At 38.2% G+C, this 142,168-nt stretch overlaps 6 protein-coding genes and 1 long non-coding RNA gene across 7 annotated transcripts; 1 reads left to right on the top strand and 6 right to left on the bottom strand.

Moving 5' to 3' along the window:
• The first annotated feature begins 37,679 nt into the window (after positions 1-37,679).
• Positions 37,680-57,475, top strand: LOC117335613 (cytochrome P450 3A8-like). Its single transcript, XM_033895734.1, has 14 exons — positions 37,680-37,871; positions 45,114-45,210; positions 45,746-45,798; positions 46,737-46,833; positions 47,879-47,995; positions 48,141-48,235; positions 49,401-49,549; positions 50,280-50,401; positions 50,802-50,925; positions 51,107-51,264; positions 51,796-51,884; positions 54,419-54,556; positions 55,538-55,700; positions 56,170-57,475. Exons 1-14 carry the CDS (start codon positions 37,801-37,803, stop codon positions 56,239-56,241), a joined length of 1,545 nt encoding a protein of 514 aa, XP_033751625.1. The 5' UTR covers positions 37,680-37,800; the 3' UTR covers positions 56,242-57,475.
• A 549-nt stretch (positions 57,476-58,024) lies between these two features.
• Positions 58,025-65,758, bottom strand: LOC117335871 (glycine receptor subunit alpha-2-like). Its single transcript, XM_033896124.1, has 6 exons — positions 65,750-65,758; positions 65,093-65,319; positions 64,461-64,543; positions 63,977-64,120; positions 61,524-61,903; positions 58,025-58,389 (listed from the first exon to the last, which is right to left on the bottom strand). Exons 1-6 carry the CDS (start codon positions 65,756-65,758, stop codon positions 58,252-58,254), a joined length of 981 nt encoding a protein of 326 aa, XP_033752015.1. The 3' UTR covers positions 58,025-58,251.
• An 860-nt stretch (positions 65,759-66,618) lies between these two features.
• Positions 66,619-73,924, bottom strand: LOC117335614. Its single transcript, XR_004534468.1, has 2 exons — positions 73,858-73,924; positions 66,619-66,810 (listed from the first exon to the last, which is right to left on the bottom strand). It is a non-coding gene; the product is annotated as an uncharacterized LOC117335614 (long non-coding RNA).
• A 3,565-nt stretch (positions 73,925-77,489) lies between these two features.
• On the bottom strand, positions 77,490-78,119 carry LOC117335870 (small histidine-alanine-rich protein-like). The gene has a single exon (XM_033896123.1). The coding sequence runs from the start codon at positions 78,117-78,119 to the stop codon at positions 77,490-77,492; it is 630 nt and encodes a 209-aa protein (XP_033752014.1).
• An 18-nt stretch (positions 78,120-78,137) lies between these two features.
• On the bottom strand, positions 78,138-79,451 carry LOC117335869. The gene has a single exon (XM_033896121.1). The coding sequence runs from the start codon at positions 79,449-79,451 to the stop codon at positions 78,138-78,140; it is 1,314 nt and encodes a 437-aa protein (XP_033752012.1).
• A 26,691-nt stretch (positions 79,452-106,142) lies between these two features.
• Positions 106,143-107,153, bottom strand: LOC117335868. The gene has a single exon (XM_033896120.1). It carries the CDS (start codon positions 107,151-107,153, stop codon positions 106,143-106,145), a length of 1,011 nt encoding a protein of 336 aa, XP_033752011.1.
• Positions 107,154-133,175: 26,022 nt separating this feature from the next.
• On the bottom strand, positions 133,176-135,159 carry LOC117336501 (L-rhamnose-binding lectin CSL3-like). Its single transcript, XM_033897093.1, has 4 exons — positions 135,037-135,159; positions 134,538-134,852; positions 133,908-134,189; positions 133,176-133,588 (listed from the first exon to the last, which is right to left on the bottom strand). The coding sequence occupies exons 1-4, from the start codon at positions 135,080-135,082 to the stop codon at positions 133,284-133,286; spliced, it is 948 nt and encodes a 315-aa protein (XP_033752984.1). The 5' UTR covers positions 135,083-135,159; the 3' UTR covers positions 133,176-133,283.
• Positions 135,160-142,168: the final 7,009 nt, after the last annotated feature.

Raw genomic sequence — 142,168 nt, 5'->3', positions numbered from 1 at the left:
GATATCCATTTTGTCGTCATTCACAACAATGTTTACCAGGACGTACAAACGGTGGTGAATTGATTATGTGTTGAGTGTTGAGTGATGGTAGCCTAGATGCCTATGCACTGTTGCACTTAAACAGCCTTATATTCATTTCACAACCAACGTATTCACCATTACAATTTACGACCTCTGAGGCATGTGCCAGATAATATGAAGTATCACCTACTTACAGCGACACTTTACTGTTAGTTCCCCCACATATATAACACTGTAATGAGGTTATCTCGAGTAAAGACACCAGTAGCGAGCGACACAGATATAATCATATACTTGTTTACTGGCACACCACGTGCTAATAAAAGACAAATATATGTTGATTATCGAGATAGTTATCGTGGCTGATTTGGAGAAATTTAGAAATGATTCACCAACCGCTTTCTCATTTTGAGAACGTGAAATTTCATAAATGACGGATGTCATGGTGATGATTTATTCTCATTAAAATTTTCATATGCTTAATATTTTGATATATCAATTTTGACATAAAATTAGTCGACATAGATTTTGCTTTCGATTTCAATTCTATTATTGTGAACACAAATATTCCATATGGTTATATTGCTGTGGTTTTCTCTGTCAAAAATGTGGTACATGTATATCGTTGAAGGACATTCAAGTGCGATCAGTGCTCATTTATTTTAAAGAATGAGCATCCTTGACAAGTTTTCAAATTTCTATAGCAAAATCCCATTCTTGTGAGTTCCTGACACAAACTGAGACAAGAGCTCTTCCTCTGATTCAGACAATGACGCCAGTGATTCCAGTGGGCGTTCAAGGTCACGGTGTAGTAGGAAAAAGAGTCCTCTTCCTGTAAAACCTCAAGCATACAACGATGAAAGGGAATGGGACTCGTATATATTCCAAAAAGACAGGATGTCGAAACGTTTTAAGTGGACTCGCGGGTAACAAAAAGAAGTGCTATTGGATTCAATACGTAGTAAAGCTTTAGACTTCGCCAGGGAACTTCGTCATGAGAAGTATGACAAACTTTGCAAGAAGCTGGAAAAACGCCTCAGCAAGAAAGATACACCAGTGTCAGCTTGGAGGTAACTGCAGTTCAAGCAGAAAGAGGGCGAGAGCCTAGCTGAATTATCTAAGAGGGTTGACTTTTTAGCAATGGATGATCTACCCGACGCATTAGAGGATACCGTAGACCAGATTGAAGCTTTCTTGAGAGCATGCAGGGACAATGAAGCAGCAAGTATCGCCCTGAGAAAAAAATCTAAAATTTATAAGACACTGCAATATGTCAAGGAGGCAGTCAACAACAAAATGGTCTTGTATGGATCTAAGCCTACAATTGTGGCACACTAGGTAACCTTTGAGGATGAAGTCTGTGGCGATGGTGAGGATAAAAAATACGATTTTTGATCGGTCAGCATCTCCAGTTGGTTCTCCCCGCTCTGCATCGAACAGTCCAAACAGACTGTCTGAGCGGATATGCTACCGATGTGAACTGAACTTCAGAAAGATTGTCCTAAGTAGACCTCTGAGGATTTGTCAAGCTAATGGGGACCAGGGACCATGAAATAGCCTTATTCCACAATCCTGTACAAGTCCCACCCCAGCTTCGAATGAGGTTGTGCTGCGCAAGACCTTGGCTGTTAGTCTGGTGATTGAGGTTTGAATCATGAATAAAAATGTGTTGGCGGTGGTGCTCAAGTTACGGTGATGAGCTAAGGAAATGCTATTTTACTGCGAGGCAGAGGAACGGATCATCCTTACAGGTGCTGGTTTGAATTCGAGAATCTTAGGCTACAAACTGAAAAACATTACCCTTCAAGTTGACTGCAAGCTTGGAATGTGGTTGCAGCTCCAATAAACGACTTGTTGTTAGGGATGGATTTCCTGCGTGCACACGAGTGTATAGTTGACTTGGAAAACAATTCCGTCGAAAGTGGGGAACGAGAAGGGAGAGGCAATAAGGACTTGTAAGGTGAATACTCAGAGTTAATTGACGTTACCTCCTTATTCAGTGACAGAATTCTAAACGACTCTAGTCTGCCATTATCCATTAAGAAAAACAAAATCTAAGGAATGCTACAGAGGTTGATACTTTTGACTCGCAACACTATTAGGAAATTCCTGCGCTTAAGTAAATCTTCTGAATAAATTATCTGAGGACAGCGAGATACCAACCCAGGATTGTTTAATCAATCATGCAAATGACTTGATGATCATCAAGTATCTGAATTGCGGTATGTTCTTATCGAATTTCAGCACACATTTTCGATGCACGACTTCGACATAGGATGTATCTAGATATCGCACACCAAATATATCGTACCTGCTGCCCCTATTGCATGATCGTAAGAGGCAACTAAATTTGGGACCTTATCTTTTCTCTTTTTTATTAAAAATTTTCTTCTTCTTAACGTCTCCCTTGACACAGCCTCACTTTTGGCATTGAGTTGAGCATTCGCCCTTGTGAGGAAGGCTTTGGGTTCTGTCCCCTGGTCGAGACATACCAGAGTCTTTAAAAATGGTAGTTGCTGCTTCTGCTTAGCGCTCAGCATACAAGGAGTGGGGCGACTGGTTCGCCCGTTGTCAGTATAATGTGACCGGGTGGGGTGACGAGGTGGGGGGTCCTGCTGGGTGTCTCAGTATGCTTTAGTGAGGTAGCACTATAAATCGGCAAAGGTTCCGGCCTATCACAAGGAGATTTAACACGAACATACTGCAGCCTCCCAAAACACACATGTATGCACCCAACACACGCATGGATATCGCACGCACGGGAGGCCGTCCTTAAATGACCTTAGTTATGACATGAGTCTACCTATATTATGTACATCAAAGATATAGACACAAGAAATTGCAATACGTGTGATTTATGCAACTACGAGGTAGAAACTATTGATCATGTTTTATTGGAATTGTCAAGAAAGTAAGCAAATTTAGCAACACTTAACACAATGTACAATGCGTAGTATTAAAACCTGACAAACATATTCACTTTAATCTAAAAAATATACAATTTGATAAAATGAATGATGAACATGCCAAATACGTGTGGACGAGTAAATGGATCATACAACTGTGGATGTGTAGGGGAAAGTAAACGGGTATGTATTACTTCTGAAGTAATCGCGGTCACCACTGACCTTCATCGAAGCATATTACACACATACTCGTAGGTTTCCTATACTAAATTTCGCACGCATGTCTTGTATGTACAATGTGAATTAACACATCGATAAATATAAATTGTCATTATTATATGCCACAGATAATATACATGTAATAGGAGTCACTTCACTCCGCTGTCCAATCAGAATTAAAAGATTTTTTTTCACAAGTCGTATGCGTTTCAAGGATTCTTTTCTAGAGTCCAGTTAATAGGTTAGAATATTTTATATACTTAGTAAGATTGTGTATTTTCAACAACAATAACCTGCGAGAAAGTCACCAACCTTGTTATCCTTTTGAGGACCTGACATAACATGGATATATCCCAGGTATACATAACACTTCCCCTCTAGAACACCTGTTCATATTTTTTATTGCTTTTTCATTGACCTTCGTGTCGATCAATATCTAAATAATATTCTGTCATTGTTTAACCAAGTTTGAGTTATAACTACTGTTTTGTCTATAATCTGCCCTTGTTTAACCGAGTTTGAGTTATAACTACTGTTTTGTCTATAATCTGCCCTGGTTTAACCAAGTTTGAGTTATCACTACTGTTTTGTCTATAATCTGCCCTTGTTTGACCGAGTTTGAGTTATAACTACTGTTTTGTCTATCTTCTTTTTTACATGTTAGTATTCTCTGTCCTCATTAATACAATATTTGAAATTATTTTCCAAAATTACTTAACTAAGTTAGCCATGGCTTCCTTTTTTACTTTTTTGTCTATTAAAAGTACGAAAAGGTCATAGTAAACTATTTCTCCTATCTTAGTTGTCAAGCAATATATGTGTATAGTAAAATGAAAAGAAAAACTGTATTGTCCTACAGACTATCTCAGACATTATGATGTCGTGAGAGTAACAGCTATATAGGAAGTACATAAACGATTCGCACACGTCACATTGACTTATTTGATTTTTTCTAACTTCAGCCACAGATGACTTAGCTTCAAAAATACCAGGTCATCCAATTTCGGCGGAATCTGAAAGAGAATAGAATTCTTTGTATGAATAATTTTTTCCAACATTATATAAAATAAAAATATAGTTTTTGATGGAAACATTTTTTATCAAAGTATAATGTATTATTTATCTAATATCAAGAACGTCGCATTGCATACATAGGGGAGTACTTACGTGGGTTTTAGAGCCGACACATAACCGGAAGTTGCGTACGACATGCGCAATTGCCATTTTAGTTTCGAGTAGAGCCAATCTCATGCCAATGCAGTTACGGGGACCGTATCCAAAGGGCATATAGTCCAGTGGATCATGGTTAGCTTTCTCGGTTGGGAAAAATCTTTAAAAGAAATATTGTTGTTGGTGGTCGTGGAATGGTTAAGTCGTCAAAAATGTATTATAACATGGAGTGTTTTTGTGAAATCGCTGTATACATTGGTAATAGAAATACGTTATTTCAACAGTCGAAGGACAGAAATGTATTTGATGTAAGGGGAATGTTATAATGACACATGTTTATCAATGATTTATTAGGGGAATGCTTTAAGGGCACATGTTTATAAATGATTTATTAGGGAAAATTCTATAAGGGCCCATGTTTGTAAATAATTTATTAGGGGAATGCTTTAAGGGCACATGTTTATAAATAATTTATTAGGGGAATGCTTTAAGGGCACATGTTTATAAATGATTTATTAGGGGAATGCTTGAAGGGCACATGTTTATAAATAATTTATTAGGGGAATGCTTTAAGGGCACATGTTTATAAATGATTTATTAGGGAAATTCTATAAGGACACATGTTTATAAATAATTTATTAGGGGAATGCTTTAAGGGCACATGTTTATAAAAGATTTATTAGGGGAATGCTTTAAGGGCACATGTTTATAAATGATTTATTAGGGGAATGCTTTAAGGGCACATGTTTATAAATGATTTATTAGGGGAATGCTTTAAGGGCACATGTTTATAAATGATTTATTAGGGAAATTCTATAAGGACACATGTTTATAAATAATTTATTAGGGGAATGCTTTAAGGGCACATGTTTATAAAAGATTTATTAGGGGAATGCTTTAAGGGCACATGTTTATAAATGATTTATTAGGGGAATGCTTTAAGGGCACATGTTTATAAATGATTTATTAGGGGAATGCTTTAAGGGCACATGTTTATAAATGATTTATTAGGGAAATTCTATAAGGACACATGTTTATAAATAATTTATTAGGGGAATGCTTTAAGGGCACATGTTTATAAAGATTTATTAGGGGAATGCTTTAAGGGCACATGTTTATAAATGATTTATTAGGGGAATGCTTTAAGGGCACATGTTTATAAAAGATTTATTAGGGGAATGCTTTAAGGGCACATGTTTATAAATGATTTATTAGGGGAATGCTTTAAGGGCACATGTTTATAAATGATTTATTAGGGGAATGCTTTAAGGGCACATGTTTATAAATGATTTATTAGGGAAATTCTATAAGGACACATGTTTATAAATAATTTATTAGGGGAATGCTTTAAGGGCACATGTTTATAAAAGATTTATTAGGGGAATGCTTTAAGGGCACATGTTTATAAATGATTTATTAGGGGAATGCTTTAAGGGCACATGTTTATAAATGATTTATTAGGGGAATGCTTTAAGGGCACATGTTTATAAATGATTTATTAGGGGAATGCTTTAAGGGCACATGTTTATAAATGATTTATTAGGGGAATGCTTTAAGGGCACATGTTTATAAATGATTTATTAGGGGAATGCTTTAAGGGCACATATTTATAAATGATTTATTAGGGAAATTCTATAAGGGCACATGTTTATAAATAATTTATTAGGGGAATGCTTTAAGGGCACATGTTTATAAAAGATTTATTAGGGGAATGCTTTAAGGGCACATATTTATAAATGATTTATTAGGGAAATTCTATAAGGACACATGTTTATAAATAATTTATTAGGGGAATGCTTTAAGGGCACATGTTTATAAAAGATTTATTAGGGGAATGCTTTAAGGGCACATGTTTATAAATGATTTATTAGGGGAATGCTTTAAGGGCACATGTTTATAAATGATTTATTAGGGGAATGCTTTAAGGGCACATGCTTATAAATGATTTATTAGGGGAATGCTTTAAGGGCACATGTTTATAAATGATTTATTAGGGGAATGCTTTAAGGGCACATGTTTATAAATGATTTATTAGGGGAATGCTTTAAGGGCACATATTTATAAATGATTTATTAGGGAAATTCTATAAGGACACATGTTTATACATAATTTATTAGGGGAATGCTTTAAGGGCACATGTTTATAAAAGATTTATTAGGGGAATGCTTTAAGGGCACATGTTTATAAATGATTTATTAGGGGAATGCTTTAAGGGCACATGTTTATAAATAATTTATTAGGGAAATGCTATAAGGGCACATGTTTATAAATGATTTATTAGGGGAATGCTTTAAGGGCACATGTTTATAAATGATTTATTAGGGGAATGCTTTAAGGGCACATGTTTATAAATGATATATAAGGGGAATGCTTTAAGGGCACATGTTTATAAATAATTTATTAGGGGAATGCTTTAAGGGCACATGTTTATAAATGATTTATTAGGGGAATGCTTTAAGGGCACATGTTTATAAATAATTTATTAGGGAAATGCTATAAGGGCACATGTTTATAAATGATTTATTAGGGGAATGCTTTAAGGGCACATGTTTATAAATGATTTATTAGGGGAATGCTTTAAGGGCACATGTTTATAAATGATATATAAGGGGAATGCTTTAAGGGCACATGTTTATAAATGATTTATTAGGGAAATGCTATAAGGGCACATGTTTATAAATGATTTATTAGAGAAATGATATAAGGGCACATGTTTATAAAATGACTTTTTAATGCACATTGTCATTGCTAATTTCAAAATCTTTATTGGTGTTTTTTCTTTTCTTTTTTTAACTCGAAGAATTATATAGTGTTTTGTCAAAAAAACATACACCACTTATTCGAATCACAAGGACAAGGCACGAATATAAAAGGAAAATAAGCTAGGAACATTACTGGAACGAATAGACAGTAAACAAAATGTGTTCTTGACCACAGAACACAGTCGTTAAGATTGACATGATTTATATACATTAATCTTACAATCTATTATTGTTACCTATAAAATGACTAAAACGTGACTGATTAGCTTGCTATAAATATTGATCATATTGATTGATCATATCGATTTATCATTGTTTTCGACTCCATTAATAGTTCTATATAAGAAAGAACATAGATACCTGTCTGGATTAAAAACATCAGGTTTGTCCCAAACATCTGGATCATGATGTATGGCGTAAATAGGTACTATTACGTCCATTCCGATAGGTATAGTAATGTCTCCCACCTTAGTAGTTCTCTCACATTTTCTGTCAGTCCTGTAATTACATGGCTATACAATTTGTCAACTTGTCGCTGTGATTTTGTTTCTGACATACGTTTATATTGAGTTATTGAGTGTAGAGTATTGGTTTTGTAAGGGTGATGGGGTATGGATTTAGTGTAGGCTTTAATTTGTGTGTGTGTGTGTGTGTGTGTGTGTGTGTGTGAGGGAGTGTGTGTGTGTGTGTGTGTGTGTGTGTGTGTGTGTATTCTGGAAACCCTCCTTATCACGTTGCCGGGGGTGGGGGTGGGGGTGGGGTGGGGTGTGGGTATTCTGGAACACCCCCCCCCCCCCCCCCCCCTTTATCAAGTTGCCGTTTGACAGATACCACTGTCCCTCACCTTAACACTGGAGGATACATCCGAAGAGACTCACACAAACACATGTCGAGGTACTGGAGTTTCTGGATGTTATCATAGTCGAGTAACTTCTACAACAAATCAATTTTGTAAATCTCGAAATGCTGTCAACTATATAATCACATTAGGTTTTATGTCATCATCTCTTTGGCAAAAGAATACAAAAAACAAAACAAAATCAACTGTATTCTTATTTAAAGTTTTCCATCAAGTTGTTCTCAGGCCATTATTTAAATCAGTACTCAATGCGTGAAATAGAAAAAGAAACGGTCTAACCAACGAAAACCTTTCTAGATATCCTCTCCCTATCGCGTCCTCTATTACTAAACCACGAAAGCTTTCTAGTCCTACTGACCCAGTCGCGTCCTCAAGTACTTACCGACAAAAGCCTTCGTAGACCTACCGAATCAATCGCGTCCTCAATTACTAACCAACGACAACCTTTCTAGACTTACCGACCCAATCTCGTCTTCGATTTCCTGACGTATTTTTTCCTGACAATACGGGTTCGTAGCTAGATTGTATCCCATCATCGTCAACGTCATAGTTGTGGTTTCGAAGCCGGCACCAAAGAAAACTTCTGCATTACCAATGATCTTTTCCAGTGTCATGCCTGAGATTAGACAACATTTATGATAAGGGATTGCGTATATGCTGGATACTGAATGTAAACTTCATCACACACCTGCACATGAGCAATTTCGGTTCTCGTTACGGTGGGACCTGACTCTCAATATCATGACTATTGCAGTAAACAAGTTATTTTGGGACAGAAGTTACACCTGAAGGTTTGAATATGGTGTAGGAAGTAGGAATAGTCAACAATACTGTAATAAAACTTGTTTCCGGGGGGGGGGGGGGGGGGGGGGGGTGCTGCTTCTCAGTACATTTGTAACATACCATGTAAAATCCATTCAGTCGTTGATGAATAGTATCGATTTTTAGGTAAATTTCACACATGAAGGACGAACGGACGGACGGATTCTGCATTTGTAATGATAATGCGAACACGCTTTTATAGGTTATGATTACATTGAATACACGAGTTATCAAAACATTGGTTTTCTTTATGTATTTATACGCTCTACCTTTCTGTTTTGATCCTGTAGAACCAGCGCTCTCATTTGATTCATTGGAACTCTCCTGGGAATCCACCATCAGCTGTAGGAAATCTACTCGGTTTGTCTGCAATAGTATGTGCACATTGACAAAATATATTTTCTGTTTTTGTGTATTGTGACGGCTTGGTTTCTGGTTAAGTGTAAGGAGATGTACGGAAGCCAAGAATCATTTACTGGAGCAAAACTGACACTGAGATAACACCTTGTTGTACAAACTGACACTGAGATAACACCTTGTTGTACAAACTGACACTGAGATAACACCTTGTTGTACAAACTGACACTGAGATAACACCTTGTTGTACAAACTGACACTGAGATAACACCTTGTTGTACAAACTAACACTGAGATAACACCTTGTTGTACAAACTGACACTGAGATAACACCTTGTTGTACAAACTAACACTGAGATAACACCTTGTTGTACAAACTGACACTGAGATAACACCTTGTTGTACAAACTAACACTCTGAGATAACACCTTGTTGTACAAACTAATACTGAGATAACACCTTGTTGTACAAACTGATACTGAGATAACACCTTGTTGTACAAACTAACACTGAGATAACACCTTGTTGTACAAACTAACACTGAGATAACACCTTGTTGTACAAACTGACACTGAGATAACACCTTGTTGTACAAACTAACACTGAGATAACACCTTGTTGTACAAACTAACACTGAGATAACACCTTGTTGTACAAAACTGACACTGAGATAACATCTTGTTGTACAAACTGACACTGAGATAACACCTTGTTGTACAAACTAATACTGAGATAACATCTTGTTGTACAAACTGACACTGAGATAACACCTTGTTGTACAAACTGACACTGAGATAACACCTTGTTGTACAAACTGACACTGAGATAACACCTTGTTGTACAAACTGACACTGAGATAACACCTTGTTGTACAAACTGACACTGAGATAACACCTTGTTGTACAAACTGACACTGAGATAACACCTTGTTGTACAAACTGAACACTGAGATAACACCTTGTTGTACAAACTGACACTGAGATAACACCTTGTTGTACAAACTGACACTGAGATAACACCTTGTTGTACAAACTGACACTGAGATAACACCTTGTTGTACAAACTGACACTGAGATAACACCTTGTTGTACAAACTACACTGAGATAACACCTTGTTGTACAAACTGACACTGAGATAACACCTTGTTGTACAAACTGACACTGAGATAACACCTTGTTGTACAAACTGACACTGAGATAACACCTTGTTGTACAAACTGACACTGAGATAACACCTTGTTGTACAAACTGACACTGAGATAACACCTTGTTGTACAAACTGACACTGAGATAACACCTTGTTGTACAAACTGACACTGAGATAACACCTTGTTGTACAAACTGACACTGAGATAACACCTTGTTGTACAAACTGACACTGAGATAACACCTTGTTGTACAAACTGACACTGAGATAACACCTTGTTGTACAAACTGACACTGAGATAACACCTTGTTGTACAAACTGACACTGAGATAACACCTTGTTGTACAAACTGACACTGAGATAACACCTTGTTGTACAAACTACACTGAGATAACACCTTGTTGTACAAACTGACACTGAGATAACACCTTGTTGTACAAACTGACACTGAGATAACACCTTGTTGTACAAACTGACACTGAGATAACACCTTGTTGTACAAACTGACACTGAGATAACACCTTGTTGTACAAACTGACACTGAGATAACACCTTGTTGTACAAACTGACACTGAGATAACACCTTGTTGTACAAACTAACACTGAGATAACACCTTGTTGTACAAACTGACACTGAGATAACACCTTGTTGTACAAACTAACACTGAGATAACACCTTGTTGTACAAACTAACACTGAGATAACACCTTGTTGTACAAACTGACACTCTGAGATAACACCGTGTTGTACAAACTGACACTGAGATAACACCTTGTTGTATACAAACAGACACTGAGATAATATCTTGTTGTACAAACTAACACTGATATAACACCTTGTTGTACAAACTAACACTAAGATAACACCTTGTTGTACAAACTGATACTGAGATAACACCTAGTGGTACAAACTAACACTGAGATAACCTCTTGTTGTACAAACTGACACTGAGATAACACCTTGTTGTACAAACTAACACTGAGATAACACCTTGTTGTAAAAACTGACACTGAGATAACACCTTGTTGTCCAAACTAACACTGAGATAACCTCTTGTTGTACAAACTGACACTGAGATAACACCTTGTTGTACAAACTAACACTGAGATAACCTCTTGTTGTACAAACTAACACTGAGATAACACCTTGTTGTACAAACTAACACTGAGATAACACCTTGTTGTACAAACTGACACTGAGATAACACCTTGTTGTACAAACTAACACTAAGATAACACCTTGTTGTACAAACTAGCACTGAGATAACACCTTGTTGTACAAACTGACACTGAGATAACACCTTGTTGTACAAACTGACACTGAGATAACACCTTGTTGTACAAACTGACACTGAGATAACACCTTGTTGTACAAACTGACACTGAGATAACACCTTGTTGTACAAACTGACACTGAGATAACACCTTGTTGTACAAACTGACACTGAGATAACACCTTGTTGTACAAACTTACACTGAGATAACACCTTGTTGTACAAACTGATACTGAGATAACACCTTGTTGTACAAACTGACACTGAGATAACACCTTGTTGTACAAACTGACACTGAGATAACACCTTGTTGTACAAACTGACACTGAGATAACACCTTGTTGTACAAACTAACACTGAGATAACACCTTGTTGTACAAACTGACACTGAGATAACACCTTGTTGTACAAACTGACACTGAGATAACACCTTGTTGTACAAACGTACACTGATATAACACCTTTTTGTACAAACTGTCACTGAGATAACACCTTGTTGTACAAAATCACTGAGATAACACCTTGTTGTACAAACTAACACTGAGATAACACCTTGTTGTACAAACTGACACTGAGATAACACCTTGTTGTACAAACTGACACTGAGATAACACCTTGTTGTACAAACTGACACTGAGATAACACCTTGTTGTACAAACTGACACTGAGATAACACCTTGTTGTACAAACTGACACTGAGATAACACCTTGTTGTACAAACTGACACTGAGATAACACCTTGTTGTACAAACTGACACTGAGATAACACCTTGTTGTACAAACTGACACTGAGATAACACCTTGTTGTACAAACTGACACTGAGATAACACCTTGTTGTACAAACTGACACTGAGATAACACCTTGTTGTACAAACTGACACTGAGATAACACCTTGTTGTACAAACTGACACTGAGATAACACCTTGTTGTACAAACTGACACTGAGATAACACCTTGTTGTACAAACTGACACTGAGATAACACCTTGTTGTACAAACTGACACTGAGATAACACCTTGTTGTACAAACTGACACTGAGATAACACCTTGTTGTACAAACTGACACTGAGATAACATCTTGTTGTACAAACTGACACTGAGATAACACCTTGTTGTACAAACTACACTGAGATAACACCTTGTTGTACAAACTAACACTGAGATAACACCTTGTTGTACAAACTGACACTGAGATAACACCTTGTTGTACAAACTGACACTGAGATAACACCTTGTTGTACAAACTGACACTGAGATAACACCTTGTTGTACAAACTGACACTGAGATAACATCTTGTTGTACAAACTGACACTGAGATAACACCTTGTTGTACAAACTGACACTGAGATAACACCTTGTTGTACAAACTGACACTGAGATAACACCTTGTTGTACAAACTGACACTGAGATAACACCTTGTTGTACAAACTGACACTGAGATAACACCTTGTTGTACAAACTGACACTGAGATAACACCTTGTTGTACAAACTGACACTGAGATAACACCTTGTTGTACAAACTGACACTGAGATAACACCTTGTTGTACAAACTAACACTGAGATAACACCTTGTTGTACAAACTGACACTGAGATAACACCTTGTTGTACAAACTGACACTGAGATAACACCTTGTTGTACAAACTAACACTGAGATAACACCTTGTTGTACAAACTGACACTGAGATAACACTTGTTGTACAAACTGACACTGAGATAACACCTTGTTGTACAAACTAACACTGAGATAACACCTTGTTGTACAAACTGACACTGAGATAACACCTTGTTGTACAAACTGACACTGAGATAACACCTTGTTGTACAAACTGACACTGAGATAACACCTTGTTGTACAAACTGACACTGAGATAACACCTTGTTGTACAAACTGACACTGAGATAACACCTTGTTGTACAAACTGACACTGAGATAACACCTTGTTGTACAAACTGACACTGAGATAACACCTTGTTGTACAAACTGACACTGAGATAACACCTTGTTGTACAAACTGACACTGAGATAACACCTTGTTGTACAAACTGACACTGAGATAACACCTTGTTGTACAAACTGACACTGAGATAACACATTGTTGTACAAACTAACACTGAGATAACACCTTGTTGTACAAACTAACACTGAGATAACACCTTGTTGTACAAACTAACACTGAGATAACACCTTGTTGTACAAACTGACACTGAGATAACACCTTGTTGTACAAACTGACACTGAGATAACACCTTGTTGTACAAACTAACACTGAGATAACACCTTGTTGTACAAACTAACACTGAGATAACACCTTGTTGTACAAACTGACACTGAGATAACACCTTGTTGTACAAACTGACACTGAGATAACACCTTGTTGTACAAACTAACACTGAGATAACACCTTGTTGTACAAACTACACTGAGATAACACCTTGTTGTACAAACTGACACTGAGATAACACCTTGTTGTACAAACTGACACTGAGATAACACCTTGTTGTACAAACTGACACTGAGATAACACCTTGTTGTACAAACTAACACTGAGATAACACCTTGTTGTACAAACTGACACTGAGATAACACCTTGTTGTACAAACTGACACTGAGATAACACCTTGTTGTACAAACTGACACTGAGATAACACCTTGTTGTACAAACTGACACTGAGATAACACCTTGTTGTACAAACTGACACTGAGATAACACCTTGTTGTACAAACTGACACTGAGATAACACCTTGTTGTACAAACTGACACTGAGATAACACCTTGTTGTACAAACTGACACTGAGATAACACCTTGTTGTACAAACTGACACTGAGATAACACCTTGTTGTACAAACTGACACTGAGATAACACCTTGTTGTACAAACTGACACTGAGATAACACCTTGTTGTACAAACTGACACTGAGATAACACCTTGTTGTACAAACTGACACTGATATAACACCTTGTTGTACAAACTAACACTGAGATAACACCTTGTTGTACAAACTGACACTCTGAGATAACACCTTGTTGTACAAACTGACACTGAGATAACACCTTGTTGTACAAACTAATACTGAGATAACACCTTGTTGTACAAACTGACACTGAGATAACACCTTGTTGTACAAACTAACACTGAGATAACATCTTGTTGTACAAACTGACACTGAGATAACACCTTGTTGTACAAACTGACACTGAGATAACACCTTGTTGTACAAACTGACACTGAGATAACACCTTGTTGTACAAACTGACACTGAGATAACACCTTGTTGTACAAACTGACACTGAGATAACACCTTGTTGTACAAACTGACACTGAGATAACACCTTGTTGTACAAACTGACACTGAGATAACACCTTGTTGTACAAACTACCACTGAGATAACACCTTGTTGTACAAACTGACACTGAGATAACACCTTGTTGTACAAACTGACACTGAGATAACACCTTGTTGTACAAACTGACACTGAGATAACACCTTGTTGTACAAACTAACACTGAGATAACACCGTGTTGTACAAACTAACACTGATACAACACCTTGTTGCTCTAACCATATTCTACTTCCTGAAGATAATTCCTTTCATTAATTATCAATTATCTGTTCCTATTGATGTATTTTGCTTAGGTATTTTAAACTTTATTTCTACAAAAATCTCATTTTTACAGAATGCCTTGTTGCCCTAATGGGACGAAATTTAGTTTGCTGTCCCATCACAACATCCTTTCCATTACTTTCACAACGGCCAGTGATGCTAGTATCCAAGCGAAGGGAACTCTAAAATAGAAATTAGGACAATCAAGATGACTCAAAACAAATGATAAATAATACTAGGAGAGTAGCCTTAACCCCATAACAATCCTAGATATGGGACGATGTACATTAGAATGTGGCATCCGGTTATCGGTAGACAGCCAAGGTCAGCTTTGTCACCTGAATAGCGTCTCTCTCCTAATTTAGTAACAGACAATGTAAACGTCGAATAATAAATATGGAATCAACCCATACAGCTATCTTGTCAGACTTGGAATTTCTTCTTTAATGCTGATGAAAAAAAATAATGGAAATCTTCAAGTATGTGTAATACGAGGGTCACTATCAGGTTAACGATTTAACCCTCAATATTTACCTGCCTGTTGACCTAAATATAATTGTACATGTATAATACACAACATGATTCAACGTAAACCATTTAAAGACGACCTTGCGATGCTAACGCTGTAACGAAACATAAACTATTGACATTACAATCAGATGTGATGTGGAAATCTACATACCTCTTTATTTCTTCTCCTTTCCTCCAGGAGCTGAAAGATCAGGTTACGGAAGTAGGCCATGCTGTCTTTCGGATGATAACTTATTCCTAATTTCGTCAAAAGATTATTTAATACTGGAAAAAACGCTGAAAAGAGGAAAAAACAAAGCAAATAAGTCAAACTCAGATACTTTCCATGTGATGGAATTTGAATTTGAATAAATTTAAGGGTTTTCCCGAAGAGGATGGGCGAGAAGGATAAAAAGGATCAAGTGAGAACATGCATTGGATTCACTGTCACAGTTGATCAAATCCATCAGGTCAATTATTCTTTAACGAATATGAAGCTAAAGATATCAAATGAAAACAAAACACTCTGTATTTCTTTATCCCGACATCAAAACCAAGATTTACGTGAGAGATTTAAGGTTGTGTTAGATATCGAATGATTTGACTGTAAATACATGCATTTTCTTTTGTAGAAGGTTGTTAGAACACATCACTACCGAGACCTTGTAAAGGCCTTCAATCTCACATAGAGATAATATTAAGGATGTGTCAGGTAAGGGGTGTCAGGTAACACGGAACACCACACGGGGTGTCAGGTAACACGGAACTTCACAAAAGGTGTCAGGTAACACGGAACACCACAAGGGGTGTCAGGTAAGGGGTGTCAGGTAAAACGGAACGCCAAAAGGCCTTCAATCTCACATAGAGATACTATTAAGGATGTGTCAGGTAAGGGGTGTCAGGTAAAACGGAACACCACAAGGGGTGTCAGGTAAGGGGTGTCAGGTAACACGGAACACCAAAAGGCCTTCAATCTCACCTAGAGATAATATTAAGCATGTGTCAGGTAAGGGGTGTCAGGTAAAACGGAACACCACAAGGGGTGTCAGGTAAGGGGTGTCAGGTAAAACGGAACACCACAAGGCCTTCAATCTCACATAGAGATACTATTAAGAATGTGATTTTTAAGTTAAAAAAGAGAACGTTATTGACGTTGTCGATCGAAAATACCCTATAGAGCTTCAAATAAAGAACTTTTTTCAACATTAGCCATTCATCTCGATCTTTACTTGCAATGTAAACATCAGGGACAAGATGAAATTAAGCTGTATTCTAAGCATGATGATTTAAATTTCTCAGTGATTAACCAAAAGGGTGTCAGGTAACACGGAACACCACAAGGGGTGTCAGGTAACACGGAACACCACAAGGGGTGTCAGGTAACACAGAACACCACAAGGGGTGTCAGGTAACACGGAACACCACAAGGGGTGTCAGGTCACACGGAACACCACAAGGGGTGTCAGGTAACACGGAACACCACAAGGGGTGTCAGGTAACACGGAACACCAAAAGGGTGTCAGGTCAAACGGACACCACAAGGGGTGTCAGGTAACACGGAACACCACAAGGGGTGTCAGGTAAGGGGTGTCAGGTAACACGGAACACCAAAAGGCCTTCAATCTCACCTAGAGATAATATTAAGCATGTGTCAGGTAAGGGGTGTCAGGTAAAACGGAACACCACAAGGGGTGTCAGGTAAGGGGTGTCAGGTAAAACGGAACACCACAAGGCCTTCAATCTCACATAGAGATACTATTAAGAATGTGATTTTTAAGTTAAAAAAGAGAACGTTATTGACGTTGTCGATCGAAAATACCCTATAGAGCTTCAAATAAAGAACTTTTTTCAACATTAGCCATTCATCTCGATCTTTACTTGCAATGTAAACATCAGGGACAAGATGAAATTAAGCTGTATTCTAAGCATGATGATTTAAATTTCTCAGTGATTAACCAAAAGGGTGTCAGGTAACACGGAACACCACAAGGGGTGTCAGGTAACACGGAACACCACAAGGGGTGTCAGGTAACACGGAACACCACAAGGGGTGTCAGGTAACACGGAACACCACAAGGGGTGTCAGGTCACACGGAACACCACAAGGGGTGTCAGGTAACACGGAACACCAAAAGGGTGTCAGGTCAAACGGACACCACAAGGGGTGTCAGGTAACACGGAACACCACAAGGGGTGTCAGGTCAAACGGAACACCACAAGGGGTGTCAGGTCAAACGGAACACCACAAGGGGTGTCAGGTAACACGGAACACCACAAGGGGTGTCAGGTAACACGGAACACCACAAGGGGTGTCAGGTAATACGGAACATCACAAGGGGTGTCAGGTAACACGGAACATCACAAGGGGTGTCAGGTAACACGGAACACCACAAGGGGTGTCAGGTAACACGGAACACCACAAGGGGTGTCAGGTAACACGGATCACCACAAGAGGTGTCAGGTCCCACGGAACACCACAAGGGGTGTCAGGTAACACGGAACATCACAAGGGGTGTCAGGTAACACGGAACATCACAGGGGTGTTCAGGGTAACACGGAACATCCACAAGGGGTGTCAGGTAACACGGAACACCCCCAGGGGTGTCAGGTAACACGGAACACCACAAGGGGTGTCAGGTAACACGGAACACCACAAGGGGTGTCAGGTAACACGGAACATCACAAGGGGTGTCAGGTAACACGGAACACCACAAGGGGTGTCAGGTAACACGGAACATCCAAGGGGTGTCAGTAACACAGGAACATCACAAGGGGTGTCAGGTAACACGAGACACCACAAGGGGTGTCAGGTAACACGGAACATCACAAAGGGGTGTCAGGTAACACGGACAGTCACAAGGGGGGTGTCAGGTAACACGGAACACACAAGGGTGTCAGGTTAACACGGAACACCACAAGGGGTGTCAGGGTAACCGAACAACACAAGGGGTGTCAGGTAACACGGAACACCACAAGGGGTGTCAGGTAACACGGAACACCACAAGGGGTGTCAGGTAAAACGGAACACCACAAGGGGTGTCAGGTAACACGGAACACCACAAGGGGTGTCAGGTAACACGGAACTTCACAAGGGGTGTCAGGTAACACGGAACACCACAAGAGGTGTCAGGTAACACGGAACACCACAAGGGGTGTCAGGTAACACGGAACACCACAAGGGGTGTCAGGTAACACGGAACATCACAAGAGGTGTCAGGTAACACGGAACATCACAAGAGGTGTCAGGTAACACGGAACACCACAAGGGGTGTCAGGTAACACGGAACACCACAAGGGGTGTCAGGTAACACGGAACATCACAAGGGGTGTCAGGTAACACGGAACATCACAAGAGGTGTCAGGTAACACGGGACACCACAAGGGGTGTCAGGTAACACGGAACACCACAAGGGGTGTCAGGTAACACGGGACACCACAAGGGGTGTCAGGTAACACGGAACACCACAAGGGGTGTCAGGTAACACGGAACACCACAAGGGGTGTCAGGTAACACGGAACACCACAAGGGGTGTCAGGTAACACGGAACACCACAAGGGGTGTCAGGTTACACGGAACACCACAAGGGGTGTCAGGTAACACGGAACACCACAAGGGGTGTCAGGTAATACGGAGCATCACAAGAGGGTGTCAGGTAACACAGAACACCACAAGGGGTGTCAGGTAACACGGAACACCACAAGAGGTGTCAGGTCACACGTAACACCACAAGGGGTGTCAGGTAACACGGAACATCACAAGGGGTGTCAGGTAACACGGAACATCACAAGGGGTGTCAGGTAACACGGAACACCACAAGGGGTGTCAGGTAACACGGAACATCACAAGGGGTGTCAGGTAACACGGAACACCAAAAGGGTGTCAGGTCAAACGGACACCACAAGGGGTGTCAGGTTACACGGAACATCACAAGGGGTGTCAGGTAACACGGAACTTCACAAGGGGTGTCAGGTAACACGGAACATCACGAGGGGTGTCAGGTAACACGGAACATCACAAAGGGGTGTCAGGTAACACGGAACACCACAAGGGGTGTCAGGTCACACGGAACACCACAAGGGGTGTCAGGTAACACGGAACATCACAAGGGGTGTCAGGTAACACGGAACATCATAAGGGATGTCAGGTAACACAGAACACCACAAGGGGTGTCAGGTAACACGGAACACCATAAAAGGTGTCAGGTAAAGGTAGGTATTAGATATTGGGAGAAGTAAATTAGCTTGGTGTACCAATTTATACTGCACGATTAGTGAACAATGTATACTCACCAAAAGCAATAAACCACTTCGAAAATTTTTCAAAGTCAAACATTTTACTGGCGTGTTTTACAAACAAATCATCTGGGTTTCCTTGGGAATCTATCTGGATTCCAAAAGCCGTGGAGCTGATCACATCCATGGTAAAACCTCCAAATAGCCTGAGGGAAGTATGGAGCAAAGGTTATTGTTAAGGAAGGTGGCAGTTTCCACATGTAATGGTATTTCTGTTACCGTCTAGAACCAACATTATTTATCCGTGTATATATCATAATAAGTACTCAATAGTACCTGGTTAGTTGATATGTAGAAGTACTTGACATGTTACCCGCCAAGATAATAGTACAGTCCAACCGCTCTATTATGAGACTACCCCCTGCAGGTAGGGCGTAAGAATTGTACCTGCTTCCCCTATGGTATGATCGTAAGAGGCGACTAAATTTGGGATCTTATCTTTTCTCTGCTTTCTAAACAACTTTCTTCTTCCTAATGTCTCCCTTGATAATGCCTCACTTTTGGTCTTAAGTTGAGCGTTCGCCGCTGTGAGGAAGGCTTTGGGTTCTGTCCCATGGCCGAGACATACCACAGTCTTTAAAAATGGTAGTTGCTACTCCTGCTTAGCGCTCTGCATATAGGAGTTAGACGACTGGTTCGCTCAATTGTTGTCAGTATAATGTGACCGGATGGGGTGTGCTGCTGGGTGTCTTCGGCAGTATGCTTCAGTGAGGTAGCACTATAAAACGTCAAAAGTTCCGGCCTACCACAAGGAGACTTAACACAAACATACCGCAGCCTCCCAAAACACGCATACGCAGTCACCATACGCATGCATTTCGCACGCACGGGAGGCCGTCCTTGAATGACCTTAGCTGTTGATAGGACGTTAAACAAATTAAACCAAACCAAACTATTATTATATGCAGGTAGATTCTTGCCCAAGACAACATGATACCAATGACGTTTCAGTGACTTGGTATATCACGTTTATCACAAGCAGACAGCATGTAAATAAACCATTTACCTAACGATAACAGACAATGTGTTTTAACACCAGGTATACCTCTTCATTTCCACCTGGCTATCGTCCTCTAAGGCGTCCCGGCATGTTTTCACCAGTGTCTCACATGCATTCTCAATCAAGGGAACCATCTATAACATAACAAGCAAGATATCAGAACGATTCCCCGACTAATTTATTGTCCATTTCACCCGAAAAGACAAAACAATCAGCTCTAATGAGAAACAGTGTGTCAAGTTTGAGCTTGATCGATTTATTTGAACATGAGTGATTGTCCGGACATTGTGCTGCGGACGAGTGGAATGACGGACGGACAGGTAATAATTACACAATGATCCCTTTGTCTATGGTACGAAGTTATCGTCCCATGTTTAGCTTTATCTTTTCAAGTGTTTTGTTTTTCGGCATAGCCGTATAATATTCTTTTGTTCCCGGATATGACGCGACAGGTCAAGATGAAGTATGTGATTGGTCAATGTACTGGTAAATGCAAAATACAGATATGCAGGTAAAAACGAAACAAAGTTAAGATTGAATGTAAGCTGAATGTAAGCTTTTCAAATGACACATTGATAAAATTATATTCCTGATTCAAATGCAGTCTTATTATCACCAAAAATGATTAAACCTCATATAATTTTGTTATCTGTGATGAAACACATTAGTTCGTTGATTTAATTTCACCATCAGTTTTACATTATATCCACCAGCATTAAAGCTATGCCGTTTATCTTTTTTAAAGATATTTCTTGTTATTGTTATTGCGAATAACCCTTCCTATGATAAGATGTAATAAAACAATCTTTTCACCTATCATACTTATCACTTACCTTGCGTATTTTACCGGACGAAAACGTGGGGGAGATAATACCTCTGTCGTGTTTCCATTGTTCTCCTTTAATGTGAAAAATACTACATTCCATGTCTCCGTTCACGCCTTTTAATACCTGTAATATGGAAAATACATGGCAAACTATTCATACGACTACCTTTTACAAGTTTCGCCAAGTCCATGAAAAAATCTCGTAGATACAACAATCGTGTTTTAATTTAATCAGCGTAAAGCAAGGATCTATACGGACTGAATAGAACACCGATATGTGAGTAATTGGGGTAAATAGATACCTCATTTATCCATATATGTAAGGTAGGTATTGTGTCACGCCCGATTTTGTGTGTTTGCACCAAAATCTTAGCGACACCAAACAGTGTCGGAGAATTCCACGTTTTAATACAATAGTGTAACGCGCAGCACGTGTACCGCAGGGGTGCCACGTGTGTCGGACTGCTACCAAGTTTTTGCCCAGGGTTCGACTGCCGCTTTCGCTTGCAGATTCCAAATACAAATGAATTTTCAAGTAATAGACAGTATTTAGTAAACTGGTGAGAAAGAAAATAGACTCGTCATATAAAGTTCAACAATTTATTAACATGTGTAAAAATAACAAAGTACCAAAATAATACCCGCGAGGCACAGTGAGGAATTCACAATTATATACGTCTAGCCTAAAACATTTACCAACCATCTTTTAATCACAACTAACCATATAAATGAAATAAATGTAGTTTACCCCGAGTCTCAAGCACGTGGCATGTCCGGTCAGAATACAACATTTGCTAACCACCCGTCTTTTCTCCCGTATCTACTTACGAGGTTACCAACAACCATCCCTCGCTTAACCGGTATAGAAACAGCCCGAGAGGCGGAAATATTCACTAGCCACTCCGCGAGTGCTCTCAAAATGGAATAATCCCTTCAAGCAACAACCTGACTTCCGACATGACACAGGCACACGAGACTCAAATTAAACAAAGTTCTATACATCGAAAATACATCAAAATACTACACGTGAAAATAAAAATACATGTACGATAGTGGCAAATAATATCCAGCAGACAAATTAATATGAAATTTAGGAAAGGATGGGCGACGGTTATCTAATTAATTTCACAGATTAAAAGTCAACACCACTTACCCTGCTGACACCCGGACGAAAAGTGATTGACCCCACAGCAGCACGGGTATCTTACATAACCGGATGTTACAATTTTCCGGAAGGAGTCCAAAAATAAACGAGCGGAACGCAACTGCGTTACATACCCCCCAACCACCTGAATAGGCTACGACCCGTAGCCGGTAACAGTCAAAGGGGAGATAATTTACAAACAGCCAAAGGGAGATAATCTATGTGAAAAAGCTGGACATCAGTTGCCACATCAACATGTTACCTAACTGCTTACAAGGAAAAAAAAAAATTAGGTTCACAAGAGAAGAAGTTCCTCACTGGCCCACAATACATTTCATTTTTCACAAAAATACACCAGATAACAACTGGTACAACATATTGAAAAAAAAATGGAGGCGACTCCCTGCAATCAGGTTTTACAATCACACAACTTTAGTTATATCAACACATACATTTGTATCATTTAAATTAGATTCTTATGCATTGTAGTTAACACAATATCAATTCATGATCAATAATTATACCTATATTTCCTTTGTATTAATTGTCAATCTACAAGGACAAAGTTAGTTTTACAGGCAATTAGTACAGGGGTGATCATAGCACCCTAAGTCATGATCATCAAAAATTGTACATAATGACAAACTTTCCATAAAATGTCTATTCAGAGAATGTTAAATTTTAAAGGTTCAGCTGCTTTTTATACAGTGTTCCTTTCTTTCAAGCTCCTGGCCATGGGAATAATCTAGTTCAAGGTGTCATTTCGGATTACACAATTCTGTATAGTGGACATACTCAACATCCTTGTATGTTTTCACATAAATTTTCTTCCAAATTATGATTTTACATCCGAGATGCTCGCCCATTATAGTTGCCAGTTTACATGATTCAGCATTTCTTATGCCTAATATAAAACATGCTCGTCCATTATATTTGCCAGTTTACATGATTCAGCATTTCTTATGCCTAGTATAAAACAATATTTTTGTTGTTTTTTTTTTTTCTGGCAGCATTTCTTAGGCCCAGTATAAAACAATGCATAAATGTGTTTAGCATTGATAATTAGGCCTCAAGCACTCTGAGCATGGAATATGTAGACCTTGAGCATTTCCATTCAAGTTCTGGATCTCAAGCATATTGAGATTCAAGTATAAACAAATTAAAGTATATGTTTAGTATTTGAGCCTTGAGCATTGACATTTGGCCTTGAGCATTTTGAGATTCAATATTTGAGCCTTGAGCATTTTGAGCATTGAATATTTGAGCCTTGAGCATTTTGATTCACTCCTGAGCACATAAGTATTTCAAATCCCAAAAATGAATATTGACATTTCTTTTCTATTTTCCAGCCTGTTCTTCAATAGGGATATAGTAACCATATAACATCTAGTCACATAAAAAAAATTAGTTACACATGACATTAACAAATTGCACATGTTACTTTCCACTGTGCAACAAAACTCGACACAATAAAAAAACCTAGACTTTCACAGTTGATGCTGGGTTATACTCAATAATATGTAGACAAGTGCCTTATTTCATTAGCAGAGATCAAATTCTAGATATAACTGGTAATTTCTTTATCTTACAGGAACCCTGTGGCCAAATATCAATTTTAGGAGAACTAGGTGTTCCTTATAGAACAGTTAATGACCTTAAATTTAACTGGAGAGAAACCTCAAGGATGTAATTTATTTATAAATTTCGCACATGTAGAGTAAGCACATTTGTCAAGGGTCCAGCAACAACTGTTAGTTTGCAGGGATTTAGCTGTAGTTCACCTCCATAACTAAATATTACACCAAAAAAATAACACATTACACACTACAATACAAACATAAAACCCCAAAAAATGAAAAAACATGGACTTTTGTCCGGTGTCAGCACTTAACCCCCCACCCTGACTAAATTTGGGGAAGCCACTCCCATTATATATAATTAACCACTATAGTCATTCTAAAACAATCTTAACTTCCTCCTTGAACTAAATATTTTGCCCGATCAGAGTTGACACAGTAGCAGACTATACCCACCCAACCTATCTATAACCATGCAGTCGCCCATACCCTGTGTTGGTCATATCAACTCTAGCCACAAGGACCAGAGCTCCTGCAACGGTTACACTAACCTATGTGCCAAAGAAAACCCACCCGAACAATTTAGGGGAGGGAGTGTCTTGGTTGAGTTTGCCTCTCAGTGTTGGTCATATCAACTCTAGCCACCGAAGGGACAACCCCAAACCGGTGACCTCCCAGCTAAGAAAAAAAAAACTACTCTACAATACCCTTACTGAACACCCCCCCCCCCCCCCCCCCCCCCCCCGTCATCTCTGATTGAGCCCCAATATCTAGTAAATAATACATTTAGTGATCACTTACACAGAATACTACAAAAAATAAAGTGACTCCATTAACCAACTATTGAAAAATTCTTTCCCCCTCCAGTATCCAGTTTATGTCTACCCCCCCCCCCCCCCCCCCCCCATTCTACCTACTTCGGACCCCCCCCCTTAAAACCTAAGCTTTCAACCCACAATACAACAGAATTCACTTCAATACATTACCATACTCTCACATCCAATTACTGAAATAACACAACTATAATTACTGTCCACGGTATTACTGTCACTAAAATGTCACCGACACACCTCCTGGGGAAGGGAAGGAATTCCAGGGGTCGACTCCAGTGTCCTCCAGGCCCCTGCCCATGTTGCCTGCCCGTGCCAACAACTTCACTCAACCACCACATGTATTAGAACAACTGTACCTGTTATATTTCTATGAAAGTTCCTCCAGACGTCTTTGGATGGACCTTCCAGTCACATATATATATAAAGCACTGCGCGGTTGGGGGTCACGGTCAACCAGGGGGCAAAGTTGACTACCCCAATGTCCTGTGTTCACATCCACCACCATACAGCTCAACCCTGGCGGCCGCACAAGGTATTTTGCAAAAGTTTGTATGCAATTCCTATGTGGTTATTTCACATGCACCATCAGTTGATCAAACGCCATGTGCTGTCTTAAGGTCATAATCATGGTACCTCTGGAAGCTGAGTGTCTATGTCCGGGCAGGTCTACTGCATGCAGTCGTGTTGGAGCTCCATATGGTCACAGGGGCCTGGGTCCTCTTCCGTGGTTCCCTCCCCCAGGTCAGAGGGGTGCCAGCAACACAGGATTTTACATGAAAGTAAATAACAAATAATCTATTAGTTATATAATTATGACTTAAAACATTCTCTCACATGATAAATATCCTACACTACAGGAAGTGAAAATTCCAATTAGGTGAGGTCATAGGCCCCAGACCTCATCCAGTCGGGCGGACGCCTACGACGTCCCCCTGCCCGAGGGGCTGGGCATCCCAATAAATGCAAACTCCAGCTTAAGTCCCAAAGGATGATCTATATTACCCCCAACCCCCATACTAACGAGTGGCTCCCCCTCGATAAATCCGTCGCCCATCCTTTCAGAACCTTCCCTTCTCACCAGTTTTTTTTTTTTAACCAAAATTATCCCTGCAAGCTCGATATTACATCCAAATTTATTACTTAAAAAAACTACTACTTTAATTTACAAAACGGAGACCGCAATATCACAAAAATAAACCGGTCCCGCCGGAGGTTCCAATTGTAACGCGCAGCACGTGTACCGCAGGGGTGCCACGTGTGTCGGACTGCTACCAAGTTTTTGCCCAGGGTTCGACTGCCGCTTTCGCTTGCAGATTCCAAATACAAATGAATTTTCAAGTAATAGACAGTATTTAGTAAACTGGTGAGAAAGAAAATAGACTCGTCATATAAAGTTCAACAATTTATTAACATGTGTAAAAATAACAAAGTACCAAAATAATACCCGCGAGGCACAGTGAGGAATTCACAATTATATACGTCTAGCCTAAAACATTTACCAACCATCTTTTAATCACAACTAACCATATAAATGAAATAAATGTAGTTTACCCCGAGTCTCAAGCACGTGGCATGTCCGGTCAGAATACAACATTTGCTAACCACCCGTCTTTTCTCCCGTATCTACTTACGAGGTTACCAACAACCATCCCTCGCTTAACCGGTATAGAAACAGCCCGAGAGGCGGAAATATTCACTAGCCACTCCGCGAGTGCTCTCAAAATGGAATAATCCCTTCAAGCAACAACCTGACTTCCGACATGACACAGGCACACGAGACTCAAATTAAACAAAGTTCTATACATCGAAAATACATCAAAATACTACACGTGAAAATAAAAATACATGTACGATAGTGGCAAATAATATCCAGCAGACAAATTAATATGAAATTTAGGAAAGGATGGGCGACGGTTATCTAATTAATTTCACAGATTAAAAGTCAACACCACTTACCCTGCTGACACCCGGACGAAAAGTGATTGACCCCACAGCAGCACGGGTATCTTACATAACCGGATGTTACAATTTTCCGGAAGGAGTCCAAAAATAAACGAGCGGAACGCAACTGCGTTACAATAGTGCGTTCTGATCTTACACCAGACATGGTGTCAGGGCCAGAGGAAACTCGGGCTGAATGATAGCACACACAGGTTGTGAAATTCGAAAGATTTTTTTTTCGAAAATGTACATTCAATATGTGGGAACAAAATGATTATACAAACTACAAAGTGATAAACACCCTTCTATGGGAAAAGTTGTTAAACTGCTTCACGAGAATTTCTCTTAACATCTCCTTGTCTGCTACTACCATATTCGTGGACATCAATTCGTAGAATCTACAAAGACATAATATCTTATTACTTTATTACAATTATATATCAAAAGGATCAATATGTTTAGCTGCAAAATATCTGTAATTGATTGGCTAATCACCCAGCTGTAATTGTTTTATATTCTGAAGTCACTCGCAGGTGATGTAAAATCGTGTGCAAAGAGCAATAAATCCCACAGAAATGGCGGAATTTGTGCAATTCACCTCACATATGGAATTTATTATAACATCATATTTTCGACATTTTCAGGTTGGCTAAAACAGATATAATCAAATATTAACGAAAGCTCCCCAAATCAGTCTCTATCATTACATATAGAAATGTTACTGGCATTTATTGCGTTATTTTCAAAGATCAAAAGAGTCATTTTATAATAAAACTATTATAGCCTTTTAAATTTGGTTAATGCACGGTTTTAATCACCTGAACAGTTTCAACCTCGGTATTCGTCCTCAGGTTATCAAAACCCTGTATTAATCTTACCAAAGTCATTAATATTATAATATTAAAAGGATATTAAACTGTTATCAAATGAAGTAATCGAAAAAAGCGAGCAACAAAAATGAATCTACGTGTGTCTTCCATCAGTCATATTTTAAGCTTTACCAGGTTATAATATCTCTAAATACATACCCGAAAACTTTGCCATACTTTCGTAGGAAATGCATGTCGAAAGCGCGAACTCCCTATAAAGAAAGTTTTACAATCTTAATTCGAAAATATAATACCAAATGGTTGTATTTCTTTTAAAAAGGGCGTTCATAGCTTTCTTTCACGACTGGTTATCTAGATATAACTTTGCCAATTACATCGGCATCATATTTATAGATATATAGATATTAATGATAAAAAATGAAAACATTTAATGACTAGTACGGTACTTGAGAAAGGTGGTAAGAATAGTGAATATTGTGAATTGATACTCAAAGACGTTCACAATATCAGACTCTGATCGATACTGCTGCAAAAATCATCTTTGTTGAACACTAGAAAATGAGCAGTAAATACTTAATCTGAAATGTTACAGACACACAGACCTTTTTTATTGCCTGTAGTTCTTTGACACTTGACTGGAATGTTTAGATATTATATTGTCTAGTTCTTTGACACTTGACTGGAATATTTAGATATTTTAATGTCTAGTTCTTTGACACTTGACTGGAATGTTTAGATATTTTAATGTCTAGTTCTTTGACACTTGACTGGAATGTTTAGATATTATATTGTCTAGTTCTTTGACACTTGACTGGAATATTTAGATATTTTAATGTCTAGTTCTTTGACACTTGACTGGAATGTTTAGATATTCTAATGTCTAGTTCTTTGACACTTGACTGGAATGTTTAGATATTATATTGTCTAGTTCTTTGACACTTGACTGGAATGTTTAGATATTATATTGTCTAGTTCTTTGACACTTGACTGGAATGTTTAGATATTGTATTGTCTAGTTCTTTGACACTTGACTGGTATGTTTAAATATTGTATTGTCTAGTTCTTTGACACTTGACTAGAATATTTAGATATTTTAATGTCTAGTTTTTTGACACTTGACTAGAATATTTAGATATTTTAATGTCTAGTTCTTTGACACTTGACTGGAATGTTTAGATATTGTATTGTATGTTGTTTTTTGACACTTGACTGGAATGTTTAGATATTTTATTTTCTGTAGTTCTTTGACACTTGACTGGAATGTTTATATATTTAATTTTCTGTAGTTCTTTGACACTTGACTGGAATGTTTATATATCTTAATGTCTGGAGTTCTTTGACGTTTGACTGGGATGTATGAATATTTCACCATTCACTGGTTTTAATTCTTTAACTTTGGAATGTTGAAAACGTTAATCACTTACAACTTCTAGATCGATTTCAGACGTGGGGGAAATGCTATGTATAATGTTATTGAAAAAAAACCCGCTATTATTCTAAAATTACCATCATAAACCATTCGTAATGAATCTGTTTATATCAACATCGACTTTGTCGCTTTCACGAAATGTCATAAAAACCTCAGAAGTATGAAAAGAACTTACAAATGTCTTCGTCACAGGGGTACCTATAATGGGGAGGGGTGTCGGTCCCGGTATCCCCATCTTCCTTAACGTCCAGAAATCACGGCTCATCAAACTATAATACAAACATACGATATGTTATAGTAGCTTCAATACAGGTCCCCCCCCCCCCCCCCCCCCCCCCCCCCCCCTCGTTAATAAGTAAGATGTGTAGTCCGAGCAGAATGAACTGTGGTGTTGAACTTTGATAAACATATTGAGTATCGATAATCATATAGAGAAATACGTGCATTGCATACGTGTATTTATTGCATTTTTGCCAGTGAAAAATAAAGAGGATATTCAATGGTTTCCCGTTTAATATTACAGAATATCGATATTTCCACGAGTGCGAAGCACGAGAATATCGAAATATTCTGTAATACGAAGCGAGACTGAAGCGGAAATATATATATTGGTTATTTTTTGTATATATCCTCTATATAGGCAACAGTTTTAACTGATGTACATGACTGTTCACATTGACAAATTAGTCGTGTGGGCTGAGTGGTACCTTATAATACTGGTGACAACGTTATGGGTTCGAATCCGTTGGGTATTTCCCTCATTATAAGATTTTTTGTTTGCGTGTTGTTTAACATTTGTCAGTGCTTATTTTGTTTGTAATTTCACGTGGGTTTTTTTTCAATTCTACTTTCAATTAATGTCATTTTCTGGCAATTTGACTATTTGACTAATCTATTGACATATCAGACGATATACTTGTATATCCAAACGACCGAGAACTCAAACTATATGAATACGTTTGATAACCTTAACTATCCAATGATATATAATGTATACAAATCAACGACCGCATTTGTGTAACCTCCTTTTTATCTCCATTTTACCTGTGTATATCGGGACATTGAGCGTGTGACAGACAGGGTTCAATAAGATTAATATTACACATTATGTAAGGCCGCCTACTGTTCTCTATTGGTAGCCCAAACATAGCTTGTATGTTAATTGGTTAAAAATTTGTATGCAATATCGCATTAATTGGAGAACATTTTGCAGCCAGGTTACCCATAGAGTGTACATATGCGTTATATATTCGATGCAACGAAACAACAATAAACAGGTTGACATATCTATGCAAAAATAGGATCGGACTATATTATTGATAACCCAAGAGCCCCCAATTTGCTCTTCATGCATTTCTCTAAAATTTCTGTGAAATGCAATCCCTAAACTTCATATGAACATATATCTCGATTTACTTACTATGTATATAGGAGGGTAGCCACCAGGATGAGAAGGCCCCAGACAGGTACGGTTATACCGAGGACGTCCATTTTGTTATCTCACACAGTGTAAAAACATGCACACATACAGACAGGCGGTGAAATGCTAATATTTATATTCAACAGGGTGACTTATCGGCAGCCGCTATATTACTAAATTATCAAATAGAAGACAACTCAAACAAATAACATCAAACAAAAATTACACATTTTATGTTGGGTTTATTTTTTGGTAACTGTTATGATTATGTGGCAAATGATGGTCAATGACTTCAACCACGCTAGCTAATGAAGTTGGGGAGGAAACTGGGAGCAGAAAATTCCCCCCAAAAATCATAGCAGATACTAACCAATACTATTTGATATCTTTGAAAACAAATTTTAAGTCAAAGTTCATAAAACATGTAGCAGCAATCTGTTGTGCAGGAGAAACTCAGCCAAATGGCAACACAAGCAGAATGCGAGTGCTTGCCACCGCCACAACAGAATGCGAGAGAAAAGCCTGGTTTGTTAAATTTTGATGTTTTAAACAATCAAATATTTGGTGTTAAAAGGCGACCAATTTTCAAAAACAAAATATTAGGTAGAAACTGAATAGCAAGTAAACAAAAACACCACAAAATCGGTGCAACCGTGACGCAAAAATCAAATTCAAAAATATATTCAGCAAAAACTGAAAACGATGGTGGGGGGCCCAAGTGCCCGGCTGAAAAAATGTACGCCAATGTATAAAAATACTGCATTCCAATTGCAGTATATCAAGATTAAGGAGCCGACCCAAACAAGATTATAGGCGATTTGGCATCCTCCAAGACTTCAGCAAATACACCACACCAAAGTAAAAAACAGTCACGTAAAAGCAAGACAATTAAATAAATATCCAAAACAAAATTTAAGATACTATATCAAATGACCAGGCAATGCTCTCACACATCTTAAAAAGTGAAATGTTTGCTGAACAAAATAGCACCCAAAATTAGCACCATAACCATGGCCCCCTTTCCCCAAAAACAGGGGTCATACTAGTATTAGTGCCCAATAATGCCTGAAGATCCTGCTGTAACCTGTATAGAAAAATATAATTTCCCAAGTTACTTAGATGAACCCCATCCAAGAATAGACCTGTGTTCTCATCTGTAATCGCTGGGTATCTGATATACCCGCCCCCATTCCTAATTAGGTAAGAACTTATTTGACTGTTAATACGTACAGGTATCTTACGAACTGACTGATGCTGTAATCCCCTCCCCCCTCCACTGTAAACGCGGTAAAATTGCTGACCACACAATTCTCATATTTGGGAACATAGTTTGTAAGGTTTCCAGATCTGACAGCATTTTATACCTCAATGATCCTGAATTCACTTGACCCACATCATTGCCTCCACAATGAATGATTAAAATGTCTGGAGGATTCCCAATGGGGAGTAGAAGTTTAATATGACGGATAACACTGTTCCACCTTAAACCTCCTTTGGCATGCCATAAGATGGAGGCACCATAACGACCCAGGTCAAGGCGTGATCCTTCCTTGGAGGCCCGTGCGTGGCAGAAAGCTCTTCTTATAATGGATGAACGAACAATCCAAATTCTTTTGTGGTACTCTGTGAAGACTTAAACTTACAATGAGTTACTGCAATTGAGCCATTTTTTTAATGATGAACAGAAAGCTACCATGCATATGAAATTCTTCTCTTTGCTACATTGTTGGGGAAAAGCCTGGTATTCTGACTACAAATGAATTAAATTGATACTATCTACAATAAGGATACAGTTGAAATTCGTATGTATTTTTTATATGCTCTTGACTCCCAACGACCCATTTCCTTATTTTTTTTTCATCAGAGAAACCCTTCAACGAAGCGACGGTAGCTGCCCCCACCCTAAAGGAGTGAGACTTGTAGCCACTTGAATGAATGCCAATTACATTCAAAGCCTTTTTCAAAACTGCTGAAAACTGATAGCGTGTCACCGGAACATAGTTACAGTGGCAGAAAAACACCCCAGGGGCATGGCCCCGGGAGGCTATAAAATTCTGAACTAACCTAAATGGGCAAACGGTTTCCCTGTTCTCCTGTAGTGTTATGACAACCCCAGATCCACACTGATCTGTTTTTGAATGAGGAAGCTTTAGCTGAACCAGGCGCTCTATTGTAGAAACTGAGACATTATGCGCCAATAACGCATGTCCATACTCCTCCTGCTTAGCTACTACCAATTCCCCAACACGCAAAAATGCAAAAAATGCTACTGAAAAAAGGGCAGCAAACACATTTGCTTCATAAGGTGAAATACAAACATTAGGTAGAATGTTGATAATCTTGGTGAGGAGCTCTGGAGGAGCTCTGGAGTAATGGGTAGACGAAAATCCCATCTAGCATCTAATCTTGCCATACCAAGAAGCATTTTTTTGATTATGAAAAATTGAGTCACATCCACAACTCCACTCATTTTACATTTGAAACCTATACCAGAAATATAAGCCCTCGCAGTAGATGGAGCAATACCCTGTGACGACATATACGCGATTGGATATCAACTCTAGGAATGAAGCCGGAATTTATGATGGTACTAGCTCTGCGAGAGGTGCCAATCCGCGGAAGCGGTCCCATTGCTGCCGAGAGATAGCATCAGCAATACAATTTAACTTCCCATCAATATGAACTGCCCTAAACTGAATATTGTTCAACATACACCTCCGTATATAGGGGCGAATGAAACCCATGACTCTACACGATTTGAAGTTTTCTTGTTCAAAATTGCCACTAGGCCTTCATTATCTGTATTCAAAATGATTTTCTTGTTTTGAAGTTCAGAGCCCCAAATAAAAATTGCCATGACAATAGGAATAAGTTCCAGAAAGGTGATGTCCCGAATGATTGGTGAACCTATTCATGCTTCAGACCAGGGAAAAATGCCCATTTACCATAAAAGAAGGCCCCCCCCCCCCCCCCCCCCCCCCCCCCTTCAACCGCCTGCAAGAAGCTGGATTAAAGCTAAAGGCAAGAAAGAAAATGTTGTCTGTTTACAAAGAGGCCATTTACCTTGGTCACAGGATCTCGGAGGAAGGTATCTCCACCGACCCAGATAAGGTGAAGAAAGTTGCTGAGTGACCAGTCCCAGTCAACATCAAACAACTGCGGTCATTCCTAGGGTTCTGTAGTTATTACAGAAGGTTCTCCAGGAACTTTTCTTTGATTGCGAAATGCCTATACAAGCTGACAGAAAAGGGACGGACATTTGATTGGACACTTCAGTGTCAGGAAGCGTATGAGATTCTGAAAAGAGAATTAACAAGCGCAAAAACTCTGGCCCACCCTGATTGTACTAAAAAGTTCATCCTCGAAACAGATGCAAGTCATGAAGCTATTGGGGCTGCACCATCATAGGAAATTGAAGGCAAAGAGAGACCCATAGCATTTGCAGGACGAACATTGACCAAGGCAGAGAGGAAGTATTGCGTAACGCGTGAAGAATTACTGGCAGTCGTCAAATTCACGAAGTACTTCCGGCATTAGCTGTATGGCAGAAAGTTTACTGTCAGAACATACCACAGTTCGCTCAGATGGGCAAATGGCAAGATGGCTTCAGGTGTTAAGCTCCTATGACATGCACATCATCCATCGACCAGGGAAGCAACATCAAAATGCCGATGGACTGAGCAGGATCCCTTGTCGTCAATGCAACTTTGACCCAGATTGGGAACTGAAGGCAGGCAATGGAGCAACCGAATCTACAGCTCAGCTAGTAAGGAGTGTAGACCCTGGTAAATCTGATGACAAAGAAAAGAGTGAGAAAACCCTGCGCGAAACACAAGAGGAAGATAATGACTAAGGTCTGGTTATTGACTTGGTCAAACAATGAAAAAAAACCTATAATTTAAGTCCATAGGTGTCAGAAACAAAACAATGAAATCCCTATGGTCAAAGTTCGAAATACTGTCCATTCAAGATGATCTGTTGGTGAGAAAAACACAAAAAAGAGTAGTTCATATTATAGTTCATAGAAACGAACGTCGCATGATCCTCGGTCATGCCCATGATAACAAGACAGCTGCTCATCTGGGAACAAGAAAGACTCTTGCCAAGATCCACCAACAGTATTACTGGCCTGGGATACAAGATGATGTCAAACGATATGTCACTGGTTGCACGATGTGTGCTAAGAGCAAGAACATGACAAAAACCAAGAGAGCACCTATGCAGATAACCGAATCGGGATACCCAAAGGAGCGCATAGCTATGGACATTCTGTGTGAGTTGCCGGAGACCGATGATGGTAACAGGCACATCTTGGTTAATAGGCATATAAACGTCTTCTGCATTACATTAAATGAAAATAGCATGGACTGCGCTAGCGCAATGCAGTAAACGTCCAGATGCCTATAACCCGCAATACAATGTAATACTTGAGTTTACACTTTGACTACTTCTATATATATATAAATACTTGTATTTACACTTTGACTACTTCTGTATATATATAAATATTTATATTTACACTTTCACTACTTCTATATATATATATAAATACTTGTATTTACACTTTCACTACTTCTACATATATATATAAATACTTGTATTTACACTTTCACTACTTCTATATATATATAAGTACTTGTATTTACACTTTCACTACTTCTATATATATATAAGTACTTGTATTTACACTTTCACTACTTCTATATATATATAAATACTTGTATTTACACTTTCACTACTTCTATATATATATAAATACTTGTATTTACACTTTCACTACTTCTATATATATATAAGTACTTGTATTTACACTTTCACTACTTCTATATATATATAAATACTTGTATTTACACTTTCACTACTTCTATATATATAAATACTTGTATTTACACTTTCACTGCTTCTATATATATATAAATACTTGTATTTACACTTTCACTACTTCTATATATATAAATACTTGTATTTACACTTTCACTGCTTCTATATATATAAATACTTGTATTTACACTTTCACTACTTCTGTATATATATAAATACTTGTATTTACACTTTCACTACTTCTATATATATAAATACTTGTATTTACACTTTCACTACTTCTATATATATAAATACTTGTATTTACACTTTCACTACTTCTATATATATAAATACTTGTATTTACACTTTCACTGCTTCTATATATATAAATACTTGTATTTACACTTTCACTACTTCTGTATATATATAAATACTTGTATTTACACTTTCACTACTTCTATATATATATAAATACTTGTATTTACACTTTCACTACTTCTATATATATAAATACTTGTATTTACACTTTCACTGCTTCTGAATATATATAAATACTTGTATTTACACTTTCACTACTTCTGTATATATATAAATACTTGTATTTACACTTTCACTACTTCTGTATATATAATTGTGTTCCGAGTCGGATTATTGGCATATTAACGCCTTCTGCATTACTGATGTGGTACCGTAGATCTTGAGATGGAGGCCCGGACAGGGTCATGTGTTTAACTCTGTTATATATCTAATTACTAGAATAATGCATCATATGCTTTTGTGTTTATGATCCGAAGGTAAAGAATATTTCTAATATTCTTCCAAAAAAATCTACTTGAAAGTTATAAACTTTGACATGCATGGAACAAATTAAGCATTGGTCAAAAATTATTAACGATTTTCAATCCTGCTAAAACCGAAATACTTTTGATTTTTAACACAACAATACCTTCTAACCCACAATTACTTTTCGGTAATACGCCCATCCCCGTTGTTAACAATCTCGGTATCATCTAGGTATAGTTACATAACGTATGAATACCAGTTGTAAATCGAACTCGCACATTAAACATAACTACACAATATATAGCAACGTTAAGAAAATTGAAATGCATCTTAAATAGGGAAAACTTAAAAAAAAAAGGGGGGGGGGGGGGGGGGGGAATCGTTAACTGTAACGCCACTTAACTTACAGACTTGGGAATATGACGGGTCGAATAATTACCGGTTGACCTATCTTTACTTAGAAAGAATATATCTATAGGGAGCTTAGGTGGAAGTCATTAGCAGATAGACAAATAAATAAACACTTTTGCTTGTTTTATAATATTAGTTCCGATAATTCTTCTTATTTAAAGCCCCTACTTACATCCATAGTTTCACACCATACTAATTATAATCTAAGACACAGAAGTGAGTTCCAAAGCCGACATTATAGACTACAAGCCACAAAATCGTCATTTTATACCGAGTACAGCAATTACTTGAACAACCTAACAGCAGAAGCGAAACCATCCTAATCCATCAGGCATTATATAACCTCTCTAACACACCAGGATACCAATCCAACTCAAATTCAACAACTTCTCGAATACTGACAAAGAAAAGTCCACATAATGCGTTGCCACTTATATAATCGTTGTAGTCCTTTAAAATATTATCTTCATAAAGCCAGTCTTTCAGAAAATACCACCTGCGAATAATTTTTTAAATAATTTCAATAATAATTTTATCTTTATTCCAGAATCCGTTACAATACAATATTAGTATAATCAATCTGTTGCTTGATAACTTTTGTATATACCCCTTGTTACGGAAAGGACGCAAGTAAGTTGTGTAACGTTTGTCCAATCCATTTACTTTTATATCCAATACAATTACTTTAAACTAAACACAGCCGAATCGATGAAAGGCGGCTTACGTGCGGGTAAATAACTAGGCCGTCTCACTGATAAACACGGTAGGTGCAGTCTATGCGCAACTATACACCAATACACGGCAGACATTTTGTGTAATATTGTAGGTACAGGACATTGAAGACGATACAATGGACGTCCTCGGTATATCCATACCTGTCTGGGGGAGTCTGATATTGGTAGCGAGCCTCCTGTATACATTGTAAGTATCAATACTCCGTCAAGCCTATCAATTTTTACTATTCTGTATACATTAACTGTATATATACAAGCCGGGTATGTTTGACCTCATCGTCGGTGACCTTGTTCGATTATTTGGCTGCGTATGGTAAGAGTAGAGCCGTAAAGAAACATTATGGGTTACCAATGATATCATTGATTTGACCTTACGGGATCGGACGTTTACCGGAAGTAGAATTATTAAATTTTATGGAGAGAGAATCTGAAAAACGGTACATATTCCAGATTGATTTCAAGATACAGGATTCGTGTTGATAGGAACAGGAACCTTACGGAGGTTTTAGAGACTTGTCTTATGATTATCAGTATATTGTAAGACCTATTAACTCAAGTCCTTTGAATGCATGCCGTAGTTTATATAAATAGCGACACATTCTCATCCAAATGTTACAATGTGGGCGTATACACACTGTCGTCTGCGACAAGTCACACATTGTTTCGCTGTGTCTGACAAGCCACATCTTAAGTATCATTTCTACAAAAAGTCTAATTGAGATTTGATAGTATGGAGTATATATATATTGCACATGTTAAATATTGCTTTAAGGTCACGAGGTGTCGATGAAAACCTTTAGTACATTTGTATCTTTTTCTGTAAATAAATTCGATAAAATAATAACATTAGATCTTAACCCTTATCTTTTCCTCATCCTAACCCTGACTTTTGCTAAACCTAACCCTAATATTTTCCTAATCCTAACCCTATCTTTTCCTTATCCTAACCTTATTTTTTCCTAATCCTAACCTATCTTTTATCAATCATAACCTATCTTTTATCAATCATAACCTATCTTTTATCAATCATAACCTATCTTTTATCAATCATAACCTATCTTTTATCAATCATAACCTATCTTTTATCAATCATAACCTATCTTTTCCTAATCCTTACTCTACCTTTTCTTTATCCTTACTTTTCTTAATTCAAACCCTATCTTACCTGATCCTAACCCTGTATTTTCCTAATCCTAAACATATATTTTCCTGATCCTTACCCTACCTTTCTTAATCCTTACCTTATCTTTTTCCTAATCCTTTCTTTTCCTAATCTATCTTTTTCCTTATCCTAACCCTATCTTTTCCTAAGCATAATCTATCTTTTTCCTAATCCTTACTCTATCCTTTTCCTAATGCTAATCTATCTTTTTCCTTATCCTAACCCTATCTTTTCCTAAGCATAATCTATCTTTTTTTTAATCCTTACTCTATCCTTTTCCTTATCCTAACCCTATCTTTTCCTAAGCATAATCTATCCTTTTTCCTAATCCTTACTCTATCCTTTTCCTAATGCTAATCTGTCTTTTTCCTAATCCTTACTCTATCCTTTTCCTAATGCTAATCTGTCTTTTTCCTAATCCTTACTCTATCCTTTTCCTAATGCTAATCTGTCTTTTACCTAATCCTTACTCTATCCTTTTCCTAATGCTAATCTGTCTTTTTCCTAATCCTTACTCTATCCTTTTCCTAATGCTAATCTGTCTTTTTCCTAATCCTTACTCTATCCTTTTCCTAATGCTAATCTGTCTTTTTCCTAATCCTTACTCTATCCTTTTCCTAATGCTAATCTGTCTTTTTCCTAATCCTTACTCTATCCTTTTCCTAATGCTAATCTGTCTTTTTCCTAATCCTTACTCTATCCTTTTCCTAATGCTAATCTGTCTTTTTCCTAATCCTTACTCTATCCTTTTCCTAAGCATAATCTATCTTTTTCCTAATCCTTACTCTATCCTTTTCCTAATGCTAATCTGTCTTTTTCCTAATCCTTACTCTATCCTTTTCCTAAGCATAATCTATCTTTTTCCTAATCCTTACTCTATCCTTTTCCTAAGCATAATCTTTCTTTTACCTAATCCTTACTCTATCCTTTTCCTAAGCATAATCTATCTTTTACCTAATCCTTACTCTATCCTTTTCCTAATCCTAATCTGTCTTTTTCCTTATCCTAACCCTATCTTTTCCTAATGCTAATCTGTCTTTTTCCTAATCCTTACTCTATCCTTTTCCTAATGCTAATCTGTCTTTTTCCTAATCCTTACTCTATCCTTTTCCTAAGCATAATCTATCTTTTACCTAATCCTTACTCTATCCTTTTCCTAAGCATAATCTATCTTTTTCCTAATCCTTACTCTATCCTTTTCCTAATCCTAATCTGTCTTTTTCCTAATCCTTTCTTTTCCTAATCTATCTTTTCCTATAAGCATACTCTATCCTTTTCCTAAGCATAATCTGTCTTTTTCCTAACTCTAACTTATCTTTTTCCTAACTCTATATTTTTGTTTGTGACATTATCCTATCTGTCTCTTGTTACGACACATATAGATAATCGGTCCTGTTACAGGGACTATACCGAATAACGGCATGGATTATTTTCAACATATGTGATCCACGAGCTTATTATGCTGAACATTGTATTTGCCTGCCTCAGCAACTTTTCCAAATGTCTACCGGATATACAGTGCAAAGGGACATAACTCCAAAATTAGGGGAGATAACTTGGTATACTACTCACCACATTAATGGAGGCATGCCACATGTAGTTGCATAATTTAAATACATACTAAAAAAGGAATTTGATAAATCTGCCTTCATGTGATGCATTTAAGTATTTAAATTAAAAGTTAATTTTAAACGGACATTGAATTCATCGTTAATCCATTTGATGTGGACATATTATCAAAAGGACTTAATGGTTAGATTTGCACTTAGCTGATATATAAAAAAGGGTATAAGATTTATAAGATTTAAAATTATGTAAAAAGTTATGTACTTTATGCTAATTATAAATTTTAAAAGTGTCCATAGCAATTTGTTTAAAAATAATGAAAAAAAATAAAATAAACATTAACGCCCTCGCATACTTTATAATACTTTATGATAAACACTGCAGTTGGCAAGTTCCTAAGAATCTGGGTTTACTGATGATATATATATACCCTGTATATAACCTGGGTTTACTGATGATATATATATACCCTGTATATAACCTGGGTTTACTGATGATATATATACCCTGTATAGAACCTGGGTTTACTGATGGTATATATACCCTGTATATAACCCGGGTTTACTGATGATATATATACCCTGTATATAACCTGGGTTTACTGATGATATATATACCCTGTATATAACCTGGGTTTACTGATGATATATATATACCCTGTATATAACCTGGGTTTACTGATATATATACCCTGTATATAACCCGGGATTACTGATGATATATATAACCTGTATATAACCTGGGTTTACTGATGATATATATACCCTGTATATAACCTGGGTTTACTGATGATATATATACCCTGTATATAACCCGGGTTTACTGATGATATATATACCCTGTATATAACCTGAGTTTACTGATGATATATATACCCTGTATATAAGCCGGGTTAACAGATGATATATATACCCTGTATATAACCTGAGTTTACTGATGATATATATATACCCCGTATATAACCCGGGTTAACAGATGATATATATACCCTTGTATAACCCGGGTTTACTGATGATATATATACCCTGTATATAACCTGGGTTTACTGATGATATATATACCCTGTATATAACCTGGGTTTACTGATGATATATATACCCTGTATATAACCTGGGTTTACTGATGATATATATACCCTGTATATAACCCGGGTTTACTGATGATATATATACCCTGTATATAACCCGGGTTTACTGATGATATATATACCCTGTATAGAACCTGGGTTTATTGATAATATATATACCCTGTATATAACCTGGGTTTACTGATGATATATATACCCTGTATATAACCTGGGTTTACTGATGATATATATACCCTGTATAAAACCTGGGTTTACTGATGCTATATATACCCTGTATATAACCTGGGTTTACTGATGCTATATATACCCTGTATATAACCTGGGTTTACTGATGATATATATACCCTGTATATAACCCGGGTTTACTGATGATATATATACCCTGTATATAACCCGGGTTTACTGATAATATATATACCCTGTATATAACCTGGGTTTACTGATGATATATATACCCTGTATATAACCTGGGTTTACTGATGATATATATACCCTGTATAAAACCTGGGTTTACTGATGCTATATATACCCTGTATATAACCTGGGTTTACTGATGCTATATATACCCTTTATATAACCTGGGTTTACTGATAATATATATACCCTGTATAGAACCCGGGTTTACTGATGATATATATACCCTGTATATAACCTGGGTTTACTGATGATATATATACCCTGTATAGAACCCGGGTTTACTGATGATATATATACCCTGTATATAACCTGGGTTTACTGATGATATATATACCCTGTATATAACCTGGGTTTACTGATGATATATATACTCTGTATATAACCTGGGTTTATTGATAATATATATACCCTGTATATAACCTGGGTTTACTGATGATATATATACCCTGTATATAACCTCGGTTTACTGATGATATATATACCCTGTATATAACCCGGGTTTACTGATGATATATATACCCTGTATATAACCCGGGATTACTGATGATATATATATACCCTGTATATAACCCGGGTTTACTGATGATATATATACCCTGTATATAACCTGGGTTTACTGATGATATATATACCCTGTATATAACCCGGGTTTACTGATGATATATATACCCTGTATATAACCCGGGATTACTGATGATATATATATACCCTGTATATAACCCGGGTTTACTGATGATATATATACCCTGAATATAACCTGGGTTTACTGATGATATATATACCCTGTATATAACCCGGGTTTACTGATGATATATATACCCTGTATGTAACCTGGGTTTACTAATGATATATATACCCTGTATATAAGCCGGGTTAACAGATGATATATAAATACCCTGTATATAACCCGGGTTTACTGATGATATATATACCCTGTATATTACCTGGGTTTACTGATGATATATATATACCCTGTATATAACTTGGGTTTACTGATGATATATATACCCTGTATAGAACCCGGGTTTACTGATGATATATATACCCTGTATATAACCTGGGTTTACTGATGATATATATACCCTGTATATAACCTGGGTTTACTGATGATATATATACCCTGTATATAACCTGGGTTTACTGATGATATATATATACCCTGTATATAACCTGGGTTTACTGATGATATATATACCCTGTATGTAACCCGGGATTACTGATGATATATATAACCTGTATATAACCTGGGTTTACTGATGATATATATACCCTGTATATAACCTGGGTTTACTGATGATATATATACCCTGTATATAACCCGGGTTTACTGATGATATATATACCCTGTATATAACCTGAGTTTACTGATGATATATATACCCTGTATATAAGCCGGGTTAACAGATGATATATATACCCTGTATATAACCTGAGTTTACTGATGATATATATACCCCGTATATAACCCGGGTTAACAGATGATATATATACCCTTGTATAACCCGGGTTTACTGATGATATATATACCCTGTATATAACCTGGGTTTACTGATGATATATACCCTGTATATAACCTGGGTTTACTGATGATATATATACCCTGTATATAACCTGGGTTTACTGATGATATATATACCCTGTATATAACTCGGGTTTACTGATGATATATATACCCTGTATATAACCCGGGTTTACTGATGATATATATACCCTGTATAGAACCTGGGTTTATTGATAATATATATACCCTGTATATAACCTGGGTTTACTGATGATATATATACCCTGTATATAACCTGGGTTTACTGATGATATATATACCCTGTATAAAACCTGGGTTTACTGATGCTATATATACCCTGTATATAACCTGGGTTTACTGATGCTATATATACCCTTTATATAACCTGGGTTTACTGATAATATATATACCCTGTATAGAACCCGGGTTTACTGATGATATATATACCCTGTATATAACCTGGGTTTACTGATGATATATATACCCTGTATAGAACCCGGGTTTACTGATGATATATATACCCTGTATATAACCTGGGTTTACTGATGATATATATACCCTGTATATAACCTGGGTTTACTGATGATATATATACTCTGTATATAACCTGGGTTTATTGATAATATATATACCCTGTATATAACCTGGGTTTACTGATGATATATATACCCTGTATATAACCCGGGTTTACTGATGATATATATACCCTGTATATAACCTGGGTTTACTGATGATATATATACCCTGTATATAACCCGGGTTTACTGATGATATATATACCCTGTATGTAACCTGGGTTTACTAATGATATATATACCCTGTATATAAGCCGGGTTAACAGATGATATATAAATACCCTGTATATAACCCGGGTTTACTGATGATATATATACCCTGTATATAACCCGGGTTTACTGATGATATATATATACCCTGTATATAACTTTGGTTTACTGATGATATATATATACCCCGTATATAACCCGGGTTAACAGATGATATATATACCCTGTATATAACCTTGGTTTACTGAAGATATATATACCCTGTATAGAACCTGGGTTTACTGATGATATATACCCTGTATATAACCTGGGTTTACTGATGATATATATACCCTGTATATAACCTGGGTTTACTGATGATATATATACCCTGTATATAACCCGGGTTTACTGATGATATATATACCCTGTATATAACCCGGGTGTACTGATGATATAGATACCCTGTATATAACCTGGGTTTACTGATGATATATATACCCTGTATATAACCTGGGTTTACTGATGATATATATACCCTGTATATAACCTGGGTTTACTGATGATGTATATACCCTGTATAGAACCCGGGTTTATTGATGATATATATACCCTGTATATAACCTGGGTTTACTGATGATATATATACCCTGTATATAACCCGGGTTTACTGATGATATATATACCCTGTATATAACCTGGGTTTACTGATGATATATATACCCTGTATATAACCTGGGTTTACTGATGATATAGATACCCTGTATATAACCTGGGTTTACTGATGATATATATACCCTGTATATAACCTGGGTTTACTGATGATATAAATACCCTGTATATAACCCGGATTAACAGATGATATATATACCCTGTATGTAACCTGGGTTTACTATTGATATATATTTTAGTATGATGAGTCGACACTTCTGGACATTCAAGAGAATGGGAGTACCAGGACCGACACCTCGACCAATTCTAGGTAACTTGGTGGCCTTGGTGAAGCAGGTAAACATACGTTACTGTGATTTACTGTTTACTTGTATAGATATCCTCTTATCATTGTGGTTCAGTTAGAATTAGGATTTTATTTTTACAACATGCTATCCTCTTATCATTGTGGTTAAGTTAGAGTATTTTATTAAATCGATAGAGGGTTACCAATGTCCCTGAAGATTTACTACATTTACTACATCATCGGCGTTACCTATCGGTAATCTTCAGTTCGGTCAGAGTGACGGAACCACCAATTATTTGAACGAGTATTGAGCACCTCAAAATTTACATCGTACAAGGAAACACAATAAGATTACCCCCGTGTCTAAATTCTATATAATGATATATAGGTGTCTGGCGACACCGACTATGGAAATCGAGATATGCAGAACAAGGTCTTGAATATTGAATCAACATTGACATGCGAACTTTATCTTGTAACCATGTGTACCGAACGTGAAATAAATCTTTCTACAAACATACGTATCTAGATTTCTGGTCGTCTTTTTCTATCTATTATTTTCAATACTTTGTTTTAAACATACAGGGTATCCGTGAGTTTGACCGGAAGGGACTCCAGAAATATGGAAAAGTGTTTGGGTACGTAGCTATGTGATGTTACAAATAACACGTAAGCGAATAATAGAATATTACAAAGATAAAACATTGAAGGATGGGACGAGATAACAAGTCGATGAATAGACCGATTATCTAATTATGTTCTCAATTAACCATGAAACAGTTTGTGTGAACAGTAAAGGAAATGTGTATGTTCATCGACAGACCAATTAATTATCTCAATTCTTACAATTTAATTTTAAAACAAAAACAAAAATCCTTAACGAAAATATGGTTAATATAAGACATTAAGTTTTTATGACGTAAATATTTCAACGTTGATGATTGACTAGTCGTTTTTCAAATTCTCGGAGATATCCTTTTTTCAAACTCAATTCCAAGTATGCTGTTTGCATATTCGACAGAAAATGACAGGAACGATCTCATAGAAAATCGCCAAAACTGATGTAATGTTGTAATTTGTTGCTGCCATTTGTTGCTTTGTTTTGTTTTGTCCGAAATTGAGAAATTAAACTCTAGGGATAATTAAAGAAACTGGTTTTTGATATAGAAATGTACATAATGTACATCATACCTACTACAAAATCAAACATGGCGCTTCATGTTTTCGGTCTATCGCCTGACAATCAGCCTTCGGTAGTTTCCGTAAACGAGAAGTATTTCGACTGATCGCCTAATAAGCCAAGGAAAAAGAGAGTTACAACCAAATGGAAGTATACTGTATACGGCGAATAATAAAACGCAGGTACATGTAACACCTTTAAATATCACGAATAATGAAATAAAGAGTGAATAGTTAAGATCTTTTGTCCTTCTATGACTCGATGGTAGTGCTACGCGGCAAAAGTCGGGAAACTAAAGAGGTTAGATGCATCAACCCAAAATTTACTTATTCTAAATATTGGATAAGGATATCTTTACAAGGTTGTCCTGAGTACAGGTCGTTCATGGTTTTGTAGATATTACGATCCACTGTCCATGAACCTGGTGGTCGCAGATAAAGAGATGCTGAGGGAAATCTTTGTGAAGCACTTCAATAACTTTTCAGATAGAAGGGTAAGTTGTGTAACTGATAAGAAAATGAACTGGAGAAACACAACATGGATACTGCCAGAATAATATGTAGTGCTACGTGACAGAGTCAACAAACAGAAACCAAACTGGTGAGGAAGTATTAGGTGAAAGACGAAGGATCACAATTTGTTTCAAAATATTAATCATCGCAGTCCTGAGAGTCCGCCCAACCTGGTACCTCGAACCGAGCTGTATCGTAAGTCTACCCTCACCTATAACTCTATGGAATAATATTAAGATATAATGACCCATCCTTTTATGATCAATCTCACCTGATAGGGGAGGGTGTGAGGGGCGCAATCATTATGTAGATTATACCATTCTAATTTACGTCTTAGATGCAGTTCCTTGTAATATCCTCTTTTTGAAAAGAAATCTTGCTTTGTGTTCGCGTGTATATTTCTTTATGTTTTACAAGGTAAATCATATTGACTCGACGAAAGTACTCAACCATCTTCACGTTCATTGTTTTATCTCTTGTTTATGATATTTAACTTTATTTGGAGGGAATGGTGCCATTACATAAGATTATGAAAATTAAATGCTATTTTGGCACTGGCATTATTACTGCCAGAATCAGTTATTTCTTTGATTATTTATTAATCAATTTGGAAATCCATACTTTTTGCATTACGGTCATGAATTAAGTACATTGAAGCTTGCTGTTATAAGTGCACAGTAATATACACTAATTTATATATTATCGATTATAAGTTGCATGTTATGTTATCTTCGAAGGTTTTCACTCCATATTGTATAACTTGTTTGGATATTGTAAATGATATAAAATACATGTATGTCTTGACACAAAACAGTTTCAGCTATAGAGAACACATTATTTCGCATTTTTAACCCAATGGTTCCTGGGGTAGCGTTGAGCCTAATCCTAACCATACTATCTATATGATAATGTAGTCTAACATTATGTTTACGGTCGGTCTGTTTGTCCCGGGGTCTGTGTCCAAGTTATTTGTCAGGAAAAACCGATAGTCATGTTGTAGTCCAAATCATTAACTCTATTTGTTAGACGCTTGACGGATTCAATGGAGATTTGGAAGCAGGACTTTTCAATGTTAAAGGAGACCACTGGAAACACAACAGGAGTATCATTTCTCCAGCATTCTCATCTGGAAAGCTCCGTCAGGTAGTCTATCAAGATTGTATTAACTGAAGATTAAGGAAGATGAAATATTTATCCAACACAGCAATGTGTCGTTTTTGTAACACGCTAATTGTTATCGTTAAGTGGTAATTATTTCTGGTATGACGGGTATTTTGTATTTATAAAGATGGTGCCACTAATCCAGGAAGCATGCAACACTCTTGTGAAGACAGCCCGGAATGTCATAAAAACAGGGGACAATGGCCAAGTCGAAATGAGAAGGTGATTTTTACGCCATTTTTTCTCATATCGCTAACACAAGCAAACCACACCATGACATCATAAACGTATCCATATTAATAACTCGCTCATTGTCAACACACATGCACCCTATATAACTCATTGTCAACACAAAACCTAATATAGCTCATTTTTAACAAAAACACGCCGCAAAGAAAACATTGTCAACACACATGCACCCCATATAACTCATTGTCAACACAAATACACCGCAAAGAAAACATTGTCAACACACATGCTCCCAATATAACTCATTGTCAACACAAAACCCAATATAACTCATTGTCAACACAAATACACCGCAAAGAAAACATTGTCAACACACATGCACCCCATATAACTCATTGTCAATACAAAACCCAATATAACTCATTGTCAACACAAATACACCGCAAAGAAAACATTGTCAACACACATGCACCTCATATAACTCATTGTCAACACAATACCCATACCACTCATTCTCAACACAAAACCCCTATCACTCATTGTCAACACAAAACCCATACCACTCATTGTCAACACAAAACCCATATCACTCATTGTCAACACAAAACCCGAATAACTCATTGTCAACAAAAAAAAGTTATAACTCTTGTCAACACAAATCCCCTATAATTCATTATCAAAACGAAAATCCTATCGCTCATTGTCCACACAAAACCCCTGTAACTCATTATTAACACAAAACCCATATCACTTATTTTCAACACAAAACCCCTATAAGTCATTGTCGACACAAAATCCAATATAGCTCATATTCACAAAAAGCATCCAATATAGCTCATTTTCAACACGCATAAACCCCATAGAACTCATTCTTAACACATATAAATCCCATACAACTCATTATTAACACAAATACACCATAGAATCATTGCTAACATGTATATACCACATAGAACACATTTTCAACACACATATACCACAAACAATGTCAAAAAACAACAAATGTTACACTCCACAATATAAACCAGTTGTACATCGTGATATACACAATATAAACCAGTTGTACATCGTGATATACACAATATAAACCAGTTGTACATCGTGATATACACAATAAGTGAACAAACATTATCGTTATTGACCTATTTTCATGCAGAAATATCAAATTTGTGGACATGATTGTATTTTTCTTATATAGGTTATTTTCTGGATACACAATGGATGTGATCAGTTCCACGGCTTTCGGTATCCAAGTAGATTCCCAGGAGAACCCGGATGATCTCTATGTGATGCATGCTAAAAAGATGTTTGACGTCTCACAGGCAAATCCGTGGATGATCATCGTGTGTTCGTACAAATCTCGAAAACTATTCCTAGACATTTTCTCTCTCTATATATATATGTTTATGTTTATTTTAGCCCTCATCATCAGATGGTGGGATGTTCAAATCGCCCTTCCTGCGTGGTCCTTCCGTAAGCAATCACCGTTACCGCTAATTAGAGTACCTTATGGACCCTCTCAGATTCAGCTGTAGGTTCCCCTTTGTCCCTAGCTGTGCATATAAATTTTGAGACAGATGGCCGTCAGGTGGACATTTCATGTTTACGGTTAAAATTTGTTATCACATTTTTCTCCGGAAAGTACCAAATGGACCTTTCCCGATTTTCATATATAGGTTCCCCTTTGTCCAGCGCTATAAAAACAAAGAAATGGACAGGCCGAAATCTATGATATTGATAGATGAAGAATATACATGTACAATATCAAAAAATAAAAACAAAAACATTAATTACTATAAATGTTGCATAAAGAATGTCTGTAAAGAGGTTCTGACCTCTTTAGGGCTAATATTCAAGCTAGGATGGCTACTGTTTTACAACAAACGGAATAAAAAACAGATCATTGTGACTATTTTCTCGTAGACCGGACATCAATTTATAGTGATATATTCTAGCTTCCTTGTTTACAGTTACTGTGAGTTCTGATATAGAATTATCAAGTATGTATTTAAAAACAAGTTTATGGAATTAACTATGAGTCAAGAGACAACTAAACAGTCCGTTTTGACACTTTCAGTGTTATTTCCAATGCTACAGCCTTTGTTACTGAGACTTGGATTCAGTCTGTACCCTCATGATAGCATGGCCTACTTCCGCAAACTTACTACTCAGTTACTAGAGGCAAGAAGAAACAGGGAGGTAAGACAAACATTGGGAAATATAGTACTTATATATTATGTTCGTTAAAAAGAGTCGGAAGACGTTTCCTGTTGTGATTGAGATTAAAATGGCACAGCTCAAAAACAATGTGAGAAAGGTATATGTTGCATTTCAGTGACTAGTGATTCATTAGCATTGGGCTATTTATAGGTTAACATACAAAATTATAAAATATTTACCTCAGGTTGGTTAGTACAATGTACAAAAACCTGAAATTTTATTTACGACAAGCAGCGTTAAATTGTATTCATGATATTAAGGTACTACCGATGAAGAAGACAGTGCAGTCGTAATTTAATGGTTGCGAGATGCAACAGTCTCCATATTTAGTAAGGTAATTCATGTTACCTTGTAGGTTATAACATACATATCATTGTAGGTAGGACGCAAGGATTTTCTCCAGCTGATGATCGACGCTCAGGAAGGGAGATTGGAAAAGGACCCCGAGGATGAGAATGCAAAAGAACTGAACGTTTTTAATCCCGATAGCGTCCATAAGAAAGGTAAAAACAAATAATACGTTTTCTTGAACAGAGCCTTTACTTGGCATATTTTGGATTATATTTAATTTCATTATCGTAAATAATCTGTTGTATGATATGCTATGTTATCTTCTCTACATTTGTCGTAAGATCTAACAGCTGGAACGAGATAAAATGGTATAAAATTCATCTGTTATTTTAGGTCTGACGTTTGACGAAATCCTGGCAAATGCACAATTGTTCTTTGTTGCGGGGTACGAAAGCACGTCAATTGTACTTACAATGACAGCATACAACCTCGCTACTCATCCAGAGTGTCAAGACAAATTGCGACAGGAAATTCAGGAAAAGATTGGATTGGTTGGTACAGGACATTGATAAAAAATAGATCGTTTAAGGTCCTTAATTTTACCTGACAAAGTACACAGTACTGACCAATCTTAATGATTATTTTTGAGATGTTTAATGTAATTAATAGCCCGATGAAAATAATGTCCAATCTATTCAACTTTGTTAGAGATGTTTAACGTAATAAAAAGCCTGATGACAGTACTGACCAATTTAACCAACCATCATTGAAGTGTTAAATGTAATAAAAAGCCCGATAAGCGTACTGACCAATCTAAACAACTTTTTTCAGATGTTTAATATAATTAATTGCACGACGACACAACTGACCAATCTAACTAGATATGTTTGAAATGTTTAATGTAATTTATAGCCCGATGGCAAAGGTTGTAGATTTTGTCAAAGCCATCAGACCCAAACTGAAGAGGAATTAAAGAGGAATCATGAGTTTTTATTATGCCTAACTATTATGATGTAACGTAATATACTGACAAACATTGTTGGATATATGTATGTGCGTGTGTGTGCTGTGTGTAATTACAGGGACCAATCGACTCTGAGAACATCAAGAAACTGCAGTATCTCGATATGTGTATCAATGAAACTCTACGAATGTATCCAACGGCGATAAGGTAAACTATTGTATTGTACTCCCCCGTCAATAAGGTAGGCTGTTGTATTGTACTCCCCTTATCAATAAGGTTGGCTGTTGTATTGTACTCCCCCGTCAATAAGGTAGGCTGTTATATTGTACTCCCCTTATCAATAAGGTAGGCTGTTGTATTGTACTCCCCTGTCAATAAGGTTGGCTGTTATATTGTACTCCCCTATCAATAAGGTAGGCTGTTGTATTGTACTCCCATGACAATAAGGTTGGCTGTTGTATTGACTCCCCTTATCAATAAGGTAGGCTGTTGTATTGTACTCCTCTGTCAATAAGGTAGGCTGTTATATTGTACTCCCCTTATCAATAAGGTAGGCTGTTGTATTGTACTCCCCTTATCAATAAGGAGGCTGTTGTATTGTACTCCCCTGACAATAAGGTAGGCTGTTGTATTGTACTCCCCTGTCAATAAGGTTGGCTGTTGTATTGTACTCCCCTTATCAATAAGGTAGGCTGTTGTATTGTACTCCCCTGTCAATAAGGTTGGATATTGTATTGTACTCCCCTTATCAATAAGGAGGCTGTTGTATTGTACTCCCCTGACAATAAGGTTGGCTGTTGTATTGTACTCCCCTTATCAATAAGGTTGGCTGTTATACTGTACTCCCCTGACAATAAGGTTGGCTGTTGTATTGTACTCCCCTATCAATAAGGTTGGCTGTTATATTGTAATCCCCTTATCAATAAGGTAGGCTGTTGTATTGTACTCCTCTGTCAATAAGGTAGGCTGTTATATTGTACTCCCCTTATCAATAAGGTAGGCTGTTGTATTGTACTCCCCTTATCAATAAGGTTGGCTGTTATATTGTACTCCCCTGTCAATAAGGTAGGCTGTTGTATTTTACTCCCCTTATTAATAAGGTAGGCTGTTGTGTTTTACTCCCCTTATCAATAAGGTAGGCTAATGTATTGTACTCCCCTTATCAATAAGGTTGGCTGTTATATTGTACTCCCCTGTCAATAAGGTAGGCTGTTGTATTGTACTCCCCTTATCAATAAGGTAGGCTGTTGTATTGTACTCCCCTTATCAATAAGGTTGGCTGTTATATTGTACTCCCCTGTCAATAAGGTAAGCTGTTGTATTGTACTCCCCTGTCACTATAAGGAAGGCTGTTGAATTGTACTCCCCTGTCACTATAAGGTAGGCTGTTGTATTGTACTCCCCTGTCAATAAGGTTGGCTGTTATATTGTACTCCCCTATCAATAAGGTAGGCTGTTGTATTGTACTCCCATGACAATAAGGTTGGCTGTTGTATTGACTCCCCTTATCAATAAGGTAGGCTGTTGTATTGTACTCCTCTGTCAATAAGGTAGGCTGTTATATTGTACTCCCCTTATCAATAAGGTAGGCTGTTGTATTGTACTCCCCTTATCAATAAGGAGGCTGTTGTATTGTACTCCCCTGACAATAAGGTAGGCTGTTGTATTGTACTCCCCTGTCAATAAGGTTGGCTGTTGTATTGTACTCCCCTTATCAATAAGGAGGCTGTTGTATTGTACTCCCCTGACAATAAGGTTGGATATTGTATTGTACTCCCCTGTCAATAAGGTTGGCTGTTGTATTGTACTCCCCTTATCAATAAGGTAGGCTGTTGTATTGTACTCCCCTGTCAATAAGGTTGGATATTGTATTGTACTCCCCTTATCAATAAGGAGGCTGTTGTATTGTACTCCCCTGACAATAAGGTTGGCTGTTGTATTGTACTCCCCTTATCAATAAGGTTGGCTGTTATACTGTACTCCCCTGACAATAAGGTTGGCTGTTGTATTGTACTCCCCTATCAATAAGGTTGGCTGTTATATTGTAATCCCCTTATCAATAAGGTAGGCTGTTGTATTGTACTCCTCTGTCAATAAGGTAGGCTGTTATATTGTACTCCCCTTATCAATAAGGTAGGCTGTTGTATTGTACTCCCCTTATCAATAAGGTTGGCTGTTATATTGTACTCCCCTGTCAATAAGGTAGGCTGTTGTATTTTACTCCCCTTATTAATAAGGTAGGCTGTTGTATTTTACTCCCCTTATCAATAAGGTAGGCTAATGTATTGTACTCCCCTTATCAATAAGGTTGGCTGTTATATTGTACTCCCCTGTCAATAAGGTAGGCTGTTGTATTGTACTCCCCTTATCAATAAGGTAGGCTGTTGTATTGTACTCCCCTTATCAATAAGGTTGGCTGTTATATTGTACTCCCCTGTCAATAAGGTAGGCTGTTGTATTGTACTCCCCTATCACTATAAGGAAGGCTGTTGAATTGTACTCCCCTGTCACTATAAGGAAGGCTGTTGAATTGTACTCCCCTGTCACTATAAGGAAGGCTGTTGAATTGTAGTCCCCTGTCACTATAAGGAAGGCTGTTGAATTGTACTCCCCTGTCACTATAAGGAAGGCTGTTGAATTGTACTCCCCTGTCACTATAAGGAAGGCTATTGAATTGTAGTCCCCTGACAATAAGGAAGGTTGTTTTATTGTACTCCCCTGTATGTATATTGCAATTGCAGATTAAACAGACTGTGTGTTAAAACAACAAAGGTCAAGGACATCACGATACCAGCCGGGATGGTCGTGACTATACCAGTATATATGCTCCATCATGACCCGGAAGTTTGGGAGAAACCGGATGTTTTTAATCCAGAAAGGTGAATAATAACATAGGTCAAAGACGAGTAGATATGGATTTTGCATGTTTAAGAACTTCTTCAATGTCTTCCATATCTTCAGGAATACAGCTGTATAACTAAGCAAATGGCGATTAAGTTTCTTCAAATTTTCTTTGCCTGTGGGATCATGATGGTCTAATCTGTACTACGTCATAAAAACAACACGACACTAACGTCAGTTTGCCAGCTAGCCCGCCGTGCGCTATAGTTTAATCAATATGAATTTCTTAACATATAACATTCATTAATACACGTTAAATTGTAAATAATCTCCCATATACGTATATCGATATTGAACTATGAATATACTATCCCGTTACTCATATCTATTTATGTGTATACGAAAACAAAACGAACGAGTGCTCAAAACTTTAAAATGCTGGGATTAATCTACAATATCCACTTTACACTAGACCGCTGATCCTGCTAAAATGAGATGTAAACGTACATTCGCATGAAATTTACCAAAATTTCAACAAAAATAAACATCCGTCGCACTAGAAAGGCGGCTAGAAAACGATCCAGGTACCCGCGTACAGCGTGCACCTACCGCACGTGCGGTGTACGAGACCATTTGTTACAGTGTATCTCCGTACCGAACCGATAAGACATATAATTCCAGCTATTCTCCGAACCGCGGAAATATATCATTCTTAAATCTGAATTAAGGACTCCTGTAAAGTCACTCACACGAATGACAAACAACTGATGCTTGTGAACAAATCTTATACAATCACGTAACTGGACGTGCGTTGTATTTTTAGTCAAAGGCATTAGCTAGGATTAGCACCATTTTTCTTATCATTTACGTGGTTAGATAGTTACAGTCAGGATGTCTGTAGCCTTGTGAAACCACTCAAGCTATTAATCTACATGAAACAAGTATTAATATTCAAACTATCTATCTGAATCCCAGTGATTTATTACAAAATCAAAATTTATTTATTGTTCTTGTTTAAGGTTTTCGCCATCTGAGCGAGTACACCACGACCCGATTGACTTCCTACCTTTTGGATATGGTCCCCGTAACTGTATCGCCATGAGACTAGCTTTAATGGAGACTAAAATGGCAACTGTTGATCTCGTGCGAAAATTCCGGATTGGTGTCGGCGACAAAACTGACGTAGGTATAGATTAATTACTATTGATGGACTCTGGACTGAGAAAAACTATACCTTCTAATACAAAATACAGTTTGTTAAAGTACAGCTAAACATTAATTATACTTCAGCTGTTTCATACTGCTAGGTCTCGGTTGTGACGCTTCTGACCTAGAGTGTTAAAACAGAGGCGACGGAGGAAGGTAAAAATAATTCGTCAACAAAAAAATATCAAAATTAAATGGGCAGCTGCAATAACCCTATAGTTAAATCGACTATAAACATGAACTAACTGGAACGTTTGGTTATAGTATAATTATGTTACTGTCTGGTGGCTATCAAATATTATCTTATTTTACTCTTTAACTATGTGTCGAGGTTCGAAATCGACGAGGTAATTTTTCCATCAATATTGATTCTTTTTTTAATTTAAAGAAAACATTTTTTGAAACGTTACGTAAGTTTTTTAATAATCAATTTCCCTGTTTACAGATTCCACCGAAACTTGTTGACAAGGTTGTATTGAAGCCCCTATACATGTGGCTGAAGCTAGAAGAACTCTAGATCAGATGTTGACAATTGGAAGGAATTGTATCGCTTTTTATGTAAACACTGACAGATACAGTATCCGCTAGACATATAACCAGAACGCTAGAATATTTACAATATGCATTTTAATATAAACACATACTGATCAGTTTCCCTTAGACCTAGAATGGGAAAGCTAGAACGACGTATTATATGGTTTTAATATAAACACTTACTGATACAGTATTCCCTTGACCTGAAAAGGACATGCTAGAACGACGTATCATATGCATTTTTATAAACAATGACTGATGTATTTAAAAAAAATATTGTGATGACTTTTCAACCTGGGTGTCACCACGGTGGGCCCTATAGAAAACACCACACAACACAGAGGTACAAAATAATACAAGGTTTATTCTTACACTTTACACATTGCTTATAGGTACAATAATAGTTGTGTCGGTGAAGTCAACCGCAGATTCTACCACACTCCCATCAAGGGATTCTCACCCTGGGTAGAAGTTACCAAGTTCTGGGGTGGCCATCACTGTTGGTAAACTCACTCCTAACTGAGCCTGCGACATGTTGTCTGCTCCACTCGCTGTACTGTTACTAACTGAGGTCTGCTATCGATCTGCCTGTCCACACTGGGTGCCTGACCCCTGATGCACATGCTTGACCCCGGGTAGGCAGTCAAGCATGACACAGGTGAACCAGTCACCAGAGTGACCAATGCTGTAGCAGACGACAGATTATATCACATATAAACCAACATAAATTAACTCATTAGTTAACACAGATGACTAATTGCACTTACATGTGACCGTAAAATAATTAATTTGTTACAATATAATCACTGACTCATATAGTATACCTAGACCTATAACGGACACCATGCTGTTAAAATGATGATGAAAGGTGATGCTTTAGGGTAGATTCTGAGCCAAATTCATACAAGGAATATATAACATATATTTTCGAGTGCTATAATAACTGATTTTGGATTTGATTGACATTTAATTCAAAAGAATGATATCTTAATTTGACAATTATTGTCATTGTTAACGTCTGTTATTTTTTGAGAAAGTGACATGGCCTTGACGACATGTATTTGTGCTGCTTACTCCTCAGAATGTCTGGTCTTCTTGTACTGTTTAATGCTTTCCATGTTAATCTATGTTTTGTTCATATTTTGCCCTTAGTTAAACGTTAAAAGAGGTGTTTCTTTTCAACGCACAGAGGAACAATAAAATTGTACAGTATGCTTTGGAAGGGTAAGCGTTGTTTGTTCCAACGACGCCGTCCACGTTGTTAAATAAGGCAATGTCTTTAACGATTCACATCCTTACGAAGAAGAGAATACGAACATCAAAACTAAACCATTATTAAGACTCTGGGTAGAGACACTGACAGTCAGGGTTCAGCACCAAACACGTCTCATAACAAAAGAAACTGACATTAATTCCCAACGAAGTCATACTGTGAGTACTTATATCTTGGTTATTCAGTTTTAATGATAATGTTGTTTTGCTGAAACATCAGTTGAAATAATTTCATGAACTTTAAGAGGACCGATTCAATAATGAATAATGAATGGCCCTCAACTCACAGACTTTTATTATAATTACCATGAATATAACTGTCCGCTTTTGCTTACTGCTAGTTACCAGGATAGAATGGCTGTTTAACGCGCCAGAATTGCCTCCCTTTATCTCTTAAAAACCTTGTTCACAACTTCCTGGTGCTAAATGCAGCTGTATAGCTTTTCCTGTTTGCGTTACTATTTTATTATTAAATCAAACGAAGTTATGACAGGAACTTTATTTTTATTTCCAATAACAATAAAATGGAATGATATAGAACATAATCAAAATAGCCACATACAAACTGTTCGGTACCACGCATGTATAAATCAAAATAGCCACATACAAACTGTTCGGTACCACGCATGTATAAATCAGTACATGACACACAACGTGTCGTCTGCCCTCTAAATCACAATCGTTTGTTTTTCCTGATTTTAAGGATTTTGTAGAATTCATATTAAATGGAATAAACAATCCAATATATAATAATGAATGTGAGAAAGACAATAGGGAATATAACTTTTGAGATATCATCAACAAAACGTCCCATGGTGACTTGATTTGATCTTCCGTCGTCATTGTTCTTGTTTGAATTCTGAAACCCAAAAAGCAAACAATGAGTCCATATCATTACGATCAAGACCCGGGGTATTTACAACAATAAAGATGGTATTGTAACAATTAAACTGAAATGACTATTACAAAGAATGATTCCATATCAACAACATAGATGTCCAGACCAGAGATATCTACAACAATAAAGAATGTAAGGACTATTACATACAGATCCGAGATATCTACAACAATAAAGATTGTAAGGACTATTACATACAGATCCGAGATATATACAACAATAAAGATTGTAAGGACTATTACATACAGACCCGAGATATTTACAACAATAAAGAATGAATGGACTATTACAAACAGACCCGAGATATTTACAACAATAAAGAATGTAAGGACTATTACAAACAGACCCGATATATTTACAACAATAAAGAATGTAAGGACTATTACAAACAGACCCGAGATATCTACAACAATAAAGAATGAAAGGACTATTACATACAGACCCGAGATATTTACAACAATAAAGATTGTAAGGACTATTACATACAGATCCGAGATATTTACCACCGTACAGAATGAAAGGACTATTACATACAGACCCGAGATATTTACAACAATAAAGAATGTAAGGACTTTACAAACAGACCCGAGATATTTACAACAATAAAGATTGAAAGGACTATTACAAACAGACCCGAGATATTTACAACAATAAAGAATGAATGGACTATTACATACAGATCCGAGATATTTACCACCGTACAGAATGAAAGGACTATTACATACAGACCCGAGATATTTACAACAATAAAGAATGAAAGGACTATTACATACAGACCCGAGATATTTACAACAATAAAGAATGAATGGACTATTACATACAGACCCGAGATATTTACAACAATAAAGATTGAAAGGACTATTACAAACAGACCCGAGATATTTACAACAATAAAGAATGAATGGACTATTACATACAGATCCGAGATATTTACCACCGTACAGACTGAAAGGACTATTACATACAGATCCGAGATATTTACAACAATAAAGAATGAAAGGACTATTACATACAGACCCGAGATATTTACAACAATAAAGAATGTAAGGACTTTACAAACAGACCCGAGATATTTACAACAATAAAGATTGAAAGGACTATTACAAACAGACCCGAGATATTTACAACAATAAAGAATGAATGGACTATTACATACAGATCCGAGATATTTACCACCGTACAGAATGAAAGGACTATTACATACAGACCCGAGATATTTACAACAATAAAGAATGTAAGGACTTTACAAACAGACCCGAGATATTTACAACAATAAAGAATGAATGGACTATTACAAACAGACCCGAGATATTTACAACAATAAAGAATGAAAGGACTATTACATACAGATCGGAGATATTTACAACAATAAAGAATGAACGGACTATTACAAACAGACCCGAGATATTTACAACAATAAAGAATGAATGGACTATTACATACAGATCCGAGATATTTACCACCGTACAGAATGAAAGGACTATTACATACAGACCCGAGATATTTACAACAATAAAGAATGTAAGGACTATTACAAACAGACCCGAGATATTTACAACAATAAAGATTGAAAGGACTATTACAAACAGACCCGAGATATTTACCACCGTAAAGAATGAAAGGACTATTACATACAGACCCGAGATATTTACAACAATAAAGAATGAACGGACTATTACATACAGATCCGAGATATTTACAACAATAAAGAATGAACGGACTATTACACACAGACCCGAGATATTTACAACAATAAAGAATGAACGGACTATTACAAACAGACCCGAGATATTTACAACAATAAAGATTGAAAGGACTATTACAAACAGACCGGAGATATTTACAACAATAAAGATTGAAAGGACTATTACATACACAACTTCTTTACCCCATATACACGTAACATTATTCCTTTAATATTTGATACAGAAGTATATGCATAGATCCATTAATTAGGGCCCTGTATCACGGGTGCTTTATAGCAAACACGGTGTCCGTCCGTCCGTCCGTTTGTTGTCCGTCAGCATTTTCGTTTCCAGGAATTATATCAGAATTTAGATAGAAGGCCAAACTTTCTTCACATGGTGTAATTTTGATGTGCAGATGTGCTATGTGGTTTTAACGTTCCTATTGGTATGGTACACACGGTATATCTAGATTAGTTACTACATTATGTTGTTACGTTCCTATTGGTATGGTACACACGGTATATCTAGATTAGTTACTACATTATGTTGTTACGTCCCTATTGGTATGGTACCAACGGTATATCTGGATTAGTGATGTTACTACATTATGTTGTTACGTTCCTATTGGTATGGTACCAACGGTATATCTAGATTAGTTACTACTTTATGTTGTTACGTTGTTGTCACGTTCCTTGTTAAGTTATAACATGTCTCTCAAGGTTACGACGGTAAAACGATCGAGATAAACAGTTGATATATCAAAGGTTTTTTTTATTGTCCTACAGTATATCGATATAACCAATACATTACAGATTTCCTTATTTTCAAATTCATCATGACAACTGTATAATGTTTATCTAAAACTTTATTTAAACAATTTCTGAACAATTCCTAAAATTCTGTCCGAGAGAATAATTCCTTCGTGAAAATCGGTTTATGTCTCTCCATTTGTTCCCATGTTACGCCAATAATCAACCGGTAGATCTAGTTTATGTTCAGGCCTACATCAAGGTAAACCATCACTGAAATATGTATCTTATTTAACATGCAAAGCAAGAGAGAGAGCCTTATAGAATCGCCTCCCTTACATCTCATTAAATTGAATAAGGGGCGTATGACAATAAGAAATGTCCAGAACTTTATCTTTACTGTACATATAGCTATTTTTCAATTGGTTTGTTTTCATGTGTAGGTAATATTTCAAAGTTTTTAAGGACCTCTTATAGGAACAATACAATTTATCAATTTTAAACTTACATGTATTTCATGGGTTGTCTCTATAAAAAGCGCCCAGTTTTGTCAAATTGATTCGTGGGCAAAATCCCATTGTTCCTTTAGGAGGTCCTTTAAATGTATGCATATGTTGTTGTCGTTTTTAACACATTTCAAATTTGATATCATACTTACACCTGAAACATTAGCAACCTCTTCTCTTAACCTGTCGGTCTTTGTTTGAATCAGGCCTACCTCACGATTATCCAGCACATAAACAAATGGATATTCCAGGAATGCAACGAAGACAAAGAGAAGACAAATTGCCATCCAGACGTCCAGAGCCTTGACGTAGGATACAGGTGGTATAGCGGCTACAGACCCGGTTTTCTGTGTAGTTATGGTTAGTACGGTGAGGATACCTAGGGATATCCGGGCAGGCACGGCGTCTATATTAAGCCAGAACGATACCCACGAGAGGGACACTATTAGTACAGTAGGGACGTATATCTGAATCATGAAAAACCCCAGGTTCCGGGCCAGGTGTAAATCCATCTGAATACACGTGAAGTTATCTGGAAAAAAAACATAAATTAACATGAGGTTTCCTAGCACGACCTATAAAACATAACTGCAAGAATAAAAGGTGTGAATTGAGGAAGGGGGGACCTGATGCGGGTAACTGTAGTTACTCGCATCCAATATGGCCGAGGGCGCGAACGGTGAGTATTGACTGAAGTGAATTATCAAAATTTTTCAATTTTATGTGGCATATTGTAAGCGGATGAATAGATGGTTCAATATCAATGTAGTCTAAAGCGATGAGTTACCGATAATTGGTGTAATTAAGCTGATATTATCATCGGAAGTTTTTGCATGATGACTGTAACTGAGAATGTCCTAATCACGATGATGCGGGTATCTACGGATGATGATGAGGTAACTGGTTGTATAACTTCATTTAGATTGAAAACGCATTAGAATCGATGTATAATTCATTAAACCATTTGCTTAACATTTCTCTCAGAGGAAAAAAATGGAAAAGATATACTTTTATTCTGTTCTTATGATTTTGTACTCGTACTATCTCGCTATTTTTACTGCATACATGTACCTTCATAGCTCATTAAATGCATATTCGATTACATCTTTAAATCTTTATGATTATCTCATTGTTTTAAGAATTTCTGAATTGCAACAATCGTTTCAATTTGTTTCTATACCCTGTGTTACAACCTGTGCTACAATTATAAATGTAGTGTATCTATACGCATTAAAGAAAATGCTTTTATATTCATACACCTGTAACTAAAGGTTTTAATTAATATTAGAATCCCACGGGTCGATTTTCAATGTAACGAAAGATAACATTGAGGTAATTATGCATTGATAATATGTAACTACAGTTTGTAGAAACCTGTTATATGTGATTACTTGTTTTGTTGAATTTTGTTTAGTACAGATAGATTACGGCGATGTTTTTGATATACACTATAACTCTTGCTAAAGCATTACATTCAAGATCTTTTACAGTTGTGTGGCCGCAAAATGTACCAAGAACAGTATGTGCACATTGTGCATACATCGTGTAGTTATCGTGTTCACAATTGTGCGATGTGCTATGCAAACTGCACAGGTATAATATACGCGATGTATAACGATACCTCGGTCAATTTTACGATATATCACTATAATGCTAGTTATCCGAAAACATACAGTATAAATATGTATTGCTTGAAATTATCACTAATATATGTGCATGCTGCAAAAATGTTTTATTCGTGGAACACGTGATTATTACAGACATATTGTCCTTTTGTATAAATCAAAATTGAAACTAAATCTACAATTACTACAAATTAACTTTAAGTATAATATAACGTTAAAGTTATTGCAAATCAGAGAGGCAGTGCTATTATTGATACATACAAAGCTCGATATATGCCGCATAAATGAAACCCAAACTATTGCAATTAATTGGAATTAACATGGAAGGGGTGGGGTTGGGGGTTAAGTGTAGATAGTATGTAATACATTGATATGCGTAAGTATAAAACACGAATATATTTGTAATTATTATACCGTTGTTTATTGAAAAGATCTCCAGGGGACGGGGATGTATGGTCTCAGTAATAAATGATAGGATAACCATGACGTGTACAAGTTTATATACCGAATTAATTCATTGTAAACAACGCCGAGCGTGCTCATCGATCTACATATGTATATCTAGATCTATAGCTACTATACGGAACGTGGTTTTTATGTTTGTAATTTTCCTACAGTTACACTCATCATATGCACTTACTTTTTCATTTTAGCAGTCACCCCATCATTTTTTAATTACCTTATCACATACCCACATCATAGACTCACAGTTACCGCCATCAGGCCAAAATTAACAATATTAACATCAGCTTAATTACACCAAGTATCGCTAACTCATCGCTTCAGATTACATTTACATTGATCCAACTATCGATACGCTTACACAGAATGCCATATAAAATTGAAAAACATTGATAACCCACATTAATTAATACTCGCCGTTTCCGCCCTCCGCCATATTGGATGCGGTAACTATGGTAACTACAGTTACCCGTATCAGGTTATCCCCCCGTGCCTTTGGTATGTAATACATAGCTTACGTTGATCAGTTGTAGACACGACATCTGTACAATCCCTGACTGAATGTCGGGTCAGCGTGAACTGGGGGAGCTGTATGTTTACATTGGTCCTGACGGGGTTGATAGTCCGCCACTTAAACCGTAGTCGTCCAAGGGAATATGCAACTGGTTAATATGTTTAAAATGTTATTATAATGATATGATTAATACAACTTCAAAGAAGTCAACAAATATATATATATGCTTATAATTATTGATTTGTCTCTTCTACAAAGACCTTTTATCAATACTAACTAAAGGAAACTAAGGAAGACAGTAAAATATCCTCGCAGGAGGTCTTTTTTAGCAGACTTGTATATAACTGTAAGACAGCATAAAATGTCACCTTTTATTGATCATCGCGGCAAAGCGCCATTTAATAATACAACATGACGCCTGTGCTGACGTCAATCTATATGTAAACAAAGACGGCGATAAACCTACCTCATATAAATGTCATACTTACAACTTTGGATATACAGCGAGCAGACTTGCGAATCAAACGGATAGCTATGGAGATGCATTGGGCAGGAAGCAGTCACTGAAACTCTAGGTATCAAACTACTTATTAACTTATATACAATGTACATACCAATCAAACTACTAAATTGATTATTCGTATTGTACAAAATAAATGAATCACTAAATTATTCAGTTACATTTTAAATGCCAATGAAACTACTTAGTTACTGATAAACATTTAATATACCAATTAAACTACCTTGTAACTGATAAACATTGTACATTACAAATAGGATTGGTTGCTGATAATGGTGTAATTCCTGTCATAGGAGACAGACTTTCTTTTCATTGTAAGCTTTTGGCAATGTCTTGCCCTAACTAACAGTTTTGTAGAAATTTTTAATTGTTTTTCTTTATTGGAAGATGAAGAGGCCTTCTCCAGTAAACGAAAAAGGTTATTCGGAAATAAAATAATGTTTCACTGTACACAGGAGATACATTTGCCGAGAGATCCAGAGCTATAGATTTTCACTTGGAGGACCGGCAAACCGTTCGTCTATGTTCAAAGAATAGACAATTCTGTAACTTTATATAGTAAGTCTTCTAGGGAAAAACAATATATACTTATGTACCTACCTTAGCCGATACACTACACGACCGTCAGAATAGAGGTGCATCATTTTATTAGGAACTGTGACTTCATGGTAGGATGCTGATTTCTCGTTAGTGAAATACAAATCAGGCACCCATACATCTTCTATAAGTTTGGCGTCGAGCTCCAAATACGGCGAGTCAATTACGTCAAAGAATTGGAGGCGGAAATCATACCACTCTTGTTGAATAAATGCATTTAGTGTGAAGTCCTGCAACAATAATCAACAGTTCCGCAGAAAACAGAACAGTTACGTTGTTATAACATCTACTCGCGAAGGGAAGTTACATTAATCTTAGACGTATAAAATGTGAATGTACATTTACCTGGAAGGTGCTACATTTGTATATCGTTTTCACATCACAACATCACAAGTCATTATCTGCTTTCCTCTACAATAACAATATCTTAATGAAACAAAACCGACAATTATAGAAATTATGCAAAGCAAGGCTTTAATGGTAAGGCTTAAATACTTCTGTAATTGTATACAATCTTAAAAAGATTTTTTCGCAGCCGTGGTCATGTAGAGGAATTACCTACTAAAGCTTAGTCATGTGAAGGAATTACCTACTAAACCTTGGTCATATGAGGGAATTAATTACTAAACCTTGGTCATATGAGGGAATTAATTACTAAACCTTGGTCATGTGGATGAATTAACTACTTAACCTTGGTCATGTGGTGGAATTAACTTCTTAACCTTGGTCATATGAAGGAATTAATTTTTTAACCTTGGTCATGTGGAGGAATTAACCTCTTAACCTTGGTCATGTGGAGGAATTAACTTCTTAACCTTGGTCATGTGGGGGAATTAACTTCTTAACCTTGGTCATGTGGAGGAATTAACTTCTTAACCTTGGTCATGTGGAGGACTTAACTTCTTAACCTTGGTCATGTGGAGGACTTAACTTCTTAACCTTGGTCATGTGGAGGAATTACAAATGCAACTTCTTAACCTTGGTCATGTGGAGGAATTACCTACTAAACCTTGGTCATGTGGAGGAATTAACTACTAAACCTTGGTCATGTGGAGGAATTAACTACTTAACCTTGGTCATGTGGAGGAATTAACTACTTAACCTTGGTCATGTGGAGGAATTAACTTCTTAACCTTGGTCATGTGGAGAAATTAATTACTAAACCTTGGTCATGTGGAGGAATTACAAATGCAACTTCTTAACCTTGGTCATGTGGAGGAATTACAAATGCAACTTCTTAACCTTGGTCATGTGGAGGAATTAACTTCTTAACCTTGGACATTCATTTGGACGTTCAATGACTGACACAGGTAAACACACACTAACACTATCTACCAATGATAGGGTCAGATGCACATACACCACTAACACTATCTACCAATGATAGGGTCAGATGCACATACACCACTAACACTATCTACCAATGATTGGTCAGATACACATACACCACTAACACCATCTACCAATGATTGGGTCAGATACACATAGGCCGCTAAATATATATAACTCTATCTACCAATGATTGGGTCAGATAGGCATCTTTCGCTTACTTTACCTACCAATGATTGGGTCAAGTAGACACCCAGCACTAACATATATATCTTACTTTACATAAAAATGAAGGGATCAGGTAAACATCTGCCGCTAACTTACCATGGAGCGTTCGCTGATTGAGTCAATACTGTTGATATATAAGCTGACATCAACTTCTGTACAATTATCTGGAAAAACAAACAATTACAAGAGAAATCAAAATCAAAGTATATACATGTATTGTAAAAATAAATATGATGAAATATTCAGGATAGGTACATCAGATTTTAATCAATGCCTTTATTTTCCCGTTTTATACAACAGTATCAGTATCAGTAGGACAGAATATCGATATTTTCACGAATGCGAAGCACGAGTGAAAAATATCGAAATTTTCTGTCATACCAGAGAACTAAATGTTATCTTAAACGAGAAACCATTCAATTTTCTTTTTATTGCATTTTCTATACTTTAAAACAAAATTAAAAATATTGAAAAATTAATAGTGTCAAAAGGTGCGGGAATCAGTAACAAGACGTCATCTCTTTGTAACGTAACTCCACGTCAACTTGACGGCGCAATTAGGAAAGGAATGATCAGTGCAATTTAAGCGTGTTCTGCTGTTGTCGGAGAATATGTGCATGAATAGCTAACGTCAAAAACTAGTCTGAATATTTGACTACAAATGTTCGCTCTGATTGGTCAAAAACGAATAATTTTATTTCATCTGTTACACTCATTTTCATTGGTTGGAAAATTAAGGTTATTTCTTCATAGCCCGAAAAAATTTACGTCATTTTTAATGACGTAATACACGTAGAACTACTTTTGACGTCGTCTGCTTGCGACTATCAATGTCTCGTTCAACGTCGGATATTTTCGGATTGGTTATCGAACAGAATATCGATTATAAAGTCATCGGAGATACGAAAGCTCTATCAGAAGCTACAGTCGAGAATGTTCTGCAAACCAAAAGCGTGTAATCAGCAACACTTTAATTTCGATAATCAATCAAAACTGCGGCCATAATCAAAATGGCGTAGGCCCACTTGTGGCCGCGGAAAATACAACTTGCCTCTGATACCGTCCAACTCATACGCCTCCTCGATTAGCAATGTTCTGTCATCGGGGATGTTTTCCAACTCATCTTTCAATAACTGAGTGTTTAATTTTCCTCACAAGGCTCTTACATATAAACAAACATTCCAGTGTTTCTGATTTGTTAGCCTACAGCACCGTGAGTGACTGTTGACTGCGTCCTCAGACTAGTGCGAACTGGATCAAACCGCTTCGGCATGATCGTTTTCGCGGGAAATTTTAAAAGCGGCACAGTTATTGGCCTCGATGAACCGCTGGTGTAATATTGATGCGCCGCACATCAATCTATTAATTTGTTAAAATAAATTGAATAAATGATGGTTTATGTCTAATAAGCATTGCTTTTAGTTATTACAATAAAATTACCAAAAATAAATTGAGAATAATGCTTAAATAACTTATATTTTCACTGCCTATCGCTGCAGTTGATTTTCTCTATTTCACTGGCAAAAATGCAATAAATAGAGGATATTGAATGGTTTTCCGTTTAATATAACATATATTTCAGTATGACAGAATATCGATAACCTTATTTCATAAACTTATATTTACATTTGCTCAGCATTTTCCCATTGACACAATGCTAAGAGACATTGCCACCATACGCCTATAACACCCAGTGCCACAGGCTATAACACCCAGTGGGTCATGTGAAATTAAAAAAGGCGGGTTTTTTTTTGTTCAGTTTTTCTCAAAGTTGACGGAAATGGTAAGACAATGTAAATATAAGTATTGAACAGTGGTTTTAATGTTGTTATAGTCGTATCGACAATAACAACATTAAAACCACTGTTCATTGCATAAATAAACACAATTAAAAACATCGAAAAATTAATAGTGTCAAAAGTCAAAAGGGTGGGAATCAGTAATGACGTCATCTCTTTGTGACGTTCCTCCAAGTCAACTTGACGGCACCATTTTGAAAGGACTGATCAGCGCAATGTAAGCGTTTTCTACTGTTATCGAAGAATATGTGTATGAATAGCTAACGTCAATTGAGTATTTAGTCAAAAACTAGTCAAAATGTTTCAGAAATACAGCAAAATAACCAATTTATCTATCTTCGCTTCGATTGGAAAAATCGGCAAGTTTCAACGAGATGAATACAAAGATCCGCTCTGATTGGTCGCAAACGGAAAACTTATATTTTCACTGCAAAATCTTATATTTCACTGCAAAATCTTATATTTTCACTGCTCATCGCTACAGTGAAAATATAAGTTTTATTAGTTTGATAATTCTCTATACTTCACTGGTAAAAATGCAATAAGATGAAATAATGCATTTAATAGTGAGTTAAGCTTTAATCTTTGAAGAGTCATGCGAGTCTCGAATGACCTGCTGATTTTGTTTCAGACATGTGAGTTTTGTATGACCTGCTGATTTTTTTTTCAGACATGTGAGTCTTGTATGACCTGCTGATTTTTTTTCAGACATTTGAGTTTTGTATGAGCTGCGGATTAAATTTTTCAGACATGCGAGTCTCGTATGAGCTACTAATTCATTTGTTTTTCAGAAATTAATCTACATTTTTCGATTGTATTGGTCAGAGGACAAATATGGCTATTTTCGTCAAGAAATTAACGTAGAAGATGTCTCAGAATTAGGTCAATTCATCAAACTGTGATTCTCATGTCTATACCTCCAAACCAGACTTTGTCTATACCTCCAAACCAGACTTTGTCTATACCTCCAAACCAGACATTGTCTATACCTCCAAACCAGACATTGTCTATACCTCCAAACCAGACATTGTCTATGCCTCCAAACCATACATTGTCTATGCCTCCAAACCAGACATTGTCTATACCTCCAAACCAGACATTGTCTATACCTCCAAACCAGACATTGTCTATACCTCCAAACCAGACTTTGTCTATACCTCCAAACCAGACATTGTCTATACCTCCAAACCAGACATTGTCTATACCTCCAAACCAGACATTCTCTATACCTCCAAACCAGACATTCTCTATACCTCCAAACCAGACATTCTCTATACCTCCAAACCAGACATTGTCTATACCTCCAAACCAGACTTTGTCTATACCTCCAAACCAGACTTTGTCTATACCTCCAAACCAGACTTTGTCTATACCTCCAAACCAGACATTGTCTATACCTCCAAACCAGACATTGTCTATACCTCCAAACCAGACATTGTCTATACCTCCAAGCCAGACATTGTCTATACCTCCAAACCAGACATTGTCTATACCTCCAAACCAGACATTGTCTATACCTCCAAACCAGACTTTGTCTATACCTCCAAACCAGACATTGTCTATACCTACAAACCAGACTTTGTCTATACCTCCAAACCAGACTTTGTCTATACCTTCAAACCAGACTTTGTCTATACCTCCAAACCAGACATTGTCTATACCTCCAAACCAGACATTGTCTATACCTCCAAACCAGACATTGTCTATACCTCCAAGCCAGACATTGTCTATACCTCCAAACCAGACATTGTCTATACCTCCAAGCCAGACATTGTCTATACCTCCAAACCAGACATTGTCTATACCTCCAAACCAGACTTTGTCTATACCTCCAAACCAGACATTGTCTATACCTACAAACCAGACTTTGTCTATACCTCCAAACCAGACTTTGTCTATACCTCCAAACCAGACTTTGTCTATACCTCCAAACCAGACTTTGTCTATGCCTCCAAACCAGACGTTGTCTTTACCTCCAAACCAGACTTTGTCTATACCTCCAAACCAGACGTTGTCTTTACCTCCAAACCAGACTTTGTCTATACCTCCAAACCAGACTTTGTCTATGCCTCCAAACCAGACATTGTCTTTACCTCCAAACCAGACATGGTCTATACCTCCAAACCATACATTGTCTATGCCTCCAAACCAGACTTTGTCTATACCTCCAAACCAGACTTTGTCTATACCTACAAACCAGACATTGTCTATACCTCCAAACCAGACATTGTCTATGCCTCCAAACCAGACTTTGTCTATACCTCCAAACCAGACATTGTCTATACCTCCAAACCAGACATTGTCTATACCTCCAAACCAGACATTGTCTATACCTCCAAACCAGACATTGTCTATACCTCCAAACCAGGCATTGTCTATACCTCCAAACCAGACTTTGTGTATACCTCCAAACCAGACATTGTCTATACCTCCAAACCAGACATTGTCTATACCTCCAAACCAGACATTGTCTATACCTCCAATCCAGACATTGTCTATACCTCCAAACCAGACATTGTCTATACCTCTAAACCAGACTTTGTCTTTACCTCCAAACCAAACATTGTCTATACCTCCAAGCCAGACATTGTCTATACCTCCAAACCAGACATTGTCTATACCTCCAAACCAGACTTTGTCTATACCTCCAAACCAGACTTTGTCTATACCTCCAAACCAGACATTGTATATACCTCCAAACCAGACATTGTCTATGCCTCCAAACCCGACTTTGTCTATACCTCCAAACCAGACTTTGTCTATACCTACAAACCAGACATTGTCTATACTTCCAAACCAGACATTGTCTATACCTCCAAACCAGACATTCTCTATACCTCCAAACCAGACATTGTCTATACCTCCAAACCAGACATTGTCTATGCCTCCAAACCAGACATTGTCTATATCTCCAAACCAGACATTGTCTATACCTCCAAACCAGACATTGTCTATACCTCCAAACCAGACTTTGTCTATACCTCCAAACCAGACATTGTCTATGCCTCCAAACCAGACATTGTCTATATCTCCAAACCAGACATTGTCTATACCTCCAAACCAGACTTTGTCTATACCTCCAAACCAGACATTGTCTATACCTCCAAACCAGACATTGTCTATACCTCCAAACCAGACTTTGTCTATACCTCCAAACCATACATTGTCTATACCTCCAAACCAGACATTGTCTATGCCTCCAAACCAGACATTGTCTATACCTCCAAACCAGACATTGTCTATACCTCCAAACCAGACATTGTCTATACCTCCAAACCAGACATTGTCTATACCTCCAAACCAGACATTGTCTATACCTCCAAACCAGACTTTGTCTATACCTCCAAACCAGACATTGTCTATACCTCCAAACCAGACATTGTCTATACCTCCAAACCAGACATTGTCTATACCTCCAAACCAGACATTGTCTATACCTCCAAACCAGACATTGTCTAAACCTCCAAACCAGACATTGTCTATACCTCCAAACCAGACATTGTCTATACCTCCAAACCAGACATTGTCTATGCCTCCAAACCAGACTTTGTCTATACCTCCAAACCAGGCATTGTCTATACCTCCAAACCAGACATTGTCTATACCTCCAAACCAGACATTGTCTATGCCTCCAACCAGACATTGTCTATACCTCCAAACCAGGCATTGTCTATACCTCCAAACCAGACATTGTCTATACCTCCAAACCAGACTTTGTCTATACCTCCAAACTAGACATTGTCTATACCTCCAAACCAGACATTGTCTATACCTCCAAACCAGACTTTGTCTATACCTCCAAACCAGACATTGTCTATGCCTCCAAACCAGACATTGTCTATACCTCCAAACCAGACATTGTCTATACCTCCAAACCAGACATTGTCTATACCTCCAAACCAGACTTTGTCTATACCTACAAACCAGACATTGTCTATACCTCCAAACCAGACATTGTCTATACCTCCAAACCAGACATTGTCTATGCCTCCAAATCAGACTTTGTCTATACCTCCAAACCAGACATTGTCTATGCCTCCAAACCAGACTTTGTCTATACCTCCAAACCAGACTTTGTCTATACCTCCAAACCAGACATTGTCTTTACCTTGATGTTACTGGACCTGTGCAAAGTGACGTAAAATCCGCTCTAAGTTTATTCGGTCCCATTGTAGTCGGTTAATTTTTTTTATAGATCATGCTTTTGTCTTTATGTCGATGGCGAGTTTTTCCTCTTCAGACATTACAAGTGTCAATGACAAACCATATATGCTGCATTGGGTAGAATTTGTTTTACATGGTGATTCTAGGAACGATATAAAAGGTTTTATCGGCATGTCTGCATTTTGGTTTATCCGACTACTTAATCTATACACTATTTCATAGGGACTTACAGAACGACTGGTGAAGTGGACGAGGTGATCATGTAGTACATTAAATATTTACTCCATACACATACACTAGATCTACTGTTTATCGACATTTTTAAGCGGAAGTTTTCTTAAATCTTATATCTGTGACTAGAAGCTAGTTAGGTTGGAGCGGTCTGACTAAATATGTGTACCAATGTAATGATATTATTAGTGACTAAAAGCTAGTTAGGTTGGAGCGGTCTGACTAATTATGTGTACCAATGTAGTGATATTATTAGTGACTAAAAGCTAGTTAGACTTGGAGCGGTCTGACTAAATATGTGTACCAATGTAATGATATTATTAGTGACTAAAAGCTAGTTAGGTTGGAGCGGTCTGACTAATTACGTGTACCAATGTAATGATATTATTAGTGACTAAAAGCTAGTTAGGTTGGAGCTGTCTGACTAAATATGTGTACCAATAACAAGATATCATTAGTGAAATATTTCGATGACCACACGTCACTAAATAGTGTTTATCATGAGAACATCACACTTTATGTGTTCCATATGCTGTATTGTTGGTTACCATTTCTAGTCAAGAGGAGGGGAATAGGTTAACACATGTACGATATGAAAACAGCTCATCGTTGTGGTAATTGTTCCGAAGTAAAGTTTCGAATGCACCAATATCACTGTCAACCATAGTCAGTCTGTTTCGAAGTGTTTTACCTGATTACAGACATCAAATCGGTTGTTTTAGAAAAAAAAAATTGAACTCCATTTTGTACAATTTTTGTTACATCAATCCCTACAATTTTTGTACACGGTTTCGTATTGGCTGAATACATTATCCATGTAAGGATGAGTTTGCTTTTAAAAATGCTTAGAATTATAGATAATGGAGAGAGCATATCGAATTAACTAAGTACATCATTAAAAACCCTGGAAAGGAGGGAATCTAACGAAATTGACTTCAGATTCAATTGTATTATTTTTGTAAACCATGAGGCAAAGCACGAACATATCCATTTACACTGTATAGAAGAACTACTTACTGTTTTCAAAGTTTGGCGGTATCCGATTGTCATAATCAATAATCAAGGCACCAATGAAATCAGACCTACAACAACACATAAAAGTAACAATCAACACATGTACAGTTACTACATATCATGCTGGTTATATATCGGATATTATGTGAACTACGGATATACTAACTTCCTATAAATACAAATGTGTAAACGTGTTAAATATAATATTTCGTCGCCATTTTCTTGATTTCTACTGAGGATTGTCCTAACAATACAACGATATTAGCACTGTTCAATACAAAGTTAGACGCAGTAGAGTCAATTCACCATATTTTTATGAAAGGACAAAAAGGCAGAAATAAAATATATTAAAGTCTGAATAGCGGGGGGATAGATTCTATATTTTTAGTAGAGGTAGGTACTCTTCAAACATAACAAACACAAGCTTTAGCAAAGTATTGTTTGTAAATTTTGAACAAAATATCTAACGAAAGGGAAAGAAATACCAAACACATAGAACACGGGTTGTTATGGCTTACTTCTACTATAATACACAGTGTATGGACATTATTACGAGAACAACTTGACCTTGTTCTGTTATGTTTTTGGAAAGTAAGTGAAAAATATAATCTTACCCCTTTCCTGCAGGGGGCACAGGCACTTTTATCATTTTCTTTTAGATTGTATTTGTATATGTTTATCCCCCGCTTTCACCAAAATCAATATCCGGGGGATATCCGGGGGGTATTGATGTTGGTTATCCGTCCGTCTGTCTGTCATACTTCTTTTCCGTAATATGATAATAAAAATAGGCTGAACATGTATTTATAGAAAGTCATCAACATAACACTGTATTTCCATTGCTATACCGGATAAGATTTGTAATTAGCGAATTAGTGAAAAAATGAATTACGTTGAAATTTTACGTAGGCATTCGCCTGATGTTCCATCCAATAAAAAAAGATATTCTGAAATGAAATGATGACAAAAGGACACACGTTTACTGAGTTTATAACACTTTGTGTTTACTTTACAAGCATTATATCTATTATAACTGCCACCCGTAAAAGAGTATACACACTATTTGCAAAACAAATTGTATTTTGAATATGTGTAAATCATCAGTACCAATATATTGACAGTTGATAGATTATTAAAGCATTATGATAAGAAATGATCAGACAGAAACTAGTAAAATTAATTATCGATAAATTAGAATTACTTAATTACAACATATTTTCTGTAAAGTGTATAAGAGGACAATGTACGTTTACATGTTAAAGTATCTAAATGTTGTACAGCAACATACGAATTGATTCCACTTTTATTTTAATAATGAAATACCACTTAATTACTAGCCGTTAGAATTGAGGACACCTTTATTTCCATATCAAAGAAGTAGTCACCCATTCATTAGCCGTTAGAACTGAGGACACCTTTATTCCGATATCATACAAATAGTCACACATTCATTAGCCGTTAGACCTGAGGACACCTTTATTCCGATATCATACAAATAGTCACACATTCATTAGCCGTTAGACCTGAGGACACCTTTATTCCGATATCATACAAATAGTCACACATTCATTAGCCGTTAGACCTGAGGACACCTTTATTCCGATATCATACAAATAGTCACACATTCATTAGCCGTTAGAACTGAGGACACCTTTATTCCGATATCATACAAATAGTCACACATTCATTAGCCGTTAGACCTGAGGACACCTTTATTCCGATATCATACAAATAGTCACACATTCATTAGCCGTTAGAACTGAGGACACCTTTATTTCCATATCATACAAATAGTCACACATTCATTAGCCGTTAGACCTGAGGACACCTTTATTCCGATATCATACAAATAGTCACACATTCATTAGCCGTTAGAACTGAGGACACCTTTATTTCCATATCATACAAATAGTCACACATTCATTAGCCGTTAGAACTGAGGACACCTTTATTTCCATATCATACAAATAGTCACACATTCATTAGCCGTTAGACCTGAGGACACCTTTATTTCCATATCATACAAATAGTCACACATTCATTAGCCGTTAGAATTGAGGACACCTTTATTTCCATATCATACAAATAGTCACACATTCATTAGCCGTTAGACCTGAGGACACCTTTATTTCCATATCATACAAATAGTCACACATTCATTAGCCGTTAGAACTGAGGACACCTTTATTTCCATATCATACAAATAGTCACACATTCATTAGCCGTTAGACCTGAGGACACCTTTATTTCCATATCATACAAATAGTCACACATTCATTAGCCGTTAGACCTGAGGACACCTTTATTTCCATATCATACAAATAGTCACACATTCATTAGCCGTTAGACCTGAGGACACCTTTATTTCCATATCATACAAATAGTCACACATTCATTAGCCGTTAGAACTGAGGACACCTTTATTTCCATATCATACAAATAGTCACACATTCATTAGCCGTTAGACCTGAGGACACCTTTATTTCCATATCATACAAATAGTCACACATTCATTAGCCTTTAGAATTGAGGACACCTTTATTTCCATATCATACAGGTAATCACACATTAGAAACGACACTGAGCTGAGGACACCTTAAATTCCCACATCATACACTGAGGACACCTTTATTCTCACATCATACAAGTAGTCACACATTCGTTTGTTACTAAGTCTTGATTATAACACACACACAAAAAGATTATCTAATTGAATTGAAATGCATTTTCAGAAGAGTGATAAGAAATCACTTACCTTGTTCTTTTCTCTGTTTTCACAGTGTGAAGATAGAAATAAATGATCACCATAGTCAGACAGAAATACGCCATGCCGTGTCGTCTGTGAGGGAATGCTACTTTTGTTATTGCAACAGATCAGATGGAAGTGTTGACAGGTTCACCAAAACCAACACTTGTAGGTCGATAAAAAGCAGAGTAGCATTGTTACACTTGTAACATCTAAGCATTTGAAAGTTATGACCAGATCCTTTGATAAAGCTATGCCATTATTCCACAAGTCGATTATAAAGACGATGCGGGGCACTACCAACTGATATATACACAAAATATAACTACATCGCCGTGTTAATACATAGAACTTTCTCGGAAAGAAAACTATTGACAAGTAAGTCACGAATTACATCGCGTCCTGACAAATAATGTTACAGTGGCTGCATCATGCAAAGGTATCTATTAGTGGGCAGATATAACTCAGACACAGTAAATATCAATACGGCCTTACAACACACGTCGAGTGTAGCCGTGAACATTGAAATAACGACAGCGGAACACGAATAGTCCCCTCCACAAAATTAGAGAATAAAAGACAGGTTTAGGAAACAGATGATGATTTGTACCACAATTTGTTCTTTTCCCCTTTATATATAGAGTATCAAATATGCAGACATGCAGGAATTAGCTAAGTGGTTAGGGATCACCAGGCTGTCAGAGTTACGTTGGCGGTGAGGGAGCACCAGGCTGTCAGAGTTACGTTGGCGGTGAGGGAGCACCAGGCTGTCAAAGTTAGCTTGGTGGTGAGGGAGCACCAGGCTGTCAAAGTTAGCTTGGCGGTGAGGGAGCATCAGGCTGTCAGAGTTAGGTTGGTGGTAAGAGAGCATCAGGCTGTCAGAGTTAGCTCAATGGTGAGGGAGCATCAGGCTGTCAGAGTTAGCTTGGTGCTGAGGGAGTATCAGGCTGTCAGATTTAGGTTGGTGGTGAGGGAGCATCAGGCTGTCAGAGTTAGCTTGGTGGTGAGGGAGTATCAGGCTGTCAGAGTTAGCTTGGTGGTGAGGGAGCATCAGGCTGTCAGAGTTACGTTGGTGATAAGGGAGCATCAGGCTGTTAGAGTTACGTTGGCTGTAAGGGAGCATCAGGCTGTCAGAGTTATCTTGGTGGTGAGGGAGCATCAGGCTGTTAGATTTAGCTTGGTGGTGAGGGAGCATCAGGCTGTCAGAGTTAGCTTGGTGGTGAGGGAGCATCAGGCTGTCAGAGTTAGCTTGGTGGTGAGGGAGCATCAGGCTGTCAGAGTTAGCTTGGTGGTAAGGGAGCATCAGGCTGTCAGAGTTAGCTTGGTGGTGAGGGAGTATCAGGCTGTTAAAGTTAGCTTGGTGGTGAGGGAGCATCAGGCTGTCAGATTTAGCTTGGCGTTGAAGGAGCATCAGGCTGTCAGATTTAGCTTGGCGTTGAGGGAGCATCAGGCTGTCAGATTTAGCTTGGCGTTGAGGGAGCACCTGGCTGTCAAAGTTTGGTTGGTGGTGAGGGAGCATCAGGCTGTTAGAGTTACGTTAGCGGTAAGGGAGCATCAGGCTGTCAGAGTTACGTTGGTGGTGAGGGAGTATCAGGCTGTCAGAGTTAGCTTGGTGGTGAGGGAGCATCAGGCTGTCAGAGTTAGCTTGGTGGTGAGGGAGCATCAGGCTGTCAGAGTTACGTTGGTGGTGAGGGAGCATCAGGCTGTCAGAGTTAGCTTGGTGGTAAGGGAGCATCAGGCTGTCAGAGTTAGCTTGGTGGTGAGGGAGTATCAGGCTGTTAAAGTTAGCTTGGTGGTGAGGGAGCATCAGGCTGTCAGATTTAGCTTGGCGTTGAAGGAGCATCAGGCTGTCAGATTTAGCTTGGCGTTGAGGGAGCATCAGGCTGTCAGAGTTAGCTTGGTGGTGAGGGAGTATCAGGCTGTCAAAGTTGGGTTGGTGGTGAGGGAGCATCAGGCTGTCGAAGGTAGCTTGGTGGTGAGGGAGCATCAGGCTGTCGAAGGTAGCTTGGTGGTGAGGGAGCATCAGGCTGTTAGATTTAGCTTGGTGGTGAGGGAGTATCAGGCTGTCAGAGTTACGTTGGTGGTGAGGGAGTATCAGGCTGTCAGAGTTAGCTTGGTGGTGAGGGAGCATCAGGCTATCAGAGTTAGGTTGGTGGTGAGGGAGCATCAGGCTATCAAAGTTACGTTGGTGGTAAGGGAGCATCAGGCTGTCAGAGTTAGCTTGGTGGTGAGGGAGCATCAGGCTGTCAGAGTTACGTTGGTGGTGAGGGAGCATCAGGCTGTTAGATTTAGCTTGGTGGTGAGGGAGTATCAGGCTGTCAGAGTTAGGTTGGTGGTGAGGGAGCACCAGGCTGTTAGATTTAGCTTTATGGTGAGGGAGCACCAGGCTGTTAGATTTAGCTTGGTGGTAAGGGAGCATCAGGCTGTCAGAGTTAGCTTGGTGGTGAGGGAGCATCAGGCTGTCAGAGTTACGTTGGCGGTAAGGGAGCATCAGGCTGTCGAAGGTAGCTTGGTGGTGAGGCAGTATCAGGCTGTTAGATTTAGCTTGGCGGTGAGGGAGCATCAGGCTGCCAAAGTTAGCTTGGTGGTGAGGGAGTATCAGGCTGCCAGATTTAGCTTGGTGTTGAGGGAGTATCAGGCTGCTGGATTTAGCTTGGTGTTGAGGGAGTATCAGGCTGTCAGAGTTAGCTTGGCGGTAAGAAAGCATCAGGCTGTCAGACTTAGCTTGGTGGTGAGGGAGCATCAGGCTGTAAAAGTTAGCTTGGCGATGAGGGAGGGCCAGTCTGTCAGATTTAGCATGGTGGTAAGGGAGCATCAGGCTGCCAGATTTAGGTTGGCGGTGAGGGAGCATCAGGCTGTTAGACTTAGCTTGGTGTTGAGGGGGAATCAGGCTCTCAGAGTTTGCTTGGTGGGAGCATCAGGCTGCCAGAGTTAGCTTGGTGGTGAGGGAGTATCAGGCTGTTAAAGTTAGCTTGGTGGTGAGGGAGCATCAGGTTATCAGATTTAGCTTGGTTATGGAGGAGCACCAGGCTGCCAGATTTACCTTGGTGGTGAGGGAGCACCAGACGTTAAAGAAGATCATATGGAAGACAAATGCAAGCCACTAGATCTAAAACTTGTATCCGTGTACCACTTAAATATATGTCGTAATGATAATTGATAAAACTATATTGTATTTCATTGTTTATAACCGCCATATTTATAAATCAGCGTGATATTAAATATTTATTTAGAAACGTTCAGCTAGAAATGATGCACCGTTAATTTTATGTTTTACAAAACAATATATTTGTTAAAACTAAGTAAATCGACAGTCTGTATGTAGTATCATATCCTTTTCAGCTTCTGTCCAGGAAACTATGAAAACACGAAAGCACTATAGGTTGGAAGCTGAAATGCTTTTCCTGCATCACAAGGTTTCTAAGGTAAAAGTCAAATATATTGTAACGTCATATAATTGTTGTGATTGGGGAATCTCAACCCTGGGATTGTTTGTCGTAGGAGTTACATATATATGTTAATTTTTGGTTTCCAACAGAATTTGTTAATGAGAATATGAGAAAAATATTTAAATATGGGTCTGTTTCGTGGAAAAGCATATCTCAAATATCGTGAATAAAAGTAAGAGTCTGGCTGGTCAGCACACGGCCTACAGTGTGCCTACCGAGTACTGAACAACCAAACTCTTGCAAACAAAATGGTGGACAACATTCCCCAAGATATTGATACAGGTGTAAACTGTATTCGGTGGTCGTGATGTTATTCATAATATTCATGTTTTTTTTTTTTTTTTTTTTGTAATTCTAGATATGATCAGTTTGTGGGAGTCGTAATAAAGAAGGGAAGGAGGGATTTCTGTTGCACCAAAACATTGATAGTTTTTTACACGTGTATCAACTATCATTACTTTTATAAATAACACTCATCTACCAGTTTGTAAAATAGAAGACAAAATAACCCAACGTAGTAGCCAGCTGTACTACAATCTAAATAGTGTAGTACATTACCAGTTATTTGTATTCTGGACAGAAAACATGCTGACATTTAGTACATATTACATTAGTGCCGAGCTATTTCGAGAATGTTTGTAATGAGATAGAGAAGTACATGGTACTAATAACTCTGGGAACTGATTGCTACAGATTATTGTCACATATCTGACACGTGTGTCTGTCAGATAAAGGGATTAGATAGGAGGTTAATGTACCAATTCTCAGTATTACTGGTCATTCATAGTTCACCAGGTTAATTACGAGTTTGGACTTTTGAACTGCCACCAAATCGTCAGCATGATAAAACGGATCACTTCTTGATACCGATCGAAATGACGATGTACGGAGCCGATCCTTTTATATTATGGTAATAAAAAAAATCAGATACCGATTTCCTTGAACTCAGAATACCGAACCAATTTTGTGTCTAAAATGGTTTAAATATACTCGCAAGTACTTCTTTAAACCGGCCTTACCTGAACGAACATGACAGGTGTCCTCCGTATGTTTCATTGATTTATCGAGAAGGCATTCGACAGTGTCTCGAGAAGGGGACAGTGGAACAAATTAATTCCGTGTAATATAGGTGGGGAAAGTAATAACTTGTACAACGAAATATTGGCTAAAGTAATTAAAGGCAGCTCAGTCTATAACATTTTATATTGTAATCCCGGGGTTAGACTAGGGGAAAATGTACCCGTATTTTTGTTTTTCATCCTTCAAAATGATTTGGTACAGTTTTTGATATCACATGATTGCAGGGGCCTACCAAGTTTGGCAGAAAAAAACTGTAGACCGGGTTACAAGTCTTCCTCAATTTGTATGTAATGGTTTGTACCGATGATACCATTCTATTAGCAGATTCTGTCAAAAATATGTTGATGTAGTTTGAACAACGATGCTTATAACTCCTTGAAAGGGACCGACTACAGAACTTATAAACAAACGTCCAAAACCCAGATGAAATACATTAAGGAGGATATCACGAGAATAACCGAATCGGTGGTCAACACCATCTTTGTTGAGCTTGACAAGATCTCTCAACATATTAATGGTATTACCATGGGAACAAACATTGTCCTTGTATTGGTCGACACATGATTGTACAAATGACACGTAGGCACCTACAGATAATATAGTATATACATTAGACTGATTAATATCTAAATTACAAAACCTTAATTGACCGCGAAGATGGGATATACCATAACAACCAAATACACTATAACTCTTTACATTAACCTCTAAGCTCGATCTTTACCTACAACTAATCCGCTTTTACATGAAGAAGGCGATTATTTCAATTTCATTAATGCTTAATTTAAATGTCTAACTAATCACATCATGTTTTCACTAATATGATGTGTGCATGCCTGAGTTTGTTCGATTTTCAACGAGTTTGCCCCCTTTATCTAACAGCACTGCCAAGTGTAATGACACTTTTTGTTTGTGAAATCATACGCTAAACCTCTGGCAAAAGACCACTGAAAAAGAAACGTTCGTAATAAAACCATGGAATATCTGAGGAAAATAATGAAATGTTGGCATGTAACTCCAATGATCAGAAACATGTCTTTATGTAGGTGATGCATCGCCATTGTAACTATTCACAGCTACTCTACACCCGATCGGTGATAGAGCGCAGGTTGAACAACCTTTATCGCCGATCAATGGTAGAGACATCAGTAGGTTATACAGAGTAAACACTATTATATAATCGTCCGACGCCAAGACTGCAATTAAACCCACACCTGCTGAAACATCAGCGCGACCACATCGATCTTGATCAATGATTTGCACCTACTAATGTTGCAACTATTCAGGAAACGTGTAATGTTTAAACAAAACATTTTATTGTCTTCTTATTCCCCATTCCGATGATGCCTTTACCTCCCTAAACATTCATCCAAGTCTCGTGTGATAGTCGGCTCCCTGACATCTGTTTCCATTATCGCATCGATACACACAGTATAGCCAATTTAACCGTTATACTTAATTAGCACTTTGTAGACATGTTACTTTTGATACATGTTTTAAATACTTCTATAAAGATTTGTAAGATGCAGATTGTATGAAGATCTATCAACCCATGGTCGGTAAAGAGATCGGTCGATACAATTTTACACACCATAAATGCAAGATAATGAGAGATTGGGCAATCGTTGTCAAGCGACTTCAGAGCAAATATAATTCACCAAAGCTTGATTGCTTAAGCTCCTGGTATTTTTTTTTACAAAATATATACTCCAGGAATCTCATGTTGTGAATTTAGAGGAACAACGGAACGAAGTAGGGAAGACAGCCGTCGACAACTTTCAATAACTAATGAGAGGACCAAACTTATATTGCCCCTCGTCATGCCATGCGTGGTAAGCGGTAAACATGTAATAGGTGACCATACCTATTAAGACAGAGTGGTGTTATCCATGTTTTGTGACAAGATGATCACACAGTAACAACACTTGCGATCATTTGCTGACGTTCAGAAAGAAAAAAAGACATAAACATTAATGTAAAAAATTAATTATCCAAACAAATATTGGAGAATAACAAATTGCCATGCACGGTTCCTTAAATATGTCTTAACTTCAAGAAATCCCTTCACTTAAAATTCCCCTTTGAAAAGCATTACAGGAAAAAATCTTAAGCAACTGTTCTTAACTTCTGTAATGTTTTCCTAAGGACAATTAAAAGTAAAGAATGTTTTATACATAAATTATGTTAAGAAAAATCGATGAAACTGGGCTGAGGTTAGAACAGAGTTGCAATGATGAATATGGTCCAAGTTCAATAGTTATCCTATGTAAGTAGGGGTATTTTCTGAACTCAGTTATATAACTTTAACTTCAATGGGTAGCATTTCTTATGTAGCACTGTGAAAACTTAGCAAACAAAAGAAGTAGGTAAAGAAACCATAGACCACCAAATTAATGAAATAAGAGTTCCTCAAATACCGAATGAGACGAAACTTCTATAAAAAAATCTATTATTTCGATAGGCCTAAAATAGAAATATTATTTCATTAAAATAAAATGATATAGAATTTCGATAAAATGAAATAGTATTTCGATGTAAAGAAAAAACATTTCGCCAAAACGAAACACTATTTCTTTCAAAGAAATATTATTTCGATAATGCGAAATATTTGTTTTGATAAAACCAAATAATATTTCGATAGAAAATAATGATAATATTTCAATAAAATGAAAAAGTATTTTTTAAAACTAATACTTGTTTTTAAAACAATTCTACAGTATATAACGAAGGGATATTTTGATGAACTATGAAACGAAATGTTATTTCGATGAAAAGAAATATAATTTCGATAAACGAAAAAAAATATTTCGATAAAATGAAATAACATTTAGTTATAACAACAGAATATTTCGACGAAACGATTTTTTCTGCTTACAATGCATGCATATATCGTTAATATCGTACATTATATAACAATTCCGTTGAACCATATATACTCATATTACGTTGTACAATGTACACAAATTCGATCAATAATACAAAAAAAATTCATTGAAAAAAAGTTGGTTCTGCCAATTGAAGACTGTCATGCGTCTTTTTATCATATGAATGACTAGAATGATTTGATATGTATTTCATGCTTGTTGCTATATATGGTAATCGATATGAAGATTTAAAGGAGATAGAACGATTGAATAGACGTATGTGAGAGTGAGTGTGTTGATTGTATGATGTCCCTAATATCACTGACGAGTCCTCGAAGGACTGGACAGATGTATGATGTCCATAATATCACTGACGAGTCCTTAAATGACGAAACAGATGTATGATGTCCCTAATATCACTGACGAGTCCTCGAAGGACTGGACAGATGTATGATGTCCATAATATCACTGACGAGTCCTTAAATGACGAAATAGCTGTATGATGTCCCTAATATCACTGACGAGTCCTTAAATGACGAAACAGATGTATGATGTCCCTAATATCACTGACGAGTCCTCGAAGGACTGGACAGATGTATGATGTCCATAATATCACTGACGAGTCCTTAAATGACGAAACAGATGTATGATGTCCCTAATATCACTGACGAGTCCTCGAAGGACTGAACAGATGTATGATGTCCCTAATATCACTGACGAGTCCTCGAATGACTAAACAGCTGTATGATGTCCCCAATGTCACTGATAATATACACATATTTTCCTGACTGAGGTTAGCAGCGGATTCGTGATTCGAATCTCCAATTATATTTTATGAGAAAACTACCAACTGAATATAAGAAACTGAATACCCAATCCGCTGCTGCAGCGGATTCATTATTCGAATCTTCAATCATATTTCATAAGAAAAATACAATTGACTATAAGAAACTTCATCTCAAATCCGCTACAGCAGCGGTTCGTTATTTGAATCCCAACGTCAAAATGTATATAAAAGGAATCATCAATTAAATCCAATCCCTGATTCGTTATTTGCAGCGAATTCGTTATCCCAATCCCATATCTGGTGCTGGTAGCGAATTCGTTATCCCAATCCCATATTTGCTGCTGGCAGCGAATTCATTATTAGAATTTCCAATAACGAATAACGAAAAACGAATCCGCTGCTAGCTTCAGCCTTCGTATTTTTCCTAAAAAAATGTATTTTTACATTGATTCCTGTTAATTTCTTAACGGAATACAGAAAAACAGGTCTTAAACAATCACGGACATAAAGCTTTAAAAAATAACAACATTTCAACATTTCACAAATGCCAGAGTGGCGCCGAACAAATTGTTTTGTGCATTGCTGAAAAGCACAAGTCCGATCTTGTTATGTCATTACGATGATGTTGGACGCTCGAAATGTTGTCATAGATTTGTAGTAGAAAACAATGTGACAACAGAAATGTCAATGTGTCCCCGGAAATACTGTCGTGAATGATATTCACACCATATTTGCTGTGAAGCACAGACAAAAATCTAAATAGCGTAGAATGAATGTTCCTGTCAAAGCATTGATGTTGATTAATTGGAATTATGCATTGTTAGAGAAACTTTTCTGCTGGAATAAAATCCTGACAAATCCAAATGCGGGGAGGGGGGGGGGGGGGGGGGGGGGAATTATATTGGTCCAAATTGAGAGAAAATCATCCTGAAATGGACGCAGAGGCAAAATATGGGTTATTCTCAAAAAATGTACTTTAGTATACAAATGTGAAAAGTTGCATCTTGTTTAATTGCTTAAAGTCAAAGAGTGTACATATGGAAAGGGGGAGTTTACAAGGAGGTCAGACAGACAGACAGACAGACAGATTCTTTATTTCCTCTTTACAGAGATTTTGAACAATACATAAATACAATACCTTAGTTACGAAATGCAATACATAAATTATTTGAATCAAATCATGAAATCATTAGAATGTTTTAGTTTCTAAATCAGATAACACTGATTAAGTTGTTTTTTTATAGTTTTGAGTTCATATCAGAGATCAGCACATCAATCCCGTCTGAGACTACCAGCATTAGGTGTTTCCATTCCTCATCATCCAACTGAACCTGCGTACGACATCCCAGTAAAAAGTCAGTTTGAACATTGTCTTCAAGAAATGAAAATTTTACATAATCTTTCACGTTTATAACATTAACAACCTGCTCTAAGAAAGCATCGCGTGTCATATAGAGTACTAGGCATTCAGTAAGTAAATGCGCAACGATATCGATGCTATTTTTCGCACACAATCTACATATCACTTCTTCGGTTACATTAGTCACTGATAAGAGCATAAGGTCTACTAATTTCCAGCAATGTTTCGGAAACTTTGAACATAAACTCAGAATGGGGTTAGGACCCATCGATACGTGTATTCCACTATACCGTTTTAGTTCCACTTTTGATGCAAGATCATGTCTCCATTTATCATAATACCAATATGCTATAACATTTTTGATAAACCTTTTCCGTGTAGTCTTCGGATATGAAATAAAGTCAGTAACCTGTTCTTTGAAAAACATATCGATTTGGAATTTCGCCATTAATTTAAAAACATCTTGGATAAAACCCATCTTCCGTTTAAGTGTGTTGCCATAAATGAAGCTACATAATCTGACGACAAATAACAGGTACCACACAAATGACACATTGTCATTTGCAAGCTTATTCCAAATGTTCAGCTTTCTCTCTTCTACCATACTCCACAGATCCATCAGACCGATACATTGCGAGGTAACCGCAGTAGATGATCGTTGCGGTAGACCAATGCAGCGCCTACAAGCGTGTCTTAATGTTACATTTACTTGGTCAGTTGCTTTTTGGGTATAATTATTCCACAATTCGCATCCATATACTATCCCTGGAATAACCACAGAAGTCAGTATAGTCTTACTCGTTAAGGGGTCTAACCCATTATAATGAATGCCAACACCTACAAGGGAATTAAGCGTACGTCTTCCTTTTTTACATGAGTCGAGTATGCCTTCATCGTCTTTCAGGTTATATACGAAGCTAACTCCTGCGTAAATGGTGCTCGTTACCCAGGACAGTTCTTTCTCGCCAAGATGAACAGTGCGATTAAATGTCAGCTTCTGACGGTTTAGTGTAAACTGCATAGCGTTACTCTTTTGTGGGTTATAATTAAGTCTCCATTTGCATGAATATGTATGTACAATGTCTAATTCATGTTGAAGATGGTCCATGGAAGCGGACAGGACCATGGTATCGTCCGCTAGCAAAACACCCGGGACATGTACATTTCCTACTTTCAAACCGTGATTGTAAGTGTCAAGTTCAGCTATCAGATCATTTATTATTACCAAAAAACACCAAGCAGATAAAGTTCTTCCTTGTCCGACGCCTTGCAACACCGGATACCGTTTGCTCAGGATTTGATTATAAAGCACAGACGCTTCAACGTTTCGATAAGAGTCAAACAAAAGACGCCAAAATTTCCCATTGAAACCAAGATGGTATATTTTGTACATCATTCCGGTTATCCATACACTGTTAAATGCCTTCTGGTTGTCCAAAAAGGCAGCGAATACTTTTGAATCCTGTTCTAGATAATGAGAAATTGATTCTTTTGCCACAAATGCTGCAGTTATACTACCACAGCGACTACGGAAGCCTTGCTGTAGCGGATGAGGAAAATCCAGTTCAGAACATTTCTTCCATAATCTTTGATAGAGGATTTTTTCAAACAATTTTTGAATAACAGGAGTGAGGGTGATGTCCCTATAGCTGTTCGGATCTAGTTTGTCTTTCTTCCCTCCTTTGAACAGACTGATCACAACACCATATTTGAAATGCCCTGGGTAATGTTCGGTATAGATTATTCCGTTGTAAATTTTTACTAAAATGACAAGCGATTCATCGTTCAAAAGCTTTAAATGTTCCGCCACTATACCATCATGTCCACCAGCTTTCCCAGAATTCATTTCGCGCAATGCAAGCTTCAATTCATTAAGCGTTACAGGATTGTCACATATTGAATCACAGTTATTAAAACTTTCTGATTCTAGTTTGCATACACGCTCGGTTATATAAGTCATGAATTTATTATCGAAATGTTCTTTTTCAAGTGGGCTTGCAAGGAGACTATAATGGTTTCTCCATGCGTCTCGTACAAGGTCAGGATCGCGTACTATGTCACCATTAACGCGAAGTTCCGACGATCCGTTACCCGCGTTATTCCCGCGTCTAGCCCTTACAGCTTTATAAAATGTACCTGTATCTATTTCGGCACATTGCCCAAGTTTTTGAAATTGCTCTTGCTCATACTCTGTCTTTGCTCTGATAAGTTCATTCGTAAACAGCCTCTTCACGTGTTTGTATTTAGCATAAGACTCAAAAGTGTGTCCCCTAGGACGACCTTCAGATATCCAAATTGACCTCATGTGCCTCATGTCCTTATGTAGCGTTTTCACATTGCCACGTCTCCAATATGGTTTGAGGTAATGCTTGTATACTTTATGCGGAAGTATGGAATCAGCCGCGTCTTTCATACATTTTACGAAGGTTTTGATACAACACTCAGCATCAGTCACACCACAATTACTTATGTCGCAAGATCGTAAGGAAGTTACAACATATTCCTGATATGCTTGGATGTGTTCCGGTGTAGCAGCTTTCCAATTAACATTACGGACATTGATTTGTTGGTTATACAATTCGGAAAGTTTACGTAGACCGATTTGCACAGGGACATGGTCCGATACATTCAGAAAATGGTCATCGCAATTATGACAAAAGTCGATTAGATCAATTTTCGAGTAATTGACGAATATATGATCAATCATGCTAACGTTTAAACCATTACCGGAAACAAACGTATATTCTAGACCTGTGGACCATGACTGAGGGTTGGCCGATATCAACTGCCTTTCAACCATGAATTCCTCCAAGAGTTTTCCCCTGTGGTTCGCTATATCATGATTCTTTTCGCCATATATCTTTGAAATGTGAGCATTAAAATCGCCCATCACGATAACAGTTCCATCTTCGACAAGTCTATCGTAAACATCAGCTAGCGTATCGATAGTGTCACGATACTCACGTAAACTCTGATTAGAGGACGGTAGCAGAACACCAATAAAGGCCGGAACAGCTGTATGATGTCCCTTATATCACTGACGTGTCCTCGAAGGACTAAACAGCTGTATGATGTCCCTAATATCACTGACGAGTCCTCGAATGACTAAACAGCTGTATGATGTCCCCAATGTCACTGATAATATACACATATTTTCCTGACTGAGGTTAGCAGCGGATTCGTGATTCGAATCTCCAATTATATTTTATGAGAAAACTACCAACTGAATATAAGAAACTGAATACCCAATCCGCTGCTGCAGCGGATTCATTATTCGAATCTTCAATCATATTTCATAAGAAAAATACAATTGACTATAAGAAACTTCATCCCAAATCCGCTACAGCAGCGGATTCGTTATTTGAATCCCACCGTCAAAATGTATCTAAAAGGAATCATCGATTAAATCCAATCCCTGATTCGTTATTTGCAGCGAATTTGTTATCCCAATCCCATATCTGCTGCTGGCAGCGAATTCGTTATCCCAATCCCATATCTGGTGCTGGCAGCGAATTCGTTATCCCAATCCCATATCTGATGATGGCAGCGAATTCGTTATCCCAATCCCATATCTGCTGCTGGCAGCGAATTCATTATTAGAATCTCCAATAACGAATAACGAAAAACGAATCCGCTGCTAGCTTCAGCCTTCGTATTTTTCCTAAAAAAAAATGTGTTTTTACATTGATTCCTGTTAATTTCTTAACGGAATACAGAAAAACAGGTCTTAAACAATCACGGACATAAAGCTTTAAAAAATAACAACATTTCAACATTTCACAAATGCCAGAGTGGCGCCGAACAAATTGTTTTGTGCATTGCTGAAAAGCACAAGTCCGATCTTGTTATGTCATTACGATGATGTTGGACGCTCGAAATGTTGTCATAGATTTGTAGTCGAAAACAATGTGACAACAGAAATGTCAATGAGTCCCCGGAAACCCTGTCGTCAATGATATTCACACCATATTTGCTGTGAAACACAGAAAAAAAATCTAAATAGCGTAGAATGAATGTTCCTGTCAAAGCATTGATGTTGATTAGTTGGAATTATGCATTGTTAGAGAAACTATTCTGTTGGAATAAAATCCTGACAAATCCAAAATGCGGGGGGTGGGGGGGGGGGATTATATTGGTCCAAATTGAGAGAAAATCATCCTGAAATGGACGCAGAGGCAAAATATGGGTTATTCTCTTGTTACTTTAGAGTACTTAAGTATACAAATGTGAAAAGTTGCATCTTGTTTAATTGCTTAAAGTCAAAGAGTGTACATATGGAAAGGGGGAGTTTACAAGGAGGATCAGACAGACAGACAGACAGACAGACAGACAGATTCTTTATGTCCTCTTTACAGAGATTTTGAACAATACATAAATACAATACCTTAGTTACGAAATGCAATACATAAATTATTTGAATCAAATCATCAAATCATTAGAATGTTTTAGTTTCTAAATCAGATAACACTGATTAAGTGTTTTTTTATAGTTTTGAGTTCATATCAGAGAGCAGCACATCAATCCCGTCTGAGACTACCAGCAATAGGTGTTTCCATTCCTCATCATCCAACTGAACCTGCGTACGACATCCCAGTAAAAAGTCAGTTTGAACATTGTCTTCAAGAAATGAAAATTTTACATAATCTTTCACGTTTATAACATTAACAACCTGCTCTAAGAAAGCATCGCGTGTCATATAGAGTACTAGGCATTCAGTAAGTAAATGCGCAACGATATCGATGCTATTTTTCGCACACAATCTACATATCACTTCTTCGGTTACATTAGTCACTGATAAGAGCATAAGGTCTACTAATTTCCAGCAATGTTTCGGAAACTTTGAACATAAACTCAGAATGGGGTTAGGACCCATCGATACGTGTATTCCACTATACCGTTTTAGTTCTACTTTTGATGCAAGATCATGTCTCCATTTATCATAATACCAATATGCTATAACATTTTTGATAAACCTTTTCCATGTAGTCTTCGGATATGAAATAAAGTCAGTAACCTGTTCTTTGAAAAACATATCGATTTGGAATTTCGCCATTAATTTAAAAACATCTTGGATAAAACCCATCTTCCGTTTAAGTGTGTTGCCATAATGAAGCTACATAATCTGACGACAAATAACAGGTATCACACAAATGACACATTACCATTTGCAAGCTTATTCCAAAAGTTCAGCTTTCTCTCTTCTACCATACTCCACAGATCCATCAGACCGATACATTGCGAGGTAACCGCAGTATATGATCGTTGCGGTAGACCAACGCAGCGCCTACAAGCGTGTCTTAATGTTACATTTACTTGGTCAGTTGCTTTTTGGGTATAATTATTCCACAATTCGCATCCATATACTATCCCTGGAATAACCACAGAAGTCAGTGAAGTCTTACTCGTTAAGGGGTCTAACCCATTATAATGAATGCCAACACCTACAAGGGAATTAAGCGTACGTCTTCCTTTTTTACATGAGTCGAGTATGCCTTCATCGTCTTTCAGGTTATATACGAAGCTAACTCCTGCGTAAATGGTGCTCGTTACCCAGGACAGTTCTTTCTCGCCAAGATGAACAGTGCGATTAAATGTCAGCTTCTGACGGTTTAGTGTAAACTGCATAGCGTTACTCTTTTGTGGGTTATAATTAAGTCTCCATTTGCATGAATATGTATGTACAATGTCTAATTCATGTTGAAGATGGTCCATGGAAGCGGACAGGACCATGGTATCGTCCGCTAGCAAAACACCCGGGACATGTACATTTCCTACTTTCAAACCGTGATTGTAAGTGTCAAGTTCAGCTATCAGATCATTTATTATTACCAAAAAACACCAAGCAGATAAAGTTCTTCCTTGTCCGACGCCTTGCAACACCGGATACCGTTTGCTCAGGATTTGATTATAAAGCACAGACGCTTCAACGTTTCGATAAGAGTCAAACAAAAGACGCCAAAATTTCCCATTGAAACCAAGATGGTATATTTTGTACATCATTCCGGTTATCCATACATTGTTAAATGCCTTCTGGTTGTCCAAAAAGGCAGCGAATACTTTTGAATCCTGTTCTAGATAATGAGAAATTGATTCTTTTGCCACAAATGCTGCAGTTATACTACCACAGCGACTACGGAAGCCTTGCTGTAGCGGATGAGGAAAATCCAGTTCAGAACATTTCTTCCATACTCTTTGATAGAGGATTTTTTCAAACAATTTTTGAATAACAGGAGTGAGGGTGATGTCCCTATAGCTGTTCGGATCTGGTTTGTCTTTTTCCCTCCTTTGAACAGACTGATCACAACACCATATTTGAAATGCCCTGGGTAATGTTCGGTATAGATTATTCCGTTGTAAATTTTTACTAAAATGACAAGCGATTCATCGTTCAAAAGCTTTAAATGTTCCGCCACTATACCATCATGTCCACCAGCTTTCCCAGAATTCATTTCGCGCAATGCAAGCTTCAATTCATTAAGCGTTACAGGATTGTCACATATTGAATCACAGTTATTAAAACTTTCTGATTCTAGTTTGCATACACGCTCGGTTATATAAGTCATGAATTTATTATCGAAATGTTCTTTTTCAAGTGGGCTTGCAAGGAGACTATAATGGTTTCTCCATGCGTCTCGTACAAGGTCAGGATCGCGTACTATGTCACCATTAACGCGAAGTTCCGACGATCCGTTACCCGCGTTATTCCCGCGTCTAGCCCTTACAGCTTTATAAAATGTACCTGTATCTATTTCGGCACATTGCCCAAGTTTTTGAAATTGCTCTTGCTCATACTCTGTCTTTGCTCTGATAAGTTCATTCGTAAACAGCCTCTTCACGTGTTTGTATTTAGCATAAGACTCAAAAGTGTGTCCCCTAGGACGACCTTCAGATATCCAAATTGACCTCATGTGCCTCATGTCCTTATGTAGCGTTTTCACATTGCCACGTCTCCAATATGGTTTGAGGTAATGCTTGTATACTTTATGCGGAAGTATGGAATCAGCCGCGTCTTTCATACATTTTACGAAGGTTTTGATACAACAATCAGCATCAGTCACACCACAATTACTTATGTCGCAAGATCGTAAGGAAGTTACAACATATTCCTGATATGCTTGGATGTGTTCCGGTGTAGCAGCTTTCCAATTAACATTACGGACATTGATTTGTTGGTTATACAATTCGGGAAGTTTACGTAGACCGATTTGCACAGGGACATGGTCCGATACATTCAGAAAATGGTCATCGAAATTATGACAAAAGTCGATTAGATCAATTTTCGAGTAATTGACGAATATATGATCAATCATGCTAACGTTTAAACCATTACCGGAAACAAACGTATATTCTAGACCTGTGGACCATGACTGAGTGTTGGCCGATATCAACTGCCTTTCAACCATGAATTCCTCCAAGAGTTTTCCCCTGTGGTTCGCTATATCATGATTCTTTTCGCCATATATCTTTGAAATGTGAGCATTAAAATCGCCCATCACGATAACAGTTCCATCTTCGACAAGTCTATCGTAAACATCAGCTAGCGTATCGATAGTGTTACGATACTCACGTAAACTCTGATTAGAGGACGGTAGCAGAACACCAATAAAGGCCGGAACAGCTGTATGATGTCCCTTATATCACTGACGTGTCCTCGAAGGACTAAACGGCTGTATGATGTCCCTAATATCACTGACGAGTCCTCGAATGACTAAACAGCTGTATGATGTCCCCAATGTCACTGATAATATACACATATTTTCCTGACTGAGGTTAGCAGCGGATTCGTGATTCGAATCTCCAATTATATTTTATGAGAAAACTACCAACTGAATATAAGAAACTGAATCCCCATCCGCTGCTGCAGCGGATTCATTATTCGAATCTTCAATCATATTTCATAAGAAAAATACAATTGACTATAAGAAACTTCATCCCAAATCCGCTACAGCAGCGGATTCGTTATTTGAATCCCAACGTCAAAATGTATATAAAAGGAATCATCGATTAAATCCAATCCCTGATTCGTTATTTGCAGCGAATTTGTTATCCCAATCCCATATCTGCTGCTGGCAGCGAATTCGTTATCCCAATCCCACATCTGATGATGGCAGCGAATTCGTTATCCCAATCCCATATCTGCTGCTGGCAGCGAATTCATTATTAGAATCTCCAATAACGAATAACGAAAAACGAATCCGCCGCTAGCTTCAGCCTTCGTATTTTTCCTAAAAAATGTGTTTTTACATTGATTCCTGTTAATTTCTTAACGGAATACAGAAAAACAAGTCTTAAACAATCACGGACATAAAGCTTTAAAAAATAACAACATTTCAACATTTCACAAATGCCAGAGTGGCGCCGAACAAATTGTTTTGTGCATTGCTGAAAAGCACAAGTCCGATCTTGTTATGTCATTACGATGATGTTGGACGCTCGAAATGTTGTCATAGATTTGTAGTCGAAAACAATGTAACAACAGAAATGTCAATGTGTCCCCGGAAACACTGTCGTCAATGATATTCACACCATATTTGCTGTGAAGCACAGAAAAAAATCTAAATAGCGTAGGATGAATGTTCCTGTCAAAGCATTGATGTTGATTAATTGGAATTATGCATTGTTAGAGAAACTATTCTGCTGGAATGAAATGGACGCAGAGGCAAAATATGGGTTATTCTCAAAAAATGTACTTTAGTATACAAATGTGAAAAGTTGCATCTTGTTTAATTGCTTAAAGTCAAAGAGTGTACATATGGAAAGGGGGAGTTTACAAGGAGGATCATTGTCCGCAAAAATGTACTGGACTTTTATTAATGAATTATTGAATGAAATAGAAGCTTGTGGTAAAGGGTCTGTAATTAGGGAGCCTGAAGTTGGTTCCGAGTTCCGAGTTATATATGACGACTGGGAAAAAAATCTGTAATTGGTATTACTGAAGTTTTATTCAACACACACACAAAAAAACAAGTTCCTTGAATAATATTGAACAGTTCTTTCATTGGCACCTGGAAACATAGAAATACGCGGGGTAGCAGGAAACTTCTAAGGAGCTGTTGCCAAAGGCCTTCCTTGTTATTCGCTGTCAATGATTAGACTAAATGATTAGATTAAATCTACAATTTGTGATATCACTAATTCGAATATATGGTATCATTAAATGATTTAACGATATCATGAATTCTAATTTATGATATCATTTAATGAATAAATTATATTAACAATTCGTATTGATATCACTTTATTCCTTGAATTAATGATATCAATAATGGAATTATTCATATAAATAAATCGAATAAATGATAACCATAAATTATGTCTCCCCCGTAAGTTTCGGAGAGACATATTGCTTTGTTCCCGCGAGGAGGGGATGGTTGGGATTGCATTTGAGTTTTGTAAGTCAGAGCTCACATGATCTGCTACTGAAAATATTAAATTTATTCATACGTTTGTTTCCATGCGATAACTTGTATTCTTGTTAACAAATCGTCTCCATTTTTGTTTTTTTGTTTTTTGTATTTATTTTATTTTTCAAGATTTTCAGCATACATATATGTAGTAAAATACAAAAATATAACCATATACGTTTATCTTAAACGGAACTCTGGGACCAAAACCCGTAAAGCTTATACATAGTTGTTCCGTTTTTCTTAAACGGAACTCGGAACTGGTTAAACGGCTTGTTCCGAGTTCCGTTTTACTTAAACGGAACTCGGAACTGGTTAAACGGAACTCTGGTTCCGAGTTCCGTTTACTTAAACGGAACTCGGAACTGGTTCCTAGTTTCGATTTTCTTCAACGGAACTGAAAACTAGGACCAAGTCCCGTAAAATTCATACGTGACTCATAAATGACTTTGCATCCATTTGACACATGTAGGTTTTCTTCTTCAGATTCGGGTCTCATATTGAGATAAAGTACATAGAATATTTTCTTAAACGGAACTCGGAACTGGTTCCAATTTTCGGTTTTCTTACACGGAACTGAAAACTAGGACCAAGTCCCGTAAAACTGGTTCTTAGTTCCGTTTATCATAAACAGAACTCGGAACTGGGACCAAAACCACTAAATCTAATACATAATATTTCAGTTTTTCTTAAAAGAAACTCAGAACTGGGACCAAAACTCGTAAAGCTAATACATTGCAGTTCCATACATGGTATTTCAGTTTTTCTTAAACGGAACTCGGAACTGGGACCAAAACCAATAAAGCTTATGCATAGTATTTCAGTTTTTCTTAAACGGAACTCGGAACTGGGACCAAAACCAATAAAGCTTATACATCGTATTTCAGTTTATCTTAAACGGAACTCGGAACTCGGAACCAACTTCAGGCTCCCCTGTAATTATTGACTTAAAAGTAAATGTACCAACTCAAGCGGACGATATGTGCCTCGTAAGTACAAATTTTCAAAGTTTACAAAATGTGGTTGACATTCAAACTATAGTAAACAGTGGAGGTTTATGTTCTCTTCTGCCAAAAGTAAAATTGTATTGTTTTCCAATACATTCATTCTGCATTACTTGCAAGATATATGTTTATACAAATTTATTTTACCATTAGTTGAAGAATTAAACATGTAGGGATATTGTTCAATTGTAAAAGAAATTCGTTTGAAAGAACTACTAGAGCATGTTGTAAATTAAAACCTGGTATTATGTCTCTTCTCAAGTCTGGTGATCACACTAGTGCCCTCTAACAGTAGCTAAGTAAGTTAAGATTAAAATCTATCCACCTGCTTTATCTGGGTGCGAACTTCGGTTACTTTCCAAAACTGAAGTTATAATTTTGGAACGAGCACAACTTTGTATATAGGTAATCTATCCAAGGATAGGAAAACAGAACCAGACCAGACATGTGTGTACCATTGCTTGGCTGGACAAGTATTGAATAATTTATTGATATCAAGAAATTATATTTCTAGGCCGAATATATGATATGCATAGTAGTATGCTTGCACATATAATATTTATCACTAGATTTTTTATGTTAAATTTCAATAGTAGAAAGCAATAGGGTTTTATACCCGATAATATATGTTTCTTGAGGAACTATTCCTTGTATGATATTTTTGTTGATTATATAAAACTTGGGTCCTTTCAAGGAAAGTTACAATGGGGAAAAATGTTTATAAAAGTATTTATAGGACTGAAGAAAATGCATGGTTAGAACGTATGTCAAAAGGTAACGATTTTATCAGATTTGAATCAATTCATAATAAGCTGGAATCGCATTATCTATGGAAACTTGCTTTGAAATACCCACAGTATTATAAATATATTGATTTTATCCTTACAGTTTGCTTTCTCGCTTGTTGATCAACAAGGAATTATGTCATTACTGTGATATTTTATACAATGATACCATGATACATATAATTCTTCACTGCGATAAAACTGAATATGTTCGAGACGAACTGTGGGTATCTTTAATCAGAAATATGGATATCACTTTCTTTACATATCTTCATGATTCATCAGACTTTGATTTAGCTAATATTTTGTTGGGAAGTACATTTGATTATTAATTATCAAATGAAGATTTTGAAAATTTCAGACTCACAAATCTAAGATTTTTGTATCAAATGTTTAAAATATATGAATCACTTAATTACAAACAATTATTCAATGCCTTTTTTACTTGTAAAATAACTGTATACATTTGTATTATCGTCATCTGAGTGTTGTTTGTACTTTAAATATTCTGTTTATGTAATCTTCATTGTTGGAGGAAATAAAGAGAATAATAATAATAACCAAGCCTATAGTAGCGCCCTCTTCTCATTCATCAATATACATACCACCATTTATAGACGTTTAAATAATACATACAGTTTTTGTTTTCCGAATATCGAATGCTTATTTACCTCCCTCTGACTCCATTTTCGGCATTCCCGAAAGTCACGTGGTCACTCGGCAACAGCAAAAACCTGTCAACAATGTTAATAGGTCAATGTTTGAAGGTTGAAATATTTCTTATTTTTTACAAAAATAGTCTAATGCAATGTATTGTCAATAATCTAATTTCAACACTCCAACGATCACCCAAAAGGAAATGCCAAGAGAAATAGAGCGAAGTCTTGTAATTGGGTCTCTTCAACCTATTTACAGTAAGAAATGTGAAGATTTCTTAATTGGTTTTGTTGAAATATAAAGCGTCCTTTGCAAAGACTGTTGGTACGAAAACACTAAACGATGTTACCGCGCAGTACTAGATCCGTCAATAGGTTTCCATTACAAGCCAGGATGGATGTTGTCGGACCTCAACGACTCCAGGGATCTTATCGCTTAATCTACTTTAGTTTTACTTCCGGGTAGCTTTCACCGTTTGATAACGTCAACGTGTATCCGGGTAATGACGTGAATTTATACCTCTGATACGGAATGGTACGGATGATAATATATGTGAAGGGTTTTACACCCCGTCTACAATGAGTGTATACACGGTGATTCTGAAAGTGGTGAAGCTGGTAAATCCTGCCCCCTCAATGTGTATACCGTGTTACCCTGACGCCGAATCTCTTTAATCCTGCCACATTAGTGTAGGACTATCTGGGTAATCCTGCCACATTAGTATAGGACTATCTAGTTAATTCCTGTCCTATTTAAGCATTGAACTGCTTTCATTTGGAAGTTATGGGCTGATGAATGCCAACTGGACGAAGGCTTTAATGAAGCGCGCTAGCGCTTCATGTTGAATTTGCCTTTGTCCAGTTGGCATTCATCAGCACATAACTTCCAAATGAAAGCAGTTCAATGCTTATATTTACATTTGACAACGAATTTGAAAGACTATATCCAGGAATTTTACTCTGATAATGAATAAACAAATTATTATCGTCAAAGACGGAACAGCCTTTTCGTTATCGCCGACGTTACAATTATGACGTCACTATAATAATGACGTCATAATAAAGATTTGGAAGTTATGGACTCATAACTTCCAAGTGAGCTTGGTAAAGTTATATAGTGGGGCTGCAGTGTAAATGTAAATATTAGTATATGAATATCTGGTTAATCCTGCCACATTAGTATATGACTTAGTATAGGACTATCTGGTTAATCCTGCCACATTAGTATATGAATATCTGGTTAATCCTGCCCGATAGGTAAAGGACTATCTGGTTAATCCTGTCCCATTAGTATAGGACTATCTAGTTAATCCTGTCCCATTAGTATAGGACTATCTGGTTAATCCTCTCCCATTAGTATAGGACTATCTGGTTAATCCTGTCACATTAGTATAGGACTATCTAGTTAATCCTCTCCCATTAGTATAGGACTATCTGGTTAATCCTGTCACATTAGTATAGGACTATCTAGTTAATCCTGCCCCATTAGTATAGGACTATCTGGTTAATCCTGTCCCATTAGTATAGGACTATCTGGTTAATCCTGTCACATTAGTATAGAACTATCTGGTTAATCCTGTCCCATTAGTATAGGACTATCTAGTTAATCCTGTCACATTAGTATAGGACTATCTAGTTAATCCTGCCCCATTAGTATAGGACTATCTAGTTAATCCTGTCACATTAGTATAGGACTATCTGGTTAATCCTGTCACATTAGTATAGGACTATCTAGTTAATCCTGTCCCATTAGTATAGGACTATCTAGTTAATCCTGTCACATTAGTATAGGACTATCTAGTTAATCCTGCCCCATTAGTATAGGACTATCTAGTTAATCCTGTCACATTAGTATAGGACTATCTGGTTAATCCTGTCCCATTAGTATAGGACTATCTAGTTAATCCTGTCACATTAGTATAGGACTATCTAGTTAATCCTGCCCCATTAGTATAGGACTATCTAGTTAATCCTGTCACATTAGTATAGGACTATCTGGTTAATCCTGTCACATTAGTATAGGACTATCTAGTTAATCCTGTCACATTAGTATAGGACTATCTGGTTAATCCTGTCACATTAGTATAGGACTATCTAGTTAATCCTGTCACATTAGTATAGGGATATCTAGTTAATCCTGTCACATTAGTATAGGACTATCTAGTTAATCCTGCCCCATTATTATAGGACTATCTGGTTAATCCTCTCCCATTAGTATAGGACTATCTGGTTAATCCTGTCACATTAGTATAGGACTATCTGGTTAATCCTGTCCTGTTAGTATAGGACTATCTAGTTAATCCTGCCCCATTAGTATAGGACTATCTAGTTAATCCTGTCCCATTAGTATAGGACTATCTGGTTAATCCTGTCACATTAGTATAGGACTATCTGGTTAATCCTGTCCCATTAGTATAGGACTATCTAGTTAATCCTGTCACATTAGTATAGGACTATCTGGTTAATCCTGTCCTGTTAGTATAGGACTATCTAGTTAATCCTGTCCTGTTAGTATAGGACTATCTAGTTAATCCTGTCCCATTAGTAAAGGACTATCTAGTTAATCCTGTCCCATTGGTTTAGGACCATTTGATGATTCTGGCTGAAATTAGAGGCAAATAAAAATAAAAACGTGACACTATACAAATTATAATGTATAGGCGGATTACAGTAAACACACTATTGACGAGATGCATGTACTTACAGTAGAAGGTTTTAAGGAAACATTACCAAATCCGAGATATAATTATCTATATAATGTTGATGGAATCGTTATTATTACTGAGTTACTGTTTAACACACCCTTTGATGAATCGAGAGCCGTGATCTCCCAGGAGACTGCAGGCTTCCCAATCTAACAAAGTCAGTCCCTCTGTAAGGTTGTTTCTGTTATTAATTGACAAGACAAACAGAAACACTTACTGGAATTATACTGACCCGGGAGTGAAGCGATCTCGTCAGATACTGGGAGAGAAAAGCACTTATCAATACCATGCTGACTGAATTCTTTTATTAAATTACCTAGACCTTTGTGATAACCGTTTTATTTAAAATAAGGAACCGATTACGGACTTCGGAAGTCATTAGAGGTTTGTTATCAGAAGGTAATTTACAAAACTGCATGGGACATAATTCTTCGAAGCGAGGGCCCGGGTTTACAATTACGTGATCGCGTTTTTATAAAGTCCCTGTTACACATCGTTAGCGTACCGAAGGACATCAAAGATCGGCCTGTGTTTGGTTCTAATCACTGTAGCAAATTTCGGCTTCTAGCTGTTGGCGATGGTATCGATGATTGTAACTTAATTCTATAGAAACCAATATATCTCCGAATAATGCATGACTAAGTATGGTTAGGAAATGAATAACATCGTCGGATACAGATATATTTTTATTTCTTTGTGTATACAATTTGACATTACAATATTTACAAACTCGTGCATTCCTAGGCACCGGATTTTTGATTCGTCAAAGGAGCAAAGAATCATGAATGATTTGCGAATTATTACTTCAAATTAAGCGATATATATTTTGTGCATGATTTAGAAATGTTTACTTAATTCATTAGATTTTATTCATTGGAACTAACTCGTTCTGGTTTTCACGGTTAATTCTTTCCTTTAATGCCTTTAATAAGATTTTGTTTGAACAAACTTCCAACACGATAATACGATGACAGCTACAGGTGTAGATGAGCTGATAGTATGGATCCCAGATCTCCAGATCCCAATAATAGTTAGTACTGTAAAGTTTTACATGTTTCCACGTTAATATTTATCAAATGTCGGTAAGTTTGGATTCAGAAACTTAAAGATCGGGTTGGTACTTTGTATATAAAAACAACTCGCCAATTTCAGTTTTTTAGTAGCAATATAAATATTTCATGTATTTAATACTCAATTCAGAGAGCTTTTTCGAGCTCAACAGCTTTATTTACAAGCTAAAACGGGTCAATCCAACGACGCCCAGCAAATCATCTAATGATAATGATGAATTGCAACAAAAAATAAGCTGTCGTTGTGATTTTGATAGTCGTCTTGATACACCATTAAAATCGCTCATCGTGCACTAGTTTTCCTGTAGAATGAAGACCACACAATTTTGCTATGGTACATACATCGTGTACACACAGTACGTCGTGTAACGTTGTGCTTTCACACAACTGAACGAGAGAAATATCTCCATCAAGTCAGGAGGACGGGGTAAAGTTTGAGTTATCCGAGTTAAACGAGTTCGAGTTCACAAAGGTTTAACTGTATCAGAAAAAAAACGTCAAAAACACTTTCAAGTAACAATTTCATTACCAGGAAACTTATTAACTTTTAATTGTAGGGGGTATTTTTTCTACGGTGGGTCACTTTTTCACGGGGCGAAAAACCGAAATTATCGAGGCGGGTAATTTTTCTACAGGAAGCCGGGTATGATGTCTACTTTGAAATGATGACCCTGGGTAGAATAATGACCCTGGGTAGAATAATGACCCTGGGTAGCTTTAGCTCGTACAATAATGATCTGGGTAGAATAATGACCCTGGGTAGAATAATGACCCTGGGTAGCTTAAGGTCGTAGAATAATGACCCTGGGTAGAATAATGACCCTGGGTAGAATAATGACCCTTGGTAGCTTAAGGTCGTAGAATAATGACCCTGGGTAGAATAATGACCCTGGGTAGAATAATTACCCTGGGTAGCTTTAGCTCGTACAATAATGATCTGGGTAGCTCAAGCTCGTAGAATAATGATCTGGTTCGCTTAAGCTCGTAGAATACTGACCCTGGGTAGCTTAAGGTCGTAAAATAATGACCCTGGGTAGCTTAAGCTCGTAGAATAATGATCTGGGTAGCTTAAGCTCGTAGAATAATGACCCTGGGTAGCTTAAGCTCGTAGAATAATGACCCTGGGTAGCTTAAGCTCGTAGAATAATGATCTGGGTAGCTTAAGCTCGTAGAATAATGACCCTGGGTAGCTTTAGCTCGTAGAATAATGATCTGGGTAGCTTTAGCTCGTAGAATAATGATCTGGGTACTTTATCTATCTCGGGACATTCTTTCACATTACACCGGTGTTTCAGCTGTCTATCCTATAATTCGACTTCCCTAAAGGTTTTTATTCGGAATAATGAATAGTCTCACTCGGTGTTGACGTGTAGTACCGGTTAATATTGTGTAATATATACTGGATGTTAACTGTACTACACAAATGTTATAGAAAGTAAAACACATGATGATGACGTGTGATTCGAGCAGGGGATTTCCTCTGTCATCATCAGAGAAACATGACGTTGTTTGACACGGGTGTGTATACCAATGATCATTGTAGTTCTACGCTTGTATCTCGTGGGTAAGGTAGCATTGGCACCAGGCTTCCTTTAATGTACAAGCTTTAAATTGATACAGATCACAGAAATGAAATTTCACTAGAATTAAGAATCACGCGATTTCAGCACAATCAATGAGATGATCAGTGATTGGTGCTTTTATTTTCCTTGGAAATCCCTATGCAGCCAATTCACTTTAAGGCGTTATACAGCACATTCTGGCTGCTATGAATACCGCCGACATATTCCATCAAGTCAGTCTAATATCTCAAAGAACGTCAGCCGTTCAAATCATGAACGTTGGTTGGAAGATGTATTTAGGATACCTTCGCCTATAATACAAGCCTATACAGTTTACCAGCAGAAAAATGTTTATATTAGGTTAGAATTCAGCGACAGATAAACTGTTATGTGGCAGTAACTCGATTCCATTAGTTGTGTTACTAATCTAATGTTTCTGAATATAACAGTCCTTTAAAATAGAGAAGATTCGCCTGTTATAGCCCGTTATTGTAAACCGTTAACATAAATAACCACATAAACAGGAGGGACACCTGTTAAAGCCCGTTACTATAAAGTGTTAACATAAATAATGAGTTAACAGAAGGGACACCTGTTAAAGCCCGTTACTATAAAGTGTTAACATAAATAATGAGTTAACAGAAGGCACACCTGTTATAGCCCGTTACTATAAAGTGTTAACATAAATAACCACGTTAACAGGAGGGACACCTGTTATAGCCCGTTACTATAAAGTGTTAACATAAATAACCACGTTAACAGGAGGGACACCTGTTATAGCCCGTTACTATAAAGTGTTAACATAAATGATGAGTTAACAGAAGGGACACCTGTTATAGCCCGTTACTATAAAGTGTTAACATAAATAACCACGTTAACAGGAGGGACACCTGTTATAGCCCGTTACTATAAAGTGTTAACATAAATGATGAGTTAACTGAAGGGACAACTGTTATAGCCCGTTCTAATAAAGTGTTAACATAAATGATGAGTTAACAGAAGGGACACCTGTTATAGCCCGTTACTATTTATAAACCGTTAATATAAATGATGAGTTAACAGAAGGGACACCTGTTATAGCCAGTTACTATAAAGTGTTAACATAAATGATGAGTTAACAGAAGGGACATCTGTTATAGCCCGTTATTGTAAACCGTTAACATAAATAACCACATAAACAGGAGGGACACCTGTTATAGCCCGTTACTATAAAGTGTTAACATAAATAATGAGTTAACAGAAGGGACACCTGTTATAGCCCGTTACTATAAAAGTGTTAACATAAATAATGAGTTAACAAAAGGGACACCTGTTATAGCCCGTTACTATAAAAGTGTTAACATAAATAATGAGTTAACAGAAGGGACACCTGTTATAGCCCGTTACTATAAAGTGTTAACATAAATAACCACGTTAACAGGAGGGACACCTGTTATAGCCTGTTCTAATAAAGTGTTAACATAAATGATGAGTTAACAGAAAGGACACCTGTTATAGCCCGTTCTAATAAAGTGTTAACATAAATGATGAGTTAACAGAAGGGACACCTGTTATAGCCCGTTCTAATAAAGTGTTAACATAAATAACCACGTTAACAGGAGGGACACCTGTTATAGCCCGTTACTATAAAGTGTTAACATAAATGATGAGTTAGCAGAAGGGACACCTGTTATAGCCCGTTACTATAAAGTGTTAACATAAATGATGAGTTAGCAGAAGGTACACCTGTTATAGCCCGTTACTATAAAGTGTTAACATAAATAATGAGTTAACAAAAGGGACACCTGTTATAGCCCGTTACTATAAAGTGTTAACATAAATAATGAGTTAACAAAAGGGACACCTGTTATAGCCCGTTACTATAAAGTGTTAACATAAATAATGAGTTAACTGAAGGGACAACTGTTATAGCCAGTTACTATAAAGTGTTAACATAAATAATGAGTTAACAAAAGGGACACCTGTTATAGCCCGTTACTATAAAGTGTTAACATAAATGATGAGTTAACAAAAGGGACACCTGTTATAGCCCGTTACTATCAAGTGTTAACATAAATGATGAGTTAACAGAAGGGACACCTGTTATAGCCCGTTACTATAAAGTGTTAACATAAATAATGAGTTAACAGAAGGGACACCTGTTATAGCCCGTTCTAATAAAGTGTTAACATAAATGACGAGTTAACTGAAGGGACAACTGTTATAGCCCGTTCTAATAAAGTGTTAACATAAATGATGAGTTAACAGAAGGTACGCTTTTTATAGCCCGTTACTATTTATAAACCGTCAACATAAATGCTGAGTTAACAGAAGGCAAACCCGTTATAGCCCGTTACTTTAAAGTGTTAACATAAATCACCACGTTAACAGGAGGGACACCTGTTATAGCCCATTACTATAAAAGTGTTAACATAAATGATGAGTTAACAGAAGGTACACCTGTTAAAGCCCGTTACTATCAAGTGTTATCATAAATGATGAGTTAACAGAAGGGACACTTGTTATAGCCCGTTACTATTTATAAACCGTTAACATAAATAACGACGTTAACAGAAGGTACACCTGTTATAGCCCGTTACTATCAAGTGTAAACATAATTAATGAGTTAACAGAAGGGACACCTGTTATAGCCCGTTACTATAAAGTATTAACATAAATGATGAGTTAACAGAAGGGACACCTGTTAAAGCCGGTGTGGTATGTGTTATCACTATGTGTTTCCCGTGTGGTATCTGTTATCACTATGTGTTTCCGGTGTGGTATCTGTTATCACTATGTGTTTCCGGTGTGGTATGTGTTATTCATATGTGTCCCCATTATGGTATCTGTTTTCCCCATCTCTCCTTGGTGTGGTTTCTTTTCTCGCCATCTGTTCCGGTGTGGTATATGTTTTCCCCATCAGTCCCGGTGTGGTATCTGTTTTCCCCCATCTGTCCCCGGTGTGGTATCTGTTCTCGCCATCTGTCCCCGGTGTGGTATCTGTTTTCCCCATCAGTCCTCGGTGTGGTATCTGTTTTCCCCATCTGTCCCCAGTGTGGTATCTGTTTTCCCCATCTGTCCCCGATGTGGTATCTGTTCTCACCATCTGTCCCCGGTGTGGTATCTGTTTTCTCCATCTGTCCCGGTGTGGTATCTGTTTCCCCCATCTGTCCCCGGTGTGGTATCTGTTTTCCCCATCTGTCCCCGGTGTGGTATCTGTTTTCCCATCTGTCCCCGGTGTGGTATCTGTTTTTCCTATCTGTCCCCGGTGTGGTATCTGTTTTCCCCATCTGTTCCCGGTGTGGTATATGTTTTTCCCGATCTGTCCCCGGTGTGGTATCTATTTTTCCCCATCTGTCCCCAGTGTGGTATCTGTTCTCGCCATCAGTCCCGGTGTGGTATCTGTTCTCGCCATCTGTCCCCGGTGTGGTATCTGTTTTCCCTATTTGTCCCCGGTGTGGTATCTGTTTTCCCCATCTGTCCCCGGTGTGGTATCTGTTTTCCCATCTGTCCCCGGTGTGGTATCTGTTTTTCCTATCTGTCCCCGGTGTGGTATCTGTTTTCCCCATCTGTTCCCGGTGTGGTATATGTTTTTCCCGATCTGTCCCCGGTGTGGTATCTATTTTTCCCCATCTGTCCCCAGTGTGGTATCTGTTCTCGCCATCAGTCCCGGTGTGGTATCTGTTCTCGCCATCTGTCCCCGGTGTGGTATCTGTTTTCCCTATTTGTCCCCGGTGTGGTATCTGTTTTCCCCCATCTGTCCCGGTGTGGTATCTGTTTTCCCCATCTGTCTCCAGTGTGGTATCTGTTCTCGCCATCAGTCCCGGTGTGGTATCTGTTTTCCCCATCTGTCCTCGGTGTGGTATCTGTTTTCCCCATCTGTTCCCGGTGTGGTATATGTTTTTCCCGATCTGTCCCCGGTGTGGTATCTATTTTTCCCCATCTGTCCCCGGTGTGGTATCTGTTCTCACCAGCTCTCCCCGGTGTGGTATCTGTTTTCCCCATCTGTTCCCGGTGTGGTATATGTTTTTCCCGATCTGTCCCGGTGTGGTATCTATTTTTCCCCATCTGTCTCCGGTGTGGTATTTATTATCACTATGTGTTTCCGGTGTGGTATCTGTTTTCCCCATCTGTCTCCGGTGTGGTATCTGTTTTTCCCATCCGTCCCAGGTGTGGTATCTGTTATCACTATGTGTTTCCGGTGTGGTATATGTTATCACTATGTGTTTCCGGTGTGGTATCTGTTTTTCCCCATCTGTCCCCGGTGTGGTACCTGTTTTTCCCATCTGTCCCGGTGTGGTATCTGTTTTCCCCATCTGTCCCGGTGTGGTATCTGTTTTCCCCCATCTGTCCCGGTGTGGTATCTGTTTTCCCCATCTGTCCCGGTGTGGTATCTGTTTTCCCCATCTGTCCCCAGTGTGGTATCTGTTCTCGCCATCAGTCCCGGTGTGGTATCTATTTTTCCCCATCTGTCTCCGGTGTGGTATTTATTTTCACTATGTGTTTCCGGTGTGGTATCTGTTTTTCCCATCTGTCCCGGTGTGGTATCTATTTTTCCCCATCTGTCTCCGGTGTGGTATTTATTTTCACTATGTGTTTCCGGTGTGGTATCTGTTTTCCCCATCTGTCCCCGGTGTGGTATCTGTTTTTCCCATCTGTCTCCGGTGTGGTATTTATTATCACTATGCGTTTCCGGTGTGGTATCTGTTTTCCCCATCTGTCCCCGGTGTGGTATCTGTTTTTCCCCATCTGTCCCCGGTGTGGTACCTGTTTTTCCCATCTGTCCCCGGTGTGGTATCTGTTTTCCCCCATCTGTCCCGGTGTGGTATCTGTTTTCCCCCATCTGTCCCGGTGTGGTATCTGTTTTCCCAATCTATCCCGGTGTGGTATCTGTTTTCCCCATCTGTCCCCGGTGTGGTATCTGTTTTCCCCATCTGTCCCCAGTGTGGTATCTGTTCTCGCCATCAGTCCCGGTGTGGTATCTGTTTTTCCCATCTGTCCCGGTGTGGTATCTATTTTTCCCCATCTGTCTCCGGTGTGGTATTTATTTTCACTATGTGTTTCCGGTGTGGTATCTGTTTTCCCCATCTGTCCCCGGTGTGGTATATGTTATATATGTTTCCGGTGTGGTATCTGTTTTCCCCATTTGTCCCCGCTGAGGTATATTTTTATCCTTTTGTTATGATGACTAGGTTTATACTTGTTATCCGATATTCTGTTATAGTGTTGATGCTATTGAATCCGGTAGAGATTAAATTATATAATAATGCCAAGGATGGTTTATCGAATCTACACACTATTATGTGTGTGTATTATCGTGGGATAGGCATACCCTGGTGTGTCGTGTATCGTCAGTCTCGGTAGTGGTCCTCCTTTAAATAACATTAGTCGTCACCTCTGTAGGTACTGGAATGACGCCCCAGATATGTTGATGAGAGGTTATAAGGAGCCGACATTGATGTGAATGCCGGTTTATTGGTGAATATATCTATGGTGTATTATTAACGCAGTAATATTGACAATTACGACACTTGAGTTTCATCAGAAGCTCCCTCAGGGGACCGAATTATGGTTTCAATATTAACACCAGAAAATACTGCGGTAAAATGTTCGCATGTCACATCATGTTATACATCAGAAACTGGTCGTTAGCTGTGAATTATCTACTGATATATCCGACATCAAATTAGTTTGGGGAAATAATCTGTCATCATCGACAGTTACTGTTAGATATCGATCATTGTTTAGACTTCACGACAGCAGTTTAAAGTGAATGCTACACGAAGAACCAGAATGGGTACGGTCATGTAGGTGGGAAATACGAGTCCGTGCAGCGTTCTGTTTAAAGGTTGTAATATATACATTCTTGTAAGACCTTATTCAAATGTTAATACCGATTTGCCAAAGGTCTGTTGATTAATCTGGAACATCCTCCCCTAATGAACGTTTCTTCTATCAAAACGTTTGAAATTTTTGCTCTTAAAACTACCATTTCCCAGTCCGAATTTTTAAATAAACACATTCGTTCTCTTGTGATGAGAGCTTTCTATTCCCAGAAAGGTAGTCGGCGATATACGTAAAGAGTAACATAGAACTATGCCTCAGAGGTTATACAGCGACGATGGAATCGTGCTAATGATTACATCTGTGACGACAACTTCAAAATCAAATACACTCTAGACTTTCTAACATCAGTCACATCCTAACATCAGTCACATCCTAACATCTGTCACATCCTAACATCTGTCACATCCTAACATCAGTCACATTCTAACATCAGTCACATCCTAACATCAGTCACAGCCTAACATCTGTCACAGCCTAACATCTGTCACAGCCTAACATCTGTCACATCCTAACATCTGTCACATCCTAACATCAGTCACATCCTAACATCTGTCACATCCTAACATCAGTCACATCCTAACATCTGTCACAGCCTAACATCTGTCACATCCTAACATCAGTCACACATCCTAACATCAGTCACATCCTAACATCAGTCACATCCTAACATCTGTCACACCCTAACATCTGTCACATCCTAACATCAGTCACATCCTAACATCTGTCACATCCTAACATCAGTCACATCCTAACATCTGTCACATCCTAACATCTGTCACATTCTAACATCAGTCACAGCCTAACATCTGTCACATCCTAACATCAGTCACATCCTAACATCAGTCACATCCTAACATCAGTCACACATCCTAACATCAGTCACATCCTAACATCAGTCACATCCTAACATCAGTCACATCCTAACATCTGTCACATCCTAACTTCAGTCACATCCTAACATCAGTCACATCCTAACATCAGTCACACATCCTAACATCAGTCACACATCCTAACATCAGTCACACATCCTAACATCTAGATATATATTCTACACCAGGCGTAACTGATTATTGTCGGTATGCCTAGGGGTTCCATACTCACCATCCAAACTGTCTCCTAAGGTTGTGACCCCGGATTTCATATAGATTTGTATTGAGGAAGACGCTGGTCTTTTTATCCTAGTACTTTTTTTTCGGAAGTCTCCAAATTTATAATTTTTGTATATCTTTGTCCTCCTTAAATCGCTTTTGAGTTTGATATATCATTTGGTTATAATGGCGGTATTTTTAGTTTGTATTGAATTTGCATTATGGTTTGGTTATAATATAGGTATTTTGTTTTTGCATTTGAGTTTGAATTAAGGTTTGATTATAATGTATATGTAGGGTTTTTTTTTTTTATTTATTTTTTGTTTTTTTTAGTTTAAATTATGGTTTTGTTATAATGTCCGTATTTTTTGTTGTTTTTGAGTTTGAATTTTGGTTTGGTTATGATGTCCGTATTTTTTGTTGTTTTTTTTAGTTTGAATTTTGGTTTGGTTATGATGTGAGTATTCTTGGCTGTATTTGTTTACCACATCTTTTATCAAAACTAAAGGTAGTCCTCTTCATGTACAAGTGTGTATGTCAAATGTTTAATCTTTTATTGCAATGTGTGCCACGTGGAAGAACGACTAAATAAATAATGATGGCTCTGTTTAGCAACATTAAATGCCTTTGGAATTATAAACACTTACCATTAAACCATAATTATCAACGATTTTTATTCCTCTCACTTTCCATCCGAAATCAGTGATAATCTAACGCGACACCTTGACAAGTTTGTCGTCACTTCTGACATTAGTGCCGAATCACGGGAAGATCCATGTAATATTTGTTGTTAAAGAAAATTCCTTTTATCCTGAATAAAGTGTTATCCTTCAATGTATTCCCTGTATGTCCTGGTAGAATAAACATCAATAAGGATCAATGCACCTTTCGTTTTGGTCCATTTGACCCCCAGTATCACTGTCTTGTTGCAGAAGACGAACAAGATACATGATACATTTTAACGTTATGACGCACGTGTGCTTAACTGATTCAGTTGTGTAAGGTTTTTAAGGATGTTTAACTGTTGTCAACACACGAGTTATCTCCCGTCACACGGTTCGCACGTAGTTTATGAATATAACATTTCATTGTAGGACAAAAAGCCAGCGGGGTATTTTCAATTTGATGTGCATGGTGATACGTGTACAATACCGGGGCTCATTTAAACTACGCCGCATTGTCGTATCGGCACGTACGCCACGCAAAGAACGACAGCGCACTGTATGACAATATGAACGCACAATGCGGCGAAATTGCGTGTCAGTGCGACACGCCGAATGTCGCATTTGCGATGTACTGTCGCGTTGGCGGGGTACCTTTGTCACTTGGTGCTCCTCGCACTGCCCATGCGAAGAGCGGCAATGCGCCATACGAGAAGGGAAAGTGCGCCGAGCGAAGAGAGTGCACTAAGCTTACCGCGGCAATTCACCAATGAGAAGAATGCTAAGAGCGACTTTGTGCGATGCGAATTTAACGAGGAGAACAAATAAAAGAATATATGGAACAAAGGGAAATATATCACTTGTTACGTTTTATTTAATTCATAGACATTGCATACAAAAGTACAAAATATCAGTTCATAATTTGCAAAAGGATCTGGAAACAAGCTTAAAGCTTATATAAGTCCATCTTCCTTTAAAGGTCAGCATGCTTTTATGTAGCATAGTGGTCAATTCAAAACACTGCTTAACCATTTTACAATCTAAATAGGTAGTTATAATGATGCAAATGTGTAGCAGAACTGGACCGGGTCGATCATCAATGCATCAAAATATCAGATGCACATTAAAGAACATTGGTGGACCAATATATATCGAAAATTTGTTGCGAGTTATTTGAATATTTTACATTGATATATAACTATCACATTCATAGCTTCAATTTGAATTTTTACTAGATTTAACTAAGATATATTTTCAGATTCCGTTTAGTCAAACCTTTTGGAATATAGAATAAAACACTGCACCGCAGCAATAATTGTAGTGCCATGGTAGAGTAAGACAACTCCCAAGGTATGATATATAGTCTACCGACCTTGTAGAGTAAGACAACTCCCAATGCATGATATATAGTCTACTGACCTTGTAGAGTAAGACAACTCCCAAAGCATGATATATAGTCTACTGTCCTTGTAGAGTAAGACAACTCCCAATGCATGATATATAGTCTACCGAACTTGTAGAGTAAGACAACTCCCAAGGTATGATATATAGTCTACTGTCCTTGTAGAGTAAGACAACTCCCAATGCATGATATATAGTCTACCGAAAAGTCTACTGTCCTTGTAGAGTAAGACAACTCCCAATGCATGATATATAGTCTACCGAACTTGTACAGTAAGACAACTCCCAAGGTATGATATATAGTCTACTGTCCTTGTACAGTAAGACAACTCCCAAGGCATGATATATAGTCTACTGTCCTTGTAGAGTAAGACAACTCCCAAGATATGATATATAGTCTACTGTCCTTGTAGAGTAAGACAACTCCCAAGGCATGATATATAGTCTACCGACCTTGTAGAGTAAGACAACTCCCAAGGTATGATATATAGTCTACTGTCCTTGTAGAGTAAGACAACTCCCAAGGTATGATATATAGTCTACTGTCCTTGTAGAGTAAGACAACTCCCAAGGTATGATATATAATCTACTGTCCTTGTACAGTAAGACAACTCCCAAGGTATGATATATAGTCTACCGACCTTGTAGAGTAAGACAACTCCCAAGGTATGATATATAGTCTACTGTCCTTGTAGAGTAAGACAACCTGTGTTGATTTGGGGTAAGGTTTCTGAAATGTTTTGATTCGGGTGCAAGTTACCTAAATCTGTGGTAGTTTGGGGGTAATGTATCTGAACCTGTGGTAGTTTGGGGGTAAGTTATCTAAGTCTGTGGTAGTTTGGGGGTAAGTTATCTAAGTCTGTGGTAGTTTGGGGGTAAGTTATCTAAACCTGTGGTAGTTTGGGGGTAATGTATCTAAACCTGTGGTAGTTTGGGGGTAAGTTATCTAAGTCTGTGGTAGTTTGGGGGTAAGTTATCTAAGTCTGTTGTAGTTTGGGGGTAACTTATCTAAGTCTTTTGTAGTTTGGGGGTAAGTTATCTAAGTCTGTGGTAGTTTGGGGGTAAGTTATCTAAACCTGTGGTAGTTTGGGGGTAAGTTATCTATGTCTGTGGTAGTTTGGGGGTAAGTTATCTAAACCTGTGGTAGTTTGGGGGTAAGTTATCTAAGCCTGTGGTAGTTTGGGGGTAAGTTATCTAAACATGTGGTAGTTTGGGGGTAAGTTATCTAAGTATGTGGTAGTTTGGGGGTAAGTTATCTAAACCTGTGGTAGTTTGGGGGTAAGTTATCTAAGTCTGTGGTAGTTTGGGGGTAAGTTATCTAAGTCTGTGGTAGTTTGGGGGTAAGTTATCTAAGTCTGTTGTAGTTTGGGGGTAAGTTATCTAAACCTGTGGTAGTTTGGGGGTAAGTTATCTATGTCTGTGGTAGTTTGGGGGTAAGTTATCTAAACCTGTGGTAGTTTGGGGGTAAGTTATCTAAACCTGTGGTAGTTTGGGGGGTAAGTTATCTAAGTCTGTGGTAGTTTGGGGGTAAGTTATCTAAGTCTGTGGTAGTTTGGGGGTAAGTTATCTAAACCTGTGGTAGTTTGGGGGTAAGTTATCTAAACCTGTGGTAGTTTGGGGGTAAGTTATCTATGTCTGTGGTAGTTTGGGGGTAAGTTATCTAAGTCTGTGGTAGTTTGGGGGTAAGTTATCTATGTCTGTGGTAGTTTGGGGGTAAGTTATCTAAGTCTGTGGTAGTTTGGGGGTAAGTTATCTATGTCTGTGGTAGTTTGGGGGTAAGTTATCTAAGTCTGTGGTAGTTTGGGGGTAAGTTATCTATGTCTGTGGTAGTTTGGGGGTAAGTTATCTATGTCTGTGGTAGTTTGGGGGTAAGTTATCTAAGTCTGTGGTAGTTTGGGGGTAAGTTATCTATGTCTGTGGTAGTTTGGGGGTAAGTTATCTAAGTCTGTGGTAGTTTGGGGGTAAGTTATCTAAGTCTGTGGTAGTTTGGGGGTAAGTTATCTAAACCTGTGGTAGTTTGGGGGTAAGTTATCTAAACCTGTGGTAGTTTGGGGGTAAGTTATCTAAGTCTGTGGTAGTTTGGGGGTAAGTTATCTAAGTCTGTGGTAGTTTGGGGGTAAGTTATCTAAACCTGTGGTAGTTTGGGGGTAAGTTATCTATGTCTGTGGTAGTTTGGGGGTAAGTTATCTAAGTCTGTGGTAGTTTGGGGGTAAGTTATCTAAACCTGTGGTAGTTTGGGGGTAAGTTATCTAAGTCTGTGGTAGTTTGGGGGTAAGTTATCTAAGTCTGTGGTAGTTTGGGGGTAAGTTATCTAAGTCTGTGGTAGTTTGGGGGTAAGTTATCTAAACCTGTTGTAGTTTGGGGGTAAGTTATCTAAACCTGTGGTAGTTTGGGGGTAACTTATCTAAGTCTGTGGTAGTTTGGGGGTAAGTTATCTAAGTCTGTGGTAGTTTGGGGGTAAGTTATCTAAGTCTGTGGTAGTTTGGGGGTAAGTTATCTAAGTCTGTGGTAGTTTGGGGGTAAGTTATCTATGTCTGTGGTAGTTTGGGGGTAAGTTATCTAAACCTGTGGTAGTTTGGGGGTAAGTTATCTATACCTGTGGTAGTTTGGGGTTAAGTTATCTAAGTCTGTGGTAGTTTGGGGGTAAGTTATCTAAACCTGTGGTAGTTTGGGGGTAAGTTATCTAAGTCTGTGGTAGTTTGGGGGTAAGTTATCTAAACCTGTGGTAGTTTGGGGGTAAGTTATCTAAGTCTATGGTAGTTTGGGGGTAAGTTATCTATGTCTGTGGTAGTTTGGGGGTAAGTTATCTATGTCTGTGGTAGTTTGGGGGTAAGTTATCTAAACCTGTGGTAGTTTGGGGGTAAGTTATCTAAACCTGTTGTAGTTTGGGGGTAAGTTATCTATGTCTGTGGTAGTTGTGGGGTAAGTTATCTAAGTCTGTGGTAGTTTGGGGGTAAGTTATCTAAACCTGTGGTAGTTTGGGGGTAAGTTATCTAAGTCTGTGGTAGTTTGGGGGTAAGTTATCTAAACCTGTTGTAGTTTGGGGGTAAGTTATCTAAACCTGTTGTAGTTTGGGGGTAAGTTATCTATGTCTGTGGTAGTTGTGGGGTAAGTTATCTAAGTCTGTGGTAGTTTGGGGGTAAGTTATCTAAGTCTGTGGTAGTTTGGGGGTAAGTTATCTAAGTCTGTTGTAGTTTGGGGGTAAGTTATCCATGTCTGTGGTAGTTTGGGGGTAAGTTATCTAAACCTGTGGTAGTTTGGGGGTAAGTTATCTAAGTCTGTGGTAGTTTGGGGGGTAAGTTATCTAAACCTGTGGTAGTTTGGGGGTAAGTTATCTAAGTCTGTTGTAGTTTGGGGGTAAGTTATCTAAACCTGTGGTAGTTTGGGGGTAAGTTATCTAAGTCTGTGGTAGTTTGGGGGTAAGTTATCTAAGTCTGTGGTAGTTTGGGGGTAATCTATCTAAGTCTGTGGTAGTTTGGGGGTAAGTTATCTAAGTCTGTTGTAGTTTGGGGGTAAGTTATCTAAACCTGTGGTAGTTTGGGGGTAAGTTATCTAAGTCTGTGGTAGTTTGGGGGTAAGTTATCTAAACCTGTGGTAGTTTGGGGGTAAGTTATCTAAGTCTGTGGTAGTTTGGGGGTAAGTTATCTAAACCTGTGGTAGTTTCGGAGTAAGTTATCTAAACCTGTGGTAGTTTGGGGGTAAGTTATCTCAGTCTGTGGTAGTTTGGGGTTAAGTTATCTAAGTCTGTGGTAGTTTGGGGGTAAGTTATCTAAGTCTGTTGTAGTTTGGGGGTAAGTTATCTAAACTTGTGGTAGTTTGGGGGTAATTTATCTAAGTCTGTGGTAGTTTGGGGGTAAGTTATCTAAGTCTGTGGTAGTTTATGGGTAAGTTATCTAAACCTGTGGTAGTTTGGGGGTAAGTTATCTAAGTCTGTGGTAGTTTGGGGGTAAGTTATCTAAGTCTGTGGTAGTTTGGGGGTAAGTTATCTAAGTCTGTTGTAGTTTGGGGGTAAGTTATCTAAACCTGTGGTAGTTTGGGGGTAAGTTATCTAAACCTGTGGTAGTTTGGGGGTAAGTTATCTAAGTCTGTGGTAGTTTGGGGGTAAGTTATCTAAGTCTGTGGTAGTTTGGGGGTAAGTTATCTAAACCTGTGGTAGTTTGGGGGTAAGTTATATCAGTCTGTGGTAGTTTGGGGTTAAGTTATCTAAGTCTGTGGTAGTTTGGGGGTAAGTTATCTAAGTCTGTTGTAGTTTGGGGGTAAGTTATCTAAACTTGTGGTAGTTTGGGGGTAATTTATCTAAGTCTGTGGTAGTTTATGGGTAAGTTATCTAAACCTGTGGTAGTTTGGGGGTAAGTTATCTAAGTCTGTGGTAGTTTGGGGGTAAGTTATCTAAACCTGTGGTAGTTTGGGGGTAAGTTATCTATGTCTGTTGTAGTTTGGGGGTAAGTTATCTAAGTCTGTGGTAGTTTGGGGGTAAGTTATCTAAGTCTGTGGTAGTTTGGGGGTAAGTTATCTAAGTCTGTTGTAGTTTGGGGGTAAGTTATCTAAACCTGTGGTAGTTTGGGGGTAATTTATCTAAGTCTGTGGTAGTTTGGGGGTAAGTTATCTAAGTCTGTTGTAGTTTATGGGTAAGTTATCTAAGTCTGTGGTAGTTTGGGGGTAAGTTATCTAAACCTGTGGTAGTTTGGGGGTAAGTTATCTAAACCTGTGGTAGTTTGGGGGTAAGTTATCTAAGTCTGTGGTAGTTTGGGGGTAAGTTATCTAAACCTGTGGTAGTTTGGGGGTAAGTTATCTAAACCTGTGGTAGTTTGGGGGTAAGTTATCTAAACCTGTGGTAGTTTGGGGGTAAGTTATCTAAGTCTGTGGTAGTTTGGGGGTAAGTTATCTAAGTCTGTGGTAGTTTGGGGGTAAGTTATCTAAGTCTGTGGTAGTTTGGGGGTAAGTTATCTAAACCTGTGGTAGTTTCGGGGTAAGTTATCTAAGTCTGTGGTAGTTTGGGGGTAAGTTATCTAAACCTGTGGTAGTTTGGGGGTAAGTTATCTAAGTCTGTGGTAGTTTGGGGGTAAGTTATCTAAACCTGTGGTAGTTTGGGGGTAAGTTATCTAAACCTGTGGTAGTTTGGGGTAAGTTATCTAAACCTGTGGTAGTTTGGGGGTAAGTTATCTAAGTCTGTGGTAGTTTGAGGGTAAGTTATCTAAGTCTGTTGTAGTTTGGGGGTAAGTTATCTAAACCTGTGGTAGTTTGGGGGTAATTTATCTAAGTCTGTGGTAGTTTGGGGGTAAGTTATCTAAGTCTGTGGTAGTTTATGGGTAAGTTATCTAAGTCTGTGGTAGTTTGGGGGTAAGTTATCTAAACCTGTGGTAGTTTGGGGGTAAGTTATCTAAGTCTGTGGTAGTTTGGGGGTAAGTTATCTAAGTCTGTTGTAGTTTGGGGGTAAGTTATCTAAACCTGTGGTAGTTTGGGGGTAATTTATCTAAGTCTGTGGTAGTTTGGGGGTAAGTTATCTAAGTCTGTTGTAGTTTATGGGTAAGTTATCTAAGTCTGTGGTAGTTTGGGGGTAAGTTATCTAAACCTGTGGTAGTTTGGGGGTAAGTTATCTAAGTCTGTGGTAGTTTGGGGGTAAGTTATCTAAACCTGTGGTAGTTTCGGGGTAAGTTATCTAAACCTGTGGTAGTTTGGGGGTAAGTTATCTAAGTCTGTGGTAGTTTGGGGGTAAGTTATCTAAGTCTGTTGTAGTTTGGGGGTAATTTATCTAAACCTGTGGTAGTTTGGGGGTAAGTTATCTAAGTCTGTTGTAGTTTGGGGGTAAGTTATCTAAGTCTGTTGTAGTTTGGGGGTAAGTTATCTAAGTCTGTTGTAGTTTGGGGGTAAGTTATCTAGGTCTGTTGTAGTTTGGGGGTAATTTATCTAAACCTGTGGTAGTTTGGGGGTAAGTTATCTAAGTCTGTTGTAGTTTGGGGGTAAGTTATCTAAGTCTGTTGTAGTTTGGGGGTAATTTATCTAAGTCTGTTGTAGTTTGGGGGTAATTTATCTAAACCTGTGGTAGTTTTGGGGGTAAGTTATCTAAACCTGTGGTAGTATGGGGGTAAGTTATCTAAGTCTGTGGTAGTTTGAGGATAAGTTATCTAAGTCTGTGGTAGTTTGGGGGTAAGTTATCTAAACCTTTGGTAGTTTGGGGGTAAGTTATCTAAGTCTGTGGTAGTTTGGGGGTAAGTTATCTAAGTCTGTGGTAGTTTGGGGGTAAGTTATCTATGTCTGTTGTAGTTTGGGGGTAGGTTATCTAAACCTGTGGTAGTTGTGGTGTAAGTTATCTAAGTCTGTTGTAGTTTGGGGGTAAGTTATCTAAGTCTGTGGTAGTTTGGGGGTAAGTTATCTATGTCTGTTGTAGTTTGGGGGTAGGTTATCTAAACCTGTGGTAGTTTGGGGGTAAGTTATCTAAACCTGTGGTAGTTTGGGGGTAAGTTATCTAAGTCTGTTGTAGTTTGGGGGTAAGTTATCTAAACCTGTGGTAGTTTGGGGGTAACTTATCTAAATGTGTGGTAGTTTGGGGGTAAGTTATCTAAACCTGTGGTAGTTGTGGGGTAAGTTATCTAAACCTGTGGTAGTTGGGGGGTAAGTTATCTAAGTCTGTGGTAGTTTGGGGGTAAGTTATCTATGTCTGTGGTAGTTTGGGGGTAAGTTATCTAAGTCTGTTGTAGTTTGTGGGTAATTTATCTAAGTCTGTGGTAGTTTGGGGGTAAGTTATCTAAACCTGTGGTAGTTTGGGGGTAAGTTATCTAAACCTGTGTTAGTTTGGGGGTAAGTTATCTAAGTCTGTGGTAGTTTGGGGGTAAGTTATCTAAGTCTGTGGTAGTTTGGGGGTAAGTTATCTAAGTCTGTGGTAGTTTGGGGGTAAGTTATCTAAACCTGTGGTAGTTTGGGGGTAAGTTATCTATGTCTGTGGTAGTTTGGGGGTAAGTTATCTATGTCTGTGGTAGTTTGGGGGTAAGTTATCTAAACCTGTGGTAGTTTGGGGGTAAGTTATCTATGTCTGTGGTAGTTTGGGGGTAAGTTATCTAAGTCTGTGGTAGTTTGGGGGTAAGTTATCTAAGTCTGTGGTAGTTTGGGGGTAAGTTATCTAAACCTGTGGTAGTTTGGGGGTAAGTTATCTAAGTCTGTGGTAGTTTGGGGGTAAGTTATCTATGTCTGTGGTAGTTTGGGGGTAAGTTATCTAAGTCTGTGGTAGTTTGGGGGTAAGTTATCTAAACCTGTGGTATTTTGGGGGAAAGTTATCTATGTCTGTGGTAGTTTGGGGGGTAAGTTATCTATGTCTGTGGTAGTTTGGGGGTAAGTTATCTATGTCTGTGGTAGTTTGGGGGTAAGTTATCTAAGTCTGTTGTAGTTTGTGGGTAATTTATCTAAGTCTGTGGTAGTTTGGGGGTAAGTTATCTATGTCTGTGGTAGTTTGGGGGTAAGTTATCTAAGTCTGTGGTAGTTTGGGGGTAAGTTATCTAAACCTGTGGTATTTTGGGGGAAAGTTATCTATGTCTGTGGTAGTTTGGGGGTAAGTTATCTATGTCTGTGGTAGTTTGGGGGTAAGTTATCTATGTCTGTGGTAGTTTGGGGGTAAGTTATCTAAGTCTGTTGTAGTTTGTGGGTAATTTATCTAAGTCTGTGGTAGTTTGGGGGTAAGTTATCTTAACCTGTGGTAGTTTGGGGGTAAGTTATCTAAACCTGTGGAGTTTTTTTTCATCTATCTGAACAAAGTTCAGTGTTTCTGAGGGAACTTTACACTGTCACTGAGGTCTTGTCCCTCGGATTGACATTCGTTGTTTTGATTTCTAAAGCAACATTCATGAAGAAATTGTCAAAAATGTCACATACTTTAATATGTTCTGAAACCATATTGCTTTCTTCGTGTACTTTAGAAATTACTTCATTAATAGCGTCTCGTGTGTCCAGTACGCATCATACATACCTGTCACACACATGAGCAATATGAAAAGGTGTATGATTAAGGTATGGCAAGAAAGCTGCCTCACCATTTTGATAAGTTCTATATGTAGCATGTTATTCGCGTGAAGATCTCCTCCTGTAGAACAGTATGTATGGAATGACGACAATCACTCAGACCTAGGTCTACATCAACTTTCCAGGTAGCTACTAGAGTTGGTTTACAACCTTTCATAAAACATATTTCAATATTACCCTATTTACTAAAAAAAAATTCATATCAAAAAGGTCACATAATTCTTTCATAGGTTTACATTTCTCTGTGTCTATCATGATTAAGTTAAGGCCACCCATTACAACGACATTTTAACAGTGGAGTACACTGTGTACCTCCATGGTTTGAAAATCTTCCATGAATATTGAATTACTGTCTATATATTGAATTACTGTCTATATATTGATTTAACCAAACACTTTGTTCAATACAAAGGTTGTCAGTGTTTTGTCATTTCCAGACCGTCACGTCGTTTTGACGGGATGTCAGATCTTGTGTAAGTCATGACACCTCCGTCCTTAAGATTACGATACGACATGAATAATTTAAAATCAGCCTCCAGACATTGTGCATCTGGAAATGAGTGGTCAAGGTTCGTGTCTTGAACAGATGTCAACACGGCCATCATACAGTATCTCTTGTAGGACCAACAGATAGAATGTCAGCCAGGCCATCATACAGTATCTCTTGTAGGACCAACAGATAGAATGTCAACACGGCCATCATACAGTATCTCTTGTAGGACCAACAGATAGAATGTCAGCCAGGCCCTCATACAGTATCTCTTGTAGGACCAACAGATAGAATGTCAGCCAGGCCATCATACAGGATCTCTTGTAGGACCAACAGATAGAATGTCAGCCAGGCCATCATACAGGATCTCTTGTAGGACCAACACATAGAATGTCAGCCAGGCCATCATACAGTATCTCTTTTAGGACCAACAGATAGAATGTCAGCCAGGCCATCATACAGGATCTCTTGTAGGACCAACAGATAGAATGTCAGCCAGGCCATCATACAGTATCTCTTATAGGACCAACAGATAGAATGTTAACCAGACCATCATACAGTATATCTTGTAGGACCAACAGATAGAATGTCAGCCAGGCCATCATACAGGCTCTCTTGTAGGATCGACAGATCGAATGTCAACCAGGCCATCATACAGGATCTCTTGTAGGACCAACAGATAGAATGTCAACCAGGCCATCATACAGGATCTCTTGTAGGACCAACAGATAGAATGTCAACCAGGCCATCATACAGGATCTCTTGTAGGACCAACAGATAGAATGTCAGCCAGGCCATCATACAGTATCTCTTGTAGGACCAACAGATAGAATGTCAGCCAGGCCATCGTACAGGATCTCTTGACCAGATAGAATGTCAACCAGGCCATCATACAGCATCTCTTGTAGGACCAACAGATAGAATGTTAACCAGACCATTATACAGTATATCTTGTAGGACCAACAGATAGAATGTCAGCCAGGCCATCATACAGTATCTCTTGACCAGATAGAATGTCAGCCAGGCCATCGTACAGGATCTCTTGTAGGACCAACAGATAGAATGTCAACCAGGCCATCATACAGTATCTCTTGTACGACCAACAGATAGAATGTCAACCCGCCATCATACAGTATCTCTTGTAGGACCAACAGATAGAATGTTAACCAGACCATCATACAGTATCTCTTGTAGGATCAACATATAGAATGTCAACCAGGCCTCAACAGCATCTCTTGTAGGACCAACACATAGAATGTCAGCCAGGCCATCATACAGGATCTCTTGTAGGACCAACAGATAGAATGTCAGCCAGGCCATCATACAGTATCTCTTGTAGGACCAACAGATAGAATGTCAACCAGGCCATCATACAGGATCTCTTGTAGGACCAACACATAGAATGTTAACCAGACCATCATACAGTATCTCTTGTAGGACCAACAGATAGAATGTCAGCCAGGCCATCATACAGGATCTCTTGTAGGACCAACAGATATAATGTCAGCCAGGCCATCATACAGTATCTCTTGTAGGGCCAACAGATAGAATGTCAACCAGGCCATCATACAGGATATCTTGTAGGACCAACAGATAGAATGTCAACCAGGCCATCATACAGGATCTCTTGTAGGACCAACACATAGAATGTCAGCCAGGCCATCATACAGTATCTCTTGTAGGACCAACAGATAGAATGTCAACCAGGCCATCATACAGGATCTCTTGTAGGACCAACACATAGAATGTTAACCAGACCATCATACAGTATCTCTTGTAGGACCAACAGATAGAATGTCAGCCAGGCCATCATACAGGATCTCTTGTAGGACCAACACATAGAATGTTAACCAGACCATCATACAGTATCTCTTGTAGGACCAACACATAGAATGTCTGCCAGGCCATCATACAGTATATCTTGTAGGACCAACACATAGAATGTCAGCCAGGCCATCATACAGGATCTCTTGTAGGATCTACAGATCGAATGTCAACCAGGCCATCATACAGGATCTCTTGTAGGACCAACAGATAGAATGTTAACCAGACCATCATACAGTATCTCTTGTAGGACCAACAGATAGAATGTCAACCAGGCCATCATACAGCATCTCTTGTAGGACCAACAGATTGAATGTCAACCAGGCCATCATACAGGATCTCTTGTAGGACCAACACATAGAATGTCAACCAGACCATCATACAGTATCTCTTGTAGTACCAACACATAGAATGTCAGCCAGGCCATCATACAGTATCTCTTGTAGGACCAACACATAGAATGTCAGCCAGGCCACCATACAGGATCTCTTGTAGGACCAACAGATCGAATGTCAACCAGGCCATCATACAGGATCTCTTGTAGGACCAACAGATAGAATGTTAACCAGACCATCATACAGTATATCTTGTAGGACCAACAGATAGAATGTCAGCCAGGCCATCATACAGTATATCTTGACCAGATAGAATGTCAGCCAGGCCATCGTACAGGATCTCTTGTAGGACCAACAGATAGAATGTCAACCAGGCCATCATACAGTATCTCTTGTAGGACCAACAGATAGAATGTCAACCCGCCATCATACAGTATCTCTTGTAGAACCAACAGATAGAATGTCAACCAGGCCTCAACAGCATCTCTTGTAGGACCAACACATAGAATGTCAACCAGGCCATCATACAGGATCTCTTGTAGGACCAACAGATAGAATGTCAGCCAGGCCATCATACAGTATCTCTTGTAGGACCAACAGATAGAATGTCAACCAGGCCATCATACAGGCTCTCTTGTAGGACCAACAGATAGAATGTCAACCAGGCCATCATACAGGATCTCTTATAGGACCAACACATAGAATGTTAACCAGACCATCATACAGTATCTCTTGTAGGACCAACAGATAGAATGTCAGCCAGGCCATCATACAGTATCTCTTGTAGGACCAACAATTAGAATGTCAACCAGGCCATCATACAGTATCTCTTGTAGGACCAACAGATAGAATGTCAGCCAGGCCATCATAAAGTATCTCTTGTAGCACCAACAGATAGAATGTCAGCCAGGCCATCGTACAGGATCTCTTGTAGGACCAACAGATACAATGTCAACCAGGCCATCATACATTATCTCTTGTAGGACCAACACATAGAATGTTAACCAGACCATCATACAGTATCTCTTGTACGACCAACAGATAGAATGTCAGCCAGGCCATCATACAGGATCTCTTGACCAGATAGAATGTCAGCCAGGCCATCATACAGTATCTCTTGTAGGACCAACAGATAGAATGTCAACCAGGCCATCATACAGCATCTCTTGTAGGACCAAGAGATTGAATGTCAACCAGGCCATCATACAGCATCTCTTGTAGGACCAACACATAGAATGTCAACCAGGCCATCATACAGGATCTCTTGTAGGACCAACACATAGAATGTTAACCAGACCATCATACAGTATATCTTGTAGGACCAACAGATAGAATGTCAGCCAGGCCATCATACAGGCTCTCTTGTAGGATCAACAGATCGAATGTCAACCAGGCCATCATACAGGATCTCTTGTAGGACCAACAGATAGAATGTCAGCCAGGCCATCATACAGGATCTCTTTTAGGACCAACAGATAGAATGTCAACCCGCCATCATACAGTATCTCTTGTAGGACCAACAGATAGAATGTCAACCAGGCCTCAACAGCATCTCTTGTAGGACCAACACATAGAATGTCAAACAGGCCATCATACAGGATCTCTTGTAGGACCAACAGATAGAATGTCAGCCAGGCCATCATACAGTATCTCTTGTAGGACCAACAGATAGAATGTCAGCCAGGCCATCATACAGGATCTCTTGTAGGACCAACACATAGAATGTCAAACAGGCCATCATACAGGATCTCTTGTAGGACCAACACATAGAATGTTAACCAGACCATCATACAGGATCTCTTGTAGGACCAACAGATAGAATGTCAGCCAGGCCATCATACAGGATCTCTTGTAGGACCAACACATAGAATGTCAGCCAGGCCATCATACAGTATCTCTTGTAGGACCAACAGATAGAATGTCAAACAGGCCATCATACAGGCTCTCTTGTAGGACCAACAGATAGAATATCAACCAGGCCATCATACAGGATCTCTTGTAGGACCAACACATAGAATGTTAACCAGACCATCATACAGGATCTCTTGTAGGATCAACAGATAGAATGTCAGCCAGGCCATCATACAGTATATCTTGTAGGACCAACAGATAAAATGTCAACCAGGCCATCATACAGGATCTCTTGTAGGATCTACAGATATAATGTCAGCCAGGCCCTCATACAGTATCTCTTGCAGGACCAACAGATAGAATGTCAGCCAGGCCATCATACAGGATCTCTTGTAGGACCAACAGATAGAATGTCAACCAGGCCATCATACAGTATCTCTTGTAGGACCAACAGATAGAATGTCAGCCAGGCCCTCATACAGTATCTCTTGTAGGACCAACAGATAGAATGTCAGCCAGGCCATCATAGAGTATATCTTGTAGGACCAACAGATAGAATGTCAGCCAGGCCATCATAGAGTATATCTTGTAGGACCAACAGATAGAATGTCAGCCAGGCCCTCATACAGTATCTCTTGTAGGACCAACAGATAGAATGTCAGCCAGGCCATCATAGAGTATATCTTGTAGGACCAACAGATAGAATGTCAGCCAGGCCATCATAGAGTATATCTTGTAGGACCAACAGATAGAATGTCAACCAGGCCATCATACAGTATCTCTTGTAGGACCAACAGATAGAATGTCAGCCAGGCCATCATAGAGTATATCTTGTAGGACCAACAGATAGAATGTCAGCCAGGCCATCATACAGTATCTCTTGTAGGACCAACAGATAGAATGTCAACCAGGCCATCATACAGGATCTCTTGTAGGACCAACAGATAGAATGTCAGCCAGGCCATCATACAGTATCTCTTGTAGGACCAACACATAGAATGTCAGCCAGGCCATCATACAGGATCTCTTGTAGGACCAACAGATAGAATGTCAACCAGGCCATCATACAGGATCTCTTGTAGGACCAACAGATAGAATGTCAGCCAGGCCATCATACAGGATCTCTTGTAGGACCAACACATAGAATGTTAACCAGACCATCATACAGTATATCTTGTAGGACCAACAGATAGAATGTCAGCCAGGCCATCATACAGGCTCTCTTGTAGGATCAACAGATAGAATGTCAGCCAGGCCATCATACAGTATATCTTGTAGGACCAACAGATAGAATGTCAACCAGGCCATCATACAGGATCTCTTGTAGGATCTACAGATATAATGTCAGCCAGGCCCTCATACAGTATCTCTTGTAGGACCAACAGATAGAATGTCAGCCAGGCCATCATACAGGATCTCTTGTAGGACCAACAGATAGAATGTCAACCAGGCCATCATACAGTATCTCTTGTAGGACCAACAGATAGAATGTCAGCCAGGCCCTCATACAGTATCTCTTGTAGGACCAACAGATAGAATGTCAGCCAGGCCATCATACAGTATCTCTTGACCAGATAGAATGTCAGCCAGGCCATCATACAGGATCTCTTGTAGGACCAACAGATAGAATGTCAACCAGGCAATCATACAGGATCTCTTGTAGGACCAACAGATGGAATGTCAGCCAGGCCATCATACAGTATCTCTTGTAGGACCAACACATAGAATGTCAGCCAGGCCATCATACAGGATCTCTTGTAGGACCAACACATAGAATGTCAGCCAGGCCATCGTACAGTATCTCTTGTAGGACCAACAAATAGAATGTCAACCCGCCATCATACAGTATCTCTTGTAGGACCAACAGATAGAATGTCAGCCAGGCCATCATACAGTATCTCTTGACCAGATAGAATGTCAGCCAGGCCATCATACAGGATCTCTTGTAGGACCAACAGATAGAATGTCAACCAGGCCATCATACAGGATCTCTTGTAGGACCAACAGATAGAATGTCAACCAGGCCATCATACAGGATTTCTTGTAGGATCAACAGATAGAATGTTAACCAGACCATCATATAGTATCTCTTGTAGGACCAACAGATAGAATGTCAGCCAGGCCATCATACAGGATCTCTTGTAGGACCAACAGATAGAATGTCAACCAGGCCATCATACAGGATCTCTTGTAGGACCAACAGATAGAATGTCAGCCAGGCCATCATACAGGATCTCTTGTAGGACCAACAGATAGAATGTCAACCAGGCCATCATACAGTATCTCTTGTAGGACCAACAGATAGAATGTCAGCCAGGCCCTCATACAGTATCTCTTGTAGGACCAACAGATAGAATGTCAGCCAGGCCATCATAGAGTATATCTTGTAGGACCAACAGATAGAATGTCAGCCAGGCCATCATACAGTATCTCTTGACCAGATAGAATGTCAGCCAGGCCATCATACAGAATCTCTTGTAGGACCAACAGATAGAATGTCAACCAGGCCATCATACAGGATCTCTTGTAGGACCAACAGATAGAATGTCAGCCAGGCCCTCATACAGTATCTCTTGTAGGACCAACACATAGAATGTCAGCCAGGCCATCATACAGGATCTCTTGTAGGACCAACACATAGAATGTCAGCCAGGCCATCATACAGTATCTCTTGTAGGACCAACACATAGAATGTCAACCCGCCATCATACAGTATCTCTTGTAGGACCAACAGATAGAATGTCAGCCAGGCCATTATACAGTATCTCTTGACCAGATAGAATGTCAGCCAGGCCATCATACAGGATCTCTTGTAGGACCAACAGATAGAATGTCAACCAGGCCATCATACAGGATCTCTTGTAGGACCAACAGATAGAATGTCAACCAGGCCATCATACAGGATTTCTTGTAGGATCAACAGATAGAATGTTAACCAGACCATCATATAGTATCTCTTGTAGGACCAACAGATAGAATGTCAGCCAGGCCATCATACAGGATCTCTTGTAGGACCAACACATAGAATGTCAGCCAGGCCATCATACAGGATCTCTTGTAGGACCAACAGATAGAATGTCAGCCAGGCCATCATACAGTATCTCTTGTAGGACCAACAGATAGAATGTCAACCAGGCCATCATACAGGCTCTCTTGTAGGACCAACAGATAGAATGTCAACCAGGCCATCATACAGGATCTCTTGAAGGACCAACACATAGAATGTTAACCAGACCATCATACAGTATCTCTTGTAGGACCAACAGATAGAATGTCAGCCAGGCCATCATGCAGTATCTCTTGTAGGACCAACAATTAGAATGTCAACCAGGCCATCATACAGTATCTCTTGTAGGACCAACAGATAGAATGTCAGCCAGGCCATCATAAAGTATCTCTTGTAGCACCAACAGATAGAATGTCAGCCAGGCCATCGTACAGGATCTCTTGTAGGACCAACAGATAGAATGTCAACCAGGCCATCATACAGTATCTCTTGTAGGACCAACACATAGAATGTTAACCAGACCATCATACAGTATCTCTTGTACGACCAACATATAGAATGTCAGCCAGGCCATCATACAGGATCTCTTGACCAGATAGAATGTCAGCCAGGCCATCATACAGTATCTCTTGTAGGACCAACAGATAGAATGTCAACCAGGCCATCATACAGCATCTCTTGTAGGACCAACAGATTGAATGTCAACCAGGCCATCATACAGCATCTCTTGTAGGACCAACACATAGAATGTCAACCAGGCCATCATACAGGATCTCTTGTAGGACCAACACATAGAATGTTAACCAGACCATCATACAGTATATCTTGTAGGACCAACAGATAGAATGTCAGCCAGGCCATCATACAGGCTCTCTTGTAGGATCAACAGATCGAATGTCAACCAGGCCATCATACAGGATCTCTTGTAGGACCAACAGATAGAATGTCAGCCAGGCCATCATACAGGATCTCTTTTAGGACCAACAGATAGAATGTCAACCAGGCCATCATACAGGATCTCTTGTAGGATCTACAGATAGAATGTCAGCCAGGCCCTCATACAGTATCTCTTGTAGGACCAACAGATAGAATGTCAGCCAGGCCATCATACAGGATCTCTTGTAGGACCAACAGATAGAATGTCAACCAGGCCATCATACAGTATCTCTTGTAGGACCAACAGATAGAATGTCAGCCAGGCCCTCATACAGTATCTCTTGTAGGACCAACAGATAGAATGTCAGCCAGGCCATCATAGAGTATATCTTGTAGGACCAACAGATAGAATGTCAGCCAGGCCATCATACAGTATCTCTTGACCAGATAGAATGTCAGCCAGGCCATCATACAGGATCTCTTGTAGGACCAACAGATAGAATGTCAACCAGGCCATCATACAGGATCTCTTGTAGGACCAACAGATAGAATGTCAGCCAGGCCATCATACAGTATCTCCTGTAGGACCAACACATAGAATGTCAACCCGCCATCATACAGTATCTCTTGTAGGACCAACAGATAGAATGTCAGCCAGGCCATCATACAGTATCTCTTGACCAGATAGAATGTCAGCCAGGCCATCATACAGGATCTCTTGTAGGACCAACAGATAGAATGTCAACCAGGCCATCATACAGGATCTCTTGTAGGACCAACAGATAGAATGTCAACCAGGCCATCATACAGGATCTCTTGTAGGATCAACAGATAGAATGTTAACCAGACCATCATATAGTATCTCTTGTAGGACCAACAGATAGAATGTCAGCCAGGCCATCATACAGGATCTCTTGTAGGACCAACACATAGAATGTCAGCCAGGCCATCATACAGGATCTCTTGTAGGATCAACAGATCGAATGTCAACCAGGCCATCATACAGGATCTCTTGTAGGACCAACAGATAGAATGTTAACGAGACCATCATACAGTATATCTTGTAGGACCAACAGATAGAATGTCAACCAGGCCATCATACAGGCTCTCTTGTAGGATCAACAGATCGAATGTCAACCAGGCCATCATACAGGATCTCTTGTAGGACCAACAGATAGAATGTCAACCAGGCCATCATACAGGATCTCTTGTAGGACCAACAGATAGAATGTCAACCAGGCCATCATACAGTATCTCTTGCAGGACCAACAGATAGAATGTCAACCAGGCCGTCAAACAGTATCTCTTGTAGGACCAACAGATAGAATGTCAGCCAGGCCATCATACAGTATATCTTGTAGGACCAACAGATAGAATGTCAGCCAGGCCATCATACAGTATCTCTTGACCAGATAGAATGTCAGCCAGGCCATCATACAGGATCTCTTGTAGGACCAACAGATAGAATGTCAACCAGGCCATCATACAGTATCTCTTGTAGGACCAACAGATAGAATGTCAACCAGGCCATCATACAGGATCTCTTGTAGGACCAACAGATAGAATGTCAGCCAGGCCATCATACAGGATCTCTTGTAGGACCAACAGATATAATGTCAGCCAGGCCATCATACAGTATCTCATGTAGGACCAACAGATAGAATGTCAGCCAGGCCATCATACAGGCTCTCTTGTAGGACCAACAGATAGAATGTCAGCCAGGCCATCATACAGTATCTCTTGTAGGACCAACAGATAGAATGTCAGCCAGGCCATCGTACAGGATCTCTTGTAGGACCAACAGATAGAATGTCAGCCAGGACATCATACAGTATCTCTTGTAGGACCAACAGATAGAATGTCAGCCAGGCCATCATACAGGATCTCTTGTAGGACCAACAGATAGAATGTCAGCCAGGCCATCATACAGGATCTCTTGTAGGATCAACAGATAGAATGTCAACCAGGCCATCATACAGTATCTCTTGTAGGACCAACAGATAGAATGTCAGCCAGGCCATCATACAGTATCTCTTGTAGGACCAACAGATCGAATGTCAGCCAGGCCATCATACAGGATCTCCTGTAGGATCAACAGATAGAATGTCAACCAGGCCATCATACAGTATCTCTTGTAGGATCAACAGATAGAATGTCAGCCAGGCCATCATACAGTATCTCTTGTAGGATCAACAGATAGAATGTCAGCCAGGCCATCATACAGGATCTCTTGTAGGATCAACAGATAGAATGTCAACCAGGCCATCATACAGTATATCTGGTAGGACCAACAGATAGAATGTCAGCCAGGCCATCATACAGTATCTCTTGTAGGACCAACAGATAGAATGTCAACCAGGCCATCATACAGGATCTCTTGTAGGACCAACAGATAGAATGTCAGCCAGGCCATCATACAGGATCTCTTGACGAGATAGAATATCAACCAGGCCATCATACAGGATCTCTTGTAGGACCAACACATAGAATGTCAGCCAGGCCATCATACAGTATCTCTTGTAGGACCAACAGATAGAATGTCAGCCAGGCCATCATACAGGATCTCTTGACGAGATAGAATATCAACCAGGCCATCATACAGGATCTCTTGTAGGACCAACAGATAGAATGTCAGCCAGGCCATCATACAGTATCTCTTGTAGGACCAACAGATAGAATGTCAACCAGGCCATCATACAGGATCTCTTGTAGGACCAACACATAGAATGTCAGCCAGGCCATCATACAGTATCTCTTGTAGGACCAACAGATAGAATGTCAGCCAGGCCATCATACAGTATATCTTGTAGGACCAACACATAGAATGTCAGCCAGGCCATCATACAGTATCTCTTGTAGGACCAACAGATAGAATGTCAGCCAGGCCATCATACAGTATCTCTTGTAGGACCAACAGATAGAATGTCAACCAGGCCATCATACAGGATCTCTTGTAGGACCAACACATAGAATGTCAGCCAGGCCATCATACAGTATCTCTTGTAGGACCAACAGATAGAATGTCAGCCAGGCCATCATACAGTATATCTTGTAGGACCAACACATAGAATGTCAGCCAGGCCATCATACAGTATCTCTTGTAGGACCAACAGATAGAATGTCAGCCAGGCCATCATACAGTATCTCTTGTAGGACCAACACATAGAATGTCAGCCAGGCCATCATACAGTATCTCTTATAGGACCAACAGATAGAATGTCAACCAGGCCATCATACAGGATCTCTTGTAGGACCAACAGATAGAATGTCAACCAGGCCATCATACAGGATCTCTTGACCAGATAGAATGTCAGCCAGGCCATCATACTGCATCTCTTGTAGGACCACGTGTTGTCGACTGACACTATCAATGTTTTCATGTTCCATAAGGATGTTACCTCGGGGTTCCTTGTTTCTGATATACGTGTTATATCATTAAACCTGTTAAACCTGCATCGAAGAGTGTTAAATGCTATATTGGAAACCGCTGTTGTAAAGATGCATCTTGATATTGTATAGGTATTATAGGTAGATATCGGTCGTGTTTTACACGTGACCTGGTACATCCTTTGTTCTTTGTGTTATACTGTTAACATTATTTTTCTTACCAGACGAAACAGCTGTATCATATCGCAAATGTTGCATGTTTGGCCTTGTGCAACGATCCAACAATACACCATCCCTACTCTGTGTATTTATGAATTGAAATAAGAATGGAAGGTTTGTCGTTGATGAGAAATATGTGATATAATAAATCATTAAAACAAATTAACTTAAAATGCTACCAGCACATTAGAAATGAATGTCCCGCTCCAACTGCGTTCGACATATCACTATGGCCCGTACGGACACACGTTATCTAGTTATAGAAATAAAAAATGGGGTCATTAGTTAAACTCAAAGATAATACAATAAATGTAGCTGTCCTTAGAACGACCCAGTTATCACTCTTCTGACATCTGAGGTATGTTTGGCTGGCAATCTATTTAAGGTGCCTCGCGCACAACTCTAACCGTAACACTTAACCTTACCCTAACCCCAATCAGACCAAACCTAGACAGGACCAGACACAGTCCAACCTGGCGTCCCTACGATGTGACGAACTAATACATAGGAAGGAAACACATTATATTTGGTAATTCGATAATGAGGAAAACCATACGTTTGCCCGATAATTAGGTATCCCGGATGTGTTAGGAGTGTAAGGGAACATATCTAGACTGCAGTCTTTAGGATTGTAGCTGGTTAAACTCTCCTATCGACCTTCTTGGGATTAGATCGTTGTGGAATTAATTTCATTAATAAAATGGTAATCGAAAAAAACATAAATTGACTGCTATAGGGATCATCCTAAAGGAATAGCAAAGCTGGAAAAACTCCTCAAGTATGGGCTATATTGACTGTGAAGTACAGGTGTACCACGAGTCCACGACTCATAACCTCTGTAGTCGAATTACAATGAAATGAGAACACGGTAAAATTGGGAGATCATTTTTATTGAAGATCAAATATCAAACAATAAATTATCTAAATCAATCTGAGGGATTTCTGAGTCACTGGGATACAAATTCACGGATACGAAATGATCTAATACACACACTGGTACTTAAGTTTGAGATATTTGTATGTGCCTCGACACGGATCACCGAACACGGAGTTTGCAGCCTTCACGGTACAGGTGTGATGACCTTGACAGTATTTCTTGACCCGGTCGACACATCCGGACGCACTACAGCTTATGTCCATCATTTTCCCGTACCTACTACACGTGGATCTGTCCGTTCGTCCGTAAGAGGCGAACAGTATGTTTACCTTCATGCTTGACGGACATTTAATCGTCGTACTGCTTGATTCGCAAATTGTCCTAGAGTACGTCTTTGGTTTTTGATAGGCTGAAAATGATAAATACCATACTATATTTGTGAGTACCGTACACTGTTTTGATGCATGTTTTAGTGTACTTATGGAAAAAATCAATATATCTATAAAACATATAACTTATATTTATAATACACACAATGCATAAGTACATGTCGTAAATGTTTAGAATATACATTTGATCGCTTTAAATCGACAAAGATTAATTAAAGTAAGTATAGTACAGAAATCAGCATTAACTACTGATACAAAAACAAACGTCCTTGTTTAACACGCTTCAGTGACATCGTAAAGTAAACGTGTATCTGACCAAGAGATGAATATTTAACTCACCAACACATCGGTACTTGACGTCGAGGTATTTGTATGTTCCTCTGCAGGGATCACCAAACACTCTGTTGGACGCGTACAGCCGGCAGCTTCTTTTGCCTTGACAGCTATCTTTGACTTTGTAGAATGATTTGCTGGATGCGCATTTCGTTGTGCGGATGTTCTTGCTATAACACGTGTTAGGATCAGATCGGCCATAATCAGCCGACAAGATGTCCAGTACTTGACCACGTCGACAGGACAAAGTACTTTTCTTCCTCTCACATGTAATACTTCGCTGGATGCCTGTAACGAAAGTCACCAATCATAAGTAATGAGGATATGTCAACGGACGATCGTGTTGGTTTATATAGCGTCACTCTACAACCAAGATTACGTTTTGATATTGTAAAGTCATCATAATTTTAATTATCAAAATTATATCGTATTTGAAGGGATTCAAAGAATACATATAGTTCATGATTCCGGAGGCTTAAAACAGATTAAGGGTGCCGAGTCGTAGTGAAATAAATGATTTCTCGGATTCAAAGTGAGAATGACTGATGTAATGTCACGTTGTACTTGCTAACTGTATTGTATATGATAATCACGTGCATTTCCACCAGTCACGTGATCACTAAGTATATTACTTACCAGCCGGTGCGGTTTTCTTGCACACATATCGAACACTAAGGTACTTGTATGTTCCTCGACAGGGATCCCCGAACACCTTGTTGGACGCACGCACTTTACATGATTGAAGCCCGTTACACGACCGTTTGACCACATTGAGAGACTCTCGGGAGGAGCAGTAGGTGGTTCGAATCTTCTTACTCGGACACGTGGCATGGTCACTTCGGCCATATCTGGCCGTTATTATGGAGAGGGTGTATCCACGACTGCATTTCAAATAAGCTGTCTTATTTTCACATGTTGTCTTTTTCCTTATGTTCGGAACACAATGGACCACTGCAAAATGTAACATAGACTTGTATTAATGTAATATATATGTCTGTAAAAAAACTATAGAATTACTTTGAAACTACTGTATGATATAGTTTTTTTTTTATTATCTAATTTACACTGTATATATTAATATATTTTAAGTTACTTAATTCATCATTAGCAAAGCTTTACAAGACAGAAGGCTTACCTGTGATCGCTATTGCGAGCGTTAACAGGGCTAGGCTGGATCTCATTGTGATATCAGGTAAATGAATGAAGTTTGGAGCTACTTACTGCTTATATAGATAATACCTTGTTCACCCAACCGTGGACACGGAAATCAGAGACAGGTGAGGAGGAACACTTACGCGGTTTTTCTAGGTCATTAATTACGTCACAAGGAAAATCAAAATAAAACAAATGCGTCGTCTATCAACAGGTATAGTGACGGTGTTTGAGAATTAATGATAATATGCTAATGAAGGAGGTTGATCTTAAAGGTATTTGTACAGTTTACGTCACAGATGATGTCATTTCTTATAAAATACCAGCAATTGTGACAATGATTTACAACGCATTGTATTGTGTACATGTAAAGATTGTCCAATCACGTCCGTCACATGTAAGTCTATGTATGTAAATTCATGACTGATAAAAAGGCTACGTTCTGAGAAATGACGTTGAGTGTTGATTATTTCTGTGAATGATAAAAACAAGGAGATTAAACGCTTCATCACTAGTTGAAATTAATTGTTTTTGTACTTACGTTGATTTTATTTGATGTAAATACTTATAAAACAAAATAGTGTTTATATGGTATGTTATAGAATATCACAGAGTTTTACAAAAGACACAAACAAGTTATGACACCTAGGGCTTGTCAGTAACGTTAGGGACACCACACAGCTGTTTCATACCTCCGGGACTCACTGATGCTAAGATACGTTTATGTAACTGAGAGGCAACGGCGAAAACTTTAAATAACTGGTCAAAAGAATTGTTAAGGAGAGGTGCAATTGCCCAATCATCTATCAATTTCAAGGAGAGGTGCAATTGCCCAATCATCTATCAATTTCAGGATGTCGTTATCCATAAAGTTCATCTGTTCAGTAAACATTTGTAAGGTATGTTGTACGTGAAGGAAACAAATGATCTAATGGTCGCGGTCATTCAAAAAAAAAATATTTAAACCACGGTGTCGGCTAGACATTCATAAACATTTCTTTAGCCAAAGAATAATAGACTCCTGGAATAGTTTACCAGACAGTGTTGTTGATGCTGATTCTGTATTTAAATTAGAAATCATTTTAGATGAACACTGGAAAAATAAGCGCTTATCTAATTGTATTAAGAATTGCAATTCTTACATGAAGCCAACTGCACCGAAGTATTTATATTTATGATTGTTTTACATTAGTATACATGATATGGATATATAGGCTTTCAGCCTGTGTCCATCATATATGCTATTAAATGCTGTATAGAGAATGCTGAATATAACCAATTGTCAACCCCTCTTCCGCGAGACAATTTCTGTCATGAAAATGAACTGTGAATAATGAAAAAAAAATGTAGATGATATATACATAAGCAAAAACATATCTAATTGAGACATAATAATAACAGAAACATTATAACAGCATTTTGTATTTACTGAGCCTTACGTAATAATTGGAAAATCACAAAATGAAGCTGCTAAGTACTTCATAATGAACAAAAAGTCATGTCCTTTAACAATTGATCTATCAGTACATATACTTGGTAGATGTCACCAATAAACCTCATACACTGTAAAGGAGTGTATACACAAAGACTGGAATAGAGAGATGCTATTGTACAATGATATCCTGGTATTACTGTAGATTTGTGATTTTAACGCCAACTTTGTTGTATTCATTAACTGTACCATAATCGTAATCCTTTCTGGCGATAACCTCTTTGTCATTACATCGTCATTCCCGGTATTGTTTACTACTGATAAATGTTTCCTTGTAAGCCTGCTGACCCTCGTCGTCCCCCTGTTGTGTATAATGTATTGTAAATTGCTTTAATCTGTAACTATATCAGACAATATAACGATCGTTTGATGTATGTTCTGTTTGGTATCTCCGTATTGTTCAACTTAGATATTTACAAACTTATATTGAATGCATGGTGTCATTTGTAACCTCCATTTTAGTTATTATTTTCGAGCCATACACTGTAATTGTTTGACCGTTATTTTCCAGCCATCATTGTATAATATTTACCATTGTATGGCACTGCCACTATATAACCCTACCAATTCAGTTGCGAGTTCACCAGCCTATGAACTGCCAACAGGAAGTGATCTCTGCTACTGGTAAGCGCGGGAAATTTGAATTTGAAAATTTTAAAACAAAAATCGCATGACAAATAAAAAATCGCAGATGGTAAATATAAGAATTGAACGGCTTTTAGTTGGCATTCATAGTCAATATGAATGCCAACTGGACAGAGGCAAATTCCATGAAGCGCGCTAGCAGTAGCAGTGCCATACAATGGTAAATATCATTGTATGACCGTTATTTTCCAGCCATCATTGTATGACTGTTATTTTCCAGCCATCATTGTATATTTACCATTGTATGGCACTGCCACTATATAACCCTACCAATTCAGTTCCGAGTTCACCAGCCTATGAACTGCCAACAGGAAGTGATCTCTGCTACTGGTAAGCGCGGGAAATTTGAATTTGAAAATTTCAAAACAAAAATCGCATGACAAATAAAAAAATCGCAGATGGTCAATATAAGAATTGAACGGCTTTCAGTTGGCATTCATATTGACTATGAATGCCAACTGAAAGCCGTTCAATGCTTAAATGACCGTTATTTTCCAGCCATCATTGTATCACCGTTATTTTCCAGCCATCATTGTATCACCGTTATTTTCCAGCCATCATTGTATCACCGTTATTTTCCAGCCATCATTGTTTGACTTTTATTTTCCAGTCATCATTGTATCACCGTTATTTTCCAGCCATCATTGTATCACCATTATTTTCCAGCCATCATTGTATGACCGTTATTTTCCAGCCATCATTGTGTGACCGTTATTTACCAGCCATCATTGTATGACTGTTATTTTCCAGCCATCATTGTATGTATCACCGTTATTTTCCAGCCATCATTGTATGACCGTTATTTTCCAGTCATCATTATATATTTACCATTGTATGGCACTGCCACTATATAACCCTACCAATTCAGTTGCGAGTTCACCAGCCTATGAACTGCCAACAGGAAGTGGTCTCTGCTACTGGTAAGCGCGGGAAATTTGAATTTGAAAATTTCAAAACAAAAATCGCATGACAAATAAAAAATCGCAGATGGTAAATATAAGAATTGAACGGCTTTCAGTTGGAATTCATAGTCAATATGAATTATTGAAGCTAGCCGCTTCATGGAATTTGCCTCTGTCCAGTTGGCATTCATATTGACTATGAATGCCAACTGAAAACCGTTCAATGCTTAAATGACCGTTATTTTCCAGCCATCATTGTATCACCGTTATTTTCCAGCCATCATTGTATCACCGTTATTTTCCAGCCATCATTGTATCACCGTTATTTTCCAGCCATCATTGTTTGACTTTTATTTTCCAGTCATCATTGTATCACCGTTATTTTCCAGCCATCATTGTATCACCATTATTTTCCAGCCATCATTGTATGACCGTTATTTTCCAGCCATCATTGTGTGACCGTTATTTACCAGCCATCATTGTATGACTGTTATTTTCCAGCCATCATTGTATGTATCACCGTTATTTTCCAGCCATCATTGTATGACCGTTATTTTCCAGCCATCATTGTATGACCGCTATTTTCCAGTCATCATTATATATTTACCATTGTATGGCACTGCCACTATATAACCCTACCAATTCAGTTGCGAGTTCACCAGCCTATGAACTGCCAACAGGAAGTGGTCTCTGCTACTGGTAAGCGCGGGAAATTTGAATTTGAAAATTTCAAAACAAAAATCGCATGACAAATAAAAAATCGCAGATGGTAAATATAAGAATTGAACGGCTTTCAGTTGGAATTCATAGTCAATATGAATTATTGAAGCTAGCACGCTTCATGGAATTTGCCTCTGTCCAGTTGGCATTCATATTGACTATGAATGCCAACTGAAAACCGTTCAATGCTTAAATGACCGTTATTTTCCAGCCATCATTGTATCACCGTTATTTTCCAGCCATCATTGTATCACCGTTATTTTCCAGCCATCATTGTATCACCGTTATTTTCCAGCCATCATTGTTTGACTTTTATTTTCCAGTCATCATTGTATCACCGTTATTTTCCAGCCATCATTGTATCACCATTATTTTCCAGCCATCATTGTATGACCGTTATTTTCCAGCCATCATTGTGTGACCGTTATTTACCAGCCATCATTGTATGACTGTTATTTTCCAGCCATCATTGTATGTATCACCGTTATTTTCCAGCCATCATTGTATGACCGTTATTTTCCAGCCATCATTGTATGACCGCTATTTTCCAGTCATCATTATATATTTACCATTGTATGGCACTGCCACTATATAACCCTACCAATTCAGTTGCGAGTTCACCAGCCTATGAACTGCCAACAGGAAGTGGTCTCTGCTACTGGTAAGCGCGGGAAATTTGAATTTGAAAATTTCAAAACAAAAATCGCATGACAAATAAAAAATCGCAGATGGTAAATATAAGAATTGAACGGCTTTCAGTTGGAATTCATAGTCAATATGAATTATTGAAGCTAGCGCGCTTCATGGAATTTGCCTCTGTCCAGTTGGCATTCATATTGACTATGAATGCCAACTGAAAACCGTTCAATGCTTAAATGACCGTTATTTTCCAGCAATCATTGTGTGACCGTTATTTACCAGCCATCATTGTGTGACCGTTATTTTCCAGCCATCATTGTATGACCGTTATTTTCCAGCCATCATTGTATGACCGCTATTTTCCAGCCATCATTGTATGACCGTTATTTTCCAGCCATCATTGTATCGCCGTTATTTTCCAGCCATCATTGTTTGACTTTTATTTTCCAGTCATCATTGTATCGCCGTTATTTTCCAGCCATCATTGTATCACCGTTATTTTCCAGCCATCATTGTATCACCGTTATTTTCCAGCCATCATTGTTTGACTTTTATTTTCCAGTCATCATTGTATCACCGTTATTTTCTAGCCATCATTGTATGACCATTATTTTCCAGCCATCATTGTATGACCATTATTTTCCAGTCATCATTGTATAACCATTATTTTCCAGCCATCATTGTTTGACCGTTATTTTCCAGCCATCATTGTATCACCGTTATTTTCCACCCAACATTGTATAACCATTATTTTCCAGCCATCATTGTTTGACCGTTATTTTCCAGCCATCATTGTATGACCGTTATTTTATATCCATCATTGTATGACCGTTATTTTATATCCATCATTGTATGACCGTTATTTTATATCCATCATTGTATGACAATTATTTTCCAGCCATCATTTTATAACCGTTATTTTCCAGCCATCATTGTATAAGTTATTTTCCAGCCATCATTGTATGACCGTTATTTTCCAGCCATCATTGTATCACCGTTATTTTCCAGTCATCATTGTATCACCGTTATTTTCCAGCCATCATTGTATGACCATTATTTTCCAGCCATCATTGTATGACCGTTATTTTCCAGTCATCATTGTATCACCGTTATTTTCCAGCCATCATTGTATGACCGTTATTTTCCAGTCATCGTTGTATCGCCGTTATTTTCCAGCCATCATTGTATGACCGTTATTTTCCAGCCATCATTGTATGACCGTTATTTTCCAGCCATCATTGTGTGACCGTTATTTACCAGCCATCATTGTGTGACCGTTATTTTCCAGCCATCATTGTATGACCATTATTTTCCAGCCATCATTGTATGACCGTTATTTTCCAGCCATCATTGTATGACCGCTATTTTCCAGCCATCATTGTATGACCGTTATTTTCCAGCCATCATTGTATCGCCGTTATTTTCCAGCCATCATTGTATCGCCGTTATTTTCCAGCCATCATTGTATCACCGTTATTTTCCAGCCATCATTGTATCACCGTTATTTTCCAGCCATCATTGTTTGACTTTTATTTTCCAGTCATCATTGTATCACCGTTATTTTCCAGCCATCATTGTATGACCATTATTTTCCAGCCATCATTGTATGACCATTATTTTCCAGTCATCATTGTATAACCATTATTTTCCAGCCATCATTGTTTGACCGTTATTTTCCAGCCATCATTGTATCACCGTTATTTTCCACCCAACATTGTATAATCATTATTTTCCAGCCATCATTGTTTGACCGTTATTTTCCAGCCATCATTGTATGACCGTTATTTTCCAGTCATCATTGTATCACCGTTATTTTCCAGCCATCATTGTATGACCGTTATTTTATATCCATCATTGTATGACCGTTATTTTATATCCATCATTGTATGACCGTTATTTTATATCCATCATTGTATGACATTATTTTCCAGCAATCATTGTATGACCGTTATTTTCCAGCCATCATTGTATAAGTTATTTTCCAGCCATCATTGTATGACCGTTATTTTCCAGCCATCATTGTGTGACCGTTATTTTCCAGCCATCATTGTGTGACCGTTATTTTCCAGCCATCATTGTATGACCGTTATTTTCCAGCCATCACTGTATCGCCGTTATTTTCCAGCCATCAGTGTATCACTGTTATTTTCCAGCCATCATTGTATCACCGTTTTTTTCCAGCCATCATTGTGTGACCGTTATTTTCCAGCCATCATTGTATGACCGTTATTTTCCAGCCATCATTATATGACCGTTATTTTCCAGCCATCACTGTATCGCCGTTATTTTCCAGCCATCAGTGTATCACCGTTATTTTCCAGCCATCATTGTATGACCGCTATTTTCCAGCCATCATTGTATGACCGTTATTTTCCAGCCATCATTGTATGACCGTTATTTTTCAGCCATCATTGTATCACTGTTATTTTCCAGCCATCATTGTATCACCGTTATTTTCCAGCCATCATTGTATGCCTGTTATTTTCCAGCCATCATTGTGTGACCGTTATTTTCCAGCCATCATTGTATCACCGTTATTTTATATCCATCATTGTATGACCGTTATTTTCCAGCCATCATTGTATCGCCGTTATTTTCCAGCCACCATTGTATGACCGTTATTTTCCAGCCATCATTGTATGACCGTTATTTTATATCCATCATTGTATGACAATTATTTTCCAGCCATCATTGTATCACCGTTATTTTCCAGCCAT

The sequence above is a fragment of the Pecten maximus genome, chromosome 10 (genome assembly GCF_902652985.1).
Source record: "Pecten maximus chromosome 10, xPecMax1.1, whole genome shotgun sequence".
Taxonomy (NCBI): domain Eukaryota; kingdom Metazoa; phylum Mollusca; class Bivalvia; order Pectinida; family Pectinidae; genus Pecten; species Pecten maximus.
The sequence above is the reverse complement of the archived record's forward strand: the minus strand, read 5'-3'. Positions and strand labels throughout refer to the sequence as shown.

Coding starts and splice junctions, on each gene's coding strand:
- LOC117336501 (XM_033897093.1), bottom strand. CDS start 135,082: ATGAGATCCAGCCTAGCCCTGTTAACGCTCGCAATAGCGATCACAG. Junction 134,853..135,036: donor GCTCGCAATAGCGATCACAG/GTAAGCCTTCTG, acceptor TACATTTTGCAG/TGGTCCATTGTGTTCCGAAC. Junction 134,190..134,537: donor CAAGAAAACCGCACCGGCTG/GTAAGTAATATA, acceptor CTTTCGTTACAG/GCATCCAGCGAAGTATTACA.
- LOC117335613 (XM_033895734.1), top strand. CDS start 37,801: ATGGACGTCCTCGGTATATCCATACCTGTCTGGGGGAGTCTGATATTG. Junction 50,402..50,801: donor AGGCAAGAAGAAACAGGGAG/GTAAGACAAACA, acceptor ATATCATTGTAG/GTAGGACGCAAGGATTTTCT. Junction 50,926..51,106: donor CGATAGCGTCCATAAGAAAG/GTAAAAACAAAT, acceptor CTGTTATTTTAG/GTCTGACGTTTGACGAAATC.
- LOC117335871 (XM_033896124.1), bottom strand. Junction 64,544..65,092: donor CGTGTAGTGTATCGGCTAAG/GTAGGTACATAA, acceptor TTTGATACCTAG/AGTTTCAGTGACTGCTTCCT. Junction 58,390..61,523: donor AGGTTGCTAATGTTTCAGGT/GTAAGTATGATA, acceptor TTTGGGTTTCAG/AATTCAAACAAGAACAATGA.
- LOC117335868 (XM_033896120.1), bottom strand. CDS start 107,153: ATGGGGAAAACAGATACCACACCGGGACTGATGGCGAGAACAGATACC.
- LOC117335869 (XM_033896121.1), bottom strand. CDS start 79,451: ATGCTCCCTCACCGCCAACCTAAATCTGGCAGCCTGATGCTCCCTTAC.
- LOC117335870 (XM_033896123.1), bottom strand. CDS start 78,119: ATGCTCCCTCACCACCAACCAAACTTTGACAGCCAGGTGCTCCCTCAA.